This window comes from Andrographis paniculata, unplaced genomic scaffold (assembly GCF_009805555.1).
Source record: "Andrographis paniculata isolate CXL003 unplaced genomic scaffold, ASM980555v1 Contig79END, whole genome shotgun sequence".
In the NCBI taxonomy this organism is placed as follows: Eukaryota; Viridiplantae; Streptophyta; class Magnoliopsida; order Lamiales; family Acanthaceae; genus Andrographis; species Andrographis paniculata.
Genome location: NW_026137616.1, coordinates 2,922,316 through 3,043,102, shown reverse-complemented (window position 1 = coordinate 3,043,102; position 120,787 = coordinate 2,922,316). Strand labels below are relative to the sequence as shown.

The 120,787-nt window shown below is 31.3% G+C and overlaps 18 protein-coding genes, 2 long non-coding RNA genes, 1 other non-coding gene and 1 pseudogene across 29 annotated transcripts in view; 14 read left to right on the top strand and 8 right to left on the bottom strand.

Moving 5' to 3' along the window:
- Positions 1-2,765: 2,765 nt before the first annotated feature.
- Positions 2,766-3,233, top strand: LOC127240225 (stress-induced protein KIN2-like). Its single transcript, XM_051258780.1, has 3 exons — positions 2,766-2,858; positions 2,951-3,019; positions 3,099-3,233. Exons 1-3 carry the CDS (start codon positions 2,802-2,804, stop codon positions 3,171-3,173), a joined length of 201 nt encoding a protein of 66 aa, XP_051114737.1. The 5' UTR covers positions 2,766-2,801; the 3' UTR covers positions 3,174-3,233.
- A 1,043-nt stretch (positions 3,234-4,276) lies between these two features.
- On the top strand, positions 4,277-5,457 carry LOC127240217 (zinc finger protein CONSTANS-LIKE 2-like). The gene has a single exon (XM_051258768.1). The coding sequence runs from the start codon at positions 4,296-4,298 to the stop codon at positions 5,271-5,273; it is 978 nt and encodes a 325-aa protein (XP_051114725.1). The 5' UTR covers positions 4,277-4,295; the 3' UTR covers positions 5,274-5,457.
- A 7,786-nt stretch (positions 5,458-13,243) lies between these two features.
- LOC127240223 (protein GLUTAMINE DUMPER 5-like) lies at positions 13,244-13,778 on the top strand. Its single transcript, XM_051258779.1, has one exon. The coding sequence runs from the start codon at positions 13,293-13,295 to the stop codon at positions 13,617-13,619; it is 327 nt and encodes a 108-aa protein (XP_051114736.1). The 5' UTR covers positions 13,244-13,292; the 3' UTR covers positions 13,620-13,778.
- A 4,882-nt stretch (positions 13,779-18,660) lies between these two features.
- On the bottom strand, positions 18,661-19,357 carry LOC127240222 (basic leucine zipper 43-like). Its single transcript, XM_051258778.1, has one exon. The coding sequence runs from the start codon at positions 19,306-19,308 to the stop codon at positions 18,799-18,801; it is 510 nt and encodes a 169-aa protein (XP_051114735.1). The 5' UTR covers positions 19,309-19,357; the 3' UTR covers positions 18,661-18,798.
- Positions 19,358-27,226: 7,869 nt separating this feature from the next.
- LOC127240212 (uncharacterized) lies at positions 27,227-29,147 on the bottom strand. Its single transcript, XM_051258760.1, has one exon. The coding sequence runs from the start codon at positions 29,080-29,082 to the stop codon at positions 27,781-27,783; it is 1,302 nt and encodes a 433-aa protein (XP_051114717.1). The 5' UTR covers positions 29,083-29,147; the 3' UTR covers positions 27,227-27,780.
- Positions 29,148-32,074: 2,927 nt separating this feature from the next.
- Positions 32,075-35,982, top strand: LOC127240216 (transcription factor BIM2-like). 4 transcript variants are annotated; one of them, XM_051258764.1, is made up of 7 exons: positions 32,075-32,444; positions 32,555-32,651; positions 33,366-33,435; positions 33,534-33,644; positions 33,993-34,411; positions 35,179-35,314; positions 35,569-35,982. In XM_051258764.1, exons 1-7 carry the CDS (start codon positions 32,381-32,383, stop codon positions 35,659-35,661), a joined length of 990 nt encoding a protein of 329 aa, XP_051114721.1. In that variant the 5' UTR covers positions 32,075-32,380; the 3' UTR covers positions 35,662-35,982. The 4 variants fall into 4 exon arrangements, with proteins under 4 accessions (XP_051114721.1, XP_051114723.1, XP_051114722.1 ...); XM_051258766.1 differs by having other exon boundaries at positions 32,076-32,444; positions 33,549-33,644; XM_051258765.1 differs by having other exon boundaries at positions 32,076-32,444; positions 35,182-35,314.
- A 4,759-nt stretch (positions 35,983-40,741) lies between these two features.
- LOC127240213 (protein ALTERED XYLOGLUCAN 9) lies at positions 40,742-42,805 on the top strand. Its single transcript, XM_051258761.1, has one exon. The coding sequence runs from the start codon at positions 41,214-41,216 to the stop codon at positions 42,315-42,317; it is 1,104 nt and encodes a 367-aa protein (XP_051114718.1). The 5' UTR covers positions 40,742-41,213; the 3' UTR covers positions 42,318-42,805.
- Positions 42,806-46,439: 3,634 nt separating this feature from the next.
- On the top strand, positions 46,440-48,576 carry LOC127240221 (uncharacterized). The gene is made up of 4 exons (XM_051258777.1): positions 46,440-46,659; positions 46,829-46,936; positions 47,027-47,101; positions 48,137-48,576. Exons 1-4 carry the CDS (start codon positions 46,526-46,528, stop codon positions 48,366-48,368), a joined length of 549 nt encoding a protein of 182 aa, XP_051114734.1. The 5' UTR covers positions 46,440-46,525; the 3' UTR covers positions 48,369-48,576.
- A 147-nt stretch (positions 48,577-48,723) lies between these two features.
- On the top strand, positions 48,724-51,456 carry LOC127240227 (uncharacterized). The gene is made up of 4 exons (XR_007836316.1): positions 48,724-48,785; positions 49,180-49,520; positions 49,947-50,725; positions 50,986-51,456. It is a non-coding gene; the product is annotated as an uncharacterized LOC127240227 (long non-coding RNA).
- A 7,193-nt stretch (positions 51,457-58,649) lies between these two features.
- On the top strand, positions 58,650-67,227 carry LOC127240509 (uncharacterized). Its single transcript, XM_051259226.1, has 3 exons — positions 58,650-59,141; positions 59,227-59,529; positions 67,165-67,227. Exons 1-3 carry the CDS (start codon positions 59,025-59,027, stop codon positions 67,225-67,227), a joined length of 483 nt encoding a protein of 160 aa, XP_051115183.1. The 5' UTR covers positions 58,650-59,024.
- Positions 67,228-73,019: 5,792 nt separating this feature from the next.
- LOC127240215 (cytosolic sulfotransferase 5-like) lies at positions 73,020-74,467 on the top strand. The gene has a single exon (XM_051258763.1). It carries the CDS (start codon positions 73,161-73,163, stop codon positions 74,214-74,216), a length of 1,056 nt encoding a protein of 351 aa, XP_051114720.1. The 5' UTR covers positions 73,020-73,160; the 3' UTR covers positions 74,217-74,467.
- A 59-nt stretch (positions 74,468-74,526) lies between these two features.
- LOC127240226 (uncharacterized) lies at positions 74,527-77,620 on the bottom strand. Of its 2 annotated transcripts, none has more exons than XR_007836315.1 (3): positions 77,414-77,620; positions 77,227-77,346; positions 74,527-76,115 (listed from the first exon to the last, which is right to left on the bottom strand). It is a non-coding gene; the product is annotated as an uncharacterized LOC127240226 (long non-coding RNA). The 2 variants fall into 2 exon arrangements; XR_007836314.1 differs by having other exon boundaries at positions 74,527-76,112.
- Positions 77,621-78,439: 819 nt separating this feature from the next.
- LOC127240220 (E3 ubiquitin-protein ligase At3g02290-like) lies at positions 78,440-81,829 on the top strand. Of its 2 annotated transcripts, none has more exons than XM_051258776.1 (5): positions 78,440-78,597; positions 79,108-79,522; positions 80,035-80,467; positions 80,790-80,899; positions 81,489-81,829. In XM_051258776.1, the coding sequence occupies exons 2-5, from the start codon at positions 79,406-79,408 to the stop codon at positions 81,513-81,515; spliced, it is 687 nt and encodes a 228-aa protein (XP_051114733.1). In that variant the 5' UTR covers positions 78,440-78,597; positions 79,108-79,405; the 3' UTR covers positions 81,516-81,829. The 2 variants fall into 2 exon arrangements, with proteins under 2 accessions (XP_051114733.1, XP_051114732.1); XM_051258775.1 differs by having other exon boundaries at positions 78,444-78,597; positions 79,114-79,522.
- A 2,827-nt stretch (positions 81,830-84,656) lies between these two features.
- LOC127240218 (uncharacterized) lies at positions 84,657-89,056 on the bottom strand. Its single transcript, XM_051258769.1, has 9 exons — positions 88,887-89,056; positions 88,781-88,836; positions 87,525-87,675; positions 87,312-87,431; positions 87,159-87,202; positions 86,001-86,126; positions 85,817-85,901; positions 85,350-85,406; positions 84,657-85,046 (listed from the first exon to the last, which is right to left on the bottom strand). The coding sequence occupies exons 1-9, from the start codon at positions 88,968-88,970 to the stop codon at positions 84,969-84,971; spliced, it is 801 nt and encodes a 266-aa protein (XP_051114726.1). The 5' UTR covers positions 88,971-89,056; the 3' UTR covers positions 84,657-84,968.
- A 3,677-nt stretch (positions 89,057-92,733) lies between these two features.
- LOC127240219 (uncharacterized) lies at positions 92,734-94,952 on the bottom strand. 4 transcript variants are annotated; one of them, XM_051258772.1, is made up of 8 exons: positions 94,789-94,952; positions 94,008-94,152; positions 93,788-93,907; positions 93,646-93,689; positions 93,416-93,541; positions 93,231-93,315; positions 93,080-93,136; positions 92,734-92,980 (listed from the first exon to the last, which is right to left on the bottom strand). In XM_051258772.1, exons 1-8 carry the CDS (start codon positions 94,833-94,835, stop codon positions 92,903-92,905), a joined length of 702 nt encoding a protein of 233 aa, XP_051114729.1. In that variant the 5' UTR covers positions 94,836-94,952; the 3' UTR covers positions 92,734-92,902. The 4 variants fall into 4 exon arrangements, with proteins under 4 accessions (XP_051114729.1, XP_051114730.1, XP_051114727.1 ...); XM_051258773.1 differs by having other exon boundaries at positions 94,008-94,143; positions 94,789-94,948; XM_051258770.1 differs by having other exon boundaries at positions 94,008-94,158; positions 94,789-94,945.
- A 1,266-nt stretch (positions 94,953-96,218) lies between these two features.
- Positions 96,219-98,721, bottom strand: LOC127240259 (pentatricopeptide repeat-containing protein At5g66631). Its single transcript, XM_051258825.1, has 2 exons — positions 98,687-98,721; positions 96,219-98,251 (listed from the first exon to the last, which is right to left on the bottom strand). Exon 2 carries the CDS (start codon positions 98,239-98,241, stop codon positions 96,346-96,348), a length of 1,896 nt encoding a protein of 631 aa, XP_051114782.1. The 5' UTR covers positions 98,242-98,251; positions 98,687-98,721; the 3' UTR covers positions 96,219-96,345.
- On the top strand, positions 98,596-98,669 carry TRNAI-AAU (transfer RNA isoleucine (anticodon AAU)). Its single transcript has one exon. It is a non-coding gene; the product is annotated as a tRNA-Ile (tRNA).
- Positions 98,722-99,044: 323 nt separating the features above from the next.
- On the top strand, positions 99,045-99,825 carry LOC127240261 (tRNA-splicing endonuclease subunit Sen2-2-like; annotated as a pseudogene).
- Positions 99,826-99,940: 115 nt separating this feature from the next.
- LOC127240260 (NASP-related protein sim3) lies at positions 99,941-103,120 on the bottom strand. The gene is made up of 6 exons (XM_051258827.1): positions 102,763-103,120; positions 101,797-102,056; positions 101,095-101,295; positions 100,911-101,001; positions 100,549-100,786; positions 99,941-100,466 (listed from the first exon to the last, which is right to left on the bottom strand). Exons 1-6 carry the CDS (start codon positions 103,044-103,046, stop codon positions 100,128-100,130), a joined length of 1,413 nt encoding a protein of 470 aa, XP_051114784.1. The 5' UTR covers positions 103,047-103,120; the 3' UTR covers positions 99,941-100,127.
- A 206-nt stretch (positions 103,121-103,326) lies between these two features.
- Positions 103,327-104,822, top strand: LOC127240262 (uncharacterized). The gene is made up of 5 exons (XM_051258828.1): positions 103,327-103,475; positions 103,570-103,622; positions 103,971-104,147; positions 104,247-104,330; positions 104,452-104,822. The coding sequence occupies exons 1-5, from the start codon at positions 103,416-103,418 to the stop codon at positions 104,612-104,614; spliced, it is 537 nt and encodes a 178-aa protein (XP_051114785.1). The 5' UTR covers positions 103,327-103,415; the 3' UTR covers positions 104,615-104,822.
- Positions 104,823-112,091: 7,269 nt separating this feature from the next.
- On the bottom strand, positions 112,092-115,297 carry LOC127240729 (autophagy-related protein 101). Its single transcript, XM_051259551.1, has 7 exons — positions 115,163-115,297; positions 115,018-115,054; positions 114,471-114,556; positions 114,185-114,280; positions 113,486-113,651; positions 113,198-113,387; positions 112,092-112,286 (listed from the first exon to the last, which is right to left on the bottom strand). Exons 1-7 carry the CDS (start codon positions 115,262-115,264, stop codon positions 112,211-112,213), a joined length of 753 nt encoding a protein of 250 aa, XP_051115508.1. The 5' UTR covers positions 115,265-115,297; the 3' UTR covers positions 112,092-112,210.
- Positions 115,298-120,667: 5,370 nt separating this feature from the next.
- The window catches only part of LOC127240437 (serine/threonine-protein kinase SAPK10-like), a 6,400-nt gene continuing 6,280 nt past the window's right edge, over positions 120,668-120,787 (top strand). Inside the window, exon 1 of the mRNA XM_051259130.1 lies at positions 120,668-120,787. This exon is cut by the window's right edge and continues 337 nt beyond it. The gene's annotated coding sequence lies outside the window, so the exon portion shown is untranslated.

Here is a 120,787-nt window from a genome sequence, read left to right as displayed (position 1 = left end):
CAGAGATATTTTATTATACTGATTCTGAGAGCTACAACTAGGACTATAGCTATCTATTTATAAGTACTCAAAACACCCAAAACCCTAAACCTATTATTAGTTATGATAAGCCCAAAAGAAACCCGGCCAATTAAAACAACCTTTTCGTTTTAGTTTCGGATCGGGTAGACCGCTAAATCCAAATCATATTTCAACACATCTAAAATAATTTAAATAATAAAAAATTTGAATTAAAATAACATTTAATGTCTTAGATATAAAATTGATTTGTAGTATACTATAAAAAAATAAAAAAATAAAAAAATTTATTTGATATTTATGAAAAATAAAATAAAAATTCATGAATAGCAGATATTTGGAAGAATCTCGTATATGTTATAGATTGCATTTAAATAAAAATTAGTATGGTATATTATAACTTGTAGTATGAAGGATAAATGATACATTATAGAACATTTTTAGTAAATATATATAACATATATGTTAAATTAAAATATGTACATTTAATTATGCGTTTGAAATTTCAATGGTGAGAAAAAATAATAATAATAATAATTGATTTAAAATTCAATTATTTTACAAAATATATTTTTTAATTTATTCTAAAATTCTCACATTAGTTCTCGAATCTAGCCGGAACTCTAGCTCAGTTTCGGAGAAGCTTCATTCGAATCGACTCAAACTATTGTTAATAAAATAAATAGTATTTTATTTAATTGATTTCAGTATTTACGTGTGCATGAGAGAATTATTTTATACTAATTATTAAACGCTATATTTGATTAGGTTAAATACAAACTCAACATTCTTTTATATTGTGTTAAATCATACTTTCTCCGTCCCAATACAATAGTCTTGTTTACCATTTTTTTTCATTCCAAAACAATAGTTTTATTTCCATAAATAATCATATCACCACAAAACTACTCATATTTTTTCATTTTTATTACACAATTGTCATTACTTTTTACACTAATACACTCACAAGAGCAAAAAGGTTTTTTATTCATATTTTTTACCAACTACTAATATAATATTAATATTCCTTAAATCTCGTGTTTAACCCAATTAAAACTATATTTATGAGACGGATGGAGTATTAAATTTCAATAAAAAAAAAAAAAACTACCCATACTTTTTCAATAAATTACAATAGTTTTATTTCAATAAATAACCATATTACCATAAAACTATCCATATTTTTCATTTTTATTACACAATTGTCATTATTTTTTACACTAATACACTCAAAAGGATAAAAATGTCTTTTATTCATATTTTTTTACCAAGCTCAATCCAATTAAGACTGTATTTATGAGACAGAGAGAATATTAAATTTCAATAAAAAAAATATAGTATTTAATATTTTTCAGTATCTAAAATATATATGATTCCTAAACTCTCAACGATTAAATATGGAAACATAACTTTTAGCTCAATAATTTTTTTTGAAAAAAAAAAATAAAATATTTATCAAATACATTATTTGAAGGATTTTGGAGGATTTCCACTATTCATCCAATTTCCTCCCCCCCCAAAAACATCAAATCAAACACCTATTTTTCATTTTTTATATTATACTAAAAATCAATTTTACATTCAAAACATCACATCAAACTCTATTTATATCACATCATACAACTATTCAAATTCAAAATTTTTACTATTCAAATCCCAATCTAAAATCCAAACCCCCAAACAAACACACCCTAATTAATTGTAAAACCTGTGAAACAGTACGTTGTTGAATGAACTAATTGTCAACCATCCTTTAAAGAAGTTGAATATTTGATTCTCTATTTGACATCTAATTTTATATTCACTTTTATTCTTCTATTGTTAAAAAAAACATTTATATTTATTTTTTTTAAAAAAATATATATATACTAATCTTATACTTTTAAAATACTATCAAAAAAAAAAAAAAAGCAAAAAGTATACACCCAGTGCAGAGTTAGGATTATATTCGAGGGAGCGTTAATTTTAAAATTTATAAAATAATATATTTTATTTATAAATATTTATTTGTTATTCGAAAAAATTATCATTCTAATTATTATATTTTGAAGAAAATAAATAAACTAAAACAATAATAATAGTTATACACTGTATTATAAATATTTTTTTTGTATTTTTTTTTATTCAAAAAAGATATATAATTTTTTATTTTCTTATTTATTTATTTTCTCTATATTGCATATATTTAAATAAAAAAATAAATAAATTTTAAAAAGTAAAAAAAAAAAATTGGGATGAAATGGGGTGGGGAGGAGAGGGAGGGGCTGCAGCCCACCTTTGCCCTCACCTCAGTCCGCCCCTGTATACACCTATTTAAATTTATGTCCAAAAGTATGAATATACAATTAAATAAGGAAAGGTGTATAATTTTATTAAAATATAAATATATATTCTTGCTATTTATTTATTATTAAAAATTCTAAAATTATATATATATTTTTTCTTGGTTAGTTGAATAATATTAAATTGAAGACCAGTCAAACCCCGTATTGTATTCCGTGTGGTTATAATGTTATATTAATATTACTATTTTATATGGATGGATGAGCATTTCTAACATAAATCATTTTTTATTTTTTATTTTTATTTTTTTTAATTATCAGTCACACAAACTCCCATAGAAATAGCATCCAAACATTCTAATTATAGACTTTTCCAATCCTATAAATTACCAATTTTCCCATCACTTACAACAACAACAACAATTTCTTCGTTACAAATCTCATCAATTGTCTTAAAAACTTCTTTTTATTTATTTCTTTGTTTTTGTAAGAACAAAAGACATGAATAACTCTCAGAGCATGAGCTACCAAGCCGGCCAGGCCAAGGGCCAAGCCCAAGTAATTATTATTATTATAATTTTATTGTATTGTATTTTTAAATTATTATTATTTTTAATATTTTATTTTATTATTATTATCTCAAAAAATAGGAAAAGGGAAACCAAATGATGGACAAGGCTAGCAATGCTGCCCAATCTGCCAAGGAATCTGTGCAGCAGGTGGTTAATTAAATGTTAATTAATTAATTAATTGATCACGTGATTTAATAAATAAATAATTAATTAATCACGTGCGTAGGCTGGACAGCAGATGCAGGAAAAGGCTCAAGGAGCAGTGGACGCAGTGAAGGACGCCGCAGGGGCCAACAAATGAATGACGACCCTCCGTACAACACGACGTCATTTCGCTTCCAATATTACCATTATTTATTTATTTAGTTAGTATAGGGGCGTTGATTAATGACGTAGTTGTCATTAATTTTCCTTTTTTTTTTTTTTTTTAGTTTCTTGCCTGTGTTGGACAGATTAGTGGACAATAATTTGTTTTTCATTTTTATCAAATAAATACATATTTATTTAGGTTTATTTTGCTCAGTTTAATCTATACGGTCCTATTTTTATTTATTATTTTTTTATGTTTTTAACTTTTTATAATTTTGTTTCAAATAATAGTGTGAAAATCTCAACTATTATGCTCGCTTTTTAATTATTATTTTTAGTATTTTTAAATATTATTTTAAGATCAGTAATTGTACTTTGATTATTTTCTCATAGTGATAATTCCACTAATTTTAAGTTTCAAGTAAAAAAATAAAAATAAAGGGTTTTTAATATTTATTTTTTTAAAAAAAATAATTATTGAATATAATATTTTTCATAAAAATTAGTAGTATATTTTTATTAAAAAAATTATGATAGTAAACTAAACAAATTTATATATTTGAGTTTGATTTAAAATAAAATAATTGATTTAAATTTTTATTTAATAGAATTTTTTTTATTGAAACTCTACTGATTGAATAGTGTTTTTTTTTTTTTTTAAATATTACTAATATCGAAAATAGCAAATAATAATATTTAAAGGAACTTTGAATAAAAAGTAAAATAAAATACAACCACTTTTTTAATTCATTTCAATTGAGTAGAGCGAATTGATAGCTTGAAAGCAAAAGCGCGGTTGTGTCAAAACCACGATTTTACAAGTGGAGCAAATTTTAGAAACACGACTTGTCGCAGTCAGGGAAACTCGTGGTTCAGATTTGTAGTGATCCTCTCAAGTGTCCCTTAAATTTTCTTTTTGTCGACTTTTAAGTACTGTCATAATTTCCGCATTTAAAAATAATAAAAATAAATAATATATAATAAAATATTCACAGCCACAAAACTATAGCACAAGTTTTTCCACCCGCTAGTTTCGCGCCACGTGTCGCCTCGTTGATTCGGCCTATATGTACACTGCTTTCGCTCCACAAACTGTATTACCTAAATCGATCCAATGTTGACGGTTCACTGCACCGCCAGAGAGATCGCCGACGCCGCCTGGTCCCGCCGCTGCGACGGCTGCCGGACGGCGGCGTCCGCCGTCTACTGCCGCGCCGACCTGTCCTACCTATGCGCCGCCTGCGACGGCCGCGTCCACGGCGGCGGCGCCGCCGCCGGACACGAGCGGGTATTAATATGCGAGGCCTGCGAGCGTTCGCCGGCGGCGTTCGTCTGCAAGGCCGACTCGGCGTCGCTCTGCGCCGCCTGCGACGCCGACGTCCACTCGGCGAATCCCCTGGCTCGCCGCCACCACCGCGTCCCGATTTCGCCGATCCCCGCCGGCGGCGGAGCCGCAAGCCCTAGCCGGCTAATAATCGGACGGCCAGGAGAAGGCCACGACGACGGATTTCTGACCGTCGATGGGGAGAACAGCAGCTGCAGCGGTGGCGACGACGACGAAACGGCGGCGTCGTGGCTGCTTTTCGGCGCCGGCGCCGACGACGATAAGGCCGTGTTTGGCTCGGAAGTCGATGATTACTTCGATTTGGACGATTACACCGACGGAAATCCGTTCAGCTGCGAATACACCAAACAGGATCAATACAGCTCCGACAGCGTGGTTCCGATTCAGTTTCAGAGCGGAAATGATTGGCATCAATTGGCTTCAATGGTGCCGGAATCCGCCATGGCTGAGAGCTCCATGATTTCTCACACTAGGGCTTCGAAGGGCACAATTGACCTATTTTCGGGCCCTCCGGTCCAGGCCCCGGCTCAGCTGTCGACGATGGACAGGGAGGCCCGGGTGCTGAGGTACAGGGAGAAGAAGAAGAACAGGAAGTTCGAGAAGACGATACGGTATGCATCGAGAAAAGCGTATGCCGAATCCCGGCCGAGGATCAAAGGCCGGTTCGCGAAAAGAACCGAAGTGGACCGGCCGTTTTCTAAATCAATGAATGCATACGGCGTCGTTCCGTCCTTTGAAATGTGTTAAAAGCATTGAGCTACGTATATGTATGTGCATATGTATTATGTGTGTATTGGTGATGTAAATTATCAATTTATATATAGTGTTGGTATAATTATGTGTAAATTTTTTGATGAATTGTTGTTTCGTTTGTAAATTGAGAAATTCATTTGATTTTTCATAATGGAGGAATATATAATTCATTTTGATATGTTGAATTTAAATGAAACCGATTAAATTCCTCATGTTTATGTTGGAAATGTGTGAGTGAATGCCGGCCGTGTTTCATTTTATATTTTGAATGAATATGTACTCCCTTCGTCCCATAATAAAGTATTTATTTTTTATTTTAGTTGGTTTCATAACAAAGTATTTATTTCATTTTTTTTTAAGCAACTGTGCTATCTACCTAACATTACAAATACCCTTACAATTTACAATATATTACACAAATGTCATTACTTTTATATCACACTTACTAGTAAGGTTATTTTAGTCATTTCTACTTTATTTCTACTACAAATAAGAGTATAAAAATTGTGTACGTAGAATAAAATATTATTCTACATTATATTGTTGGTTTGTTATGAATAAATATAATGTATATACTATAGTATATTTATTATATTAATGTGTATTTATTATATAATACTCCTTCATTCCGTCTCACTTATCATGTTTATTTTTTTGATTATCTTTTGTCTCACTTATTATGTCAATTTATTTTTCTTTAATAAAATTATACATTTTAATTTTATTTTAAAATTTTTATTTTAAAATTTTAAAATTTTAATTAGACTAATTTGTTAGTAAAATCGTGCCACTAAATTGTACTCCCTCCGTCCTAAAAGAAGTATCTTATTGAGAGTTGGCACGAGAATTAATGGGTATAAAGTAGAATGTAAATGACTAAAATGCCCTTGTTCTTTGAAAGATTTTAAAGACTATGTTAAAGTAATAATTAGGGGTAGTATGGAAAAGTACGAATAATTTTGTTATAAAGTGGGGACCACAGCTATTAAATAATGAAACAAAATAATTATTTTGGGACGAACGAAAATGGAAAAACAAGACAAATATTTTGGGACAGAGGGAGTATTATTTGTCTATACTGATATGGGGAGCCACATGTGGTGGATTGACTTGTAATGATACGTGGTATTGGGTGTTAAGTTTATGATCACTAATTAATTGATGATTTTTTAAATTTTATAGGCTTATTTCTTCTAATAAAATATATATATATAATAAAATATCATATTAAGTTTACTAATTTTTTGTATTATTTTCATAATTTTTAAATAAAATTAAAACTCTTTAATCATACGGAGCCATAATAATTAGGTAATTTAATTTCAATATTACATAGTAAATTGAATAATTTAGTAAATAAGATCATTCAACAATATTTTTATAGTGTCTTGAATTCAATATTCTAATAAGGTTTCGTTAAGGTTTTATAAGTTTTGAAAAAAATTTAAATACAAAAATAAATATTTAATATAATATTTTATAAAATTAATAATTCTCTCTTTATATCGATAGTTTTTTTATTTTTTTATTGATAAAAGTATTATTAAAAGATTTTTTTGCCCTTATAAGTGAATTAATATAAAAAATAGTGACAATTGTGTAATAAAAAAAATAATAAGGATAATTTTACGGCAGTATGGTTATTTGTGGAAATAAAATTATTGTTTTAGGATGGACAAAACTGGTAAACAATACTATTGTATTGGGACGGAGGGAGTATTATTTTTAAAATAGTAATTTTTTATATCAGATGTTTTATATATTCGATCTATAGTCCAATTGACTCATTATGTATTTTAATTATTTGAATGTTTTAAAGTTATTTTTTTATGCGATAATTTGAATTATTTTTATGCCCTAGATAGATTTTTTTTTTAATTATTTTTTCCAATGCAACAAATTTGTTTGGAAGTTTGGATTTTGAGTTGGGATTTGAATAGTAAAAATTTTGAATTTAAATAGTTGTATGATCTGATATAAATAGGTGTTGATGTGATGTTTTGAATGTAAAATTAATTTTTAGTATAATATAAAAAATAAAAAATAAGTGTTTGTTTTGATATTTTTGAGAAAAAAAATTGAATGAATAGTAAAAATCCAATTCAATCCTCCAAACAAACTAAACTAACCCTTAAAAGTTATTGGTCAAATATCTATGCATAAATATTCAGCACTTTTTAAAAAATGTGAATGCGACTTTTCATAAATCCTAACAATCATCTCTCTTCTTCCACTCATAATTGAAATACTATTTAAGGTAAGGTTTGACATCCTCCCTTATTCAGAACTTGCTAGGAGTGGCAATATTGGATTTTTTTTCTTTTCTTTTTTTATTTCTTAATTTATTATTTTTTTTAAAAAAAATCTAAGGGTGTTTTCTGTTGAAGGTTTTTATTTAAAATACTATTTACTAAAAATTTTTAAAAAATATATCAAATCAAATATTTATTTTTATTTTTTATATCATACTTAAAATTACAACTACATTCAAAACATCACATCTACATTTATTTAAATCATATTATATAACTATTTCAATTTAAAATTTAGGAAAAATTGCTCATAACTCCATTGTAGTTTCGAAACTCAGCGTAAATTCCCCATCTACTTTAAAAATTGCATGATGTCCCCTTATACTTTAAAAAATAATGCATGAAACCACTTTGTTGTTTCGAAACTCAACATAAATCCCTATTTTACTTTTAAAAATTGCATGACGCTTACTTATACTTTAAAAAATATTGCGTAAAACCCCTCTGTCATGCAAAACATATAGATAGGAAATCATCTTTTTATCACACGAGGAAAGTTTCATGGTGGTGGAGTTTCATGCAACGTTTTTTAAAGTATAAGGGGGTACCATGCAATTTTTAAAGTACATGAAGATTTTAAGCTGAATTTCGAAACCACAGGAGAGTTATAAGCAATTTTACCTAAAATTTATATTATTCAAATTCTAATTACATTCAAAATATCGTATCTGCATTTATTTAAATCATACTCCCTCCGTCTCAAACAAGGTGCTACATTTAAGTTGGGTACAAGATTTTAGATGAGAAATATTAAGTAGGATAATTGAGTAATTAGGTGATGTGATGGAGAAAGAATTGTATATTTTATTTTTTTTATTAGGGTGATGTGATACGATAAAGTGTGGGTATATAGATTAAATATAATTAATTATTTTCTACTTTAAAAATATTGCAAGAGGGACATATAAAAAAGATAATGTTGCACAGTGTTGGGGACGAATGAAGTATTATATAACTATTTCAATTTAAAATTTTTAATATTCAAATCCTAAAAATATCACACCCTAAAACAATTAGTAAAATCTTAATTGAGGAATCAAATCCACAATCCAATAATAATAAATTTATTTAATCGGGTTGGGCTGAGCCTGGGCATGGCTTGGTTAATTGGCGTGCCAGATAGGCATGACACGAAAATTTTCAAATCTATTTTTTTTTTTTTTTTTAAGTCCAAAGATAGTTTTTTTTACCGGATCAGATTAAATTTTCGAATCATATCTATTTTTGTTATCTCTGACTGTGAGACTATCTTGTATCATCTTGGAATTTCGCATTTCTTTAAAACCATAATTTTAGTAGTTTTACATCATATTTGTGATTTTGTATCATCTTAACTTCAATTGTGTTATTTAAAAGGAGAATGAATTTTCTACAATTCTCTAAAAAGTTCGTGCTCTATTTTTTGTGAGAGAACGTGATGGTGTGTTCGCCGAATTTTTTGTTTTATTTGGGGTTTGATTTGGACTTTTTATTGAATATGAAATCTAAATATATGTGTTACCTATACCCAAAAATTGATTTTTCTCCTTTTTAACATAAAATGAATTTTTGGTGATTTTTACAGTGTATAATTGAGTTGGGGGTTTGAGCAAGTATTTTGATTTGAAGTATTTATTTGATAATGAGGTACAAAATTTTTTCTATAATATAAGAACAATATTCTATATGGAATGTTAGATTTTTATTTTTTTTTTAAGATAATATAATATATATTATTAGATTTTTAATGATCGAATATCAATTCAGTTTGTTAGAAAAAAGTAAATAATGACACATAATATGATGACTAAGTTCGATCATAATCGAATCTGTCTTTTGGATAGCCCGTAAATGTAACAAAACAACTTAAGTTTATGGAATTTGAATATTGTAATATACGATTATTCTAATTAATAGACTTTTATTCTCTCCTTATTTTCTTGTTGATGAGATTTTGCAAATTTTTAACAATGCCTTTATATTTTTGTTCAAATACATCAATTTTCACATAACTTAGCTTAGTAATAGGTATGTTTCTTTACACAATTTTTTTTAAATTTTATTATCTGAACTCTGCATTTTCTGAAAAAATATATATATATATATTATTTTATTTCATAAAACATCCTATCAAATATTATTTTAATATTAAACCGAAATAAAAATTTTTCAAATTGAACCAAAAAAAAAAAAAAAAAAAAGACACCATAGTTCTACGTAATTTACTGCTTTGTACGAACGCTCAAATTAAGCATAACAACGTGATGCAAAAACTAACATAACATATATTATATATATATATATATATTATAAATTGTATTGGGTAATTAAAAAAATTAGTTGGACAGACAAACCAAAAATATTTGCATAATTATATATAAATGTTATATGTCATTAAGTTGCGGTACCATACTTATTAGTCTTAATTATTACATACTCTCTCCGTCCAGTTAGAAAGTATACATATTTATATTTTGGGACGTTCAATTACAAAGTAAATATTTCATTAAATACCTTACTTTTTTTTACAAACATCATTACTTTACATCACATCATTACTTTTACACCAAAAAGCAAGGGCAAAAATGTCATTACACTACTTTTAACTACCCACTATAATTAAAATATTATTATTTCTTAAACACCGCACCAAAAGTAATTGTATATTTTATGAGTGGACGGAGGGAGTAATATATTGTAATATTTCAAATATGATTGTGGTTTGAAATTGATTTAAAATAAAATATTAATTTACATTTTTGTTTAAATAGTATTTTGATATAATAATATTTCTTGAGAAAAAATAATATATTGAAAACTATAATGAGTGAATATTGTTATTTTTAGTTTGAAATGATAAAATAACATTATATACTAATAATAATAATTCATTAGTACAATTGCATCTTGATATAATATAAATACAAATATAAATGAATAATAATGGATAATAATCCACATAACATATATAATTAATCATTATAACATATAATTATATGTATAAATTAAAATTACCCGATTTCATAAAACTTAATTAGTTGTGTTTGTATTTTTGGATGAATATATTTCTCGTAGATTAACATATGAATAATTATATTAATAATATAAAAAATATTTTATCCGTTTAAAAGAGTTTGTCTTATTATTTTATATTCTTGAATTATATGACTTTTTAGTGAATAAAATTATACTCCCTCCGTCCCAAACAAGGTGCAATATTTACTTTTGACACAGGTTTTTAGGTGAGTAGTATTAAGTAGGATAATTTAGAAATTAGGTGATGTGATGGAAAGAGAAATATATATTTTATTTTTTTATTTGGATGATGTGAGGGAATAAAGTATGAGGTAGAGATTAAGTATAATTAATTATTTCCTATTTTAGAAATGTTAGAGGGTTTTTGGGACATACAAAAAAGGAAATGTTGTAGGATGTTTGGGACGGAGAGAGTACTATATTATGTTACTATGATATATTATATGCTCCTTCAATCTCGCCTTACAAGTTTGGTTTTTTTTATTAATACGAAAATTTAAATAAAATTAATAAGATAACTAATAAATTTAATTAAAATTAAAAAATATTATTAATTATGAAAAGTAAAATATGATTGAAATTTATTATCATTTTCCTAAAAGAAAAAGACAATTATACGGGAGAGACTAAAATATAAATAGGTTGTGTTTGTTTGGGGATTTTCCCTCAAATACACTATTTCTTCAATTTTTTTTCTCCAAAACAATCAAATCAAGCAACTACTTTTTATTTTTTATATTATACTAAAAATAAATTTTGTATTTAAAACATCACATCAACACCTATTTGTATCACATCATACAATTATTCAAATTCAAAAATTTAACTATTCAAATCCCAACTCAAAACTCAAATCCCCAAACAAACACAACCATAGTATACAAATAAAGTGACACGAAAGAAGCTTTTCTCATAATATTCTTCTAAAATGCGTGTTTGTTTTGTGAAATTTTTTTAATGAAAATATAGATAATATAAAATAATGAGTATAATTTTTCTAAAAAAATTGATTGTGTTATTTGACAAAAAGAACGCACTCATTTTGAAAATTGTTGATAAACACAGCTTTGATTCAACAATAGTTCATACATGATTAGGCAAGTCACACACATATTAAATAAATGTAATTTACTTCATTCTTTAACTGAGTTATCTATTTTTCTATTTTGGTTAATTTCATAACAAAATATTTATTTATTTATAATAATTACACTATCTTCCTAACATTACAAATACTATTTCAATTTACAATATATTACATAAATGTCATTATTTTATATTATATTCTCAATGTACAAGCAAAAAATATACATTTACTTTTGGCATGGAGTTTAAAAAATAATAGTATTTTAATTATATTGAATAGCTAAAAGTAGTGTAATGACAGTTTTGCCCTTATTTTTTTGGGTATAAAAGTAATGACGTGATATAAAGTAAGGATATTTGTGAAAAAATATACTTTCTCCGTCCCATAACAAAGTATCCATTTTTTCATTTTAGTCTGTCCCATAACAAAATATTCATTTCTTTTTTTTTTTTAGTAATTGTACTATATACCTAACATTACAAATACTCTTACAACTTACAATATATTACACAAATGTCATTACATTTATATAACACACCATACTAATAAGGTTATTTTAGTCATTTCTACTTTATTTATATTGTATCTCAATATAATACTAAAATTTCTAAACTTACGTGCAAAGAGCAAATGGATACCTAGTTATGGACTAAAAGAGTAGAATATTTAATGAAATAATTACTTTATAATTGGACGTCTCAAAATAAAAATATATATATTTTCTAAATGAAAGGAAAAAAAAGTACAATACTAAATAGGATAATCTAATTTTTTTTACTTTTATTTATACTACATTTTAATACTCCAATACTAATATTTCTAAAGGAGTGAGAAAGAGGGAGTATAAAATAATTCCTCCGTCTCACTTACTGTGTCTGCTACACCAGTATTTTAGGATGGGTGTAATTAGTAGATAATTAAGAATATATTAATAAAAATAATTATTTTATAATATAAATAATTATAAATTATTATTAAGATAACTAATTAATTTAATTAAAATTAAAAAATAAATTAAAAAGTGACGAGATGGTATTTATTACGGAAGGAGTAACTTGTTAACAGCTAATTTATGAAATGAACCTTACACTCATTCTTCATCTATTCTTTCACAGACCATGATGTTCAACTCCATATAACACTATCTTACCGATCGAGTTTTAATCGACGGCCCAAATTCACTCGGGTGTTGCGATCCCAGGACTCTGTAAATATTTCAAACTATCTTCTCGGCCACATCAAACGTAGCGGGAAGAATCATCCCCATCAGCATGGCTCTCGCAAAATTCTGTGACTACAGAACCAAACTTTTCCAACCGATGGATCAACAGAGTCCTGGAAATCTAACGGTCCGTAAGATTCGGGTTCTGAAGTCCATGGACCTCTCACTAATTTCCTTCAACTGCTTTATTCTGTCTCAGTTCGCTTCTGACAACAATAAAGCTAATATTCATCTCGCTTTTCTATCTCTACGTATATACATACAAAAAGTTGTATATATATATATACTTGCAGATAAACAAACCCTAGCTTTAATTCACAGATTGGAATTGGAACTGATGAGAGAGAGAGAGGAGTGGCTGGAGAGCGAGAGAGACGATGATGCCTAAAATCCAGCAGCCGATCGCCGCCACTCCGGCGGCGGCGGACGGCAGCGAATACCAGAGGTGGAATTCTCCGATTCCGTACCTGTTCGGAGGTATTGCTATGGCGTTGGGCGTTTTGGCTTTGGCGTTGGTCATTTTGGCGTGCTCTTATCGGAACAGTTCGTCGTCGTCGTCAGAGAAGGCCGCCGGGGAGGAATCGCCGCCGGATCTGGAGCCGAGAATGGTGGTGATCATGGCCGGAGAAACTAACCCCACTCATCTCGCGAAGCCTCTCGCCGCCGCCGGAGCTTCCAGGCCTCCGCCGCTCCGACGAGTTTGATTTATTTATTTTTTATTTTTTGGATTTTATTTTATTTATTACATTTATTTAATGTGTTGTAAAATTTATTGTGCATAAATAATTTGAAAATTAAAATTACAATAGAACGTGGTAACTTGGTGCTGGCTATTGGTGTTTGATTTTTGTTTTGATTTTAAGGTTTTTTATATTAACAAGTAATTGTATACCTAATACTTCCTCCGTCCACAAAAAAAAATTGATTGTTCTATTTTTATTTTTATACATAAAATTTACTTTTTTTACTCTTATTTTATTTATTATTTTATATCTATATACAAAATAAAGTACTATTTTGTCAATTTACGATAAAAAAAAATTAATTACCTAAAAATACGTGTAAATATTACTTAAGACATTAGAAAATTGAGAGATATATAAAATTAATATTTTTAATATAAATTAGAGATGTGTTTATTAGTAAGATTTTGTATTAGTTTTATTACAATGATATTAAATTAAATATATTTTTTTTATTTATGGTAAGGGTATATCTCTTTTGATAAGTTTGGAAAAATTTTAGTTTGAGTTTGGTATTAAAATAATATATGATGAGATGTTTTGTGAGAGAAAAAAATATATTTTTTTTTGGAAAACGACATAGTCCAAATAGAAAATGATATTAAATTAAATATATTTTTTTTATTTATGGTAAGGTTATGTTTCTTTTGATAAGTTTGGAAAAATTTTAGTTTGAGTTTGGTATTAAAATAATGTATGATGAGATATTTTGTGAGAGAAAAAAAATATATTTTTTTTGGAAAACGTATAGTTCAAATAGAAATGTGGAATTTGATGACTAAAAAAACCTAAAATTTAATTTTACGTTCAAAATATTAAATTAATATATATTTATACTATATTAAATAATTATTTCAATTTTAAATTGTTCTGTTTAAAATTAAAATCACATAAATAAACATATTTGTAAATTTTGTATAAATGGAGTATTGTTTATATTTATGAAGCATATATTATACTCTGTCTATCCTATTTTTTGTATTTGGTTTACTATAGATATGAAAATTTAAGTAAATATAATTAATAAGTATTTAATAAAAATTATTATTGTATAATAAAATTAATTATAGATTAATAGTAAAATTAAACAATATAATTAAAAAAAATTATAAATTATGAAATTTAAAATACGATTACAATACTTTTTTTTAAAAAAATAACAAATAAAATAAAATGGAGGAAAATAAAAATAGTAAACGAAAAAAGTGTAATTGAGAGGGAATATGTTTTTATAATATCAAAATGTTTTGTCTAAAATATTTATTAAAAGAAGAAAACATTCAATCAACATTTTATTGTATTATAACTTACGGAATTTTAGAAATATTAGTATTATATTGGGATAAAGTATAAATAAAGGTAAAAAAAATAAATTAACCATATTAGTATTGTACGATATAAAAGTAACGAAGGTATTTGTAATGTTAAGTAGATAATACAATTATTAAAAAAAAATAGATACTTATGGAACGGATCAAAATGAAAAAAATAGATAGATTGTTAAGGGAGTATATAATAGTATAACATTTATTTTATCATAAAAAGTTAATATTCAATACAAATATATTATATTTTTATATTATTAATATAATTTTTCATACTTTATATTAAAAAATATTATATATGTCTCAATATAATTGATTCATTTAATTAGTAACACAATATTTAAATTAATAATGTTTAATTAATTAAGAATAGCGAGTAATAATATTATTATATTATTTTTATATAATTAATTATATTAATAGTTTTAGAATAAATTATATATGATTAAAAAATAGAATATGTATTTAAAAAATATTTTAAAATTATATCGCAATAAAAAGATATATGCAATATTAATATCATTTTGTAGACAATAAATTTTTTTATAGTATAAATAAATAAAAAATACGTTTATTTATTCATATTTAACATAAACTAATTTTTTAAAAGAAATATAACTTTAAATATAGATAAAAATATTTATTTTTTTGAAGAGAAAAATCGAAATAAAAAGGATTTTGAATGAATGTATGATATTATGTGTTATGTATTGAATTAAATTAATTTGTATATATATATATTTTTTTTGTTAAGTATATTTTGATTTAGTGATTTTTACCCAAAAATAAAAAAATGTAATTTAAGTTAAAATATTAAATGCAATTACATCGGAGTTTGAACCCATGACCTTTCGGTCTACGGGACCATTCCTTATGACAGTGAAAAATTGCATTCTTCGTACCCACATGAGACACAAATCAATGTGCAAATTTTGTCCCATATATTTTTTTATTTTTTATTTTTTGGTAAATTTAATTTTAACAAACATTACATCAATACTTTTTCTTTTTTCATATTCCATCCGTTCACAAACTAATGTCCTACTTTTTTATTTGGGACATACAACAATTATTATCCTATTTATTTTTTAAACATAAATTTTACATTTTTATTCTTCATTTATTTATTACTTTTAATCTCTACCATATAATAAAAGACAAATTTATCGATTCATAAAAAAATAATCATCTAAAAAATCGTACAAATATATTTTGGACAATAGAAATTTAATGGAGAGTATTTTTTAAAACTTCAATATTTTCAACAATTTCCTTCTAAAAGGAATCATGATATTTTAAGGAAATAAAGGAGTATATAATTTTCATTTAAAATATATTATAAATAATTATAATACTATAAAGTAATTTCTTAATTTTGGGTCAGATGTTAAGAAAATACGATTAATAAGTAATTAATAATAAGTGATTATATTATTTTTATATGGATAGTATTGTAGGTATTTTAAATATTTTTACCATTATATTTCAATATGAATGTTATTTTTGTAGATCATAAAATTTAACACTCCCTCTATCCAGTACAACATAAAATTTTTAATATTAATATTATAATGGATTATAGTGGAAAAGACGAAAATATTCCTATTAGTATTGTGTAATATAAATAAGTTGGAAGAATATTTATTATGTTAGGCATAGTACAATTACTAAATTAAAAAATAGTAATCTTGTCTTGTTTTGTAACAGACAAAAATGAAAATTGACAACCTTTAATGGGACGAAGAGAATAATATAATAAACAAAAAATATATATTCATTTATAATTAATTTAAAATTAATTTTATAAAAAATAAAAACTTTTAAATATAGATAAAAATATTTATTTTTGATCCAAGCATAAGAAGTTTAAGAAATAATTAAATCGATTTATATTTATTAAATATTTTAAAATAAATAAATAAATTTAAAAAAATAAAAAGAAATCATCGTTAATGAGAAAAAAAAAGAAATGAAAAAAAAAAAAAAAAAAGAAAGAAAAAGGTCGTATCAGGCGGGAGGGAGGGAGTTTTTAAAACATAGATAGTGATTTTTTATTTTGTTTCATTTGATAAATCAACAAAACAGAATTTGGGGGAATTTTAAAAAAAAAAAAAAGAAGGTTTTTTTTATTTAATAAGCGTGTTAATAGACATTGATGCATTTGCGCTTTCCGCATAAAAATGGCCGCATGGCAATTCGCAAACGTACTGGACGGTGGCAGCTTCACTTCTCTCGGTGGGAGGCGCGCGCCATTGCCAAGAGCATCCCATTCAAATGCGTGCTACTCTACATTTTCATAGCAAATTTCCGCCTCCCACTCCGTCCCGTCGTTAATTTATCATTTTCAGAAGTAAGAACCTGAGTCATATATATGCTATAAGCTATGCACTTACTTTTGCGCAATTTTGCTAATTACGGATGCGCTATTAGTTTTTTTTTTTTTTTTAGCGTTTATATATGTATATATCTTTTTATGTGTGTGTGATACCGGTGCTTCTGTTTTTAATTTCCGCATTTGCGTGTTAGATTGTTCGTTTGTGCATTGATGAAAGCACACAGATTACAGGAGGATGTGGAATATGTTTACAGTTAACGAACACGCATAATGATATCCGGCGACCTATTTTTTATTCATGGAATCGATCAATTTAGGAATTTTGTTTTTCTTAAACCAAGGCGGAAGTCAATGGGGGAAAAGTAATATCGATACAATAGTTACGCAGTTTTGATCATTAAACCTGCCTCCTGAAAATCCCCTTTCCGAGAACGGCGTTTGTAGGCATGTTAAATTATGTTATTGAATTTTTTGAGTGTTGTATCATGGATTTTGTTTATTATATATTGGCTGATTGATATTATCCTTAATGCTCTGTAGGTATGCAAGTATTGTAGATGACTATGGATGATAATTGTGCATACATGCAAATTATTATCAGTAGTCTATTTAGCCACTAATCAGCTGGTAAGATCCAATCAAAGTACATCAAATTTTATTGGTAGAGAACCACTGAGGTTCAGCTAGACTGCAGGGAGTAATACACTTGATGGAATCTGAAATGTGGAGTATGAATGTGATTAGAACAGAAACACACATCTTTTTCCTGGTAGTTGCTCTTTCATGTACTCACTAATTTGTTTGTTCCTAATATAATGCCTGTAAGGATAGTCCAAAGTTATACCGGAAGGTTCGTTCTGCTTCTATTTTCATTAATTACATGTTCAATGCATGTACAGAATACAGATGCACTAATGAACCTTGCCTCAGTGTCTGATCCTGTATAACTTGAAATTAGGTCATGGAAATAGAGATAGACTTCATCTCATTCAAAAATTTAACATAAGATTATATTTGCATCAAAAGTGAAACTGCTACTGCATTTTTATATGCAATTGTACTCATGTGTATTATTATTAGTTTCTTTTTTTTCTTAATACTTGTTACTAGTCATCATGAAAAGTTTGACACAGATAATCTTAATTCATGCTGGCAGTCTTTTTTTGCCAGTTCATTAACTGTGGAATGCAGGTATGAGACAATTAAGCAACTTGCCCGTTTATTTTATTAACTTTGCCTTTTGCTCATGGAGAACTTTATCTTTGCAAGTGTAGCAAGTGTTTTTGACAACATCTTTCATGAATAATCAACATGAGATTTTATATTGAATACTTTTATCTCATACAAACAATAATTGGATATTAACAGTAGCGAGAAGCAGCAAACAAAAGTTCAAAGAAAATATAGACAACAGTGGTAACTTAGAGAAACTAGTTAAACACTTATTCAGTCTCAAGATTGGTGACTTCTTCTGGTGAATTCACATCAAGCTCTCTTTAGTTAAAGATGTAGATTCTTGAGTTCTGAGTTGCATGTCAGTGAGCATCTGACGAAGTTCCGAAGTTTCCTCTTTAAGCTGGGCATTTTCTTGGGTAGCTTGGTCATGGCACTCTGAAACATGGTTCAGCTTGTCCAAAAGTCGTTGATTTTCATTCCTAAGATAGACAACCTGTGACCAAAGCTCATCTAACTGCTTCTGCTTGCGCATGCGTGACCTTCGTGCGGATTCTCTGTTTGACACCATTCTTCTCTGCTTCCTCTCATTTATTATGCCTAATAGCTGATCAACTCCTTCATCTGATGTTGACTGAGGAGTATCAAGCTGTTGAACTTGGGGAGTGATATGATGAACTTCATAAGATGACGAGTCTAAAGATCTACGAAATTGATGTATAGGGGAGTAATCACTGGTAAATCCAAGCTGGAAATAGAATTCAGTTAGGTTTGAGTGTGATGGGTAATGAAGCTCAGTAACCTGTGTGTTTTCCATTGATTCAATGACACTAGGTGGGTGGGTAGGATGAGATAATTTTTTGGCAGTTGATGAAGATGCTGATGGGAAACTTGTGGGGAGGACTGTATTTATAGGATGCAATAAAAGGTGGTGCTGTGGACCAATTTTTCCCATTTAGAGCACAGTATATTTCCTCGAAGATTAGACCTCAGGACTATTCTCCCAAGTATAAGGATGTAGTGAAGAGTATTTCAACTGTGCCTTAACTGCAATTTATAAAAATCAATTGATCTTAACTGCTTACAGTTCCATGTTTGCTTGCAGGGTATTTTTAGTTACATGAAAACCAGGGATACTCATTTAATATATCCATTTAATGATTTTCTATTAGTTGTGGATAATCTTGAAACTATTCAGCAACCTTCTTGATGCTTACATCAGAGATAGAGAGATTATTAAGGGCGTGGGGCATCAATTATTTGATTGTTGTTTAAGACAAATTGTGGACTATATCTGAAATATGGTGTTGTCAGCTACGGGAAAATATTTCCTTTTTTTTTTTTTTTTTTAACAATGATTTAACTGCTATTTAGTGAGATAAAGGAATAGAACTATTGCAGAATCATGTAATAGGAGATCAGGCATGGAAATTCCTTAAGGAGTGAGAAAAATTGAAGAAAATGAAGTGGTAAGTTAACACTCATTTACTTGATCTTACTTTTCATTAAAGTCTATTTTTAGGACTTTTATTTTATTTTATTTTATTTTAAATAATATGAGAACAGCAATCACTACTCCTCAAGTGAAAAGGAGAGGGACTGCTATTATCAGTTGTTTGTAATAATTTTTACTAAAGTTGGCATTGTTGATGAGCTCGAAACAGTCGGTGATTATTTTCTTTTTCTCCAACAGGTTAAATTTAAAATTGTACTTGAATTACGTAGGTAGATACATATATATATATATATATATTGAAAATTTATAGGACACCCTTGTCTACATCACTTTTGCAAAGTTCATGTCTCATTTTAACCATACAATTGACCAATATTTACGCAATTTGAATATCTGGTACGATTATTGTAGTGAGGGTCGAAAGATAAAGATGATGAACGTGTGGATGTACTTTGACATGCACTTTTCCACTATACAAAAGAACAAAAGGAGGCTCCTTTTTCTTGCATCAACATGAAACAATTCTGATTGAGGTAAATGCTCTATTTTTACATTTTGGGACATGCTTAGTGACCATTATGGTCAACATTATCATTATACATTGACTCAACTTTATCTTTTTTTTTTTGCACTGATTTGCTCATTCCCTGTGCCTATATACTTTTTGCTTGCATTTTCTTCATGTTCTACAAAGTTCTTGAAAGTCTGAATATTATGAACATAGTTATATTTGTTACTTGTAGAGTTGTAGTGTTATTTCCTCCCAATCTAATTTTGGACATAACCTGTCTGATTAATAACTAGAAAGTTATTTAGGATGACCAGTTCTTAAATGTCTTGAATGAGTACGAAGAGATCTTCCCCACAAATCTCCTAACCTTTTATATTTGTCCAAACAGAGATTAGTAATCTAAGTGTAATCAGTAGGTAGAAAGTGGTGGATTGCCCACCAAATATGATCTTCATGAAGGTTCCAACTTTCTTAGATTTTTATAATGTAGAATTTCAACATAAAGAAATAGTTAAACACTATTTTAAGTGATGCATTAGGACACTTTATTTGTACCTTAGTTACACAACTTGGCTTATTGAAAATATTACACAAAGGCTTCCTTTTTTCTTAATCTCATGTCTTGATAAAGAAACATGTATTGTAGGTGAGGGGAAAAAGAAAAAGTTGGGGTTGGCTGAAAACCCCTATTTCTCTTGATGTGAAATAAATGATAGATATTCTAATTCACCCACTTGAGGCACATACCTTTGTCAGCAAATCTTATCCCTTTTTCAAATTTCATGCACGTATCTCATCATTTTTTCCATTAGGACCTTATTTTGTCCCAAACCCCTCTTCATGACAAACCAGAATATATTACTCTTAGCAGCATTTATAAAATAGAAATTGGCAAAAGGGATGCAATAAACAATACAGATATGTATATTTAAAAAATACTTATTGTTAATTAAAGTTAGGCAGAATAGAAAAGTGCAGCCACATTATGGAATATTGATTACCTCTCTTTTGGCCCTATCCCAAAAAGCTTAAGTGGCTCCCCCCCAATTCCACCTCCTATTGGCTCTCTCCACTTCATGTGTTATTGCAGCATGAACTAAGTTGTAATTAGTTAAAAATATCATTAGAAAACTCCAAATAATTACCATGTTTAGGAAAAATGTTCTTGTAAGAAAATTAGGTGATTATAGAGATATGAACACTTTTTTCAGGTGCTATAAGGGTTTGCAAATATTTGGCCATGTCATACATAGCATTATATATATATATGTAAGCCAACCATGTTCCCCACTCAAGTAAACCTTCACAAAAAGTTTCAACTGTCACTGTTGGGAAGGAAAATCATTTCCACATGACAATCATGTTCTGATCTACAATGAAGTTTTTTGTCTGAACTGTTGTGGTTGTTGTTTATGAGGATCTCTTTAGTTTATTTTCTCCCATTTCTTCACCTCTTTTTTTTTTGTTCCTGGTTGTATTTTTTGATTTAGAGTGTTCCCAATTTTGTTTTTGTTGATTTGAATGTTAACTATTTTAACCAAAAGAACTGCTCTTACATTACTTAATTTTAAAAGTATTTTTAGCTCAATTACAATTTTAATCGGTTCCATTTTATTTATTTAATTATTGTTCTGTGTTTAGCTTGTCTTGCTTGGTGTCAGGTGACTTGTGTTGATGTAAGATACCTTTTTTGCTTTACATTTATTTGTGTAAAAAGATCAGCAGCACTTATTAAAGGAGAATTTAGCAAAAGATAACTATAGTGCAACACCCTTCTATGCATTGTAGCCCACTTTTCCAAACAATGGTACATTTACTTTCAACAGAAATCATCCAACAATATATATATACACATTATTTTTAGTAATTCTATATTTACATAACCTTCTTGCTCATATTCCTAAAACTTAGGTTTGTCTATGGTGATAAGATTGTGAGGTTCTTCTATGACGAGGCTCGAGACCATAAAATCGGACTAGTGTTTAGGTTTGTTTTAAATACTTATAATAATTTGAACTTAACTGGTATTCGATTTTGAAATATAGAGTATTATTTTTTTACTTCAATGTTGGTGAAATGAATGGTATTATACCAAACTTGGAGCAACATTTGCTCCATTTTTTAAGTTGTTTCAAAATTTGGAGATTGTAGTCATATTTTTAAATTTAGAGATGTTATTTTTATGTATATGTTTATTTATTTATTTATTTTTCGTAATTCATAAGTAGCTAGGATTACTGGATAAGTTCGTCATCAGCTAATAATGCCTTCTCCAATCATCTTCTATCCCTTATCTAAAAAATCAGTACAAAGTGAAGCATAATGTTTATTTCAATTTGCTCAGTTGCCATTTAGGTGCATTGAATATAATAATATATTTTTATTTATGTAATTATTTATGTAGTGTGACAGTTGGGTGGTGCATTTATTTTAAATAATTGCAGATTGACGAAAAATATTAATAACTAGTGTGTGGTTGCTTATATGTTGTTGACCCACTACTTACAATGTGCATGACAAAAGGTGTTTTGTTCTTTAAATCAACTGGGGAACCACTACTACTGCTACTCTAAATTTGGTAGTGTTGGCAAAGCAATTTTATTTATTTATTATTTTTCATGATTTTTTTATTTTATTTTTATTTATTTTTAATGACATGAGACGAAGTAGAGACTATTTTGGGAGTTTGAATTTTGAGTTGAAATTTGAATAGTGAAAATTTATGATGTGATATAAATAGGTATTAGATGTGATGTTCTGAATGTAAAATTAATTTTTGATATAATATTTAAAATGAAAAATAAGTATTTGATTTGATACTTTAAGAGAAGGAGGAGGGGGGGGGAGGGGAAGAATGGGATGATATTCTGCTTATGTCATGTCTTTTATAATTAAATTGGAATACATGACACATTATATTATATAAATTGTTTTTGCAATTTATATTAAATTTATTTAAAATATATGAATACAAATAAAATTTAATTTTATTAAACAAATTGTTATTGACACAAAATAATTTAATTTATTGAATAAAATATATTTATGAATTTCAATAAAATCAAATAACATTAAGTTTGTTGGATGAATAATTTAAGTTATTTGTTTTATTCTTATTTTAAATATTTGTATTGTAGTATTTATAATGTAATGTTTCCTTAAAAAATTTTAATTATTATTTTTATATCTTATTTTGTCAATTAACTATAACCATAATAATAATAATAAAAATACAATACAAAAATAATTTAATAATATAATTAAAAATTAAAAATGAATTAAAACTAAACTGAATTAAATAATAAATAATACTACTTCCGTTCCAAACACTGTGCAACATTTGTGTTTGGCACGACAATTTAGGTGGGGAGTATTAAGTATGACAATTTGAAATAATTGAGATATTAAGTGATGCTATTGAAGAGAGAAATGATTTTTTATTTTTTTTTATTTGAGTGATGTGATGGGATAAAGTGAAGTGTATATTAATATATGTATAAAAATATTATTAATTATTTCTAAATTTGGAAATATTGCAGTGAGTTTGAGCAAACAAAAAAGAAAATGTTGCTGAGTGTTTGAGATGGAGAGAGTATAATTTTTTGTTTCCATAAATTATTGATAAATCAAAATCTTTAGAGATAATAATAATAATATAATTAAAAAAAATATATGTATATATATAAATATGAGAATAAAAATTAATAAAAAAATTGAAATGATTTTTTTTTGTTGTTGTGAGCAAAAATAGAAAAGAATATTCCGGCTGATGTGGTAGAGACACAAATAATAAAGATATCCAAAAATTTTATGAAATTGATACAACCAAAAGGATATCAAAGATTTTGAGCCTATAACACTACGGTCCGGTAAATTATGTTTCTTTCTTCTTCTCAATTTTATTTATTATTATTTTAAGATAACAACAATGAAATGGTAGAAAAATAATAATAGTGATTCAATCAAGAAACATAACATATAAATGAACAATGAGTACTTAAGTTTTATTTCTCTGAATTTTTTTGTGCATGGAAGATAAATGAAAACTAAAAATCAATTTTGATTTTTCATACTCAAATAAACAAAAAAGAAACGTAAAGATAATTTTATTTTTCTATTATTTCCATTTTCCGTACAAAACATATACTAATACATATTACCTTCAAAAATATTTTTTTTGGGCTAAAAGAGGTCACCAAGTGGAGCTCAGTTGCACTTGCCATAGACTCCCAACCCAATTGTTAATTTGTTGCAAAATTGGGTCAAGACGCATATACTCTCTTCCTCCTATAATAAAATATTTATTTTTTTCATTTTAGTCTGTTTCGTAACAAAGTATTTTAGTAACTGTACTATCGGCCTAATATTACAAATACCCTTACAATTTACAATATATTACACAAATGTCATTACATTTATATCACACGTACTAATAAGGTTATTTTAGTAATTTTTACTTTATTTTTAATGCATCATAATATAATACTAATATTTCTAAAATTACGTGCAAAAAGTAAATGAATATCTAGTTATGAGACGGAGGGAATGATAAAATATAAAGATCATTTGTGGCAACAAAGCCGATGGTCATCATCCAAATTCCTTCCAATCCAATTCCACAATATTTTTAATCTATTTTCATTGCTTTTTGTTATAATTTTCTTTTACTACATTCTCAATATCCTGGCAATATTTTAAGCGAAAAACCTAAGTATATATAAAGGGAAGGATGGATGGAGTATTATAGATTGCTTGGTAAAGTTGAATGTGGTTATATGGTGTTTACCATTTTAGGGTGTGTTTGGTTCGTTTTCTTGACCCGGTTGCTCTCAATTTTTATTTTTTTTAAAATATTAATTCATTAAAAAAACTTTACTTCTTCTTTTCTTTTTTTTTTTTTTTTTTTTATTATCTCTTTTGAATAAATAAATATATTCATATACATTCAAAACTTTCTATTTATTTACAATTTAATTTATGTTAATCATAAACAAAAATTTATGTTTCTTATTTATTTATATTATATAAAAGTTTATTTTATATATAATGATATTCATATTGTAATAAATAGAAAGTGAATATTTTTTTATAGACAAATGAAAAAAAATGCATATATTTTAATAAATAGAGAGAATATAATTTAAAAAATGTATTTTTCAAATTGATATTTTAATTATATTTTTTTAAATTAATAATATATAAATTAATCATTACAATTTTATGGATTATTTGCTTAAGAAATTCCCAATGCATATATTTTATTAGCTAACAAAAATTTAACATTCAATATAAAATATTACAATATTCCATAACTTCACATTAATATATATATATATATAACTAAATCAAACTACTAAACAAACAAATCCTATATTATTTTAATCCTATATTTTAATATCTTTACTACTATATGAACTAGATTGTATTGGATATTGAGTTTTATATTATATTTCAATCTTTTTATTTTCTATTCTATATTAAAATTTTATTTTATTTTTAAAATATCACATGTCTATTTATATGTTATAAAACAACTATTCAATTTTTTTTTATAATTTTATTATTAAAACTCAAACCTTAACACAGAGCATACAAACAAAAACGTGCAGGATTTCCAATGAATGTCACAATCTAAAGAGGACCATCCACCACCTCCAATCTTAGCAACTTTATTATTCAATTTAAATTTTGACTTCAATAATATTTTCACATAATATTTTATAAAAAAAACAAAAAAAAAACAAAAATATATTTTTAGAACATACATACTGAACAATGGTAAATTTAATTTAGTATGCAAACCAAACACATTCTATACATATATTCAATAGTTTCTTATCTTTGTGATGCAATAATTTTTTATTTTTTATTTTTCATCCTTAATGAATACAACAAAACTTCACAATTCTGAGCTACAAGAATAGTAATAATACTCACTACACACATGTTTCATCATGTACTAAAATAATTATTTGGTGAATTGATCAAATATGACGTAGCAAGACATGACCGGAGAGCAAAATGATCTCAGTTACCTAAGTTCGTGAATAGTGAACATGTGCGCCAAATATCGAATGTAACTTAGCTAATTAGGACTCGCAAACTTTAAGATTGCCTCGAATGAACAAACATATTACAACATTCACACATATTTTCTTCAATTTACATCTATTATCGAAATTCTAGGTTAAGTACTTTTCATTCTTCTTCCTTAAGGTATACCTAACTAGTCGGAGATGAAGCTTTGTCTCGTTCACATCTAAAGATGAAGAATACCTCTAAGGTATACCAAACAAATACGTACATTATACTTTACCATATGGAAAAACCAAACCATCTAAAGTAGAGTTGGAAAAGATATATCCGGATGGACTTAAGATCCATTATCGTCTTCTTGATATATTTAACACAGAATCTTGCAACAAATTCAAACCATTTTAGACGGCTACACGGTTGATTTTCAATCATTATACATAGCAATATTCGCTTTTCAGCACATCCCACATGAAATCTCGAAGAAAGTATGCCCTAGCATAATAGTTATATCTCATCAATGGGTTTTTTCAATGGACTATGTTGAATCGTATTCCCACAAAGAAACATATAGAAATTCACCAAGAGATAGGAGAATGGTGCGCGACAAATATATTTTTCACTATTTGCATAAAAAATGTTTTCGTTAAGATCAACAGCTAGATCACAAACTTTCAATATTCGTTAAATCAACAGGATTCATTCGATCAAGGAATTAAAAGGTTTAAAAAACGATGTGCGTATTCATTTATTCAAGATCAGAACTATCCCAATATCTAAATACATGTCGGAGATGACAACAAAACTGTACAAGAACATCAAGGCACAATCAAATCTATACAACCTAATTTCAAGGACTTCATACAGAGTTCCATAATTGCTCGATTATCCAAAAGGTAGCAAACGACGTGATTTGTCCACACCATACCCACTATTTATGAGGCATAAAGCCTCAGCAAAAACCATTCCAGGCTACCGAATAGAACTATGAACTTATCCCATCTTCTAAAGGATCTCAAGAACCCATCCATTTATTAAGCATCAAGTCTTTACAAGAATAACCATAACTAAAAGTACACCAACACCATATCGTATCTTACCAAGCATTCACCATTTCCCAGCTCTAGATTTCGCACTAAAATATTCTACAAAAGCAACCATTAATATCTCCAGCCAAGTTGTTCCAAATAAAAAATACTAGAACAAACATTACACGTTTTACATACCAAAAGAAACTTAAAAAAATTATATCATCCCCACAAGACATAAGCTCATCTCTACCATTCTTTTTACGGCAAAAGTTCAAAGTTGTACCTCAATTCATCGCTGTCGCCCTCACTTCTCCTCCTCTCATAATCTGCATTATCTGTAGGCAACTCATACCGACAAACAGGGCACGTGTTTCGAATCTGAAGCCATGGAAGAATACAATCCTTGTGGTATAGATGGCTGCAAGGAAGCCTAGTTGCCTTCTCTCCAACTACACCCTCATCCTTGCAAACTGCACAGACAACCTCCGAATCGCCATTCTCCCCAAGCTCATCCTTTGTCAAAACCATCACACGCAAATTCTCCACCACAGATTTGGCAGCTGGAGGACTTCCCCTTTCCGAATTCCCATTATCTGTGAGTTGCCCGAAAAAATTAGTGCCGTACTCAAGGTTCATCAATGCAGCTTCATTAATATTTATATCATTGTCGATATCGTCGGCGGCTAAGAGCACTTCCCACTCGATATTCCTCTCTTCCTCCTCGAAATCTTCGTCCCTACCCAACCCCAAACTGTCCTCAATATTGGATGAAATGGAAACCTCATCAATGTGATCAATCACAGAGATCAAAGCATCCCTATTACCCAACCCCAAATTGTCCTCAATATTGGATGAAATGGAAACCTCATCAATCTGATCAATCACAGAGATCAAAGTATCTCTATCATCGTAGAAGTGAACTCCATCAATCACCTCTTCGATGTTCGATTCCATGGAAATTTCATCAATTCGATTAATCACAGAGTTCAACGTTTCCCTCTCATCAAAGTGGATCCTCTCACTCACCTCTTCCCACTCGAATTCGTCCCTGTCGTCGACGCTAATTTCGAAGCTATTAAAAACCCTATTCCCACCATAGATAACATCAACATCATTGTGCACAAGCGGCGAATTTACCTCGAAATCCTCGTAATCAGAGTCCGGAGCGTCCGCCCCGATGCCCTGCCCGATTCCGAGTTCCAGAACGGAATCGTCCGCCCTGTCGCAATGAAACTCCAAAAACGGATCATCCGACAAAAGACTTTCCCGGTAATCATACAGATCTGTCACGAAATTCATTTCTTCTTCCTCGTCGCTGAAACAATTCGAATCCTCGCACACAGATCCGAGATTCCCCGGTTCACCATCCAAATCGAACGTGAAATCGAACGACGCCGTGTTGTCATCTAGGAAGGAGGGACTCGAACAGCCATTGGACGGGGAGCAGAAGGTTTCGAAATCCACGAACGCGTTGACAGCAATGAAGAATTCCGGCTCCGGCTCTGGTTCAAATTCCTCCTGGTGGCGATTGAGGCTGTGCAAATTGGAAACTTCCGCCATGGCAGCGTTTTCCGACCAGGCTTCGCCGCTGGAGAAACGGTGGGGAATTTGCCGAATTTTGGTCCTTTTTTATCAAAGAGACGAGATATTGATATTTGAGATAGTCCTGTGCAAATCTCACCGTTCATCTGATTAGATCTAACGGTCTAGATTTCTTAATGTTATGGCACTCGAAGTTTCACTGCGGCTAGACTGATTATTGGGCCTTAGGCCCAAAAAAAGCATAATATGATATTGAAATAGGGAATGTTTATTAAAAAATTAAAAAAAATAGTTAAAAGTATTTTTAGAATTTTAATTAGCAATTTTTTTAAAAATGTATATAATAATAATGAAATAAATAAATAAATATTTAATAAAATGTAATAGTTAATTTATATTTTTTTTTGTGCCAAAATTGATACTAATAAAGTAAATTTAACAAATAAAAAGAAAGAAATGAATTTGAAATAATAAGACTCTATTCTTTCACTTATTTCTTTTCACATCTTTTTTAAAAAGAAAATTAGTCTAAGTCTATCCTATTTAATTTATTTAGTTTTCTATTAGTAATTTTTTCATTCATTTTTTAAAGTATAATTATATACTTACTCACGTTTTAAAATTTATAATTTATAATTTATTATTTTAATTTAATTAAATGTTTTAGTCATTTAAATTTTAATGTATAATTACTTTTATTTAATTATAATTATTTTCAGGGATACAGTTATTTATTACTTAGACAATACAAGTCCTTGTTAGACGAAGACAAATTAGTTGAGAGTGAGAGATTAATACTTTATGGGTCTTCATTATTTTTATATTATTTACACAATTTGTTATACTTTAAAAAAATAATAATAAATATTTTCAACAATTTCATAAAATAAACACTCTCCCAGTAAATAAATAAAGTGATATAATCATGATAGTATTTTTAAAATTATATTTAAAATATTTTATATTACATAGTTCAATGTTTTTAACTTAAAATATTATATCAACAAAATTTATTTTCAAATAATTTAGGGGGGTGTATTTAACATAGTATTTATTGGATTTCATTAGATTTTTAAAATTTAGGTGTATTCAATCTAAATTTTAAAACGTCTTTTAAAATTTTTGATCTATTTAATTTTAAAATATGAGTATATTCAATTAGATTTAAAAAAATCTTTTAAAATTTTGGTGTATTCAACGATGCTTTAAAAATCAATGGATTTTGTTGGATTCTTTAATAAAATTATTAACAAATTACACTTTATAGAATGTTTTTTTATGAAGTGAAATTTCAATGAATTTTTAAAATTAGTAAAAAACGTACATATTATTTTATTTATAGCATTAATAACTATTTATTATTTAATATATATTTATTATTTTATTATAATAATATCAATAAGATAAAAAAATTTAAATATTTAATATAAAAATTACAAATATTTTAAAGTTTTGTATATTTGAAATAATATTCAAAATTATATATATATAAAAGAACAAATAAATTTGCTCGAATGGTTTGAATTAAAATGATCAATTTTAATGTTTGAAAATGTCAAATTAAAATTAAAATTTTCATAATTTTAATTTATATTTTATTATTTCGATTTCAATTCCATCAATTAAAAAACCACTGATTATATTTGGCAATGTTAATTTATATTTATTTCTTTTTAATTATTTTTATTTTTAATTTTAATTAATAAAAATTGTAATTTTAATGTGATTTTATTTATAAATATAATTTTTAATACAAAATCATATAAATAATAATAATAACAATTAAATAGATTGTTACAAAATAAAAATTAATTACACTGAATATATATAATATAATAAATCCGATCAAAATAATACTATAACAAAAAATATAAATTTAAAAATATTATTATTAAAATAAAATAAAAATGAGAATAATAATAAATATATTTTTTTGAGAATTAATGTACTTTTAATATTTTTTAAAATATTTGAATTTTTTTTATATATATACAAGTGTATTGTATATATTTGAAAATTTATAAATCAATAAAAAAATATTTAATTTACAAATTTATAAAATCTAATGAAGTATAGGGAAATTAATAAATAATTCAATCAAATCTATAATTCGTATAAATCAATAAACAAAATCAATTAAACTCTACATAAATTTTATAAAATTTATAAATCAACTCAAGAACTTTTCAAAATCCAAATAAATCCATTAAGATCATCTGCAATGGGTTGGCGGGGGCTCCAACCCAACCCCATTTTCTCCCTCATTTTTGGGGAGAGCTACAATATTCCACTCCATTTTTGGAGCGAAGTATTTTGTGTATTTTTTAAGAAATAATATATAATTTATTTTTTAAAAAGTGATATATAATTTTATAAATAAAATATGAATTATATATTTTTAATGATAATGTAAAAATAAATTAAAGTTATAATGTAGTTTATAAATATGAAAAGTTATATAAAATAATATTTCATCCGTCCAATTCAAAGATTATCATTTTTTATTTTCGTCCGTCCCAAAAACAAGGTTACTATTTCCTAATTTAGTAATTGTACTACCTACCTAACATAATAAATACCCTTTCAACTTACAATATATTACACAAAATGTCATTACTTTCATATTACATCATACCAATAAAGGTATTTTTATCTTTTTCACTGCAATCCAATATAATATTAATATTAAAAAATCTGCGTGTAGAAAACAAATATCACCCTTTCAATAGGACGAAGGGAGTATAAAAAAAGATTATATAAGAAAATATATATTTTTTTTTTTAGAGTAAAAATTAAAGTTTATAGTTGGAGGAAAGTTACCGGTACACCAACTGCATTTTTAGCTGCAAAAAATAAGTAATGGCCTAAAATTCTAATTGTATACACACCTAAACTTATAATTTGAAAAAAGAAATTGGAAGTTTTATGGGCTTAATTAAAAAGATCAAAAGGCCCATTAAGAAAACAACACCAAAAAGCCTATAAGCTAAAAAACAAATAACCAGAAAGCCCAAGCGTGACCAAGGCCGCAAAACGACAAAAACATGGTGGCGCAATGGGGATGGGGATGAGGATGAGGATGGCGATTGGCGAGGCGAGGGAAGGCAAGGCGAGGCGAGGGTAGGAAGGATCAATTAACGAGGCTGTCATCATCCATGCTTTGGCGCTGTTCGATGTAACCATCGCCGTATACAGGCAAATCAGCACGCAGCACTGTCAGAAAGTTCCAGCACTGAGGGCCGCCGGCGTTAGGGTTTATCACAACTGGCAAGGGATTTCGGAATTGTGGGGATAATTCGGATTCGGAGAACCGCAAATGGTCAGAACTGTAAGAAGCCGTGCAGACGACGAAGAGACTCGCGAAAGTTCTTCTCCGAGTGGTACATGGTTTCTTCTGCATTCGTTAGGATGTCTGTGTTGTTGTCGTTGTTCTCTTTTTCCTGTGTTTGTGCTTTTTCTTTGGTTCTATTGAGCTTTGCTGCTTATGCAGATTCAGCCGAGAGAAAGGGGGTCGATCAGAAGGGGAACGCTTCGCGTTCGAAGCATTCGGAGACGGAGCAGCGTAGAAGAAGCAAAATCAACGAGAGGCAAGCTTTAAGCTACCTGACTTTTTTTTTTTTTTTTTTTTTTTTTTTTTCTGATGCCCTAATTTGACAATATGTGGCGATGAGCCATACATTAGGGCTCCGGACTTCGAATTCAGCCACTGTTCTGCATTGTAATTTAGGCCCTTCTGTATGCACATCGTCATTGTGAGTTTTGTTGGTGGGTGACTTAAATCCCTATTACTATGGCTCTGAGCGTTTCTTGAGACTTGTGATTATATATGAGTTGCAGAAGTTGTCTTGTATGGCTTCTGAAATTGAGCTGGCTGTGTGATTACTCTTTATAAGAGTCACAAACTTGAGGTGATTGAGCTATTGCCCTTTAAAAGAATCACAAAATTTAGATAGTTGTGCGATTACAGTTTTATAAACGTCACTCCAAAATCCCTTTTGCTGTCATTTATACAGCCCTAAAATTCGGAGTTATCTCATCCCTTTATAGCAGTCTCCTGTGTACTCCCTTTTTTCTATTTAGAATGAAATTAGTGTTCTCTTGCTTGTGGATACGAGGTTAGGATCAAACTATGTTGTGTCTCGTGTTTATCTTACTTCTTGTTAATATATGATTATCTTTAAGTGGAGCTGTTCTGCTGCTGCTCAAAAAGTTCCAATATTAGTGTTGTCTGTTGAATCAAGAAATTGGGCAGTTTTTGGGTTGTTGGTGAAGCTCAGTTTGAAGTTTTATATGTGTTGCAGATTTCAGATATTGAGGGATCTTATACCTGAAAGAGATCAGAAGAGAGATAAAGCTTCATTTCTGTTGGAGGTAGGTGATATATTATACCATTTTGACCTCTTCTGTTTTGTGATTTACTGATTTAGAACCTTCTTGCTGAGTCGTGCTTTTCCAATTCAAATTGTAAGTTCATCCTAATGCAGGTTATTCAGTACATCCAGTATTTGCATGAGAAGTTGCAGATGTACGAGGGCCCTTGTCAAGGTTGGAGTCCTGAGTCGACAAAGTCTCTTCCTTGGGTAACCTACATAATCTTTGCATTTCTTGCTCAACACATTATAGTTTTCATCGCAATATGGACAATTATAATTAAGGTTAAAAATATTATATCACTATATTTAATTATGAAGTCACATTTTTCCTAAATAACTGGAGTTGATTTCTGGATTTGATTTTATTTACAAGTAAAGAGCACAAGCTTTTGTAGTAACTGCCTTACTCTCTCTTTTATTGTTCTAAAATTTTATTGTGTTATTCACAATGTCGTTTGATATTATTTGTTGGTTGCACCGTTCAATTTTTTTTTAAGATCTATTTATTATTCAATAAAGCTGGACTTGATGTGGGATGCATCCACTTGTTAACAGAGAATCAATTCTGGGCCAGGGGAAAGCTTTGTCGATCAACCTCAACTTGACAGGGGTCTAGCAGGTAATGAAGATGGTAATATCATCCAACCAACTCTTTTAAGCAACGTTCAGAACTCAGTTGAGTCCGACTTGGCGGAAGCTGCCTTCTACACTGCAACAGACAACACTTCACTTTTGACAAAAGGACTTCCTATGAACATGTCATTGCAAGGATCTATATATGAGGGGTTGACAGCCCATCCGCATCCAGGATCATTTCATGATGCTGATCATTTAACGGTCCATCAGTCCCAATCTCACATTTGGCCAGGGAGATCCAGAGGAGACGATTGTTCCATTCCTATTAACGCTGCAAATGAGGAATTACTGAAGACTCAGAGTGGAGAACCAAGCATCTCGAATACCTATACTCAAGAGTAAGCATTTGCTAATATCAATAAATGTTTAAACTTGATTCTGTCTTGTTATATGATTCGGGCAAGTAAGTGTTTTGTTAATCAGTTGACCTGATGTCATATCATATGGTTCTTTAAAGTTAAGTATGCTTCAGTGAATCAGTAGTTCAGTTAAGTAATACTTTTAAAAGAGGGATATGAACTTTCTTGTTTTGCACTTACTTTCTTCATGAAGGTAATAAAGTGAATAATCCTTTTTGCATTATCAATCTTCAATTTTTGCGAGCTCGGCTTGGTTAGGTTCATTAATCGTTAAGAGGTTGTTGATAAATTTGAGCGACAAACTTGAGCTTTGGTTGTGAACTTTCAATGTTGTTTCTTAAGGGTAAATGTTTCATTCGTAGCTTGTTTAGATTGGTCGCTTAACCTGCATTTAGCTGAAAATTTGTTTATATGAGCATGTAGAATTTTGCTTTTGTAAATTTACTTTGTGTCGGATCAACGAGGCTTGGATTAGCTGGTCTTTCTCAACTGTGGTGGAGTCTCTCTGAGTGAACAAGAATTCTACTATGATTTTTGTTCTTATTTCCAGAGTGCGGACTATGCTATAAACTAATTATAAACCCAACTCTTATGTTTTATTTTTTATTGTCAACATTGCCATTTATTACATATGTGAGGTGAAAGATGTTCGGTTGCATTTCTTTTCTTTCTTTCTTTTATTTTATTTTTTGTCAAAAACATCAAATGACAAGTCTATTTTGTGAAACTTTATTGGGAGTTTCTAGCAGGGTCTTGAATTCTTTAACGAGTGCTCTGCAATCATCGGGAGTTGATTTATCTCAAGCCATTATTTCCGTCCAACTTGACGTAGGAGGAAAACGGGCAAGTACTGTAAGTTCAAATACAGCATTTGATTTCAAGGTTCGCTCTCTTCCTTTTCTAGTTATTACAAATTTTGATAAAAAAAAAATAATACTCTTGTTTGTAAGAAGTCATTAGAAACATCACTGCCAGAGAACCTTGTGAGAATCGGGTTCGACTAACCAAAACCATTTGTATAAAGTTTTGAAGCAATTGTTCTAGAACCATCCCGATGTCTATTCTATTCTATTCTACCGAAAGTGATATGCGAAACATTCCAATTGCTTATATTTTTTAACAAATTGATGATTTAGGATGACTTGAAAGCCTCTAGCCTCAACTACAGAGCTCCTATGAACGCCAGCTGGAACAATGATCGTCTTCTCAAAAGGTTCAAACCCGATTGATCCTATTTTGTCAGTTCTCGACCAACCTGCTCTTTGGATTCTGCTGTTCCCTTTCTGTTTTTACTCGAAAGGGATTGATTGACTCGATTTTTTAGCGCCGTTCCATCTGCTGTGGATTTTGCTGATCGTAAAACTATCATGGATTTATCGATGATCGCCGAGGAAGGTAAAGGTTACAGTGTTTGTGTTTTACATAGGAATTTATTGAATTGAATTTTGTGTTGTAATTATACAAGCGAGAAAATTAGTATTATTAGTAGAAGTTGAGAAACAAATGGTTGTTTTGCTTTGCAGCAGTACACATATACACTGTACTCTCAATTTTTATTTTTTATTTTTTATTTTTTTATTTTTATTTTTATTTTTTAATCTCTACTGTTTTCAAACCCACTTGTAAATTGTGGGCTTGTTTGGTTTTTATTTAAAAATTAGATTTTTTATTTTTATTTTTTGTCGGACTTTGATTTAAATATTATTTTGGTACATTAATGTATACATGTTTCTTTTTAGTAATGGCGAAGTCCACTGTTTAATAAAAATAGTTTTACTATTTTATATATTTATTATTATATTAGTTTTTTATATTTAAAATAAAAGTAAAATTGTATTTTATACTATTTTTAACTTCATGTGTAAAAAATAATTGTATATTTTAATGCGGGTTGGAGGAAGTATACTTTTACAGGAATCATATAAGAAAGTATATTATTATCGGGAATCATATATATGTCATGTTACATCCGGTAGATTTTAAAATTTAAAACATATATGTTTATATACATTTAAAATTTTTCATATTTTACAAACTAATTTATATCAAACATATAAATATATAATACATTAAATTTATACTAATTTCTAACCCCCCAAAAAAAAAAACAAAAAAAAAAAAATCATTAGTGGCAAACCAATCGAAGAGACTAATTTTTCAAAAAAATAAGATAACACAATTTATTTATATGCACCCATGCTATTGAAAATCTTTAAAATTATTACTGTCCGTTCCAGATACCATGTCCACGTTGCCGTTTCTGTCCGTTCCACTTACCATGTCACTTTCTTATTTTGAAAAATGATTACACATTTTAATCTCATTTTAATTTTTTTATTTTTAATTAACTTAATTAGTTATTTTAATTTTAATTTATAATTATTTATATTATAGGATAATTATTTTTACTAATACATTCTTAATTATCTACTAATTACCACCTTTCTAAAATACCGTTTACAGTGTAGCAAAGTGGGACGGAGGGAATAATAGATAACAAACTATAATAATAACCATTACAGGTACAAATATTTATTTTTATATTGTTTAGATCAACAAATAATACAATCTCTTTTGAGGGTATGCTCGGTTGTGATATCAAATAAAAATACTAACATTATTCATTTATCATATTTCTCAATAAAAAATATACATAGTATATTTTTTACAAAATATTATATTAAAATATTATTTTTAAAAAATTCAAATCTAACACTCTATTGTCAAATTAATTTTATTTTGTTATCCAAACTTATATTTGAACTATACAATTTTTTAAATATATATATATCTTTTACAAAATATTCTATTAAATATTATTTTAATATTAAATTTAAATCAATTTTTCTTTAGATTCATCCAAAAAAACACTTCAATTTTTATTTAAAATTTTAATTTAAAGTATATTTTTATAAAAACATTTATATGTTTAAATAATAAAATATATGTAATACTGGTATTTTGTTAAATGAGAGTAGATACAGCCGTATAGGTTATATCTCTTTTAATTTTAACTGAAATCGGTAAATATATATATATATATGGATAAAAATACCTATGCTGTATCTACTCTCATTTAACAAAATATCAGTATTATACTCCTTCCGTCCACACAATAAGTATATATTTACTTTTGACACGTAGTTTAAAAAATAATAGTATTTTAATTATAATGAGTAGGTAAAAATAGTATAATGACATTTTTTTTTTACTTTTTGGTATAAAAGTAATGATGCGATGTAAAGCAATGGTATTTGTGAAAAAAGTGGAATATTTAATGAAATAGTTACTTTGTAATTGAACATCTCAAAATAAAAATATGTATACTTTGTATGCGGACCAGGGAAATATATACTTTATTATTTAAACATAAAATGTAATATAAAGAATAAATCACAACCCAAACACACCCTAATTAATATTAATAAAATATAGATAGATCCCACGTCACTTTCAATATGCCAAATAAATTGAAGTTTAACCAACCGCTAAACTCCTTACCAGATTTGTCATCTTTTCATTTTCATCTCACTTTTTCCCTTTTTTTTTTTTTTTTTTTAATATTATATATATAATTTTATTTTAAATTTTTAAATTTATAATTTTTAAAATTTTAATTTAAAATTATTTTTATTAAATAATAATTATTTTTATTAACAAATTCTTAATTATTTACTAATTATTTATTTCTTAACTGCTCGTGTTTAGAACAAAAGTACACCATATCGTGTATGGAAAGAGTATTTATATTGTTTGGCCATATTGTTTTTTATACGATTTTTATTTTATATTTTATATTTTATATTTTAATAAAAATTAATATTTAATATAAAATATTATTTTAATATTACCGATACAATTTTTAAATTTTATTTTTTTATAAAAAAAATAAGAATAAATCAAAACACTAAATAAATAAATTTATATATTATTTTTCACAAAATATCTTATTAAATACTTTAAATACCAAACTAAAATTAAAATTTGACTAACTCAAATTAAAATAATACCAATTTTGAAAATAGTAAAAATTTAATATTTAGTGGTATAATATTTTTTATATACATGATATTATATTTTTGAAAAAAAAAATTAAATAGTACTAAAATTTTAAAAATATTATGTAAAAAAAAAATATAAAATAATTTTGATGTTTTTACTATTTGATTTTACATATATGTAATGATATATTCCCTCTGTTCCGTGTCATGTGCCTATTTGATTAGGAACACAATATTTTAATTGGTGTAGATTAGTAAATTATTAATAACTAACTTATTACTATTATTTTATTATGCTTTTATATGAATATTGTTGTTAGAATTTTAGATATTTTAGCTATATCTCAATAAAATATATATAATATGAATATTATTTTGTAAATAATAAAATTTTTGGAGTATATAATACAAATAAATAAAGAAATGTATTTATTTATATTAATTGATGAAAGAGATAGAAGTAAAAAGATTTTGAGTTGATCTTACGTGTAAAAAGTTAAATTTTTTAATTAAATTAATTTATATTTATTAAGTTTGTTTAAAATTAATAAATTTACTAAAAATAATATAAAAATTAAGGGATAATTTATTGATGGCAATACTTATGTCTAACATAACATAAGTATCAGCACCCTAACTCGTCCAAAAAATTAAAAATATTTTAGTATTTATTTGTGAATACAAATAGAGTTTTTTGATATGTAGATGTTTTATCAATTGGTATTAATAGTACAACCAATATATAACACAAAATTTTAATTAACAATAAATAATGTATATTTATACTCTTTCCGTCCCAAAACTATAGTATGAGTTGGGTTTAACACGAAATTTAAGGAATATTGATATTATATTGATAGTTAATAAAAAGTACGGACAAATTTTTTTTTTTGCCCTTGTGAGTGTATTAGTGTAAAAAGTAGTGACAATTGTGCAATAATAATGAAAAAGTAACAGTAGTTTTATAAATATGAGACTATTGTTTTTTAGACAGACAAAAATAGTAAACAAGACTCTTTATTGGGAACGAAGAAATATAATATTTGGTATGATATGTATATACGAATAGACAATTATATCACTTTTAATTATTATTTTTTTAATCCTATAAGTTCAAATAATTTTAATATTTTTATAATTATTATAAAAATTATACTATACCATCATCACAAATTATATAATCAATATCTTAAAATTCATATGTATTTATTAATAATAAATATTATTCATAAATTATTAGATAATAAAAAATATATATATAAATAAATAAATAAAAATAGATTTTATAAAGTAGTAAGTCTAAAATAATGATATTACAATGATTGTTAAAAAAAAAAAAATACTAGTTTAAATACTGAAATATAATATGTATGAAAAAATAATAATAATAATAATAAGAGATTAAAATACTCACTACAATAAATCTTCTTATAAAACGTGAATTGTGTTAGTTGATTAGAACTAATCATCACTCTAATAATGCAATGTCTAAATAATAGTTACTTGGTTTTATTTATTTTATATATATTTTTTTAAAAAAATAATTATTGATCAATACACCCTCTGTCCAAAAACTAATATCCTATGTTAAGTTCAACAACTATTATCTTATTTCATTTTTCAAATACAAATTTTACATTTTTACCCTTCATTCATTTATTACTTTTAATCTCTACCATACAATTAAGACGAATTTGTCCATTAATAACAAAAAAGATAATCACTTAAAAAAAACTGTGTAAATATATTTTAGGATAATAGAAATTGGACGAAGGAAGTAATACTTAACATCAGTGTTTTGTGTTATTATATTTAACATTAAAATTATTTTTATATTTGTCTTTTGTGTTATTATATTTAACATTAAATATATTTTTATATTTGTATATCATTGTATTTGTATTATAAGATACCATTAAAAATATTTTTGTTATTTTATATTAATTTATATTTTTTATTAATATAATAATTAATATTCAAATATATAGTCTCGCAACGGAGATAGTAATAAAATTTTTATCTGTATGTAAAAATAAAATTAACTTTTGAATACATTTATGTTTTAAATATCTCTGCTTATTTTTCACAGAAATTTTATTTATAAGTGAAATCGAAAATGAAATTAAAGATACAAATAAATATGTCTTAAATTTATTACAATCATTTAATTATAATTTAGAATGTCAAACATGTTTAATGATTATTGAATTATAACACTTCAGTTAAGAAATTTTCATATTATTATTATTATTATTATCATTATTTTATTATTATTATTATTTTATTTTTTTTGGCCATTTCTCGGCAATCGTGATTCTCTCCTATAATTTCAATTTCATCCGCACTGGTTTTTAGCCGCACCGCCGTGCTCCGCCGCATAGAACCACCGGCTCCACCGCAAGGCAGTGGCAATATAGAGGAGGCCTTTCTCCGCGCTGATTAAGTGGCGACAGCTGGACGTAGTTTTTGGATTTGCAGATTCAGTTTCCTCCACTGATCCACGACGATTCAGGCACAATCAAAATCGCGGCGTCGAAATTTCTACCCTAGGTCCGAGTTCTCGTCTAATTTCGTTATCACTTTTTACGGATTGGAGATTAAGTTGAGAAATTTTGCGATCTGTGGTGTTAGGAACGTTAAGCGGTGACGCTCGGCTTGATTTCATTTTACCTTTTTCGGTTTTCCATTTCCATATCCCCAACCCTAATTTTCGGTAGTAATAAGTACGGCATCGCAAGATTCGACACGCTAGATTTCCTTTGGGAGCAGTAGTGGAAGCGATGATGATAGGGGCCGTCCAGTTAGGGCTATTGGCGGCCTGTGTAGTTCTGTTCGTGCCCATGGGTATGGCGGGATGGCATTTGAGTCGCAACAAAATGCTCTTCTTCAGCTGCGCTCTGTTCATCACTCTTGCTGTTGGTGTCCATTTGATGCCTTATTTCCCTTCAATTCCTTCATTTCTATCGCCCTCAGATGTGATTCCTCCACCGGCCACCATCTACAGCGATGCGTGTGTTTCTTTCCTCCATAGTGTAGTTTATCGAGAATGCAGTGACAGCATCGATGAAGATAGTCATGAAAGTGGTTGCAAGTCATGGGACTGGATTAGATCTGATCAGGTAAAGGAGTGTGAGTTTCAGAAGCTGAAGAACTCCGATGCATCGGATTTATTGAATGGATCGTGGGTGGTTGTTGCAGGGGACTCTCAAGCAAGGTTAATAGTAGTTTCATTGTTGGAGCTAGTTATGGGATCCGAATACATCGATAGTATACGCGGGGATCTGTTCAAGAGGCATAGTGATTACTCGGTGATTGTTAACAAGATAGGAATGAAGTTAGATTTCGTATGGGCGCCGTACGTCGGAAATTTGACCAAATTCGTTTCAAGTTTGAAGCAAAACAATTTTCCGGATGTTCTAGTCATGGGGGCGGCGTTGTGGGATATGCTGCACGTGAACAATGCAACGGAATACCGTAATTCATTGCGTGTGTTGAGAAATAATTTGCTGCCATTTTTACCCGTTTCTTCAAATTCAGACGGCGGAAATGGAGGTGGAGGGGTAAGTGAATTCAAATCGGCCCGTTCATTGCACTTGTTTTGGATTGGGATGCCGACATTGATAACTTCGATGTTGAACACGGCTGAGAAGAGGGAAAAAATGAGCGAGGCAATGTGCAGTTTCTACGATGATGAGCTTTATCGGAGTAAACTTTTGCGTCAATCCGGTGGACCACTTCTGAAGCTTGATATTCGTTTGTTGAGTGACTTGTGTGGCCCTCACTGTACCGCTGATGGCATGCATTATAATGCAGCTGTGTATGATGCAGCCGTTCATATAATCTTGAATGCCTTGCTCATCGAATCTAATCAGAAACCACACTGATACGATTTTGGTTATGGACAGAAATTGATTCTTTGTGAAGGAGTTAGAAGTTTTTGAATTGAGAATATACACAGTACCGTTGACGTTGGTTCAATCTTGTATATGCGGGCTTTGCAGGTTCTTCCACTATTGACATTTACGACACCGGTATTCAATTGTTGACATCGGTTAGGTAAGTCTCGAGAATTTATCATTGTAGTTTAGGTGTAGGATTGGGTTTTTTTTATTTAATATTGTGCTTGACTAATACTTCGGGGTTGAATTCTTAGTTAGAGAGACCATTATATGTCACGTCCAATTTTGATGTGAAGAGATAGTGTGCTAAGGGCAATCTTCTTGATCCACAAGAGGAGATTATTCCTTCATTCTGTATACATCATGAAAATTTATCTGATTTTGCCTTGTTTTTCGAAATTGTTCTTTGTTTCTTTGTTGCTCTTTGTAATGATTCTTGCATGAAGTAATGACACTTTTATTCCATATTTGTACTTATTTTTTGTACTGAATATCTCAATATCATGTATTTTCTAGGCATCAAATTAAGATATTGTAACTTTAAATAGTGCTCATCCTCTGGTAGAACGTCACACATTGCTGCATTGTTTCAGTTCTGTCCAAATAGATACAATTCAAGTCTCAAAGTTTTCGTGAATTTGATAACTATTAGATTATAGAGTAAATTTGAAATGAATCTTTCTTTTAGACCAAGATAATTATTTTGCCTAAATTTTGTCAACAAGTTTTGAACATGTTTCGGTGAGATATTATCTTCCGGGCTGATAGCAAATTCTCCTATGATTAAATTAGATGGCCAGTTGCTTCATTTGAACGTGTTTAGCAGCATCATCCATGTTGTACTGGAATGATTGCTTCCATGCTTGCTCTTAGTTTTCTATCTTTGTTTCATTGTTGTATTACCACATTGTTAAATGCTAATTATGTTCATACAGAGACACACATTATCTTAAAGTTTAGAGTTTGGTGTGTGTATTACTTGCATTGCTGAATGAATAATGTGCATATGTATATCTCTCCGAACAATTTGCATTATTGATTTTATATCAGGATTGTCATTATAGATAGATTTCGATACATCCAGGGTATATAATGCATTAGGGATTTGTATTTTGCGATGAGGGTATGTTTAGTTCTTGAATTCTAGTCGGTAAATCAGGGAACTTAGTAAACACTACACAATTGTTGACATTATTCATGAGCCGTTGATATATTTCTCTACTGAATTGTATCGTCTTTGGTAGTTGGTTTGAATCGTATCGTCTTTGGTAGTTGGTTTGCTCATTATTATCTTAACTCTAGCAGGTCGCCGGCCTCCCCTCATCGGCCGGGGCGTATGCATGGTGTTTTTTTTCCGGCAGAATGTGAAGTTATGTTTGTAAAACCACAGAATTTTTTTCATGATTTATTTGCTGCCATAGCCTGCTTATGTATTCATGTCATGTGTGGGTTTCTACATTTTTTGCCATGTTGGTTAAGGCACTTTTAAGGCTGTGTTGTAGAATCTTTTTGCCTTCGTTTACTTGTGTTTTTTTTAGAATATTTTATTTTATACTATAATATAAATAAATACTTTATCCGTTCCAACTGAAATATTTTATATTATTATATTTTGTCTCACTCAAAAAGTTTGTCGTTTCAGCCCGTCTTACATTTTATACATTTAATGTCACTTTACTTTTTTTTTGGGGAAAATAATTCCATTAATTATCTTTATTATTTATATTATATGAATTTATTTTTACTAATACATTCAATAATTATATTTATTCTAAATTTTTGTATCTACAGTAACTCCGTCAATGTTAATTTTTTATATAAATTACAAATATATTACTATGTATAATTAAAGGAAATATTAATTTTTTATATAAATTACAAATATTTTACTATGTACATAAAGTATAAAGAATAAAGTTATTAAAATTATTTTATATATTTTTATTAATAATAAAATATTATCTTTTATTAATCTATTACAAAAATTAAAAAAATAATACATGGGAATTGAAGTATCATTTTATACTTAAATATGTACGGGTATAAAAATGTTCAGGCCAACCCATAATGCATGTATATTATAATAATTCAGTATATATATCAGATTTCTTTGTTTTTTTATAATATAATCCAGCGGTAATATCATATTTGTTTGTTTTCTATTTGAAATTTAAGGTGCTCAATGAGAGTATACCATCATCATTATTATTATTATTATTATTATTATTATTATTATTATTATTATTTCATATTTAAATTGAACTTCAAACTCAAAGTAAAATTATACATATTGAAAAAAATAAAAACCATAGATATCTATTTTATTTGTTTGGTTTGAGTTTTAAGTATATATATATATATATTTATTATTCAATTTGAATAGATTTCAGTAAAAGTTAGATTAATAAGCAAATATTATTTATGCTTAAAATAAAAAAAAAATAAATTTATTTTATAAAAAATTAGAAAAAAAAATTTAAAAATATAGGATGCTTTTCTGTAATAAATATAAAAATTTGTTGAAATCTTTGTATATAAAAAGAATATATATTGTGTAAATATATTTTTATATTATATATTTTTTTATATAGCATTAGTTGAAAATTATATCACTATAAACAAATTAGGAGAACAAACTCCCTAATTTTATTTTTGTAAATCCTATGTACCTTGTAATATTTATTTTGAAAAAAAAGGGGCAAAATGAAAATTAGTTCATTTCTTTTTTACTATTTTTTATTTTATTTGACTGTGATTTCTTTTTTTAAATCAACGCTATTTATTTATTTTAATAAAAATATATTATTTTTTACAAAATAATATTAATTTTCTTTTGTAATTTTTCATAAAATTTTTACTATTATTTATTTATTTTTTAAAAATATCAAATCAAATAACTATTTTTAATTTTTATATTATTTTAAAATTTAATCTTATATTTAAAATATCATAATATTTATTTATATTATATTAAACTACTACTTTATTCTTACTATTTTCTCCATATGAAACATATGTAATTATTTTGACATTTTTATATATCCAACTCAAATATATTTATTTATTTATTTTTTTAGTAATTTACTAGTATTTTACTTTACACAATGTTACAAATAATGTTACTAAAGTCAATGAGTTTACCGAAAAAAATTAATATTATTTTTTATTGTACTATTATTTATAAAATATTGTCAAAAAATAAATGAATATGATACGACGGAGGGAGTATTAAAAAAAAATCAAAACCCATAATTGACAAAACAAGTATTGAATTTATTTGATTGTAATTTGAAATTGATCTATAGTGTTAGATTTAAGTTTTTGTTTAAATATTACTTTCTCAATTTCACGTATTTTTGCAATATTTTATATTTTAAGACACACGCACATGTTAAAAATTAAAACAAATTAATATATTTTATTACATTACATCAGTTAAATAAAAAATAGATATATACACCAAATTCGCCTATTATAATTTTTCAAATAAAAATAAATAAATTAATAAATATATATATTTTTTTATCGTCACATTATAATTTTCATCATTTTCATGTGATATTTATAAAAATATATATATATTTTAAAAAAATAATATTTTTAATTATATATATTAATAAAATATTAATTAAATAAATTACTGTCAACCTAGCTAACCTAAAATCTTTCTATCCAAATCTAGCCTAATAAAATAAGGGTGTGTTTGTTTGAGGGATTGAATTCTTTTTTCACTATTCATCTAATTTTTCCCCCCCAAAAACATTAAATCAAACACTTATTTTTTATTTTTTATATTATACTAAAAATCAATTTTACATTCAAAGCATCACATCAACACCTATTTATATCACATCATACAACTATTCAAATTTAAAATTTTTACTATTCAAATCCCAACTCAAAATCCAAACTTCCAAACAAACACACCCTTAATAAAAGAGGCGACTTCCGATCCGGGTGAAGGTAAAAGGACGATATGGTTCATACGTTTTTCACAAAAATAAATAAATAAATTAAAAAAATTGCTGAACCGCCGATTCGCGGTTCGATCTGATAAACACCGGTTCGAAACCGGTTGGGTAAGTCTATTTTTTCTCTTCCTTTCGGCTTTTGTATACACAGGGCTTTGCAGTAGGGTTTTGGTCTGCGTCGTTGCCCCCTCATACGAGCTCCGTACAGATTCGTTGTAGAAGATGAGGAAATTGAAGTATCATGAGAAGAAATTATTGAAGAAAGTTAATTTTCTGGAATGGAAGAGAGAAGGCGGCCAGCGGGAAAACCTCATCATCCATCGCTATCACGTCACCGAACGAGACGATTACAAAAAGTAACGCTAAACTCTGTTCGTCGCTATTTTACAGTTGAATTAGTGAAATTGACAAAGATTATGCGTCACCGTATGAATTAGTTTTGGCGCTCATAGTGCCTGTTTTAGTCTATTTTGTTGTTGTTGTTGTTGTTATAGCTTTAGAGGTGAATTGCTGCTGTGCTTTTAGGTACTCGAGTTTGTGTAGAACGGTGCAGAAGCTGGTGAACATACTAAAGCAGATGGATCCGAGAGATCCTTTTCGAATTGAGATGACAGACGGCTTGCTTGAAAAGCTGTGAGTGATTTTAATTGTGGTGATATAGTTTGATAATATGCTTTGAATAGTGTCTCAGATTCGCAACTTTTGATTTTTCCTTTTATTTAGGTACAACATGGGAGTGATTCCATCTCGTAAAAGCTTGTCTTTGTGTGAGCATTTGTCTGTATCATCTTTCTGCAGGTAATTGTGGAGTGAAATTTATTTTTAAACTGTTCTGTAAGAACATATATTTTGTTGCTCAATATAATGTGTGTAAATACTTGGAATTTTTAGCCCAGGTGATTGTAGTGAATAATTATCATGCTATCTTAGGAAATTAGATTTGTATTAATATATTGATATATAATGTGTAGGAATGACTGTATAGCTATCAAGTGATTTTCTGAATACTGTTAAGTTTGCACCTAGGATTCACTTTAAGGCCACACTTACCCCCTAAATTTTGCAACATTATGAATATATTTAAGAATGGTAGTATTTTTGTCACTGAGATTAGAGGTGTAACTTTTAAATTAAAAGCTTGGGGTCACACATCTGGATGCCATAACTGCAAAATGGAGTAGTAACTGTTGAAGTGATAATGGTAGGATGAAATTGCTTAATTCGTGTTATGTGATGGTAGAGTTTTTCAATGACAAAGAGAAATTCTATATGACTTTTCTGAGACTAACTATACTCTATGATCCAAATTATAGAAAGTTAAATGTAAATTATATGGTAGCTAAAATGAAAATGTTGACATGAATCTATAGACGCTACATATAGAAAAAAAAAGAAGTAATATTGAGTGCTTTGGAAGAGAAATGGGGACACAGATGTGAAACTGAGAGTGCTCTTGTACCATTAGTAGAAAACAAACATTTCGGTTCATCTTAAGAGGGGAAAGGAAAGACATTAGTTGGAAAAAGCTATGTTATTTTTAAGTATAGACAAGAATGTGCCTTAAAACACAGTTATGATGTTATCTATTTTTCTGATGGGATAAAAGCCGTCGATGAATTTTAGCAAAATTAGATTCACAAATTGTCCAATGTTACTTGGCATTCAAAGTGGCAAAGTACTTTTAGAACCCAAATGTTATTTCTGTTGCTATGTTTGGCAAAGAATAACATTCAAGAGTGACGACTTAAAAAAGAAATAATTTGTCTGATAACAAAAAATTACTTTCAAAGCAATTTCTAAGGTGCGTTCCTTTCTCATTTGTATTTGATTCAGACGTAGGCTTGCAACAGTCCTTGTGCGGTTGAAGTTTGCAGAACACTTGAAAGAAGCAGTTACTTATGTTGAGCAAGGGCATATTCGTGTTGGACCAGATACTGTTACTGATCCTGCATTTCTGGTAACAAGGAATATGGAAGACTTTATTACTTGGGTTGACACGTCAAAGATAAAGAGGAAGGTCTTGGAATATAATGAGAAGTTAGATGACTATGATGCAATGAATTAATGGAAGCATACTCTCTTGTAACAATTTTGTAGGCACATGTTTTTGTGTCACAAGCAGGATCTTGTGCTGTGATCCTGAAGACATTTACATCACTCTTTGCTCGACTCTTTTTCAAATTTAATTTACTATATTTTATAATGCTAATATTGTGATGCCAATATCTTTCTTTGTGCTGAATATAAACCTGTTTACCATCAATTTCAACTTGTCTTACATTCAATGTGCTCCCTTGTTTGAGCTACATATTATGCAGATAGAAAGGTGACAAACATAGCAGCTTGTTTCTTAAGTTCATTGTTCTAGGCTCCTTGATGTTGTACTTGATCTGCAAACTTTTTGGTTTAATATTTTTTGTCCGATAGCAAGGTGTTGAGCGAAACTGTGGCAGATTCTCCTACCTCTGTGCTCGAGGACGAGGTACAGTTACATTAAGTTTAGCTTTTTTTTATTTTGTATTTTCTTTGAAAAGCCAAATCTCACTGCAGACCTTTTTTTTTCGAAAAATTGAGAACCATTTTGGTGTGTTGTGTGCATTTTCGTGTTTGTTGTGTGTTCTTTTTTGTTTTCAATTTGAAACTTAAATGTTTTAAATGTTTAATTTTTCTTTTACTTTTAGTAAGTTTTTTCTAGTTTTGAAAAAATCTTTATTACATTACATCTTTGGTCAGTTGAGCTATTTTAATTTGTCACTTCTAATGTATATTGTTTTTGCCATTTGCTGATATTATTTCTCATTTCTATTTTTTGTTCCTATACCTGTCTCGTGATTTTGAGATGAAGAATTGTAATGAGAGCATTAATGTTGATTCAGAGATAGCTAAAGAAAAGAATCTTGAGGAAGAGTGGCTGATAGAAGAGGAGGATACAGCAGATGAGCCGAAGGAAGAAACTTGCTTGAGTGACATCCAGTTCGGTAAACTTGATGAACTTTTAACACAGACTCAACTTTTCTCTGAGTTTCTGCTGGAATAGATGGATGATATTACGAAGGTTTCTTTCAATGTTGGTTCATGAAGTGATTTGGAATGATATAGTAGTTAATATAATCTGTTTTTATTCTCCTCGAGTCGGTCAGAGGATGACACCAAACCCACTACAGGAGACAAGAAAGTTTGAGGTTCCAAACAAAAGGCCACTTCAAGTTATAGTGACGTAAGTGTATTGATCTTTACTTCCTATTGTTATGTAGTTTCAAGTAATTGAGTTTTGATTACCCTAATTCGTATTGATGTAATGTCTCAATGTGTGTTGCATACATCTAACAATGATCTAAGATATACTTACCTCTCTTTGAGAAAGTTTTTAGTTTATCTTTGGTATGTGATATGCATTTATTGTTCACGAAATTCTATGTTCTACCATCTCGATTCTGGATTCGGCTATGGATAGGGAAAACATTGTTACATGCAATATTTTGTTATTTATAAGTATGATTAGCTAGCGTACACATCTCTGCTATTTTGCTATATCATTCTACATTATGTTTAGAATAGCCATAGGTCTAAAGCCATTTAGCATAAATGAAGCCAACTAATGTCAAAAGTAAGCAGATTACTTATTTTATTTCTGTTACACAAGACGTAGCTGCTAAAAATCAAGGATAGCTCGTTCTTGACTTAGAAGACACCTCAGCTGGTGGCACACCAGGGAATCCGGGGAGCGGTGGTTCGGGAAAAGAAGGAAGGGGGATAGGAGAAGATGGAGTTGAGCCAGGAACAGGTGGAAGCTGGAACGAAGGCGGCGGAGAAGAAGGCAAAGGAAAAGTAGAAGGAATGCCAGGTTTTGGAGTTTGAGGTAATGGAAATTCCATTGGCTTCTGAATTGTATTCTCGGATGATTGTGATGCAGGCGGCAGAAATGGGTATCCAGGCAGAGGTGGAAGCCTTGGCAATGGCGGCAGAGGCGGCAGACGTGGCAGCGGTGGGAGGTACCCGCCGCCCAAGGCTGGTGGATCAGAGGGTGGATCTTGAAGTGGTGGCGGGAACGAGAGATCATCGGGGCTCGAAACTAGGGGTGAGTTCAGTATATTGACATTGATGCTCGGTTTCTGATCGCACAGCTGTGGCTGTTTCAACGGCTTAAAAGTGAAGAACCCTGCCGAAAAAATGTGCTTCCCGTCCTTTCTTGATTTGAGGTGGAGATTCGACGAGGCTGCAGTGGCGGCCACGGCGCAGTAGGGATGATTGCTCCTGACGAGCTTCACCGAGCAGCCCTTGATTCTCTTGAAATGTTTGCCGATAAATGGCGGGAGATGGACTTTGAACTCTCCCTGCTTGTCGGTCTTCACTTCCTGTCGAAACCCCAGCCTCGTCTCCCTGCATTCCACTGCAACAGTTGCACCTGCGCGCAGACGCCGGGTATGATCCAAACTTCAACTAAAATCGTCTGTTTAGCAATTAAAGCAAAAGTATTGAATAAAAACCTGCGATGAATTGAGGGGAATAATGGTGGAAGCAAGTGTCACAGTAGACAGTCCCGATGATTGCTGCTGATGATGGATGCTTATCGTTGCCCTCGGCATAAATAATAGCTCTGAAATATAGAAATATTATGACCCAAAACCAAGTCATAGTTCCTATAACATTTAGCAGTATTGTTTCTGGTTTGTGTGTGTTAGTGTGCAGGTAAGAGGAAGGAGGAAACCCCATTTTTATACAGGGAAAAGAAGAAGAGCACATAATGGGAGTCATGGAGAGACAGGTAAACTGCTAACTGGCAAGTAGTTAATTTCTTGGTAAAAAGGTGGATCAAAATTCGGACAAAGTTCAATTCTTTAATGCAGTCAGGTTACCATAGCGGTGGGTTGTGCCATAGTTATTGTTCTAGTTTTGTTCTCAAGTCTATTATTTGTCTTTGTTTTGCTTGTGCGTTGCAGTTCTTGGAGATTAATATTATATATATGTATATATATTTAATGAAAATAGGTTTTGATTGTTATGATTTTAAGGTTTAATATGTTAGATATGATCTGTTAATTACGGGGTGGGGTATTAGGTGTCCCCCGTAAGGGGTTTTCTTGTGGGCGTAGACTTGTAAACTCGAGGTCATGAGTTCAAATCCGCCACGGCTGATGTAAGGTAGTAGTCATATTAGGGGTGAGCAAAATATTCGAAATTCAAAAATTACCAAACCAAACTGAAATTTAAAATTTGATTTGAATTTTTCGGATTGGTTCGGATTGAATTTTTGACAAATTTTGGATTTTCGGATCAGATCGGATCGGTATACATAAAATCTGAATCAATTCGAAATTCGAAATATAATATTTTAATATATTTTATTATTATTATTATATATATTTAATATTTTATTAGAAAATATTATATTTTAATATAAAAAACTCAAAATTATTAATTATATTTTAATATATTTACTTTTATATATTATATATATATTTAATATTAAAAAATAATAATAAAATATAAAAGAAATTTACAAATTAAAAAAAATAATAAAAAATATTTAAAATTTCGGATTTTTCGGTTTGGTTCGAATTTTTTAGTTCAAATTTTGGATTTTCGGATTTTGAATTTCGGTTATTTTGGTTTGGCTCGGATTGTTTTTTCAAAAATTTTGGATTTTCGGATCGGTGAACCGAAAATCTGAATGCTCAACCCTAGGTGGTATCCGGGATATTATAGATAGAATGAAATTACAGAAAATTGATTTGTTATTTTAGGGTTGGAGATAATTTTTATAGATAGAATGAAATTACAGAAAATTGATTTGTTATTTTAGGGTTGGAGATAATTTTTATAGATAGAATGAAATTACAGAAAATTGATTTGTTATTTTAGGGTTGGAGATAATTTTTATAGATAGAATGAAATTACAGAAAATTGATTTGTTATTTTAGGGTTGGAGATAATTTTTGTTATATCGTGAGAATTGAATAAATATCTTTGGATTTTGTAAAATGCAAGGCTTGTTTGCCCAAATAATTTTCAAAATTTTGGGAATATTTGTTGATGGTTATTTTTTTAAAAATTCTATCGTATTAAATATAGAATATTTTTGCTGAATATTAATATATTATATTAAATCTCATTGTTTAATTATTTAAAATAATTTTTAAAAATCCCAAGACGCAAAATTTCCAAATGCACGAGGGGGTATTTTTTTTTTTCAAATTAATTTTATTCTATTTCAATTTAAAAATTAATTTAAAAGTTTTTAAAATTGTATTTTTGTTTATCTATTTTATTTTTTGTGATTTTTTATTTTATTATTTATAAAGTAAATTATTTTTTATATTGTATTTATTATATTTAATCAAATAATATTATATATTTTTATTTTGCATAAATATTATTTAATAATATTAAAATTTTAATTTATTTAATTTAAAATTATTTATTATTTTTAAGATAAAAAATAATAATAATTAATTTAATTTATTAATATAATATTTAAAATATTTTTAAAATAAAATATATAAAAATAATATTACCTCTATCCGGTTTTAAAAGTCCTATTTGCTTTTGGCGTATTGATATTTGAATATTAATTATTATATCAAATTAAGAAAATATTACAAAAATATTTCAATTAGTGTCTTATGATACTAATACAAAGATATTTTTAATGTTAAATACAATGACGTAAAATGTGACCTCAAAGATGGATGGATGAAGTAAAATATTTGATGTTATTATAAATTTTAAAAATTATATAAAGTATATAAAATAAAATATAAAGATAATATTATTTGACATGCAAAAATAGAGAGTATTATTGAAATGAATTACTACAAAAAGTATGATGGGAGATGAGTTAATAATTTATTATATCAGTTCCTGCAAATTTTTATTATATCAGCTCCTGCAAAAATGTAAAAATTTGCAATAGTTTAGATGGATGAGTCGGAGATGATCTAAATGCTGAGATTATATTTTGTAACTAGTCTTGCCATAGGTTTTGTTCATTCATTTTTTTTTTTTTTTTTTTTTTTTGATATGTAGGATTTTTATAATATATATATATATATAATTTCTTCAAACGTCAATAATTGAATATAAAAAAAAAATAAAATTATTAATATACTCAATCTCCTATGTCACATTAAAGCACTAAACAAACAAATCCATTTTTTTTGTGTTTTATTTTATTAATTTTCTTTCACAGGTTTTATTTAGAATGGGGAAACTAATTTCACCTACCTGCCTCACGGGGTCCTTATTTTTTTTTTGACTTTATTCTTCCCTTCCTTCAAATTATGGATTCCAAAAAAAAAAAATAATATGAGATGTGAAACTGATAAAAAAAATAATAATATGGACACAATAAATGTGATAGAATGAGTGATTTTTTATTTTATTATTATTTTTTTAATGACATGAGAATTCACAGTCGGTACCCGAAATGCGCACTGGATATACACTAAGCGAACCATGTGTGACAGGGGTTCACAGTTATAAATCCAACCCCTACACCACCAGGCCATCCCTTACGGGACGACATAATGAGTAATATTTTGTTACACAACATGGGGTGTCGAAAAATATAAATCATTGCCACAATACATGTGTGTTTAATTAAACATGCTCTTATTGGAGTATGTCTTACAAAGTTTCATCAATATATAATTTCTCGAACACGCCGGCGTGTTCACATCAGTATATGCATAACAAAAAGTAAAATATACTCTTTCCGTCCACCTCGAAAAGTTATATTTATCTTTTGTGTTATTGTATTTTTATTACAAATATTCTTATATTTCTATAATTTCTTTTTGTACAAAATGTCCTTCTATCTGTATTACAAGACATTAATAAAAGTATTTTTGCAATTGTTTTTTTTTAAATTTGTACTACGTCTTGATATAATAATTAAAATATTCAAAAACCAATACGTAAAAAGTAAATAGAACCCTTAGAGCCAGAACCAACACGTAAAAAGTAAATAGAACCCTTAGAGCCGGACAAAGATAGTACTATATTTGAATAACAAATTGATTGTTATTGTTTGTTTGAATGATTTGTGTGGATTTATACTATTCACGTAAAATTTTTACTCCAAAAACATCAAATCAAATATTTATGTTTTATTTTTTTATATCATACTAAAAATTAATTTACATTTAAAACGTCACATCAATATATATTTATATCACATCATACAACTATTTAAATTCAAATTATTTACTATTCAAATCTCAATTTAAAATTCAAACATTCAAACAAACAAGCCACCTTTGGCTTATTTTCTGGGCTGGGCTGCTCAATTCATGACAATCTCTTTTCTCTAACTCAGGCTAAACAATTTTTCGAGTAGCCATTAAGGGTGTGTTTGTTTGGAGGATTGGATTTTACTTTCACTATTCATCTCAATTTTTTTTCCTAAAAAACATCAAATAAAACATATATTTTTCATTTTTTATATTATACTAAAAAATCAATTTTACATTCAAAACATCACATCAACACCTATTTATATCACATCGTACAACTATTCAAATTCAAAATTTTTACTATTCAAATCTCAACTCAAAATCCAAACCCCCAAACAAACACACCGTAAAAGTGTTTGGAGAATTTTACTGCAAATTCACTATTTATCCATTTTTTTTTTCAAAAATATCAAATCAAACACCTATTTTTTATTTTTTATATTATACTTAAAATTAATTTTATATTCAAAATATCACATCAAAACATATTTATATCACATCATACCACTATTCCAATTCAAATTTTTTTACTATTTAAATCTCAGAAAAAAAAAATTCAAATGGAACTACCTCTCCCATCATCATCATCAGACTTAGACAAACCCATCTCTACTTTGGCCAAGAAAAGAAAGTGGCATGAGTTCCAATTGTCTCAAACTGAGGCCAAGACTCCAAGAGTCAAACTAACTAAGAATGAGCCTCATTGTCAATAGTATGGATGATCTGATCTACTAAGCCCTCGACCCGACCCAAGAAAATAAATAATTATTTGAAATTTAAAACAAATCGTATCAAATATTTCGGAATAATCTTTTGACTGTAATTTCCGACGGATAAGTACTTATATTTTAACTCCTTCATTTTGATAAAGTTTAATTAATTCACACTTTGTCTTTATCTATTCAGTATATTTTTCGGAAATTTTGAGATAATTTATTTATCTCAGTCTTGATGGTAAAAATTTAATCAATTTTGGCTTAAACTATTTTCACTGCTTTTTGGTCTATCTTCTATCTTACTCAGTCTTCTATCTCAAAATAATTGGTCTCAATTTAGCCCCTGTTTACTATGTTCTAGCATGTTTTCTGAGCTGCTCCGACTATAACAAACTTCTCGATCACACTCAAGCCAAACAACTTATAAATAACTCATAGCTCAAGAAAAACAAGTTTTCGACATGTTGGCCCGACCCAACACACACACACATATATATATAAAAATAATAGTTACATATATTTTCATTATTACATATATATATATATACTCCCTCCATCCTACATAATATGAGTGTATTACCGTAGATACGAAAATTTAAATAAAGTTGTTGATGTAATTTTTCAACAAAAATAAAGTAAAATTCAAAGATATAGAAAATATCCTTAAACTTGATTAATTAGTGCCTGAGATTAGGAATCTCTAAACACTGTATGGTACAGAAAATAAACTGGAAAATAAAAGACTGAAATTTAAAGTGGTGATCCCCAAATCTGACTTTGCTTTGTTGAAGTTGATTGAAGATACCTTGCCAAATGATGATCCAAATCCTTAAATATTTCCTGGGAAACCGTACTGAAAACTGTCACCCGAACGGTTACAACGTCTCCTTCTCAACCGTCTTCCAACCTTTCTCATGCTGACACGTGTCCCCAGTAGACCAAAATTCCCTATATTTCACTCCTTGAGCCGACCACAGACCTTCCGCTCTTTTGGCCCGACTTCGTCCTTCGTCCGACCTACTTCTTCGCCCGACCCCACTTGGGCCGACCTCCATATCAACTGCCCCCTGTCTTTGATCAAAGGCCTCCGCGTTTGTCCAACTCCTCCTTCTATCCGACCTACAGTTTACCCGACCTGCGGATATCCCATCTCGACGACTTTCCGTATCGAGGACCTCCCGACTTGAAAACCTTCCGACTCATCGTCTTTCCGTCTTGCGGACCTCCCGACCTGAAGACCTTCCGACTTGAGGTCTTTCCGTCTTGCGGACCTCCCGACCTGAAGACCTTCCGACTTGAGGTCTTTCCGTCTTGATGGCCCCCCGACCTGAAGACCTTCCGACCTGAGGTCTTTCCGTCCTGAGGACCTACCGACCTAAGAACCTTCCGTCCTGAGGTCTTTCCGTCCTGAGGACCTACCGACCAAAGAACCTTCCGTCCTGAGGTCTTTCCGCCTTGAAGACTTCCCGACCTGAAAACCTTCCGACTTGAGGTCCTTCCGTCTTGAGGACCTACCGACCTGAGGTCCTTCCGTCCTGATGACCTTCCGACTTGAGGACCTACCGACCTGAAGACTTTCCTTAGTAATAAACCTATTTTCCTTGATTTCCTCATGGTGCCCTTCAGTCAGTTCAATCAACTCTATTGCCAGGCCCACTATTCTTTTTACCTTGGGCTTTTAACCTAATTCTAAATTTCGTACGTAACAACTTGCCCGCCGCCAAGGGACTTTCAAACGCCATTTAACAATCAATGTTTGGAAGTTCATAAAGCACCACCCTCTTGAAAAACTCCCTTAGTAACTGCACCAGTTACTGCAACACTCCTGATTAACTTCCTCCTCCGCCATCCCAGCTTTTGTGAATCACAATCCCAAAGCACTCGAACCATGGCGAATCAATACATTCCTGCCCTTCCCTTCGACGGAACCCTCCCGGAGGGCCCATTTTCAGCCTCGAAAGTACTAACTCCGACGATCCGTCCATATTGCACTACTCCTGAAGATTCAAATCGGATGAGGGAAGTCTTGGAATCCCGAAATCTCTTGGCTATCAACAACCCTAACTACCAAGCACTTCGCATTCGAGACAGCATCAAAACCCATCTGACGGACCCAAAAGATCCTTACCGCGCTTGGTATCGACGGGTAGCAGAACACTTCCAAACCCAATGGCGTTCCCAAAAGATCGACCAAGCAATACTACTGTCCACCATGCCTATCAACCTGCATGAGAAGGTGTTGTTGGCCATGTCTGCCTTCTGGAATGCGGAAAATGGGACTTTCCTCTTCCCATCAGGCCCTTTTGGCCCAACTCTTATGGACGTTGCAATGATCGCGCATCTCCCAGTCGTGGGTGAAGACCCTGTAATGGGAGCCCTAGATGGGCAGGAGCCGTCAGAAGACCATCCAGGGTGGTCTTTACAAGGTGTGAAGGAATGGGGTTGGACAAAGTTCGCAACCGACCAGCAAGGGGCTCCAGGGACCCCTGTAACCGACCGGGAGCATACTGCCTTTATCCTTTTTTGGCTTTGTAGGTACGTCATTGTTTCCCCTTCCAAATGTGTTCTTCCTTCTCATCTCGACCTAGCCATTCAAATCGCGTCAGGTCGTTTTTTCTCTCTTGGCACCCTGTTTTTAGCCAATCTGTTTGAAGGACTCACTAGAGTTAGCCTTCGTTTAACAGATAATGATAATAGGAAATTAAACACTGCCGCGTCGGGTCCTTTTTGGTTTTTAGAACTTTGGTTCCGGCTCTACTTCCCCAACGCGTTTAACTTAGGATCTCCGCCCACTATGCCAACAGCTGAAAAACATTTGGGATTAGCCCTTAACCGACTCTGCTCAGGACGCAATAACCTCCAATCTTCCGATCCAATAATAATCGCAGTTTTAACAGATACCCGCAGTAACTCTCGATTTTCTATGTATAAAAAGTATGCGGGCTATGCTCCCGACCATTTTTGGCCTTTTCCAGTACCAAATCCGCTTCCGACTCCTGAGCCTTGTCCTCATTCCACTTATCCTTTTGCCTGGGACGTTGCCCTCAAACCTAGGTCTCTTTTTAGTAGCAAAAAACTTGATAAAAAGGGGCAGAAAACCTTCTACACTTATAATTATGAACCTCAATTCATGGCACGCCAATTCGGCTGTTGCCAAGGTATCCCTGGACCCGTCGCGTGTCCGCATATAATTTTTCAAAGCCCTGACCGACGAGTCCTACCGAATTCAATCCCTTCTTATATCTCCCAGCTTACCACGTATATAACTTCCAATTCTTATATTCCTTTCCGCTCCAACCCTGAGACTGTAGATACTTTCAATGAATGGTGGTCGGTTGTATGGCCCCTGATTTCCCCTGATGAGGGTCGGTTACTGAACATACTCCTTCCACCCCAAGGATTGGTTCTAGGGGCGGCTAGACATACTAGCACACAACAACAAACAGCCGCCCCGGGGACCGGGTCTGTTGTTCCAACACGAAAAAGGAAGGCGTCCCGGCTGCCAACACCCCCGACCTCTGGGGCTGACCAGCAAGCACCAGCGGACCTTGGAACTACGAAAACATCAGCAAGGATCCGACCCCGAATAGGTAATTTTTCTTAAAACCGTGAACCAATTCACTATATCTTAACTTTGATTTCACATATTATTCACCAGAACCGACCTTGGCAGCACCGACCACACAACCGACGCCAACTCCAGCCGACCAACCTTTGGTCCCGACTGAGGCAGTTCCTCTCCAAACCCCTACTCCACTTCTCACTTTGCCAATGAGCAGTCGGACGGAGGACCCGACGAGGAGGCAAACTCTTCCTCTTGTACCGAGGAGTGGTCGGGCCAGGCACCCGACCAGGAGGCAATCTTTACCAGTAGTGCCTAGAGAATCAGTAAGTTCCCTCATCAGCAATACTTAGGATTCTAATGATCAACCTTGATATATTTAACCAACAACAGTTCCATGATTTTTCACAGACACCTTCACCCATCGCATCAGCAGCCGGGGTCTCTTCTGACAGCGAGGGAACTACTTCCCAGATGGGTCGACCGCCATACATAGCATCAGACTCATCCATGTCAAAGGAAGAACCAGCCGCCCTCGCCGAAGCTGACCCTCAAAACGACATCCTTGATGCTGCTAATCCCGAAATCGAAGATGTCCCTGCTGCGGCTATCTCAGGTGCTCCAGAGATCCCGGCTGCAATGGCTCTAGATGCAGCCGCCCAACCTGCAGCCGCCCAGCCAGCAGCAGCGTTACCTCCAGCAATTGAGTGGCAGGCAGAAGAACCACCTGTGGCAGCCTAACCTCCAGAAATGGAAGAAGTGTCTTCGTCCGATTCGGAGACTTCTGTGAATTTGGTAAGATCAAAACCAATCCATGCTACAACGTTTCTTTCAGAAAACACTAACTGTTTTATATACTGCTTTCCATAGGGACCCAGGTCGGCACCTCAACGACCATTCGCAGCAGCCGACGAGTCGGCTGCTATTATACCAGCTGTCTGCCCTACTCGACCGACCTCATTGCTGCCCCCCTCACTGACAGCAGTCCGCCCAGAGGTACCACATATTTTCTCCGAACAAATTTGCAACTCCCTTGGAATATTTATTGACATTGTAGGACTTGCAGGGGCCTTCGGACTTAGCTGTCCTATCGACTGTTCCGGTACCAGCGGAGGCCCGAACCATATTCACTGAGGCCATTAACCATCCCCTGTCAGAATTGAGATCCGACTTATTGGACAGACTCATTCAGACTGTTGGTGGCCTTCTTTTTTACACTCCAACGGAATCGCCAGCCGTCCCCATTCTGCATCGGCTGATGGAAAGACTTACAGAGCTCAAGACTGAAGTATTAGTCATTGGACTCCTGTCAGCCGAAACCCCCCAGCCTGACTTCGATCAAACAACGCTGGAGAATTCTTTGGCTAAGACCCGAGAATCTCTTCAGCAGACTACTGAAAGGCTGGGTGGTCTCCTTAGCACAAAAGCTCAAGTTGATGAAGCTATTCAGAAAAAGGAGGCAGAATTACGGGAGCTGAGGAAAGAACAGTCTACCCTAGATAAGCAAATTACCAATGAACAGCGTCTGTTTGAGAAGTATACCAAAAATGAGGCTGAATTGGATCAAGAGCTGAAAACCCAAGCCCGATCCCAATTCATCATAAGATATCAGACGGCTGCCAATACCAAAAGGCTATCCAGGGATGAAATCAAATGGACCCATATAAAAACTGCCCTAGGGGCATTGTTGTAATATTTTCCCCTCTGTAACAACGTTTGACTTAGTAATCCATTTTTTCTTTCGTCTCACAAAACAAGGATCACCTTTCAATTTCCAACTTTGTAGGAATAGAAACAAACTCCTTCTTTAAAAGAACATTGTTTCTCACATTTTAAGAAACACATTCCAAGGCATATTTTGAAAATCACAACACTTAAAGTATTAACAAACATGGCGAATGACCGACCTTATGTTCCATCAAACAACTGGCAGGGTGTTCTTCAACCCTTCTTTGTGGGTAATCACCCTATTGGAGGCCATGCAGAAGACTTGTTACATATACTCAAGCAACTAGACTTCAAATTCCGATTCTCCCAACGAGGAAGAAGAACCATTCATCGCGCCATCCGCCTGATGGAAAAAGTCATTGAGGGGTATGAACCTCTTCGTGACATCCTTAGCCGCATTCCTGATCTCCATCACCACATGGAAATGATAGAAAATCACGCAGCAACTATACTTCCAGATCTTGGTTGGGATAACATCTTTTCCAATCAACGAAAAGTCTTCTCAAGATTACGGACCATTGTTGATCGTGAACATCAAGCCATAACAGACATGCAAGCACGTACCCATCAAGACTTAGACGAAATGCAAAGCCAATGGGAAAGGTACCGACCAGATTTGGAAGATCTTATTGAAGAAGAACCAGAGCTAATATCCACTCACTGGGGTGAAAAGTCTGATTCAGAGGCAGAAAATTTCTCACCAATACATGATGACTAACTGAAATGAACCTTTAAATAGGTTCGAACCCTACAAATGGGTTCTGAATAATATTTTGTTTCAGGCAGTTTTGTTATCTGAAAAGGCAGGATAATACCTCTTCAGATATTTAGCATTAATACACTCATGTACTCTTCTGCCTTCATGATTTACAATAATGAACGCGCCATTTCCAATATCTTTTTGAACAATGTATGGTCCTTCCCAATTCGGTGACCACTTTCCCAATTGATCAGTTTTTTTATATGTAGGAAGAATGGTTTTCCAGACTAGGTCTCCTTTTTGGAATGTCCTGTGAAGAACTTTCTTTCCATAACTCCTTGCTCTGATTTCACTCTGTTTCACACTTCGCCCTATTGCATGGAGTCGGTTAACATCCAAATCTTCTAACTGTTGCATCATAAGTTGTTGGTATTCTTCTGTAAGACCACCATCAGTAAATTCTGTTCGGCCAGATGATACTCGGATTTCGGCTGGTAAAACAGCATCTTGGCCAAATGTGAGTTGGTAAGGTGAGAACCCTGTGGCCGTATTTCTGGTATTCCTATGTGCCCATAAAGCCTGAGACAATAACAAATGCCACTTTCTTGGGTTCCCTTCAATCATCTTCTTTATAATCCCAATGATAATCTTATTTGCTGCTTCCGCCTGTCCATTGGCTTGGGGATAATACGGTGAAGAATGATGTAACCGAACACCGAATTCTGCCAAGAAATTAGAGAACTTTTCCCCTGTAAAGACCAAGCCTTGGTCGGTTGTTATAGACTGAGGAATACCATATCTGTAAATAATTTGGTTCAAAACGAAATCTATCACTTCTTTCTGATCCACATTTTTCAAAGCAACTGCTTCTACCCATTTGGTAAAGTAATCAGTCGCGACCAATATGAAACAATGATGTTTCGATGAAGCAGGATGTATCTTACCAATAATATCCATAGCCCATGATTTAAAAGGCCATGGTTTTGCCAAAAATTGCAGTTCGGTTACTGGCAAATGGTTTAAGTTTCCATGTCTTTGACATTCCTGACAGCCCTTGGCAAATTGTATGCAATCTTCAAAAATCTTTGGCCAGAAAAACCCCAAACGATGAATGGCCCATCTCATATTCAGACCTGCTCGATGAGCTCCACATATCCCACCATGTACTTCTGTCATCACTTCTAGAGCTTCTTTAGATCCCAAGCATTTCAAAAGTAAACCTTCAAATGATCTCTTGTACAAAATTCCATTTATCAATTGAAAACGTAAAGCCTTCAATCGTGTCGCAATTGAAACACTCGCACCAGGATTCTGTAAATACAGGATAAGCTCTGTTCTCCAATCGGGCACTGTTTCACCATCGGACTTCTGTCTGATAATAACTTCGCAATCGGGCTCCTGACCGACCGTCTCCTGCCCGACAGCCTCACAGTCGGGCTCCTGTCCGACACTCTCCTACCCGATCATAACTTCGCAGTCGGGCTCCTGTCCAATATCCTCTTGCCCGACCGTAACTTCGCAGTCGGGCTCCTGTCCAATATCCTCTATGCCCGACTTGACCTCCGACCACATATCCTCCAGAATTCCTTTACATGCCCTTTGAGCCAATTCATCAGCACGTTGGTTTTCTTTCCTCGGAATGAACTCAATTATTACTTCTGAGATTTTTGTCAGTAACCGACTCACAATGTCCCTGTATCTGCGAAGATGAGGGTAATTGCAAACATATTGATTGTTTACCTGGTTGATTACTAGTTGAGAATCCCCTCTTATGATTACAGACTGGACCTTCCTGGCTATTAAAGCCTCCAGACCCAAAATTAAAGCCTCATACTCTGCCGAATTATGGGTCATGGCTTCCAATCGTAATTGTAAGTTGATCTTTTGACCATCAGGTCCTTGCAAAAAGACCCCTGCCCCTGATTTGTTTCCAGAGGTAGAACCATCAAAGAACATCAACCAAGTTCTGGTACTTATATATGGCACACATCCGACCTGTAGATTATCCACATATGATGAACGACCAAGTGGTCGGACGCTATCACAAAGAGAATATCCGACTTGTGAAAATTCTGCTAAGAAGTCGGCTACTGCTTGTCCCTTGATTGCCCTCAGAGGGGAATGTTGAAGATCAAAAGGAGCCAATTTGATGGCCCACTTCATAAGTCTGCCCTTCATAGTAGGTCTCTGCAAAATTAATTTGATGAGATCCACCTTTGATATGACCTCAATTCTTCTGGGCAGCAAATAATGCTCGAGTTTAGTACAAGCGAAGACCAATGAATAACACATTTTTTCTGGCATAGTGTAATTCAGTTCTGGTCCTGTAAGGGTTTTACTGAGATAGTAGATTGCCCTTTCCTTCCCGTCATCACCATCCTGTGCCAATAAACAGCTAACCACTTCATATGTATTTGCCAAATACAGTTTGAGTGGCCGACCTTGTTTAGGAGGCATCAAGACTGGAGGGTGAACCAATGCCTGCTTGATAGCATCTAAAGCCATTTGTTGATCGGGACCCCATTCGAAAGCATTTTTTCCAGCCTTCAACAGTTTAGTGATGGGTCTGACCTTGCCAGCAGCATTAGAAATGAAACGCCTCAAATAATTCACCTTACCCAAAAGACTTTGGATTTCTTTAATCGTCCTGGGTGGCCGACTATCAAGAATGGCTTTAGCCTTGTTGGCATCGATTTCAATTCCTCTCTCATGAACTAAAAATCCTAAAAAGCTCCCGGCTGATATTCCAAAGGCACATTTGGTTGGATTCATCTTTAAATTGTACTTCTTCATTCTTTCAAATGCCTCCTCAAGATTTCTTAGATGTTCATCAAAACTGGCAGATTTAACAATAACATCATCAATATACACTTCCATAGATCTGCCAATTAAATCATGAAAGATTGAATTCATGGCTCTTTGGTAAGTTGCCCCTGCATTCTTTAACCCGAATGGCATGACTGTCCATTCATAAATACCCAAAGCCCCTGGGCATCTGAATGCTGTCTTAGGAATGTCTTCTTCTGCCAAGAATATTTGGTTATAACCTGCATAACCATCCATCAGACTAAGGATTTTATGCCCTGCTGCTGCATCTATCAGCATGTCGGCCATAGGCATCACATATTCGTCCTTAGGGGTAGCTAGATTCAAATCTCTGAAATCGATGCATATCCTAATCTTACCATTTTTCTTGACCACTGGCACAATATTAGCCAGCCACTCCGCATAACGGCAAGGCTGAATAAAACCCACTTTGAGAAGTTTTTGGATTTCTTCCTTGATTTGAGGCATTAGGTCCGGGCTCATTCGCCTTGGAGGTTGTTTGTAAGGTTTACAACCTTCTTTGATAGGCAATCGATGCTCTATTAGACTTCTTGTCAAACCAGGCATCTCTGAATAATCCCATGCTAAACAATCAATGTTGTTTCTAATAACTTCGAGCATCATTGTTTGTTGCTCTTTAGACAAATAACCACTTAACCTGATCACTTTTGGAACCAATTCGGTTCCTAAATTAAACTCCAATAATGGGTCTTGTGATGAAGCTGTTGGTTCTGTTTTCTCCAATAAATCAGGCCAACGAAATTGTTCAGATTCTTGGAGGTGAACATCAAGAATCTCTTTACTATTTTCTGCTTTATGTAATAACTGCTTTAAATAGAACTTATTAATAAGAGAACTACATACTTCTAAACTTGTATCATCCATTGCAAACAAATTATATGGGAATGGGTGTGGCTTTATCATGAGCCATACAATCAAGGTGTTCTTTTAATAGAACATCGAGTTCTGGCCAGTGACTTTATAACCCTTGTATGGGTACTCCCTGGCCATATACAACTGAGACATCGGAGCCAAATGACTGGAATAAAACACTGACTCTTCAACTTGCTCTGATATATCGAAGGGGTTGTCATTCGCTTCCATTTTGAGAACCTGATTTCCTTCCCAGAACATCAATTGTTGGTGCAGGGTTGATGGCACACATTGGGAGGCATGAATCCAGTCTCTTCCCAGCAAGAGAGAGTATGTAGTATCTGCGTCCACAATAAAGAAAACAGTGGAAATCTTCTTTGGTCCGACTTCAATGGTGGCAACCATCATCCCTTCAGGCTTAGTCGGCTGCCCTGTAAAACTTGTCATTTCGAATTCCACAGGAGACAGATCATGAATTCCTTTCCCTAGCTTCTTGAGAGTCTTCAATGGCATAACGTTAAAGACTGCTCCATTATCCACGAAAACCTTTGTAATTGGTTTCCCACAAATGTGAGCATTAACATACAGAGGTTTCAAATGGGAGATTGCACCCTCTGGAATAGGAGGAAACACTATCGAAGGTGTTTCGGACTGAGGCTCAGAATTTGAAGTCTTTGCCCACTCTGTTTCCTCTAATTCATCATCTGCCAAGAATGCCCATAACGGTTCGTCCATAATATCATCTACCAGACTCGCCCATATCGGTTCATCTCTCATCTGATTAACTTCTGTCATCCGACAAGGGATGCGAGGTCCCAGACGAGATTTAACAGATCTTGAACTTTCCTCTGTAGTTATAACTTCTTCCTTCGTCTTGTTCTGAGGTTGAAGCGTCAAAGATTCTATACGGAAATCTTCAAGAGATGGATTGATGTTGATCCGTTCACAATGTTGGCATCTAAACCCTTTAATTATTTCATCTGCCATTCCTTTACCTTTCCCCTGTCCCGACGAACTTCTTTTGGAATGGTCGGAAGCGCCTGATTCGTCATTCGGTTGCTTTCCTGACCAGACCCGACTGGACCGACCAATTGGAGACTGAATGGCTACTCCCTGCTCGTTGGTCGGTTGTTCTGTAGAGACTCTAACGGACCGATCTCCTGCCAAGTGGTCGGTTGCTTTTTGTTCGTCGGTTAGATGTTTTGCTGAAGGGACTCGTTTCCCATACTTTGCAGCATACCTGCGTTTGGCATTGCGAATCTGTGTACGATTCATACCTGGGAAACGAGGATCTATATCAACTGGCAAAGGCTTCTTATTTCGAGCCCAATTGTTCCCGACTGACCCTGTTTTTCTGGTCGGGTGGTCACGCACTAACGCCCTTTCTTTCACCTCCACATTAAAAGAACCATCTGGATGGTCCCACTTTTCAGCAACTGGCTTCTCACAAATTTTGAGTCGTTCTTCCGGTCGGCTGCTGTTTGACCGACTTCCTTTTTTTGTTTCGGGGCTTGGCTGGTTTCGTTCCCTTTTTTGTCCATCGTTGGCCGAACTTTTCCTTGTTTCCGAACTTGGTTGGATGTCAACCATTGCCGTTGTTACATTCGGAAACGGTTGCTGGTCTACACCTAGAGTGATGTATTTGAGCCGACCTGTCTTGATGGCCTTTTGAATTTCCTTCCTAAAATGAGTACACTGACTTGTAGTGTGTGTGAAAGAATTATGCCATTTACAATATGGTCTCCCTTTGATTTCTTCTTTAGTGGCAAGTCTTTGCCCCTTTGGAATACGGATCTGCCCATCAGTTAGCAAGATATCAAAAATTTCGTCAGCTTTTGAACTATCAAACGTCGGTTGCTCTTTTCCTTCAGATCCTAGTACTGGCTTCAACTTAGGGCATACATAAGGTTTTCCAGAAAGGATTTCGGCTGCCATCTCTTCTGACTGATTATTAAAATCAAAGTCACATGTTTCTGTTCCCATACTCGCCATATGTTGGTTTCTATTACGCCTGTTATGCTGATCTTCCTCTCTGAACAAGGACTCTAGACGCCCTGCCTTGGATGCAAGACTTGCCAAATCCTCCACGTCCAGGGCAGTGAGTGCCTTTCGTAAACGAGTATGCATATTCCGGACCACTAAATTGGTCATCTCTTTCTCACTGATTACCGTAGGACATCGTCCCTTCATCAATCGTACCCTTTCTATAAATTGTGAAGCAGATTCTTCTGGATACTGCCTCAATTCCATTAAATCTGTTAAAGAAACAGTTGGTAAAGGATTGAAGAATCTAGCATGAAATGCCGTCTCCAGTCCTTCCCACGTCTGAATTTTTCCAGGAGGCAGACTTGCAAACCACGAAAACGCGGTTCTAGTAAGAGATAAGCCAAACAGTTGCAACTTATAAAAAGGGTTATTACCAACTTCTCCCAATTGTGCTGTGAACCGACCAACATGTTCTATGGTGGAAGATCCGTCCTCCCCTGAGAATGCATGAAAATCGGGTGGTCGATAATTCCTTGGGAGAGGGTGTTCATTAATGACCCTTTCTGGGAAAGGTTTCTGATATGCAGGGCGGTTAGCCATCTGAGGAGTTAATCCATACTGATCCCTTAATATATGTGCAAGCTCATCAGGATCTACATGAAAGCGTTGATGATCAGGAACATGGAACGGATCCTGCACAGGAATATGAATAGGATCATGTATATATCCTTCAGGCCTGTCCTCCCTTATATTGTTCGTCTGCGGATTGGTAACCCTTGGTCCCAGCGGAACAGTGTTTGGAAAAGTTAGAGGAGACTTTCCCCTATCCATTCGGTTGGGATTTGTGGCACTTGGAAATGCACTATCCACGAATGATGGCCCTGCGAAATTTGTCTGTAGTCTGGACGGTGATACTCCTGGTGGAGTTTGAGTGGGTTGAAGACTAACCCTAGACAGTGCTTGATCTATCATGGTCTGCATCATACTCTGTTGCTCACGCAACATGTTCGTTTGTTGCTCACGCAACATTTGTTGAACATAAGACCACCAATCTGTTGGTGGTTGTGGGATTTCCCCGGCATTTGGCACATTAGGTGGTGGAACGGATTTTCCCACCGGTGCCGACGATGATTGAGGTTGTGAACCTGCCATATGGACCCTTCCGATGATACGGCCGGATCTTAGACGTATGTAATTATCGCCGGAATTGGAATGAGCAATTTTGCCTTGCTCCCACTGTGGTCGCCAATTTGTTGATGTAATTTTTCAACAAAAATAAAGTAAAATTCAAAGATATAGAAAATATCCTTAAACTTGATTAATTAGTGCCTGAGATTAGGAATCTCTAAACACTGTATGGTACAGAAAATAAACTGGAAAATAAAAGACTGAAATTTAAAGTGGTGATCCCCAAATCTGACTTTGCTTTGTTGAAGTTGATTGAAGATACCTTGCCAAATGATGATCCAAATCCTTAAATATTCCCTGGGAAACCGTACTGAAAACTGTCACCCGAACGGTTACAACGTCTCCTTCTCAACCGTCTTCCAACCTTTCTCATGCTGACACGTGTCCCCAGCAGACCAAAATTCCCTATATTTCACTCCTTGAGCCGACCACAGACCTTCCGCTCTTTTGGCCCGACTTCGTCCTTCGTCCGACCTACTTCTTCGCCCGACCCCACTTGGGCCGACCTCCATATCAACTGCCCCCTGTCTTTGATCAAAGGCCTCCGCGTTTGTCCAACTCCTCCTTCTATCCGACCTACAGTTTACCCGACCTGCGGATATCCCATCTCGACGACTTTCCGTATCGAGGACCTTCCGACTTGAAAACCTTCCGACTCATCGTCTTTCCGTCTTGCGGACCTCCCGACCTGAAGACCTTCCGACTTGAGGTCTTTCCGTCTTGCGGACCTCCCGACCTGAAGACCTTCCGACTTGAGGTCTTTCCGTCTTGATGGCCCCCCGACCTGAAGACCTTCCGACCTGAGGTCTTTCCGTCCTGAGGACCTACCGACCTAAGAACCTTCCGTCCTGAGGTCTTTCCGTCCTGAGGACCTACCGACCAAAGAACCTTCCGTCCTGAGGTCTTTCCGCCTTGAAGACTTCCCGACCTGAAAACCTTCCGACTTGAGGTCCTTCCGTCTTGAGGACCTACCGACCTGAGGTCCTTCCGTCCTGATGACCTTCCGACTTGAGGACCTACCGACCTGAAGACTTTCCTTAGTAATAAACCTATTTTCCTTGATTTCCTCATGGTGCCCTTCAGTCAGTTCAATCAACTCTATTGCCAGGCCCACTATTCTTTTTACCTTGGGCTTTTAACCTAATTCTAAATTTCGTACGTAACAAAAGTATAATTAGTAAGTAATTAAGAAATATATTAGTAAAAATAATTATAATTCAATAAAAATAATTATAAATTAAGATAACTGAATAGTATAATTAAGATTAAAAAAAATTAAAATTAAAATTTTAAAATATGATTAAAAAATGTATAATCAATTTTCCAAACAAGGAAAAGACGGAGGAAAATAAAAAATAGGAACAAATTAGGTGAAATGGAGTGAGTAATATTTAGTACTTTTTCTTGTTAGAAACATAAATTTATAATTTCTTTTTAATTAAAAATTTTTAACCTAAAATAGTCCAAAATACAAACATATATATACCTATGGTTGTGTTTGGTTTCAAGGTTTTATTATTTTTCATTATTATTATTATTATTAATTATTATTATTATTATTATTTTATTTTATTTTAATTTTTTTTTTTTTTTTTTTTTTTTTATGTATATTTATAGGAATGTCTCACCTATTTGCAATAATTTGACTTGTATTTAAAATTTGATGCCCACTAAGATCTTGATTACTCCATAAATTCATGCATGCGGAAGGACTATTGTAGCCCTTAGTAGCCTTAGGGAAGGCATACATTTATTACTTTTCTTATTTTTATTTTTTTTTCCATTGAAAATTTTGAAATTCAATGGGTAAATACTTTTATTATAACAACATTTATTTATTATTATTATTAATTAAAAAAAATTAATGAATCAATTAAAGAGTATGTTTACTTCAAAAAATCATTTAAATAATTCTAAAAAATTGAGAATATATATATGAATAATTTAATACATAATAGTAATGTAATTATTGTAATGTAAATAAATAATGAATATAATAATAAATTTTGATAAAGTATTTGAAGTAAGAATAAGTGTTATGAAATTGATTTTTTATTTTTATTTTTAAAATAATATCAATTTAAATTTGATATATAATTTTTAACTGCGAGACAACTTTCACTTATGTTGAATATAATCTTGGATGATGATTTTCTTCTTGAAGGTATACTTTTTAATTTATTATTATTATTACACCATCCGTCCCATAAAGAAGTATCTATTTTTTTTTGCACGTAATTTTAGAAATATTAGTATTATATTGGGATATAGTAGGAATATAATAGAAATTACTAAAATAACTTTATTAGTATGTGTGATATAAAGGTAATGACATTTGTGTAATATATATTGTAAGTTGTAAGGGTATTTGTAATGTTAGGTAGATAATACAATTACTAAAACGAAATGGATACTTTGTTATGAGACAGACTAAAATGAAAAAATGGATATTTTGTTATGAGACGGAGGGAGTATTATTATTATTTAACCAATACATATATCAATTTGGAATCAAATTCGAGACCTAGTTTTTAAATAAAAATGTCTCACCATTTAATTTACAAAAATTTAAAGATATATATTTCTTGATTTACCATACTTTTTTATTTTCAATTAATGTTCCTATTGTTAGTAAATTAGTGCTTAATTATCCTCATTATTCCTTTAAGTTAAGGGAAACTATATGTTGTATATATAGTCTTTCACTTCCTCCTTCACTCATATTTATTCTTATATAGTTATTCTAATGTCAATTTGGATAGTAAATATCCTACCGGCTATCGACACAATTGGGTATTGTTTCTTTTTGGGTAACTTGCTTATTTTTTGGCATAACAAAAAGTAATACGTCGTTGTTTATTCTAGCACTGAGTATGAGTACCGTGCCCCGTTGGGGGTGTAAATCTAAGTTATAAATTGAAAATTTTGAAGAAAAATTATAAATTTCACATAAACTCCTCTGATATGTGACTATTCGGAGAAAATTCAAAAAATAAATCTGTGGACTCAATCCAAAGCGGATAATATCATACTATTATTGAGTTGACTCATTTTGTAACATGCCATAACGGATGCTATATTTAAATTGTTGTGTTGTGTTGGCTATTAACTGATCTCGATGTGTCTCAGACTTTTCTCACAAGTCTTCTTTATTTACGGTAATAAAAGTGCTATTTATTAGCTTGTTGATGCCTTTATCAAATTCCATTTTCCACTCCCTTGCCAACTCAAATTAGTCTCAACGAATTCGGCTTAAGTTTAAGATGTACAATATACTCTCCATAACTTATATGCATGTATTTGTGATTTATGTATTTGATTTGTGTTAGGATATATATATATATATATATTTCATTCGCTATAAATGTGATTAATATTGAGTTTTCCAAAATGACATGAACAATATAATAAATTTATGTTTATTTGGCATAATTAAATTGTATTTCAGCATTCTTTTACAAGATTCAACCCGAAATAAGGGCAAACTTATAATTATGTGCATCGGCGGCGGTTACAGTGTTTAATTTTAAAATTCAGCACCGTGTTGACAAACAACACACCGTGTGCTGACAGACAACACACGATATTACTACAACAGCACACCGTGTGCTGATAGACAACACACGATATTACTACAGACAACACACCGTATGTATTACTTTTAGCACACTGTTATACAACGCATTTGTAATTATAAACAAACAATACATATCGTTATTATACACATCATATATTGTATATCCTAAGATTGTGTATTATTTGCATGTATTAGGAGTGCTGATTTTTTTTTCAATTCAAAGCTATAATTGTTCTCATGTGTATCATGTATTAATAAATACTTTAAAAGGAAAAAAATTACAAAAACTGTTTTCAACATTCTTTCTATATTATGCAATTTAAAGCTGAGAGAGATAAGTAATTATCACTAAAAAGGCATTATTCTAAAAAATAAATAAATAAAACCATATCCAATGTATATATTGGGTTTAAATATGTTCTCAAACAATTGTAAATATTTAAGGAATTTTTAAAACAATAAAAATACATTAACAAATAGGTATATATATATGTGATGTAAATGTAATATTTTATATAGAATTTTATCTTTTTATAATATTTTTTTAAATAAATACTTAATATTATAATTTTTTTTATAAAAAATTCTTCAATGAATAGCGATATAATACTTTGAAGATATATAGTGTATTTTTATTTTTTTTTTTCCAACTAAATTTCTAGTAAGATATGTTTCAAATTTTGCATGTCACACGTAATTAGCCCAAATCATGTGTGACATATTAAAAAAAAATGTACAGACAAAAAAAAAAATTAATATATATATATATTACTTTCACCATTCAATTTTATACTCAAACATGTATGTCAAGCAGGCACACTTTTATGAAAATAAGTAATAATTTATAATTTTTGTTTTTCTATAGTTGAAAAATACAGACAATATAATTTCTCACTAAAGAGATAATTAAAATTATTTCTTTATAATATAAAGAAGAAAGTGATAGTAGATTTGTGCAACAAAAGTGTTATGCTATATATATTTAAAAATAATAATAATAATAATAAATAAAATAAAATAAAACAAAACAAAAGTGTTATGCTATATATATTTAAAAATAATAATAATAATAATAAATAAAATAAAATAAAACAAAACAAAAGTGTTATGCTATATATATTTAAAAATAATAATAATAATAAATAAAATAAAATAAAACAAAACAAAAGTGTTATGCTATATATATTTAAAAGAATAAAATTATTCTCCCGTAATTCATATAATGAGCTCAGCTCGAACACCTCATCTTTGTATGCATACACTGGTAAATAACTAACTAAATAAATAAGACACCCATAACCTACCAACCCACCCACCCAACCTCCAAATCTTCTCACCAAAGAACCTCTAGAAATAAATCCTCTACATAATATAAAGTACCACACTCCTCTCTCTCTCTCTCTCTCTCTCTCTCTTATATACACACAGTTATACATACCCACTATATATATATATATCATATGCAATATGCATATGTCCATACAATACGGTGAGATGAGTTCTTCTGTAGCTGCCATGGAAGAACCAGAAGAAGAACAACAACAAAAAGATGCAACTAACACAAACACAAATATAATCCCATACTCCTCAAGGCAGAAATGGTGCATCACTGAGTACCTCTACAGCTACAATGGCTTCTGGTTCCTCCTCCCCTACCTCGAAGCCACTCTAAGACTTCTCCACAACACCAACAATGGCACCCTCAATCTCCACTCCCATGACGTCATCCTCGCCTCCTTCCCCAAGACTGGAACCACTTGGCTCAAAGCCCTTCTCCACACCATCATCCACAGACCCCAACCCCACCCCCACCCCCCTACCCTCCTCACCACCACCCACCCCCACAACCTCGTCAGGTCCATGGAAACAGACCTCTTCCTCCTAGATCACCATCAAGATCCCACCACACAGCTGATTCAGGGTCCTGGTGGTACCAGGATCATGGCTACCCACCTACCCCACCAGATAATTGGTGGTGCACTCACTTCATCCGGCTGCAAAGTGGTGTATGTAACAAGAAACCCTAAGGATGCCCTTATTTCACTCTGGCATTTTGTCAACAAATCACCCATGTTCGAGGTGGATCCATGGGATTGGGACACTGCTGTGGACCAATTCTGCGAAGGGTCTGTCCCATTTGGGCCATACTATGATCATGTCTTGAAGTATAGAGAGGAAAGCATTAGGAGGCCTGATAAGGTCCTGTTTGTGACGTACGAGGATCTCAAGGAGGACACCAAGAAACATGTTGCAAGAATTGCTGATTTCTTGGGATGCCCTCTTGAGAGAGAGGGTGAGGCTGAGGAAATTGTGAAGCTCTGCAGCTTGGAGACACTGAGAAGCTTAGAGGTGAACCAGTCCAAGGAAATACCCTATGGAGGGTTCCCTATCCCCTTCGACTCATTCTTTAGAAAGGGTCAAGTTGGGGACTACAAGAACTACCTTACTCACACTATGGTTGGGAAGATTGATGATCTTACAAGAAATATGTTTTATCAAAGGGGTTTTGAATATGGGATTTAGTTTTTATTATTGTACATTGTTGTTACAATTGTTGTTGCTTTTTCTTATGTTTCTTGTTTGGAATTGGAATAATGGTGGGTGGGGGTGAAATGGAATCAACTATCCCTTAGCTTCCAAGAAATTTTTAATAATACTTGTTGTTATAGTGTTTTCATGTTATGTTATGTATGGAATTGATAATGTTTTTAAGTGTAATGTTTTTTTTATTATTATTATTTTTTTTTTAAATAGAGCTATGGGGTTCAAAATGATTAGTGTGGTTGATTGTCTTCCTTCCAACCCACAATACATATTTTTCTAGTAACATGGGTTCTGTGTTTTTTTTTTTTTTTTTTTTTTTTTTTAGTTTATCTATTATATAATATTATATTTTTATATTATAATATCATTTTTTTATATAAAATGTTAAATTTAATAATTATTTCATAAAAAAAAATTAAATCAAAATACAAAACAAACAAGGTGAACAGGGCCTTTCACATAAATATACTAACATATTATGAAATATCTCTTTTCAACATACGGTCCTTTACTAGACATAAATTTTTACAATCCAAAAGAATTTATCTATATAAAGTTACACCACCCCATCTACTAAATATAAAATATTATTATTATTATTTAATAAACAAACAAGCAGTAAATATAACTATTATTTGAGAGAGAAGGAAGTATATTGTACATACATAAATACAAATATATACAATTTCTATGAATCAATTTTAGAAAAAAAAATAAAAAAAATCCCTGCCTAGATGTAAAATGGTGTAGGAGCAATTAGAGTGAAATAAATATGGAAGAGATGCCCCTATCATTACCATAGAGGCTGCCATTCAATTGTTCTAACAAGCTAAGAGGAAACAGCAATAAAGAAAAGAAAAAAAAAGTGTAACTATTTAAAAGTGAGCAACAAAATAGTTTCAAATATGGTTGTTGTTAATTTCATTTCGTCTCTTTAACTTATGGACACATTAACAGACTATTATGTTCGGCAGGGAATTTATCCAAAATGGTTGGTAGGTTCTCACGTTATAAAAAACTTATTGGCGCGTGTTACAAAGAGAGTGGTGGGATAAATACATACTTCCTTTGTGTATCTATCTGTGTCCTACAGCAAATCTATCAAGTATTTCTTGCTTGGCACAATAAAAAATGATGCAGAGTTTTCTTTCCTATCTTATAGGCATGGGATCGTCGGCCCCATCTGCCCAGCCCCCTTCCTAGCCCTCTCTAATACACACTTTGTATATATACACAAACACAATGTGTATATATCACATATATATACATATAGTGTATATATATATATATCACTTTGTGTGAGGAGCGTGGAGAGGCTGGGTAAAAGAAGGGGCTGACGATCCCATGCCTATCCTGTTTAAGTTCTTCTTCTTCTGATATTATTCAGTCACAAGTTGTAGTTACAGGTGGTATAAACTATGAAGTACAGAGTCTTAGATAAGGGTATGGCCAAATGCAGCAGCCGAATTATTAATGATGTAGAATATAGGTGCTTTTCCCCACTATCAACTCTATTAAAGTGTACCAGAAGTAGAGAGTTACCACTATCTAAGAGTGTAGCTATTATAGTGGGCAAATGTCATTTATGTTTCAATAGTAAAAAGCCAATCAAGAACATAATAAATTTGGTGGAGTAAAGATTAAGAAAGATACCTCCTTTGTAGGCTGGCTCTCCATATAGATATTATATCCGCACCTTTTATGGCTGATTCTTGGTAAAGCTCCTCCCCAGAACCTTAATGGCCAATAACATGAATGGTCTTGGCCTTGGGAGTGTCCCCAAGACTCAAGCAACTGAGTTTGAGACATTTGGCAATCTTCATTATGTCTTTGAGCATTTTGACAGCAGATATTATTTTTTCTTGCTCAGCTCAGCTGCTACATTTAGGCAGTAACTGAAGTGTTAGGAGTTTATGAAGAAGCTATGAACAAATGGAAATTTTCAAACTTGAAGTGATGTATGAATGAAAGTTAAAAACACCTACAACATGTAAATGAACAGCATAATTTAAGTGAAAATTCAGGAAAATATCACAACAAAATAAATTGAGAAAATAAATAGAAGAATTTGAAAATACACACAGACAAAGTGCACAAAATGAATTCTGCTACACATAGTTGTAAATGGCAAACACAAGGCCTGTGCCATGCCATGGTCCATGGCTCACAGAGAGCACTATAACTATTGATATATTATTTTAAATATACATAATACACATAATATATATATATGTGCAATTAATATATTAACATATATTCAACAAACAAAAGTAATCATTCATGTATCCTATAAAATAATATGTAGAGCATAGAACTAATAAAACAACTTTAAAATGCTTACCCTAATCAACCCTAGTAACAAGCACAATAGCAAAATATGTATACAATGATCACAATTCACAACTGTGAATGCTCGTACAAGAATTTAGAGCTGAAAATGAAGGCTGGAGTTGTATCATGCCCAACTTTACAAAATAAGGTTCACAATTCTACCACTACAGAAAGTTACATTTGCTTCTTTGCAACTATCTTAAGCTAACTGAAGTAACTACCAACATTGTGTGACCTGATGAAGATATCAACGAACAGGCAGACACGATACAAAGAATTAGAGACATTACAATCAACAAAAAGAACGGCTGAACGACAAGGCCTTTGCACAACAAAAGGGAATGAACTGGTGGATCTAAGATTATTTTTCACAGGTGACACAATATTATATAGTACATATATTGGAGAAATATACAACGGCCATGATTATTTCGAAACATTATTACTTTATATATATATTATATCATCAAAGCATAACCACACATCAGTTTAATAGACAAAATTTAGTGAATAATTGCAGCATCAGAAAAAAACTAAATTGAGCAATCCAAATTCCAGAAGACTAAATTGATTTATTCAAGCCCTAATTGGCAGCTAACAATTGCTATTACACTTTCAATATCAGCTGGCTAAGCGCTTTCGATGTAAAATACCTAACCTAGTTTGTGAATTCCAATTGACGATCTCATGGATCCGACTTCCTTCAAGACGGAAAAGAACTTCAAATTCTCATGCACCTTTCTTGAAAGAGATCAGACAAATGTCACTTTATCTTCCCCTGCAGATTTTCTACCTCAAAAAAAGCGTTGTTCAAATTTCCAATAATATAATACTGAAGATCTCACCTTCACCTTCACCTTCACCTTCACCTTCACCTTCAAAAAGGCCATGCTATCACAGAAAAATCACACCCGAACATGATTGCGAACCAAACTCACCATCTCCAAAACAATCCAACAAATAACATCGCCGGCACTACACGATTGCAGGCCTTCATGCAGGAAAAACTTCCCGGGGGATGATCGAGCGGAACGATTCCCGCCATCGCCTCATGCCCTAGAGAAGTACGAAAATGGCCCCAAGTTAGTTATCCTACTAAAATGGGCCTTCAGGCCCAATTATCCCCATATATATAAAGCCCAGCCCAATTCATCTTATGATATCTATAATTTTAAAATAAAAATTATTGAAACACATTGCACAAGTAACACACTCATCAAATAACAACTAATCTTATCCCACAGCTTAGTGTTACTTTTCCGTTGAACCTAGCCGGAGGTGCCCAAGTCATATATAAAAAGAAATGTTTTCGAAATCAATGGTTCATATTTTCGGATTAGTTCAAATAGAAAATCTTATAAATTTTGAATTTTTGAATCGGTTAGGATATATATACTAAAAATCCGAATTAATTCGAAATTCAAAATATAATATTTTAATATAAATAAAAATTTAAAAATTAATAATTATATTTTAATATACTTATTTTTATTTATTGTGTCTATTTAATATTATAAAACAATTATAAAAATATAAAATTGAAATTGAAATTGAAATTGAAATTTTAAAAAATAATAATAATAAAAAAAGAAGTTAAATTTGGGATGATTTTGGATATTTCAGTTTAGTTTGGACTTTCTATTTCGGATTTTCTGATATCTAATTTCAGATTTTGATTTGGTATTGATTTTTATAAAAAATTCGAATTTTCGGATGCCTAAAAAAAAAATGTTTACTTTATTTATTTATAGAAAAATAAATTTGAACCATTCCTCCTCCGAGAAAAAGCGTGGGGCCTTTGAAAACACGCTTTCTCGTTTCACCTTATGCGTCTTTTCTAAATTGAATTAGTCCAAAAGTTTCCTCATATATTCTGTGTATTTATTTATTTATTATAAAGAATGAAAGAAAAAGGATTATGTAGAGAATTATGACAAGGGACGGATTTGGGGAAGCGCACGATATCCAAAACGTCTGACATCGGAATTCCCGGTTGTTGTTGCGGCAGAATCGTCCAGCTGCGTGATCGGTAAATCTGTGTTTTGTATATTTGTTTGTGTTTTATTGCTGATTGCTGATTTTTTTTATTGTTTGTCGGAGAAATTTCTTCCTTTTTTTTTCATCGGATGATATGTAGGCTGCTATCCGCGGTTGTTTTGTTCGCCTGGATATTGTTTCTAGGGTTTTAGTAATCGGTGCTGGTTGAAGTCTGTTGTTGATCGTCAACTTGCTTGGTTTAGAAGATAATGGAAAGGATTAGCACTGTTCGTGACTAATTGATTTTATTTATTTTTGAATTTTGGTTTTTGTTTTTGTTTTTGTTTGTTTGTTGATTTATGATGCATTGTTGCATCTGCTGCAGCTTGATTATTCTGTTAAGGTTTTTCTAGAACACAAAATTTTAGGGATTTTGCCATTATCTCACAGTGAGCGCGCCACATGTTATGTATGTGTGTTTTTCGTTGTGTGTGTGATTTTTTTTTTTTTTTTTCAGTTTGTTATTTGTCTGTGATTTTACAACTTTCTGGTTTTTGTAAAGCTGCAGGTGATTGCACATTGGTTGAGCTGTTGTGTCAATCTACAAAGCCACATTTAGGAGTTTTTTCTTGTGGAGGGAGGCTGCCGGTTTTTGAAGTTACTTCAGCTTCAGCTGGCTTGAAATCCTCTCTCTCTCTCTCTCTCTCTCTCTCTCTCTCTCTCTCTCTCTCTCGTCATAATCAAGTTATCATCTGGATACGAGAGTTTGTCTCTTGTTGTTTTGGTGATTGCATTCTGGTTTGTTGCCTGATATTGAGTGGAGAAGACTGAGAGATTGAGGTGGAATTGGCATTGGAAACATGGGCTCTGCGTGTTGCTGTCTGAGGGGTGAATGGGAAGATTATACTAATCCTAATAGTACAATTTACCGGAACTGCATATGCCTTAATTACTTCTTGCGAAACTTCGTACATGTGGTATTCTTCTTGCCTGTTTTATTTTACTGTTGTGAGTTGTGACTATATAAGATTTTCTTGCATACTAGCTCTCACAAAATCATGTTCTTTATTGTTACGCAATCCAGGTCTCTCAGTGAAAAAACTTCAAAACTGACATTATCTAAAAAAGAACTCTGGCATGACTCTCTTTAAGATTGACTATGTTATGATTGTTCTTTCGGATTTGGAATTTGATTGCTTTTGGAGTTTTCTATTATGAACCACCATGGTCATTCTTGTTTTCATCGTTTTCATTTTCATGTTCGGGTTGTATTGCTATTCCACATTGTCATTAACTTATGAGTCTTGGATAGATAGATTGGTAAATGCGTTGAATGTTCATTTAAATCAATTGCGTTTGCTCTCATGTAGACTAGCTATGCTGCCTGAAGATTATAACTAGGATTGTTAGTTATAGCCATCAGCTTTTTCAAAAAGTATTCATTATTATGTCCAAATTTGACAATCAGTTTTGATTGTGTTTGCTGCAGTATACGTCACTTTTTAACAGAGAAGATCGTTCCTTACCTTCACCAACTCAGGGTACAACAGCTTTGAGTTCTATAGCATCGATTGATGATTCCATACCTGATACATATCGCTCTCCTCCAAGACCTCTTCCTTATGATGCCGATCCAAGATATTTCCGCCTTCAGCGTGATGGTCTGGTCTCTAGTAGTGGAAAAGGGTCTAGTCAGAATCTAAATGAGGAAACTGAACCGCTAAGAGGAAGTGAAGTAAACCAAGAAGAATCAGGGCTAGCGACTAACAAAAGCAAATGGAATGATATTACATATGAAGAAGGTTCCAAAGAACATAATTCTAAGTCATCAATAAAGCCATCAACAGACAACCCTGCCAGAGGATTTGCTCATATTTATACTTGCTCTGATGATGAAGATGTCTGCCCTACGTGTCTTGAAGGTACCTTTTTTGCAATTTTATTATACATCACTCTGCATTTAATGCTGTTAGACATTAGACTTAGAAGTTTAAGTATTTCCACACATTCTTTGATAGTTTTTTGCAGATATCAATAATTTTCCATCCTTTTTAGTTCAATGCATTGATCTTGTTTTTTCTTTTTGGGCCCCTTTGTGATGATCTGCTGTGCAGATATCATTTAATTGTGTTCATTTTTCTCAGCTTATGCATAAAAATATATGACAGCATTATTGACAAGGTTGTTTTGTCCAAACATTTGAAAATTGCTTCATGTTTTCTTTCTTTATTTATTTTTTGGCAGAATACAGCACAGAAAACCCAAAGATTATTACAAAGTGTGCTCACCATTTCCATCTTGGTTGTATATATGAGTGGATGGAAAGAAGCGATACATGCCCAGTTTGTGGCAAGGTAACATTCTCGATTTTTCCATGATATCCCTGCCATTCTTTTGTGTATTAGCAATATCCATTTGAATGGTTATTAAATTGTTGCCGACTTTCTTATTTTGTTTTTAAAAGTGAGATTATGATTCAAATATGGCCAACTTTCTTCATGTGGTTTCATTCAAATTATGCAACTGTCCTTTTGGGGACGAGCCCAAATTAAAAATAGATATTTTAACTAGAATAGAAAAATCTGTCTGCTACTGTGAATTACAATATTTATCTTCAGCATCTCTTAGATTGTTTATCTGAACCCACAGACAACGTAAGAAATATTGTCAATCATCCTATATTGGACATATTATCACAATAATATATTTCCGTTATGTCTGCCGGATGATTTAACTCTAAAGTTTTTACGCTCAACAATTGTTGGTGGCTTTGCATATTAATGTATTACTTCTTTTATGTATGCTGCAGTCAATATTAACGGTAAGTCGCAAATGTGATAATATCTGGGCTTCCAACTTGATACAATAATTTGTTTTACTTGAGTTGCATAGCCCTCTCGTGGCTTGAATCTATCTAAAATGTTGTTATTTTTGGTTTTCCAGCTGATGGACTTTGACGAGACAACTTGATGCATCAAGCAACATTTTTCGTCGTCGATGAAAACTGAAACCAACCGAGAACAGAACAGCTGGCCCAAACTGTAAGTCATTGTACATAATAACCATCCATGAATATTTTCTGCCGTTGTGGTAATATTATTTGCAATAGCATTTTACTTTGCAAATCCTTCCGGAAAATTTTTCGATTTTATGTGAAGTAGAAATGATCTATTCATTTCCTGTTTTTGGTTCAAGGATTTTAGAAGGAAAAAAAAAAGAAGGGAAAATAGTGTGGATGTAAGTTAAGTGTGAGAAATATGGGTTCTTTGTGTGTTTTAATTTTATTATTATTTGTGTTTTTTGTCATGATTTCAGGTGAAATATATAGTGAAATGGTAGTTGGAATGTAACGTTTATTTAAAAAGAAGAAGAAAAAATGAATAGTAACAAATAGGTAAAAAAACACAAGAAAACAAGTACATGTGTATTTTCTCGTATTAATAATAATAAAAAGGAAAATGTATTGAATAAAATGGTGGGTGTTTTCAGAACAATATTTTGATGTTATTATTAATAAATGTGTAATTATTTTTAATCGTTGCAACTATTATAAATGATCAGATGTTCTTTGGCAGGATTGGTTATCATTTTGTTCCCCTGATAAAAATATATATAGGTAGTATATATGATATATATATATATATACACAGAAAACTTATTATTCCCTCCGTCCCATTGAAAGATTGCCATTATTTATTTTTGTCTATCTCCAAAACAAGGTTATCATTTCCTAATTTAGTAATTGTATTACCTATTTAACATAATAAATACCCTTTCAACTTACACTATATTACACAAATGTCGTTACTTTTATATTACACAATACTAATAGGGGCATTTTCGTCTTTTTCACTACAATTCATTACAATATTAATATTCAAAAATCTACGTGCAAAAAGTAAAGGGCAACCTTGCACCGGGACGGAGGAGAGGGAGTATATGAATTGAACGTGTATAATTAATTAAGGTCTAGATCTATGCAATCCATTTCAACTTAGTCCATATTAGAATTTATATAATCGAGGCTTGAGCTCTCATCTTATGCCCTCGGGTATTATACTCTCACTTCCATTCAATACAATAGATTTGTTTATTATTTTTGTTCGTTTTAAAACAATAGTTTTATTTTCATAAATAATTATATCACTATAAAATTACTCTTACTCTTTTGTTATTATTACACAATTGTCACTATTTTTTACACTAATATATTTTATTTCTACTTTTTATCTACTACCAATATAATATCAATTTTATACCATCCAGACTATAGTTCTGGACGGAGGGATCACTAGTTTACTATTTTAAAATTGGCTTGGGTTGGTTTTAAATTAATTTTTTTTTTAAAAAAAAATAAATATTCTTTTGGGTGAGAACACATTTGTGCTTCAATTATTTACATAATAAAAATATATAATTGTAAAATTAATGCAACCCAGACATAAAATAAATGCGGCAGACGCTTTGAGTATCGTGGCACATCATCCGAACTAGCCAGATAATGGGGCAAATTGTATCAATTTTGCAATTCTTTTTTTTTTAAAAAAAATAATAATAATAATAATAGCCAACGTAACACTAAATATTGTCCGCTTTAGGTTTATTCAAATCTTTCGACATAGGATTGAGTTTGCATCCAACAATCATCCTTCAAAGAATGAGGGCGAGATTTCTTACGACTACAATCAATGTCCGCTATAATCCAGTCCACTCTACTTACGAATTAGGTTCTGATACAAGTGTTGTGATTGGATTGTATGATATTGTTCATTTCAACTGAGTCCGTATGAATTTATTTTTAAATTTTTTTTCAAAATATCTCGTACTAGTTTACGTCCGACTAACTTTTCCTTTAAATCTTTTAATGTGGACTTGGATTTGCCTTCAACATTGTATATTTTATACAAGATAATGGGTGTGTTTGTTTTAGGATTGGGTTTAGATTTTGAATAAAAACTTTTTTTGAATTTATATAATCATTTAATGTGATATAAATAGATATTTATGTAATTTTTTGAATATGTATTTAAATTCTAGTACTATAATATAGAAAATTAAAATAAATAAGAGTTTAATTTAATTCTCCGGAAAAAAAGAATTGAATAATAAAAGCCTTAAAAGAACTTACTAATATTTCAAAATTTTCAGAAATTTGTACACAAACAGACTTGGGATTGAATAATGGGTTGGGAAATTTGTACACAAACAGACTTGGGATTGAATAATGGGTTGGGTTTGAAACAATAAATATTTAAAATAAACAATATTTGATGTAATATTTTAAATAATAATAATAATAATTTTTTAATGTAATTTTTTGAGAATTTATTCATTTCCAGTAGCAGTAGTATTCATTTCTTAACAATTTATCTATTTTTTTTAGTCTCATAATAAATATTCTTTTTTTTTTAAAGTAATCATAATAAATATTCTTTTTTTTTTTTTAAAGTAATTGTACTTTCTACTAACATTAAAAATACTCGTATATTATACAGATGTTCATATCATTATATCACACAATACTAAAACTTTCTACTAACATTAAAAATACTAGTATATTATACAGATGTTCATATCATTATATCACACAATACTAAAAAGAATAAGGTTATTTTAATCTTTTATATTTCATTCCTACTGCACAATATAATACTAATATTTCTGAAACGGTATGAAAAAAATAAATGGATACATGGATAAAATTAAACCCTTTTGTTAGGGACACTGTATTTGAGACCGTGCATGTTAATAAGTTATGATAATATTTTATTATTTTTATATGAGTAGTATTATTAAATTTTAAATATTTTTAAAATTATATCTTAATAAAATATATACAATATTGATATCAGATAATTAAATTTTATATAATACAAATGAATAAAAAAAATATTTACTTATTTATCATTACATAAAAATAAAGAGTTTTAAAGGTATAAAAATATTTGTTAATTGAAGAAAAAAATAAAAAAAACATAATGTTAGAAGGTTAATTAAATTGATTTATACTATTTATTAAATAAGGTTAATATTGATAAACTTACCAAAAATGAAAAAGAATTATCCCTATAATAAAAAAAAAAGAAAAAAAAGACCAAATTAACACCATGGTGACTTCATCAGATCAACAGTTGATCCATACTCTTTATATATCTATATTTATATATATATATAAATATAGATATATAAAATGCAGCAGCAGTGAATTTATAATCCAAGCAACTCGTAGTCGTAGATAAAAAAAGAATGCAAAAACAAATGATTTTGGTGTAATGAATATATATATATATATATATTAATCTTACAAGGAGAAGAAATGTAAACGCAGTGAATATAGCCAGACATCTTTATTTAAGTAGGAGTATGTATTAGTACTATATATTATCGATTATTATTATTATTATTATTATTATTTAATAATACTCACTTAGCAGCAGCTTCAAAAGCACTTAGAAATGTCTCTGCTGGTTGGCATCCATTCAACGAATGCTTCCCATTTATCTGCACATTTTACAAAACTAAGAATATCAAATTCCAAAACAAACAAACCAAAATGTTTATTACATATTACTTCTGTTCACAAAAAAATATACTTTTAATAAATATAGCATTTATTATTTTGGTTGATTTATACAAAGTAGAGGTATTTTAAAAAATACACGACTAAGTTAATAAAGTTGGATAAATAATTGTGATGTATTTGTAAATAAATGTGACATTAAAATGAATTAATTAAAGAATGAAATATGTATATTTTTTGTGGATAAAAAAAAAAAAACGAGAGTATTTATTTTGAATTCTTACCACATAGTATGGAACTCCATTGATATGTCCCGAGTATTTCTTGATCTCCTCATTAACCTTCACAAATACAAACACATTAAAATCAATCATTTGGGATGTAATTATTCGCTCTCACTTGTGTTTATTTCTACTTTCTATCGTATTTTCAATATGAAATGTAATATTTTTTCTCAAATAAACATTCATTTATATTCAAAATATTACATCAGACAACATTCGACAGAAATTTATCAAAATCATCGTTCATTTCCCTAATACGGATGACCATTTTTACCTTGGTGGATAAAATTCAAGTACTTTTGTATTGAACATCATTAAAATTTCTACTAAAAATTATGCTCGAGTACAAATAACAAAAGGACGGGATAAAAGTAAAACGATAGCGAACTAATTAATCGAACAGATCCATTAAAACGAACAAATCGATAAACTCTAAAAATACCAGAAGATGTATTGGAGAGATTTACCTCCTTGACACCATTGTTTGGATTTTCAAGAAACTCGGCAGCCCCTTCAACGCCAGCCTTTTTAGCAGACTCCACAAGGAATTCCCTTAAAAGCACAACCAAGTTAGAATAAATACAATCCAGATAACAATGATTTAATAAAAAGAGAGAAGATGTTGTAAGACCTATAGTTCTTCCCACTAACCTGTCGCCGATGTACTTTCCTTGTGTGAAGTAGCCAACAAATAACTCTTCAATGAGTTCATTCTGCCTATCGAGCCCCTGTTTTCCGGCAAAGTACACTAATCTATGGCTATCCATGGTATTTCCCCTGTGTATAAATGAGCAGTATAAATATCTTTTGTTTGATGACCAATTCACCTCAAGATTTAAGATGCTACAAAAGTATACATTATATATGTATATATGTATATATATATATATATATGTTAATACTAATTTTATACTGTTTTCTGGCTGCTATGTATCATCCATCCATCATTCAACATTAGTGAAGGCTTCAAACAAGCTGTGTTGAGGTTTATTTATTTTTTATTGAGTTTAAACTCAATAAATTTTCAATATGAAAAAGCGAAGTTTGAACTCAAGCCTCCCTAATTTCAAAAAAAGTAAAAAAGAAAATCAACTTCTAAATGAATTCTCATGTACAAATAATAAAAAATTTATGGATAAATAAACTTATGTGTACATATATATATTATATTGAGAGCTTGTTATGAGCCAATAAGCCTAGTATTTCTTGGTTTGAGCTCAAACTCAAACTAATTTACTTGCATACAGAACTATCAACACTTATAGTGGTGACATTGAGTTTGGTTGGATCAGATACCTCAGACTCATGTCCAATCCACTTATTTAGGAAGAGGGAGGTCAATTATTCGAGTGAGGCATTGGATGCAGACAACGTATTAGGTCTGATTGAATATATGATAATCAGACCTGATCCAAATTGAAAAAGAGGTTTGAATTGATGATAACATAGAATCCTGGGTTATGTATAACTATAATGTAGATTTTAAAATATAAAATTATAAATTTATAATTCATATGTTTTCTGCAACATCTGGTCTCATCACAAAATAAGGGAAAGAGTTGAGAGTGCCATTCCAGCTAATAAATCTAAATATAATTTCCATATTTAAATTATATATATATACTAGGTAAAAAACGGGTATAAGCCTATAATGGGGTCTATTAGGTCCAAGTCGGGTGCTGAGTACAGGTAAAGTAAGGTGAGTCATGGTTCTAGCAATGGATGACCAATTGTCATCCCTATAAATATTACACTAGCAAAAAATTGAAAGGTGTACTAAAAAAAAGCATATTTAACTTGAATTCTTACGTAAGTCCAGTTGTGTCGTGAGGCATTCCGTAACTTTTGAAAAGCTACAGCAACAAAGGATATGACATCATGATCAACTATAAAGTAGCTCATAAAGAAATCCAACATTGAAAAAAAAAAAAAAAAAAAAAAACTTGAAACTAAAATAACAACCTCTGACATCCGAGCTTGCATCTGAATACCTCGAGGTCCTACAAGTTTCATCATAAGTTCATTCTTAGGAACACCTTCCTTTGGGGCTGTAGGCAAAAGAAAATAGGGATGCCATTTGACCTGCAGAACATATAACACACTCAAGGTATATGAATCAAAATCATCATGAATACTATTGTGAGCTCAAGATGTAAGGGAATAGTGTTTTTGGACCTCAAAAGTGTATTTATCGCTCGATGAAGCTATTGCTTTCTCGAGATTTCTTTTCCCAAGAAAGCACCAATCACACACGCTGTCAAAACTGACATCAATTCGGATTAACTTCTTTGCGGCTTTGCTGCTCCCTGAGGCCATTTTGATGAATCTGATGGAACAAAAGAGAATGAATCAAACAACTTAGTTACACCTGCAAATAGTGTGTTTGATACTCTACTATAAGATGAAAATAATTTTCTTTTAGCCTCAGTAGAAGTTTTATATTGATGAAATTCACTCGTGCAGGGTTGAGCAATATCACAGAAAATCTAAGGTCACCTCAAGTTATCCATTGCAATGTAAGTGAATATTGATGACCACAATTTTTATGGGAATGAATATGGTTACATTTTGTATACAGAGAGAATATTGAGGACAATTAGACAGAAATCAATTAATGTATTTTAAGAAAATTAAAATTCAAACAAATCATTTCTGTATAATCAAATATGCTATTTGGGCATCGAGCTTATTAACATAAGAATCTCAAGCAACATGTCATAGCTATGTCGTAGATAAGTCCATCCCTATATTTAGCTTCTTGAACAATATGTTGAATCAGTAAAGTTAGTTTAACACATGACCGCTCGAGCACAAGGAATTCTAAAAAATTTAATGTAGAAAAATCAGGAAGATGGCAAGAAAATCACCTTGAGATGGAGTGTTCTTCTTGTCGTAATCACATTTCAGTTTCGTCAATACAAATTTTTACAAATGCAAATTGGCATAACATGATTTTTAGACATCAAGACTGATCAAATTTGTAAGCATTCCAACACGATTATTTAATCTATGAGCGATTAATTTACATTTACATCATAAATTAAGCTGTATCATATATTATATTCAGTTGAATTAATATGTTATATCGGTGTAAATACAATCGTATTGATTTTAAAAATATAGCATAAAACACAACTATGAAAAAAAATTCTTGAGCTATTATTGCTTATGAGATACTCACAAATGCTCTATCTACTCTTGGATGTATTCTTACAATGCTAATTCACTATAGGTAATCTGTATTTCTCAAATCTCAAAAACTGATACTAAATATGAAGAATTCAACGTCTCAGTAGTTATCGTCGATATTGATTTAAAAGTAATGTCTATCCTAATAAAGTAATCTGAAAAACTAAATCCGCTCAGAAACGACATCGCTGTTCAATAACATCTTCAGTTCAGTATCTTGAAAAAGTAGATGAAAAACTTACGCAGAATCTGAAAACTTGGAAGACTGCTGAAACGAGTGAAAGGTCGAGTCCGTTGGCTTGCTTCTTGGCTTTCCATGGAGGATCCTTCTTGTCGATATTATAATGGTACTGGCATCGAATTGACTGAATTAAAATAATAGGTGTGACCGTAAAGCGTGGCGGTCGTGAATGGCGTCCTGCGCTCAACCATTGGAAATTCGATACATGTGTAGAGAGAGAGTTTTCACATTGAATTGGAGCGAGCATCTAGAAGGTGGTCTTCGTCCTCTTCAATTTCTTCTTACTGCTCCTTCTAGATGAAGATGAGATGAGTGAAGGAATCTTCTGATTTTTATTAGGGCTGTTGATTTGACTTTTAAGGTAATTAATACGTTTCCGTATTCACAACTTAGCCGATATTTGAGAATGAGTTTTTTAATAGTAAAATTTTTAATATTTTTTTATATAATATAAATAATTAATAATATGTATTTTTAATAATATAGATAATAATTTAATATTTTAAAGAGAAAATAAATTTATAAATAATAATCCCTCCGTCTCACTAAGCATGTCCACGTCCGTCCCACGTCCCACGTTACTTTGTTTTTTTAAGAATGATTATACATTTAATCTCATTTTAAATTTTTTTAATTTATTTTTTAAAATTTTAATTAAACTAATTAGATATATTGATCTTACTTTATAATTATTTATATTGTAAAATAATTATTTTTACTAATATATTTTTAATTATTTACTAATTACATCCATTTCTAAAATATCAACGTAACAGATACTGTATTTAGGATGAATGTAGTAAAATTTGATTGAAAAGAGAAAGAAAAGAGGGTTGAGAGTATAATTTAAATATTTAAATATTTTGTAAAGAATCTTCTACACATTTTTTAAAATATTAATATAATATACATATTTATTATTTTTATATTACTAAACAATTATCTTATCTTACATTAAAAAAAAAATTCAAATCAAACACAAAACAAACAACCCCTTAAGTTTGTTTCATTCAATTAAATTTATTACTATTTATATTAAAATTATAAAATATTATTAAATACTACTTTCGTCTCAATTATGATGTCTATATTGTTGTTTATGCCTGTCCAAAGGTCTTGTTTCATATTTTTTTTCATAATATTTTAATTAAATTAATTAGTTATATTAATTTATAATTATTTATATTATTTAATAATTATTTTTATTAATATATTTTTAATTATTTACTAATGATACTTATGAAACATGCAATGTGGGAAGGAGGGAATACTATTTAAAACAAATACACTTTTATTATACTTTTACATAGTCTATTAATAAATATTTGATATAATATTTTAAATAAAAATAAAGACTACATTCGTCATAAATTATAGATTTATTTTTAATCATAGTTAAAAATAATATAAAGAAAATTTCTTTTTATTTTAATATAAAATTAACAATATGAATTATATGATGTTAAAAGCAATAAATGTTATAAATAAGTATTTAATTTTATAAGTATTTAAAAAAATCGTAAATAAGGAGTAATACTAATAGGAGAAACAAAAGGTGATGTGCCCGTTGACCTCTAAGGGTGTGTTTGTTTGGGGCATTATATTAGATTTTCACTATTTATCCAATTTTTTTTCCAAAAAATATCAAATCAAACATCTATTCTTTATTTTTTATATTATATTAAAAATTAATTTTACATTCAAAACATTACATCAACACCTATTTATATCACATCATACAACTATTCAAATTCAAAATTTTTACTATTCAAATCTCAACTCAAAATCCAAACCCCCAAACAAACACACTCTAAGTGCATCTCCAACCCAGTAGCGTTGTTTTATTTATTTTATTTATTTTTTAAAATTTTAAAATTATAAATTTGATTTTTAAATTTAATTATTATTTTTTAAATTTTTAATTTTTTTTTTAAATTATAAAAATAAAAAATTGTTTAAAATAATAGGAAAAATTGAATATTTGAAGAATAATAGTGAAAAATGGAGTAATAATTAGAATAAAATTACTGTAGCAACTCCACATGGATGGATTGGAGATAACCTAAGAAGTAGTCGGTAGGTCGGTAGATTTATAACTGCAATATTATAAATTCAAAACTGTCATAAAATATTTAATTTTATAAGTATTAAAAAAATCATAAATAAAGAATAATACTAATAGGAGAAAAACAAATGTGATATTATCGTTGGCCTGTTAAAAAAATTATAAATTCAAATTTTCGAAATCTTCTTGATATACCATATTAGGATTTTATAACACCACTAAAATAAATGAAAATTAGATCATAGGATGATTATGTATATGAATTCAGCATAGTATTGAATTGAATCCCAACCATTTAATTTAAATTTAGTTATTTTAATTAAATAAATAATTTATTAAGTAAGGTTATGGATTAAATTCTATCATGTTGATTTTTTTAAATTTAATATAACATCCATTCCTAAAGAAAATAATGCATTGGTTAATATGTGTGTTGGAAGGGTTGAAGATATTTGATATTTTGATACATGTGTCCGCTCTAAAGATCATATTTATCTTTTGTGTTATTGTATTAATATTGAAAATATCCTTATATTTATATTTGTATAATTTTTCTGTACAATGTTATTCTAAGTATTAAGTAGTATAAAAATTAAAATATACTCCCTCCGTCCGCTTATAAAGTTTACATGTTTTTATTTTGGGACGTCCAATTACAAAGTTTACATTTCATTAAATACCCTACTTTTTTCTTTTCCACAAATACCCTTACTTTACATCACATCATTACTTTTACACAAAAAAGTAAGGGCAAAAATTACACTACTTTTAATTACTCAATATAATTAAAATACTATTATTTCTTAAACACCGCGCCAAAAATAAATGTAACTCTTGTAAATGGATGAAGGGAGTATATTGCTATTAAAATATAATTATTTTTACTAAAAAAGTACTTTTGAGGGACTTATATGAAAATAATATTTTTAATTGGAATAGAAAAAATACATATATTTTTAATTGGAATAGAAAAAATATTTAATTTGACGGTAGTATGAGATGTATTAGGTTTGTATTTTAAATTTTGATTTTCAATACTAATTTTTGAATTTAAACAATTTGATGTAATAGATGCGGTGAATTTACGAACGTGAGGTGGTGGGTTCAAACCACATAGGTGTATCCGGTGCGTATTTTCAGTAGCCGCGGCCAATTCTTACGTCATAAAAAAATAATAATAAAATGTTACCATACTATTTTAGATGTAAATAATTTTAAATATATTTAATTTGTTGTGTGTATGAAATTTTTTTCATAAATAACAAAAATAATGTTATTGTTTGCACACGTGTCTTCTATCGTGTTCAAATCATTCAATTTCTATTATAAGCGATTGATTTTTCAAACATGTAAGGGTAAATTATTTTTTTAATCACACATACCCTTATCATTTTAGTCCCGTAAGTGAGCCTGTAGCAAACTAGTCCCAAATAAAAATTTTTTGTTGTTTTAGTCTTCCGGCGCCGGAGACGCCCGTGTGGCTCGCCGGAGGCCACGTGTCCAGCCAGGTCAGCGACACTGGCGGACACGTGGATTTTATTTTATATTTTTATTTTTTTAATTGAAGCAAATAAAAAAAATTAAAAAAGACAAATAAAATTAAAAAAATAAAAAAAATCTACGTGTCCGCCCCGGCGAGCCACGCGGGTGTTTCCGGCGCCGGAGAATTAAAACAACGAAATTTTTTTACTTATGAACTAGTTTGCGCTCCACGTCCAATTACAAGACTAAAGAAAACAGCTTACTCAATAGTAAAACTATTCTCAAGAACAATTTAGTGAGTGATACTTCTGGATGATACTGTTAATATAAATAATACTAATATTATTATTGCTGGCCTTGCATTTTGACAGTGATGCATGACAATGATTGACTCCAACAAAACTAAATAACTAAAAAAAAATTATGGACTAACAACACCAAGAAACAGAGATTGTAATTCACAAACACAACAATTCAATCCACATATTGCAAATAAGAATAAAACCTCAATAAGAATTTGACAAAGCCACAAGGAAATTTAAAAATACCTCAAGAATTAGTAATAATAATATTTCATCACTTTGCAGCAGCTTGAAATGCACTTAGAAAGGTCTCTGGTGGTTGCCCTCCACTCAGCTCATATTTCCCATTTATCTACATACATACATATATATATATGTATATATTAGGAAACTTTGTTGCTTCTAGAAGTTTGATGTGAATGTTAGAGAAAGATAGAGAGTGTCAACTTACCACATAATGAGGGACTCCACTTATCGTTTCTGAGCTTTTTCTTAGTTCATCATTCACCTTTTGGACAAGACAAAAAATGGCATTTAATTTAATGTAATGAAAGAAACATAATATAGAATGTAATTTGATCTGTTGGGATTTCTGTTTCTACCTCCTCAAGTCCATTGTTTGGATCCTCAAGAAATTCAGCTGCTCCATCGATCCCAACCTTCTTAGCAGATTCCACAAGAAATTCCCTTTTTAGATGCAAAGAAAAGAAAGCAGATTTTTGTGTTTAATCACTGCAAAGAATATTCATTTAGTGAAATCAGAACTCTTGCATTGCCCCTGGTTTACCTATCGCCGATGAATTTTCCCTGTGTGAAGTAACCATGGCACAGCTCTTCAACAAGATTATACTGCTTATCGGCCCCTACCTTACCCGCGAAATATATTAGCCTGTGGCTGTCCAGAGTACTTCCTCTGGGTGGGTTCATACATAACAAGTGTTAATGTGTGGCAACCAAGAACAGAAAAATAATGCTGTTTCAATCAAATTCAACTTTGCTAATCTTTGTTAAACTTACGTTAGTCCAGAAGTGTCGTAATCCATCCCAAATCCCTTAAAAATCTGCAAAGAGAAGTGAACTACTGGTTAGATTGTATTTGCATTCATTCAAGAACAATCACATAAAGTTAGGTGAAGCAAAGGAGCAACTGAAACCAAACCTCTGACATCCGAGCTTCCATCTGCAAAGCTCGGGGTCCAAATTTGTTCAGGAAATAATCCTTCTTAACTACGCCTTCCTTTGAAGCGGAGGGATTGAGCAGAAAGGGATGATACTTGACCTGTGCAGCACAGAAATTGATCAATTCATAAGAAATTTGAAGGAAGGTTGGGAACATTGTGGAAGAACTTTAAAATGTGTTAAGATGCTTATTCTAGGACCTCGAAAGTGTATTTCTCATCAGATGAAGATATTGCTTTGTCCAAATTCTTCTTCCCCACATAGCACCATGGACATACAGTATCAATGGTGGCATCGATTTGAATGTGTTTCTTTGCAGTGCTCCCTGAGGCCATTCTGATGGATCTGATACTATTGTTCAGAGAAATAATCGATATGCATATGCTAGCAAAAACTTTGTGTATATAAAATCAAGTGTACACTCACTTGAGAAACTACTCATGATTTTCTTTACTGCAATCGATATTCACACACATATTTGTTTAATGAGCAGAAACTTGGTTCATTCCTACAGCTTTTCCCTAATTTCCTTGCTTAGGCATCAAAGAACCAACAATATTCTTCAAAAGATATAGAAGATCTCACCAATTTTCATATTAGTTCTCTACCAAATCTCATAAAATTCAATTGTACCTCTTCAATTTTTACTAGCTGGAGATGATATAGCATCTTGAAGCATGTTACATAGGCCTACAGTCTCAAATTTCCACTAAAAAACATAAAATCAGATTAAATAAACTCTCGCAATTGCAATTTGCAAACGACAATTCTACCAACTATAATGCTTATCACCGCCACAGACAAAGGCAAGACTCACTGATCACAATACTCGAAATTCCACACTCAATTATGGTTTTTCGTCACTAATTCAACCGAAAATTATCACAAAACCACAGACCGCGTCCACGAATCAAACCTGAACATGGCACAATACCACAAACGAGATTTCGTGTTGAAAACCACGAAACGGGAGAAACTAACCTGGAAATCGGAGGAATTCGACTATTCAAAAGACAGTTCAAACGCATATGAAATAGTAATCTCCTCGAAGTTCACCTGCTTTCTTCACGTTTCTACGGTCTTCCGTTGTATATAATAAAATGGGTCTGATTCCTGTAGTAGCATTGACTCACATATATGTATATACATTTGTTCAGTGTGTAAAATGTGCGCGTTAAGTAGACGACGACAAGCATTTGGATGCGTTGAATGGATATTTCCAACTACCAAACATAGCAGGAGAACTATTGTCAGATGCTCTGTATGAGAACCCGTAATGATTGGGGCGTTTGTCTCGCATATATATATATATATATATATATGTTTAATTAGAATTCTTTATCCACACCCTAATATTTTGTTAGTACTTTCTTATTTAGGGTGTGTGTTTTTTTTTTTTTTTTTTTTAAAAAAGTGGCTGGAAATAGGTTTTGATTTATTCCTTTTTTTTTTCTTTTTTTTTTTTTTTTTTTGTTTAGGTTTGGTTTGAATTTAAAAAATTTTGATAATAAATATAATAATATAAATGTGTATTAAATTTAATTGATAAAGTTAATAATGGTATGATTTGATTATGAATTTATATTATATTAAATATATATTTTTAAATTTTAATTTATTTATTTTATAAAAAAATTTATTATCTACAAAAATATATATTGGATATATTTTATTAAACTATAAATATTAAATAAATATAATATTTGAAAAGATAAATTATATTTATAAAAAAGAAAGGAAAAAAAAAAAAAGACTGCAATAATGAAACAGTAATTTCGCTGAAATCAGGCTTGAAAAAACACGCTGTAACTTTCACATATAATCGTTACTCGTAATATTAATATTAAAAATATTATTATATTTGTACAAGTAGTTTACAAATATTCCTTATAAAGATGAAAATATTTTTATATATTTTCTTAATTTGTATTACGTTTTCATATAATAATTAATATTTAAATTTTATATTTTTTTCGTTTATTTTACTTTATTTATTTTTTTATGCATAGGATAAAGAAACAAATTTGTTGATGTCAAAAAAAGAAAAAAATTGCCTAAAAAAATTATATAAACATCAATTAGGAGAGTAAAAAATTGACTAACAGATTATACTTTAATATAATATTATTTAATAAAGAAAAATTTAATAATCAAATTACCCTTTATTACTAGCCATTATATTTTTTGGAATTGAGAATATTAAGTATCGAAATTTTTAACAATATTTTATATAAATAGAGCCTAATGTATGTGTAAATTAAATTGCTTGTATAGTCCAAAATCAAAACCTGTATTCAGAGCTTATTCTTTTAAATAATAATAATAAACAAAATATTAATTATAAAATTTTCAATAAAAATATATTATTTTAATAATAAAATATTAAAAAAAAAAAACAATTGTTCAAAATATTTTCATAATTTAAATATAAAAAAAATAATAATTTAAAATTCGTCCCGAATCAGGCTTATGTCCCCCTGAATGAACGTAGGCCTGTTCCGGGACAAGGCCTGTTCCGGGACAAGGATTCCGCCAGCCTCAAGGCTGGCGTGTAGCCGAGTAAATCCGGCAAACTCGCGCTAGATCCGCCGCGCTCACCGTGTACAAATGTCCGGCCACCGCCGCCGCCGCCGCATCACTGCCCGTCTCCTCCACTCGAGCCGCCTCTCTTAGCTTCCCTTCCTTCCATAGACTCTTCACCAGCAGCTCCTTCGTCGCCAAATCCGGCATTAATCCCGACCCACGCATATCCTCCCACACCCTTAACGCGAGCGAAGCTCGCTCGCTCTTGCAATACGCACGGATAACACTCGCGTACGTATACCCATCCGGCTCGATTCCGCTCTGTCGAACGATCCCGAACAGCCGCTGCACCGTCTTGATATCCCCCCGCACGGCGCAATCGTGCATCATCCCGGCGAACGTTTGGAGGTCGGGAGAAATGCCCGACAGAATCATCTCTTCGAGCGCGTTCAATGCCTCGGTCGTCATTTCGCATTTGGACAAAGTCCGCAGAAGCGACGAGTATAAGATCAGCCGGCCGGGTTTCGTCACGGGGCCGCCGCAGATGGTTTCGACGTTCCGGAAGACGGTCAGGGCTGCGACGCCGTTTTTCGATAATCCGTAGAAGTCGATAACCAATCGGACGGTGGTGAACGATAGCCTGATGCCTTCGCGGTCGAGCTTTGACAGGAGACGATCGACGAGCTCCGCGTGCCCGTCGCGCGCCAGCTTGGCGATCATCCTTGACGCTGTGTAGACGTCGTGCACGAAACCCGGCTGGTGCGCGACCCACCCGAAGAACTTCCACGCCGTCTCGGCTGACTTGAAGCTGCGTATTAACTTGCAGACTAGTCGACTCGTCCACGTCAAGTTTGCGCCTTTCAGCGTAGCGACGTCGTTGGGATCCCAATCGCGCAAGGCTTGCGCTAACGCCGCGGGATCCAACCACGGTTTCAGGAAAACTCGATCTTTCTCGCCATCCTTGTCGTCAATGTCATCTTCATCACTATCCATCGAATAACTTATACTCGTAACCCTCTCGTCCAGCATCATCTCCCCAACCAATTCTTCGGTTTCTTCGACATACCCGGCCTCCTTCATCCGTCGCAACGACGAAGCCATCGCTCTACCGGGTAATATTCCGTCAGCGCGCATCTCGTCAAGCAAAACCTTGACGGAATTCAAGTCATCGATGCCAGAAAACGCATCGACCAACATCGAATACTGCTTAACTGTCCGCTTGATCCTCATACGCGAAAGCAAACGGAAGAGCTCCATCGCATGATCCGCCTTCCCCTGCTCGATCAAATGACGCATAACAATCGTATACGTCCTACAATTCGGGAGCGCCCCTTCGTCGACCATCCGATAGAACACCTTTACGGCATCCTCGTCCATACCCTTATCGACGTAAACTTCCATGACGACATTGTACGACTCCGCGCACGGACGGGCACCGTCCAACGTCCTCCGCCACTCGTCCCAAACCCGCAAAACCGCGTCGAGATCCCCCGCATCGGCATACCACCGCATGCAATCCATGCAGCCGACAGGCCGAATATTCCCAAATCTCCCGGCATTAATCGCATCGATCAACGCCCCGAGTCTACGCGTTTGGCCGGACCGTGCGAGAATTTTAGCCACGGCGCGAAGCGTGAGTTGCGAATGTGAGAATTGCTTGACCTGCTTCAAACCTTCAACCATCGACAATGCCGACGCAGGCGAGGGGGCTGACCGGAGGGCAGCGGCGACGACGAAAGAATCAAGCCGAGCATTGCTTAACATGCTGACGAGGGAAGCTTGGGAAACATTTGAATGCAGGCATAGCCTTATCGAATCAATGATCTTTGCCCTCTCGAAATATAAAGACACTTTGTTTGAATCTCGAGTGATTGTCCCAAAATTATTCACTTCCAGACAAAATCTCTTCATAAAAGTAAATCTGCAGACGGAATGCATCACGGGATCAGAGATTGAGTTCAGTCTTTTGTGGGCATTTTGTCGAACACCTTGAGTGCAAGAAAACAAATTCGCGTTCTTAAGCTGCAGGGACCAAAAGTTTAGAATTCTGGAGTGTTTATGTATTCAAAACTGAATGGATGTTAAGGATTAAGTAGATTGTTGCAGAAATTTTTTGAGGTTTTGCTGGTCTGGTTTGAGAGGAATGAGTTCAGATTACAGTATCGGAAATGTAGTCTGACATTCTTCAATGGGTTTATGTTCAAAACATACACTACCCCATAAGCTTGACTTTAAATTTGAACTAATCATTGAATTAAACAAATTGGCCTATTAGCTCAGCTGGTTAGAGCGTCGTGCTAATAACGCGAAGGTCGCAGGTTCGAGACCTGCATGGGCCAAAATATTTTTTTTTTACCTGCTTTTCAAATTTCAGTTCACGCTCCATCTCTGGTTTTTAATTTGAACGAAGTCTTTTGTTGTTCTCAACTTGTGATTGTTCTGTTGAATGGAATTCAGGACAGCCTTTCGGATTCAGTCGTCCATTAGTTCTATCTGAGGTCAATTTTCTATTGCTGGAGTTGTGCGAAATTACGTGTTCGACGAAATGCCTCTGTGAATTCAACATATACTGTGATTCTCGTTGCCGCCATTGACTATGTGTTCTTCATTTTGTTGCACTTCCTTTCTGCCTATTTCATTTCTCTGTCATAATCACTCATTCATCGATATATGGTTAATGAAAATACTCTCGACGCATCTTACGCAGATCGATCATGGCGCCCAGATGGAAAGGGAAAGCAGCAGAAACTAATGCACTTACAGAGCCAATGTCCAAACTCGTTTCTCAGCTCCAATCCTCTTTGATCTGAGTCAAATATCAAAGGATTGCTCTCCTGGTGCAGCGTGCTCGTTGCAGCAAATCCCGAGCAAACGGAGCTCTTTAATAAAACATGCTTCGGGCGCCCCATTGTCACGGCGGAGAAGGATAAGCAGTGGTTTCAGTTTAGTCTTGAGGAAGCTTTTTACTTGTCCTCTGTGAAGAAATGCATCAAAATAGCAGGAACAGTTGGTGAAGGTGAGAGCGTAAAGATCAACGACTACCGCGAAGATTTATGGCATTACTACAACATAGCAGTATCCAAGAAGCCCGGCTCGATTATTCAAGTTATCGCGTATTCTCATCTACGCGCGAAAAATTGGGTGGTGAGGGGCGGATATCAGTACGGTGTTGATTTTGTTGCTTACCGGCATCATCCATCTCTCGTGCACTCGGAGTATGCAGTTCTCGTCTTATCCAATGATGAGAATAGGAATGATCGGCTGAGAGTTTGATCGGATATAAATTGCACGCTCCGGCTATGTGGCAGCATTGCAAAAACATTGCTGGTTCTTTATGTCATCGGGGGCAAAGTTGGTTCTCCGCGTTTCGAGGACTATGTCATCGAAGAGAGGATCATCACAAGGTGGAATCCCGAGCAAAGCCGGGAGGATCAACAGCTGACATCAAGCTCAAATGCACCGTAAATTTCTATTACATTTTTATGTAGTCATTCGACTAAAAAAGGCTAAATAGTAGTAAATGCGGTTAATATCGCGCTGAATGAATAAATTCGGCACAATAATAATCGCGGGCATGTGATGGATAGAAGCTAGCAAGAACATAATAATAAGCAGGCCATAAGCGATGGTATTATATAACTAGCGAGCAAATACGGATAAAATTCTCGAGGCAAATCCAGATCGATCGAACAAACCCTATTACGGTAATCATTCATATCTGTGTAATTCATTATCATGTTAATTTTCTACTGCAAAAGCCTTTTTCATGCCTAACACAAACAAGAGTGTGTGTACCTTCAAGAAGAGTTGCCATTGTTGCAATTATCTGAAGACGGATCCATTGAAGGTTTCTTTGCTGGTTTGGGCTCTTCGACCGAAGTCGAGCTCATCACGACTCGCTTAACTCCTCTTCCAACCACGCCTAGATGAGTCACTTCAGAAGTACTGCTTGTTTGAGCTGTAGAAACAATTGTAGAGTTTGCGGTTCCGCCGGTGATGACAGTAGCTGTCTCGGTGGAGCTTCCTGCTCCTGAGATGGCTTTTCCGCCGGCAGCTTCAGCTTTTGCAGATATTATGCCCAGGATGTCTGACAGGATTGATTTTGGGTTTGAGACGAGCTGTTGGAGATCTTCAAGCTGCAGACATAAGAATTAGCAGTAAATGTTATGTTATGTGCAGCAGTTCTTAAACTTCAACTTTCTTCGGTGCATCTTTTACCTTTTTTTCTAGCTCACTGGACAAACCAGTTAGTGTTTCAATCTCGGCTGTTTTGTCTTCCGTGGAATCAGCAGACTGGGATGTAGTAGAGGATTCGGGAGTCTGTGCTTCCAGGTTCTGTACTTCACCCATAAGTCGTTGGGTTCTGGACTTACAAATAGAAATAGCTTTTTGGCAATAAGAAATGGCGTCTTCAGGTTTCGAACCAATTTCCAGACACAGGCACACTCTGAAATTCCTGAATTATCATGTTAAGGAAGTAAAGTTGAACTCTTTCTAGACAAATCTGCAAGCACAGAGCCAATAGCTAATTTGATGTCCAAATTATTGTCAAAAAAACTATTCAATATTGCACAGGATACAGCTCTGCTATAAGCCGACTGTCTGGTTCAACCAAACGCTCCAAAATGGCTAGAGCTTTCAGGTAGTCGCTTAGGGAAGTTTCAATATCCTCTGAAAAGAAAACAGAATTATAAAATAAGAAAAAGAAGGCTAGTAAAGTTAATCTATGAGACTACCATGCCAGCAATTAATCATGTTACAGACCTCTTTCTAGAGCTACTTCTGCTAAGGCTGACAATATGTCCACCTTTTCCATTGTATCGCCCGAGTGTTTCTCAGTGATTATACGAGCAACATCCAGCATCTTCCATGCCAAGTCAAGATCAGATTCATCCTCTTCACCATCAGCAAGCTCTTCGTCATCACTTCCATCTTCACCCTCCTCTTCAACTTTCCCTTCTGCGTCTGATTATGAACGTTATAGTGCACAAGTTAGATACATATCTTGTTTTCTAAACCTCTGCCACAAAAAGTGAAAACATAACTAAATATCCACCATGTCAACATACAATGCGCATCTACACTACATGAAAGCTCAATAGGTGTGGGCATTATGTTAAGGGCTTATAATAATAAAACTTCTCTAGCTTCTCTAGGGGTTGTAATAAACAAGCTTCAGATTAGAAAGTAGCAGCATCAAACAAAATCTTAATAGTCACATTATATTTAATTTTGTCAATATAAAAACAGGGCTAGACTACTCGTTGTTGTCATCTTCGAATCATGATCGTCGCTCCCCACGTGTAGGGGAAAGCTATATCCCCTTACATTACAGCATTAGACAATATAAGACCATGAAATCAATTGAATATCTCCCAGCACTTGCACACATACTTCTTATATACACAACCTAAAAAAGTGCAGTTATCCACTTTTGATGACGAAGAAAAATAAATAAATACTGACTGTTATCTGGTGCCCCATCCAAACCATTTGAGCTTCCACCTTGCTCTGCATTATTTGAAGCTGAAGCAGCAGAGGCTTCACCATTTACCACAGAATTTACAGAACCCTCTTTATGGGAACCTTCATGAGATACAGCATCCTCTTTCTTGGGCATAGAAGCCAGTGGATCAGCCTCCTCTTGGGCTTTGTACAACAGGGCGCATCCATATTTATAGTATGCATTGACACACTCAGGGGCAAGCTCACCAAAGTGAGCGACCCTACAAGTACCAATTTCAAGACAGTAGTTTCAGCATGTGCAAAATGTCTAAAAGCAGTGATAACTCAAATGTCTGATTTGCATCCAGCAAGACAAAAAGAAACAGAATAACATGCTACACTTTTGATACAAATTCATTTGTGTGGGGATAAAAATTGCTTAGATGGAACAATCCTTATCTTCAAAAGTCCTTTGTAATGATGATTTGCTATATATCTTCTAACCAACTCAACATAATATAATTAAATCGTTTACAACTTTCTGAGATATCCATAACATCGTCTACTGCACCAAAACGTTAGGCAAGTAAAAACCTAAGATAGGAGGCATGAGAATTTCCAAATGGCAAGCAGCAAAAACATCGCTTAGAAACGGAGATTTGGAGCAGAACTAAGGTTTAACAAAAAAGAAATTAAAAATAAAAAGAAAAAGTATATTACAACAGCCAGCAGGTAGGCAAGTAGAGACTATCTGAGCATCAAAAAGCAAACGTGCTCAAGGGCAAATGCGAACAAAGTAAAATACATCCAAAAAAATGGGGGGATAAAGACAAATTAAAAAATAATTAGTTCCAACAGCACCAAAAGCCACAAAATAGTAAAACCTATCTAGAATGCTTGCTAAGAAATTGCACAGAGAAAAACATAAGGATTGACTACAACAACCCAAAGTCACGACTACGCACGAAAAGGGAAAACGAAAACTACCTAATCTCTAGGGCACGGCTGTAGTAATCAGTGGCTTCGGTGTAATCTTGGTCCTTGGCAGCTTTAGATCCAAGCGCCATCAACTCGTCCGCGTACTCCAACGTCTTCTCGCGCTCATCTTCGGAAGACACAACTGAGCTTCCCCCATTACTATTGCTGATATTGTTGCAGGTTGATTCCGTGGCTTCGCAGCCAACATTCGACTCAATTGTCGCTTCCACGGAGTTAGGGTTTTGCTCAGAAACCGGCGCCTGCGCACCAAAATTTTCCATCTCTTCCGCCATTACAGCAATTTCTCGAACCCTAATTCTCTCCCTCTTGCTTCGCTATCTGAAATGGAAATGGAAATGCAAAACCCTTCTGGCGCAAAAAATGCGAGAAAGTTAGAAGGCGAGATTTATATGTTGAGCGTAAAAGCAGTGCACCAAAACGACGACGTATTGTTTTGGGCGGAAAAGTTAGGACTGGGCTGATTGGGCTTTCCGTATCATTAGATATGTCATTTGTTCGGCCCAATCCAAATAATATTTTAATTACTTATTATTATAATTAAATATAAATGTAAAATCCTATCAATCAAATTAAAACCGTAACCCTAATTGTCTTCCTCAGCTGATACTGGAATTCCATCTGAACAAAGCTAGGGTTTTGGAATGTCGGAAAGAGAAAGCGATAGCGATTCCGATGCACCGGAGGAGTTTACTCTACAACAGGTTGGGTCAATTTTCTAGGTTTGATGTCCTTTCTCCTGTTGTTGATTGGAATCTTCATTTGTAGCTCTACTTCTTAATATTTATGTTTTTGCAGGCTATGCAGCAAGACGAAGAGATAACAAAGATTCAAATAGAAAATAAGGCCAGGTTTGAATTAAAAATACATGTAATGAGGGTTTTGTAGGCTGTATGCTGCTCATGACCCAATTATTTGCGCTTTTATGCTACTTGTAACCTTCAATTTTTGTTTATGGGATAATTTTTCTATACGTGGTTTAAACCGTATGAAGTTTGAGTATGTTTCAGATTTTATTTTTGGGCGATTTATGGTGAGTATTTTCATATTGGATTATAGTCCTATTCTGATACCTAATTCTGGAATGGTCAAGAATCAATCCTTATTTTCTGTAAAACTTTTCTTATTCAGTTTGAATTCTATGTACTGTTTAGATGTTAAAGAGGTATGTAGTTCGCTAAGAGGAATGCAATTTTTAGGGTAGTTCGGGAGGGGAAAGATCGGCGCCGTAAATGGGCTCAAAAATTGACTCCACGGTCAGTACCCAAAGAGCAAAGTGTGGATAAGAATATAGAAACAGAAACACATGAAGAGTCTCAGAGCACCGATGGAATGCTTCCTGATGAAATTGTCAAGTTTCTTGAAGCTCGTGAGAAGTATGATCTCTTTTTCTATTATATTTTTCCTGTTTGTGTCGGTTTACTGCTGTTACAATAGTGTGAATGTGTTTTTGGTTGCATATATTCCATATGCAGGAAAATTTTTACCTCAGACTCGGAGGACGAGAAAGTCGAGGATAAGAAGCCCACCAAAAGAAAAAGAAAATCGCAAAAAAATGGGTTAGTCATTCAGTCGCTTGTGGGGATAATTATGTTAAGGTTTTGAAATGTATAAAAAAATTAAAAAAACAACTGTCTAGTGAGATACATCCAATGGCGTTTGTTTCTTTGAACTCGACAGGTTGGAGCCCGTAATTTTGAAGGATATACCAGCTGCACACTGCGTACAAAATTCACTTGAATTTTTGAAGAATCGAAGGATTCGGGTTCCAAGATCTTCAGCAGTTTTGAACAATCCAAAACAAGCACTTCGACTCTTATCAAGTTCGGGCTTGCTCAAGTAAGACTGGTGGTGGAACCTGTAGTTGGAGTTCCTGTAATTGATTTATAACCGCCTATTTTATTTATATGATATTTAATTTTTGTGATGGTCGGCGCTTATTGTTTGGATGCAGCTTTTGCTAGTTACACATTAGGTAACTTTTACTGATTCATTTTGCACGACATACCTTACTTTGATTCATGTTATTGTCACACTTTTTTTACCAACTACTCACATTAGTACTGAGAAACAACTTACGGTGATCGTTGAATTATATTATGCGGCTTGTTTAGAAATTATGGTAATTCAGACCAATACAGGAGCGCTATATGATTTTTTTTTTTACCTATGTGTTGTATTATCATATGAGGTTAGTTTATATTATGCGGCTTGTTTAGAAATTATGGCCATTGATTTTTTTACCTGCTCAACAACCTTATTTGTTCTGCCAATTTCCGTTTCTTCTCATTTATGTTGATTGAGGAGTGGATAAATCTATGCATTCCCTTCACCAATAAACTGTTATGGCCGATTTTCTTGACCTGGTGTTATTTGTCACAGTGCTTAATTTCTAGTTAGTCCTTAGAATATATTTTAGTCTTGGTGCAGTTACCTTCTTGAAAGCGATATTAGATTAAATGCATTGCTTATTTTGGCTCTGTCGAATTTCTTGTATGATTTGAGGGTGTATAAATTTCGTGATTCATCCCGACTTGGTTAGCAAGCAAGTGAGCGATCGATCGATCGATTTTAGTTATTATGGTTTCGAAGAGACATGTTTATCAGTTTAGATAAAAGTCTGATCTTGTTGATGTAATATGGTAGTGTGGTAAAAATGGTAGAAAATAGTCCAATAAAACTTACTATTGTCATTTGCAGACATTCACTTTTATGATGTCAAAATTCATGATTATTTATCACCTATTGGAATTATTACTGTGCATTTAGTTTGTCATATTGTTTATTTGTGCTATGTTAATATGCACGTTGGGCTTAGATCAATTACATCAATTATGTTATGTGTTGTATTACATATGGGGTTAAATTTCTTTTATTTATTAATTTATTTATGATGTGGGAACCCCACGGCTAGATCTGTTAAAGGAATCGAGCTGTCTGTGAACTCGGTTTGGTTTGGCTCAATTCGGCTCAGTTAAAGCTCATTCACGAACGTTAACGAGTCGAGTTGAACAACATAAACAGGCTCGTAGGCTCATTTTTGTTAACGAACGAGCCCGAGTTTTGTTTGCGAACGTTTGCCGTTTAAATAATATATTTATTATAGATATTATATATACATATAAAATTATAATTTATAAATAAATAAAATATCAATTTAAAATATATAAGTAAAATAATTTTAAATTTAATTTTTAATTTATATATAAATTAAAAAAAATAGATAAACGAACTCGAACGAGTTTAATAGAGCTTAAACGAGCAGAATATCAATATGAACTCAAACAATAAAAATTCTTAATGAGTCGAGTTTGAACACTACGAACGAGTTCGAAAGCTTAACGAACAAACACTAGTCTTTTTTGCAAATATTAACGAACACTTAAAATTTGACCGAATTTAATTATGACATGTGTTTATTTACTAATTATAGCTAAACAACGAATGTACGTACCCTAAAAAAACATGACAGGACAGACACATTAGACCTAGGCTCGTGATAATTTCAATCTATGCACAATGCAAAACGTTCATAATTTAATTTGTACTACTTTCCTTTTTTCCCCTTGTTAGTTTTCGTGGAACAATTGTATATTGGCCGAATTTAATTATATATAGGCACACTAGTGGTCACCCTGTACATGAATTTGTAAAAATATTATTATATATAATAAAAAAAAATTATAAATTTAATTGGTTGAACCTACACTCATAAAATTTAAAAAGATGCAACCTCTGCAACTTCATGAAAATGATGAAAATTACTTTAATTTGTGGGATCCATATTCATAAAAAAAATTTAAAAAAAAAAAATCAATAGGCCAAACACATGGCAACAAACTTTCAAGCCTAAATATTATATTATATATATATGAGCAGGGGCAATAAGGTAAATACATAAATATACAATAATATAGTTGTAAACTTTTTATTTTATCATTTTCATTTATCAAATTTTTTTATTTTCTCTTTTACTTTTCACATTTTTATTCTAATATTAAACGTAAAATAAATATTACATTATTTTATTATATTATATATTTATAAAATATATGGTTAAATAATTTATTTTTTTATTTTGGTATTGGAATTACTTTACACATGAAAAAAATATATTTTCTCAAAATCACTCAATCGAGGAAACAAAATCCAAAAAAATTAGAATTTTATTACACTATGGGTTGAATTAAGGAAGAATCAAATTATTTCAAAATATTGAAAATAAAGATTACATTAAAAAAACTTTGAAATCTAATAAGTTCTTATTTCCAAAGTACATATTTAAATATTTTTTTAAGTACATATTTATATATTTTTTTTACCGCAGTACATCGATTCTGCTAAATTTTCCTATGAAGTTGCAAAAATCATATAAAATTTGATTTTGATAGTTTTCAAAATTATAATTTTGTCAACTTTAATTCTATAAATTCATAAAACGTAAATTTATGTTCGTGTTGTCGTTCGAAAATTCGCCTTAAACAACTGATGCGATTTGGTCAATCAGGAGGTCGTCGGGGTAAGTTATCCGGTCTACTTAAAAAAACGTTTCCGCTCGATCTCGAATTTTTTTTTAAAATTTTAGAATGAATAAGAGGAGAATTGAAGCAATGATAATGCTGGAAACTTACACTAGAACCAAATAAATGTAGAAAAAATAGAATTAATATTGCAGAGATGAAATGTTGTAAACTGTAAAGATAAAAGTAGAAAAATAAAATGAATTAAATTAAAATCTTGAAACAAAGATATAAAATTAGAAGACAATTGCATAATTGTAACGAAAGAAAAACTGAAACGAAAGTCAAAAATAAAACGGAAAATAAAGTGAGAAAAAATAAATAAAAAGAATTGCGTTGAAGTCGTTATTTATGTCATTTGTCCGCGCGTGACATTAACCACACGCGCCATTAAGCTCAATCACGGATAAATATAGAACAAAAGTGATAATGAAATATAAATATGAGATATTTTTTGCAATTTTTCCAAGTGCGCCGTAATGCTTCATTTTATTTGCAAGATTCCCTGAGTACCTACTTCAATTACATCAACCAATTTGAAATTTTGACCAAACTTTGCAATTTTCCCAAGTCCCTTTTATGCCAATTATAAATGGGCTTTTTGCTCGATGTTGTTGGATCTCGCTTGATGCTATTGTGCTTCGCATGATAATAGCTCGATGCTACCGGATCTTCGCATGACAAATGGACTGAATTCCTTAGGAATATCCGATATTTTTTTGTAAGAAGTGGTATGACTCGATCAAATGCGAGGTTGCTCGTCATTGTGAGCCACTCACTCTTCAAGCTGTAAGTCGGTCTTATTGTGCACCTCGATCCTGTAAATTGTTAGATCGGCTTTGGACCAGGCCTCAACATCTTGTAGTATTGTGTTGCCCTCGTCATCGGTTAACATCGCAAGGTGACCTCTTTAACCGCAGTGTTGTCGTACATAAGCCATGGCTTGCCATGAGCGGCCAAGAACTCCTTCGATAATAATCCATTGTTTTAAGCTCGTTAGCTGGTATTGAAGGTTGTTAGGGGCTCGTTGTAGCTCCGTTGAAGGCTTCTGCTCATGGGAATAAATTTTTGTGCTATTTTGCCATGGAAATAGAGGTCTACTTACAGTAGGGCTTACGAAAAAAAAAATATGCACATTGTTGACATAAGTAGTCTATTTAATCCATTTAACCTATATTCAATATTGAATGGTCTGGCACCGGCTCATTCACGGGAGTTGGCCTAGCACCGATCCAACTCCTGGGGTATTACAACTATAAAGAACAAATATGCATGCTTTTTTGTAAAAAGAATGACCACATGAAGAATGTTGCATTGAGTTTAAGAACTTGCCCAATAAAAAAAGTCTCTCTTCTATATTTATTTATTATAAATTAAATACGGTAAATATTAATCATAACATATGCTGAATTAATTTCGGTTTTACAATTCATATTTTAATATCTTGCAAGATATAGAAAGTCTAAGAAAACTAATGGGAAGTAAACAATACATCTATTCAAACAATCAGATGTGTTCACCTCTATGGGCCATTAGGACATGCAACTCAGTATATGTAGTGGTTTTGTTTTAATATTGAAAATACTTTTTATATTCCTAATTTTTCAAAGAATTTGATTTCTATTTCAAGACTATGACATTTGGATTCTCATTTCACTTTATGCATACTAGTTTTACTTAGGATTTTAAATCTAAAATTGTCGTTGGTTATAGTGAAATTCAAGTTGTCTGTATTCAAATAATTTGCAAAATGACACTATATACGAATGAGAATTCCTCTATATTGTGACATCATCAATTGAGACATATCTCAATTGACAAAATTACAAGATTCGTAAATGAAAAAAGTACTTAGTGCTCTAGATTTTATTAATTTTGAAACTTGTATAAATTGCATTAATAAAAAGAAACTAACAACTCCATAAATGATGAATATGAGAGTTCAAATGTATTAAGAATTATTCATGCAAACATTTGTTATCTAGACATGAATAAAGGTGGTTCAAGATATTTTATTGCTTTCATTGACGATTGCTCCCAATATATGTATTTTTATTTACTTCATGCCAAGTATGAAGCTTTAAAAGTCTTCGAAGTTTTTAAGATTGAAGGAGAGAAACAATGTGGGAAAGAAATTAAAATAATGAGATCTAACAGAGATAATAGTACTATAGTAGATGCACGAAAAATATGATTGATGCCCAATACACTACGTCTAGCTCTCCTCAAACCAAAGTGGTTCTTCGGAGAAAGAAATCAAACATTTATGATAATAAAACAACATTGAGAATATCTACAAAAGTTAGAAGACCAACAATTTCTAATGATTTTATAGTGTATCTGAAAATATCAAACTACAATATAAAAGCCACAAATGATTTTGAAATATTTTCACAATCCGTAAATTTCAAATAATCTAATTTATGACTCAATCTTATGAAAAACGATATGAATTATATAACATCAAATAAAGTTTCAGATCTCGTTGAATTGTCTGGTGGTGTTGATGGCGTAAGTCATGATATGTAAATAGTCTTCAAATAAAAAAAAAGAAAAAAAAAAGACTTTAATGATAAGATTGAGAGACATAAAGAAGACTTATTTTCAAAAGATTCACTCAAAGAAAAGGAATCCATTATATCGAAATATATATTTGAACGTAAAAATAGACTTTTTAAACAGTGGCCTAAATAAAGTGGTTCACATGAAACACCATGAAACTTAATAATCCATAAAAGGACCGAAGCAAGCCTCCCGCCAATGAAACTTAAAATTTCATAAGATTATCACTTTATTTGGTTTTGAAAAAAAAAAACCACAGATTATTGTATTTACCAAAAAGCTAGTGGAGTCGTATTTGTTTATCTGTGCTATATGTAGATATTTTGCTTACAAGTAATGATAAAATGATAGTGTATGAGGTGAAACAATTTATTTCCAAGAACTTTGATATGAAAAATACGAAAGAGACATCTTATGTCATTCACATTAAGATCCATATAGATAAATATAGATATATTCTGAGTTTATCTCAAGAAGCCTGTATCAACAAAATTCTAGAAGTATTTAACATGAAAGATTGTTCATGTAGCTCATATTGTGAAGAATGATAGACTCAATATAAGCCAATGCTAAAAAATTATTTTGAAATAGAACATATGGAAAATATCCCTTATGTTTTGGCTTCAGAAGTCTTATGGGTTTGCGCTAGACCTAACATATCATTTGTTGTTGGAGTATTAGATAAATATCACAGTAATCTGGGGGTTGGACCACTAAAAAGTTATATAGAAAGTGATGAATTATCTTTGAAGTACAAAGATTTCGTGCTCATGTATATATAAAGTGATGTCTTGAAATTCATTGGCTACTCCGACTCATGCATTGACAATTGAAAATTCACATTGGACTATCTGTTTATGTTAGTTGGTGAAGCCATCTCCCGGAGAAACTTCCACAATGTATATTGAGTTTGTTTCATAAGGTTGAATTTGTTTTGTATTTTGAGGCCAACTTACATATTGTATGGTTGAAGAGTTTCACATTCGAAATTAGAGTTGTCAACTATATCTCTAAGCCAATTAAGTTGTATTCTAATAACTATGTTGTATTTATGGCTAAAAACAAAAATGAGAGTTGAAGTAAGCATATCGATATCAAATATTTAGCCATAAAAAAATATGTTAAATAAGGTGGTCATTGATAAAAAGTAATATTGCATATTCTTATTTATGAAATTTGATTTTGATCAATTTTAATATAATTTAATGGATTAAAATTAGAGAACTAACCATATATGGTCTAGTTTCTCAACCATGAAATTCATCGGGCCTCTAATTGTAAAATTAGATGAGAAGTTTTAAAAAATTGTGAAGATAATTTTTCTAAATCAATTTATTTAACTTCTCTCTATGGGTTACTAATCCCGCTCTCACAATTACGAATACACGGCATCAATTTATAATGAGCCAGAGTTTGACAACATAAGACTTCAATTCACTGCTCTCTCGCAAAGAAGGATTTAAAGTTACAATTCAATATGTAATGTTGGTAGTAATGGCTAGAGGTTAATTTTATCTATACATCTTCCCTTCCGCTAATTTAATCCAATTTAAGCATTATTAATTGCATTAGATATCCGCAAAATTTAATTACTTCTAACACATTATAGTAGTAAATTCGACTACATAAAATTCAAATCCTTAAAAGCTAAGTAGTAGTTGATGACCAAATTCACCACCACGTTGAAGATCAAAAGCCACCCGAATTGGGGATCAAATAGTACATATAAAGAAGAAACTAGTTTAATCCAAATTATGTAATTCATACACAAACTTATATTTATTAAAATTAATACATTGTTTTTCTCTATCCTGTATATAAATATATGTTTATATATTTGAAGGAACATGTATAAAAAGTTTGCATGTATTTAAAAAATAATAATAATGGGAATGTATACGCGGTAGAAAAATTACGCATACTAATAATAATAAAAATAAATAAATAAATTGCTATCCAAGTAAACCATCATGTCCATAGATAGATAATGATAGCCAATTAAAATGCATAATGCAACAATATATGTATATATATATATATAAAAAAAAAAGAACTAGTTTATGCACATAAAAATACCCTAATTTCTTGCGCTAATATTAACACAACCAAAGGGCATATGAAATGAAAGAAGAAACTATGTATATATAATGTATATATACATAAATTCTACCAATTTCAATATGTAAGGTAGGCCACAAGAAGATTATACACACCCCCATACCCACCCACCCACCCCGCCCCACACACATACATATATATATATATATAAATATATTCACAAGCTCCTCAATAAATTGAACCACGTGGTGAATAATAGTTAAAAGAAGATGGAGAGAGACCTTGGTCAACTTGTTGAATCAGCTGAGCATGGAAGGATGTCCAGTTTGGAGCATTCGCTTGAACATGTCCATCCCGAATGCAGAATCTGATGAACTGAAATAAGGCAGTAGAGAACTTATACATGTCTTCATGAAGATGTGATGAAAATAACATGGAACGATAATGATAATGATGATTTTGCAAGTATGAAGTACAGAATAACAAATCGATCAAAGATATCATAGGTTGTATATGTGTGTCTTTCTCTATGTCCCTTTCACTAATAGTCTAGGGTGTGTTCGTTTGGCAGACTTCCCAGAATATCTACTATTTATCAAAAAAAAATCCCAGAAAACATCAAATCAAATATCTATTTTTAATTTTTTATATTATACTAAAAATCAATTTTACATTCAAAACATCACATCTAACACCTATTTATATCACATCATACATTTATTGCAATACAAACCCCCAAACAAACACACCCTAACATTTCTAACCATTGCTTTATTATGACTACCATACAACACTGCTTATTGTTTACACAATATTACAACAGCTGAACCCAATAAGAATCATTATCAAAAAGGGCCTTCCTTTGTTGTTAATTGAGTGGTATGGTAAGGAATATCAGCATATGTATCCACAATCACTCTTGTTAAAGCGAGGGGAGGAAGTAATTGTTCCAAAGAGACGTATGGTATGATTTAGCGGTTAGCTCAATTTCTATTGTCATAAGCTTCTAAATTTGGAGCTTATTAACATAATAATCCTCACTTCATATCAGCAAAACACATCACGCGGCATGGTGCAAAATGTACTCACCTAACCTTGAAAAGAAGTTATAGATGAGTGCCAGTTTTGAAAGATTTAACTAGAATAATATAGGCATAATTGTTTCAATGTATTTTTAAAAGCACAAAAGTTCTTTTCTAGTAACTTGACAGTAGGGATTTCAAGTTCAAAATGAATAAAGAATGAGTGCTTGCATTACAGTATTTACCAAAGGAAAGATGCCATACCTTGAGATAGTAATTTCATAAGGAAACGAAACACCTTCAAAATTAGAGATTGGGGATACATGATCCTTCTTTGGAATTGGAGGGACATGATCCTTCTTTTCATTGACAAATCTGATTATCTGAAACAGAACATCACGAAGCGAAGATTCTAATGCTGCACGCCGAGCACTCCTAGCTTCAGCTGAATTCTCTATAAGCATAGGTGATAATGGATATGAAACTTTTCTTTTTTATTATTATTGCCAGTAATTAGTGAACATTAGAAAATGAAATAAAAGCTGATTGTACCTCCAGGATTAACTACAAGTTTGGAATGATGGTACTTGCCAGAATGGCCTTTTGGGTGTTGTGCTACATTTAGATTTAGGTACCACTGCTCCCAGAAGAGGCGCTCAACTCTGTTAGAGAACCATGAGGCTTGTTTGTTTTTTATTTCGTAGAAAGATAGACATATCTGCATCAATTCAATGAATTCAACAGTGTCCGAAAATTAACATGACTGCCTATTAAAATAACAGGCCAGAGTTCTAGTAGGGCTGTAGGTACTAACCAAAAAATATATATAATCAGCAAAGTCAATAAGATTATAGTACAACGCTCAACACTGGTAACATTGGTAAAAATCAAAAGACCAGTTCTTAAAACTACTTACATAACATACAAGCACCACATACATAACATACAAGTACCACATACTCAATGTTTATGAACCTTAGAATTGAAAATGTAATCAATTGTCTTATAATTTTCAGCCCATCAACAAATCAAAGGGAAATACTACGAGTCCTTTAATAAACAAATCACAAATGTAGTTGTTATATCCATACCCATAGGAAGCAAACTTCAGAGATAGAATCAGACCAAATTTAAATGTTTTAAACATATTCTTATGTTCACAACTTGTTTGAATGGAAAAACATAATAAAGGGGTAAAAAAAATTGATATTTATACCAAACTGAAAATTAGGAAAGCAGTTACCTACAAACCTGATTTTTTTTGTTTGGATGTTTCTCCACTCTTTCAATAAATTGATCAATTTTCTCATCTATTTTTCTCTCAAGCTCTACATCACCACATTGCACCTACACAAGAATTAGATTTCATCTCAGAATACAACATAAAGAATCAAATTTAACTCATAGAATAACTTCAAAATGTTCGTCAGCTTTGCACCAATGTTTAGAAGATACAGATTTGCTATTAAAGATCAATCAGGAACATATACCATATTGTACTAATTAGTTCATGATTTGAGCAAAAATATGTACTTACATATGTAATCTCAAAGAGCTCCAGATCAACATCTTTTGGACGCACTAGACCTAAAGCTCTGTGAAAGAATATGGTATGCAGAACACCTGTAATTCAAGTCTCAAACATTCAATATATTAATAGTTCTTGATCTTGAGCATAAAGTACAAATTCCAATAGAATTCAGTGATTCAATTCCCCATTACTTCTACTAAGAAACCAAGATTGATTTATTAAAATAGATAGAAGCATCAGAAACTAATCTAGACATCAGATCCTCATTAATATGAACAGGATAACCTAAATTTGGAGAATACGAATCCACTCCACCAGAGCTCACTGCAACTGTGCAAATAGCTTACTAGAAAAAATAAAGATATCATCACACAACAGCAAAAGTAGTGCACAGAAATCCAAAACCCTAAAACCTCAAACCGATATTCGTTGTTAAGAATTTAACAATCAAAATTAGACTTTAAGTAAACAAAACGACCTACGTACTAGAACAATCGAGCGATCGCCATAAATCAAACCCTTCGAAGATTAAAGTTAGGGGAATCAAACTTACAGCTTAGAACTTCACGTATCTCGAAGTGCTCGACCTCCTATTTTCCGGGAACAAAATCACAAAATTTCCGTTGAACTCAGATCAATTGCTCGCCCATAGAAACAAACAAACAGTGATTCAGATAGATAATATACAGCATACTTACGAGTTCTTTAAGCTGGCAAACTTCGCAATTCATGTCGATTGCTGTGTAGAGAAGGTCGATCGTCGTCGCTTTGGCACGAGAACTCAACGTACACAGGAACATCTGTTGAGCGGCGGGTTTATATATAAATCGGGTTACCGGATAGATCGGGTCGGTTTGCGATTATCTGGGCTAGGCTAGGCTCTGCTGAAGAACTCAAAATAATTGCATTATGGATTACTGGATTTCTTTGAGTATTTTTTCTAATAAAATACTATTAAATTAAAATATTATTTAAATTTAAATTTAGATAAAATAATATTATTTAAATTTAATTTAGATAAAATTTGGGAGTGTATTTCTTTTAATGAGTTTGAAAAAAATTTAGTCTGAATTTAGTATTAAATAATATTTGATATTTGGTAACAATAAAAAAAAATATATTTTTTTCGAAAAAACATAATTCAAATAGTAAGACCTTGAATTTTGAGATTAAATCTCAAATCAAATCCAAACAAACTCTCTAGTTGTTTGTTTGATTGTATTTTAGAAGAAATAATAACATTATATAGACAATTATTTTATATATATACAAAGTCAATTAACAAAATATCAAAAATTCTTAAGCATTTTCACTGATTAATAAAATATTATTATTTCTTAATTTACTACATAACCCCAAAGGCTCGAGACGAAGAGAGTATTATTCTTTCAAAACAAACACACCCTATATTAGACTATTAGTCTTTCCGAGTTTTAATTTTATATCGGCAGACTAAACTTATGAATAATCTATTCAAAAGTAAAATATTTTATTCACTCATAATTTTATACTTCTAATTTTAAAAATATATATATATCATTATTATTTTATTTATTCCACTATTTTTATTTTTTTTACTATCTACTTAGAGTGTATTTAACAATTAGTTGTTAACTTATTTGACTCGCTTAGCTGGTTTTACTAGCTGATTCGATTAGTTGCTTGTATTAAAATATTTAGTAAAGTAGCGATTTAATAGCAGCGGTTTACACGAAAAATAACAATCAAGGACATTTTATATTTTATTTTTAAAATATTTAATTGAATTTTTTCGATGGATAGATTTTTTATAATTTTATTATTAATTTTAAAAATTAAAAAAAAAATTAGTAAGATATTTGTTTTTATTATTTTAAAAATATTTTGTAAACAATTAATGTAAGCTTGTTTAAAAATATACTATATTTTTTCATATATAAATATAAAAAAGAACAAAAGTTATTATTATATATATTTTTATTAGATTAAATTTTCATTAGTATATATTTATATTAAATTTATAGTTTTAAATAAATATATTCATTTTTAATAAAAAAAAATACTATGTGATAAAAAAATATTATATAATTGATTCAATAATATTAATATTTTTATATTATTTTTATTTAAAAAATTTTAAAAAATTATAAATAAAATAATTGACATATAAAAAATAATTATTTTAAATTTATAAATATGAATTTATAAGTTATTGGAAGAAAATATATCTAAATAATTAATAAATATTGTAATATAAAAATATATGAATATATGTGAAAGAAATTAATTAATTTTAAGGACAAATAAAGACTAAATAATAAGAAAAATTAAAATGAAAAAACTAATTTGAAACGCGGGTATATACAACGTTTTCAAAATTAGCTTTTTGAACCCAATAAGCTATTTAAAAACGATAATTTACCAAACACCAAAACTAGTTAATTTATTGGTCAACTCAAAAAAATGTTTACCAAACGCGTCATTTCTTAGTAGAATCATTTATTTTTTTACTAATTTTAATATTAGCATATTATTATTTTTAAATTTTATGTTCAATAAAATTCATTAATCTTTTTTAATAGAGGGAATATATATTTGGAGGGTCTTTGACAAATACTCCCTCTGTCCCAAACAATATGCAACATTTATTTTTGGCACAGATTTTTAAGTAGGTAGTATTAAGTAGGATAATTTAAAAATTAGATGATGTGACGGGGAGAGAAATATATATTTTATTTTTTTATTTGGATGATGTGAGAGGATAAAGTGTGGGGGTAGAGATTAAGTATAATTAATTATTTCATATTTTAGAAATATTGCGGGATGTTTGGAACATACAAAAAGGAAATGTTGCAGGGTGTTTGGAACGGATGGAGTAGCTTTTTTAAGAGCTTTTAGCTTATTGAACAACTTCTAATTGTTTGACCGATCAAAAAACTAATTTAGGTGTTTGGTAAATTAGCTTTTCAGAATAATTTTTTGGACAAAAAAAACTAATTTTTGAAAAGCTAACTTACTCACGGTTTTGAAATATTTTTTCTGTAAATTTTTTTTTTATTTTTTATATGCCCTTAAAAATTTATTATGTATTTTACACAAATAAATATATTTTGATTATTTATTAATTATATTAGAATATTTTATTATATTATAGTTTTACTTTTATAAATTTAAAATAATTAATTTTTATATAAAAATTATTTTAATTGTAAAATATATAAATTTATTAAAATCAACATAAAATAGAAAATATAAATATTAATAATTTAATTTTATATTAAAATTACATTGTATAAATTTTATGCTAAAAATAAATTAAATAAATTAAATTTATTGAAAATTATAAATATAGTGAACTAATCGATAATTAACATAATAAATATATACACGAAAAATTTATTAGTTTATATTTTACATCATTTTCAATAAAAAAAAACTATTTATATATTTCAATAAAAATATATTATTTTTAAAATCTAACTATAATAGAAATAAATATTTTTATAACACTTTTACAATTTTCAATAACTAATAACAAAATAATTTCAAACATTCTAAACTCAAAAGAACATAATTGAATATATTATAAAAAAAAATTAGAAATGTCCTCAATTGTCATTTTACGTATAAACAACTAATATCAAACAGTTGTAGCTAATAGCTAACAGCTATCAGCTAATTGCCAAACACGCCATTTATGTAAATATGTACTGAATTTTTATGATATTTATTAGAAAATATGTCAAAATAATTTTGGGGAAAAATACACTAAATAAGTTGCTGTACTCCTTTTATCCCTTGTCTATGTATGTGATTGTTTTTTTGCACGAAATTTTAAAAATATTAATATTATATTGGAGGTGTGGTATGAATAAAGTATACAATACTAAAATAACCTTATTAGTATTGTATGATATAAATGTAATGATATTTTTGTAATATATTGTAAGTTATAAAGGTATTTTTAATGTTGATTGAAAGTACAGTTACTAAAAAAGAAATGAATATTTTGTTACGAGATAAATTAATATAAAAAAATTAATAAATTGTTAAGAGAATAATGAAGTATATTATAATATTAAATTAATTAGTTTTAATATTTCATTATATCGTACTTAATGTATGATATTATATATTTAATTAAATTAATTTATATTTGTTATATATTTTTTAAATGAGTATAATTTACTATAATACAAATGTGTTAAAGTAAAATGAGACAAATTAAAATTAAAATAAAAAAATATGTTAATTATTTTGGGATCCATAATATATATTTTTTAAATAATTTAGTTGTATTATTATGATATAACAATTTAATAATCATATATATTATTCAACTTATAATTATTTTACAAAAAAATTAAAACTAAATTAAAATTTTGTAGAAATTTTTACTTTTGAACAATTTTAAAAATAGTAAAAGTTTGAAAAAAAAATATTTTTGATTTCATTGTAATTATAATAATCAATTTTTGTCCAATTAATTTTTATTTTTTTATTTTATCAATTTTTATCTTATTGAGGATAACTAACCTAAATTGAACATCGTATAAGACTAACTAAACTTCAAAGACAATCGATACAGTCGTGTTTATTTTCTGAATATGACAATATTCTCGGCCATGTCTCGGTCGAAATCATATTCTTTCTCTATTCAAAATGTTTAATATATAAATAAATTATTTTTATGTTAGATTTGTTATTTTGTAATTTTAAATTGAAATAACATTATTCAATATAATTTCATTACAAATATACTTTTTTATCGATGTCTAATTTTTGTGTTAAAATATTTGGACAGAAGTTTAATAAAAGTGTATTTGTTACTTGTTATTTTTTATAGTAAAAAAAATAACAAATAATGTATTTTTTTGCTGAAAAAAAAGAATTTATAATAATCCAAAAAAATTATTATAAATTTGAATAATGAAAGAATATTATTTTTTTCACAAAAAATATCTTAAAATAATATTTAAATAAAATTTCAGATTAATACTTAATTTCAAATCACAACCAAATATATATTATTATTTATATTATTATTCTTGATAAATTAGTAATTAAGGTTTTAAAATGATTTATGCTTTTTCTCAAAAACACCCCTAAAATGCTTTTCAAAAAGTATTTTTAGGGTGTGTTTGTTTTGGGGTTTGGGTTTTGGATTGGAATTCGAATAGTAAAAATTTTGAATTTAAATAGTTGTATAATGTGATATAAATAGGTATTGATGTGATATTTTGAACGTAAAATTGAATTTTAGTATTATATAAAAAATGAAAAATAGGTGTTTGATTTGATGTTTTTGGGAGAAAAAATTGGATGAATAGTTGGATTTAAACACAATCCTCCAAACAAACACACTCTTAGAGTGCAAAACTTGTTTTGTTTTCCTCAAAAGTCAACGCAAACAAAAAATAATACTTCATCCGTTCATAAATTAATATTTTATTTTTATATTTCGGACGTTCAATAATTATTTTTTTTTTATAAACACAAATTTTATTTTTTTTTATCATTTATTCATTTATCACTTTTAATCTCTATCTTATCATAAATAATAAATTTGTCAATTTATATAAAAAATAATTATCTAAAAAGATCTTACAAATATATTTTAGCACAATAGAAAATAAAAGTAATATTTTTTCAAAAATAATTTAGTAAATTATCTTAACAAACCATATGTTCTCAACGAATAATTTATTTTCTTATATATATTTATTAAAAATACTACTCCCTCCGTCCCACATAATTTGTCCATGTTTTCTATTTTCGTCTATCCCACGTAACTTGTCATTGGAAATATAACTATGTACGCATTTTAAATTTTAAATTTTTATAATTTTCTTTATTTTAATTAAATTATTTACTTATCTTAATCTTAGTCTATAATTAATTTTACTAAATAATAATTATTTTTATTAATATACTTCTTAATTATTTACTAATTATATTTTACTTAAATTCTCGTATATACAGTAATAGTCCATATTTTTTGGGAGGGAGGGGGTAATATCAATACTAAACATTTATTTACAAATGTAAATAAAAAAAAACACCAAAAAACAGATAAAAATCTGCACACCCTATCCATCCCAAAACGACGTCGCTCTACTCAAGGTCCTCCATTTGTCCGCATTAGTCACAAAACGACGCCGTCGGCTTTGAAACAACCCTTTTCTTCCCACAACCGCTGTAACTAAAGGCGAATGAACACACATATATATATACACACAATACTACTAATCCCTCCGATCACAGGATATCCCAAAAATATCTCCCGACCCCGCTGGAATTACCAAAACGCCCACCCTCTACCATTCCTGCCTGCCCGAGTCGCC

Excerpts from the sequence above, each read along its gene's own strand:
- LOC127240221 (XM_051258777.1), top strand. The coding sequence starts at position 46,526 with ATGAGGAAATTGAAGTATCATGAGAAGAAATTATTGAAGAAAGTTAAT. Across the intron at positions 46,660-46,828 it reads GAACGAGACGATTACAAAAA|GTACTCGAGTTTGTGTAGAA; the intron begins GTAACGCTAAAC and ends CTGTGCTTTTAG. Across the intron at positions 46,937-47,026 it reads GACGGCTTGCTTGAAAAGCT|GTACAACATGGGAGTGATTC; the intron begins GTGAGTGATTTT and ends CCTTTTATTTAG.
- LOC127240215 (XM_051258763.1), top strand. The coding sequence starts at position 73,161 with ATGCATATGTCCATACAATACGGTGAGATGAGTTCTTCTGTAGCTGCC.
- LOC127240212 (XM_051258760.1), bottom strand. The coding sequence starts at position 29,082 with ATGGCGGAAGTTTCCAATTTGCACAGCCTCAATCGCCACCAGGAGGAA.
- LOC127240262 (XM_051258828.1), top strand. The coding sequence starts at position 103,416 with ATGTCGGAAAGAGAAAGCGATAGCGATTCCGATGCACCGGAGGAGTTT. Across the intron at positions 103,476-103,569 it reads AGGAGTTTACTCTACAACAG|GCTATGCAGCAAGACGAAGA; the intron begins GTTGGGTCAATT and ends ATGTTTTTGCAG. Across the intron at positions 104,331-104,451 it reads AGAAAATCGCAAAAAAATGG|GTTGGAGCCCGTAATTTTGA; the intron begins GTTAGTCATTCA and ends TGAACTCGACAG.
- LOC127240217 (XM_051258768.1), top strand. The coding sequence starts at position 4,296 with ATGTTGACGGTTCACTGCACCGCCAGAGAGATCGCCGACGCCGCCTGG.
- LOC127240223 (XM_051258779.1), top strand. The coding sequence starts at position 13,293 with ATGATGCCTAAAATCCAGCAGCCGATCGCCGCCACTCCGGCGGCGGCG.
- LOC127240216 (XM_051258764.1), top strand. The coding sequence starts at position 32,381 with ATGGTCAGAACTGTAAGAAGCCGTGCAGACGACGAAGAGACTCGCGAA. Across the intron at positions 33,436-33,533 it reads AAGCTTCATTTCTGTTGGAG|TTCATCCTAATGCAGGTTAT; the intron begins GTAGGTGATATA and ends TCAAATTGTAAG. Across the intron at positions 34,412-35,178 it reads TCGAATACCTATACTCAAGA|CAGGGTCTTGAATTCTTTAA; the intron begins GTAAGCATTTGC and ends GGGAGTTTCTAG.
- LOC127240225 (XM_051258780.1), top strand. The coding sequence starts at position 2,802 with ATGAATAACTCTCAGAGCATGAGCTACCAAGCCGGCCAGGCCAAGGGC. Across the intron at positions 2,859-2,950 it reads AGGCCAAGGGCCAAGCCCAA|GAAAAGGGAAACCAAATGAT; the intron begins GTAATTATTATT and ends CTCAAAAAATAG. Across the intron at positions 3,020-3,098 it reads CCAAGGAATCTGTGCAGCAG|GCTGGACAGCAGATGCAGGA; the intron begins GTGGTTAATTAA and ends TCACGTGCGTAG.
- LOC127240259 (XM_051258825.1), bottom strand. The coding sequence starts at position 98,241 with ATGAAGAGATTTTGTCTGGAAGTGAATAATTTTGGGACAATCACTCGA.
- LOC127240219 (XM_051258770.1), bottom strand. The coding sequence starts at position 94,835 with ATGCGTTTGAACTGTCTTTTGAATAGTCGAATTCCTCCGATTTCCAG. Across the intron at positions 93,542-93,645 it reads TACGACACTTCTGGACTAAC|AGGAAGTACTCTGGACAGCC; the intron begins GTAAGTTTAACA and ends GAACCCACCCAG. Across the intron at positions 93,316-93,415 it reads GGAAAATTCATCGGCGATAG|GGAATTTCTTGTGGAATCTG; the intron begins GTAAACCAGGGG and ends GCATCTAAAAAG.
- LOC127240218 (XM_051258769.1), bottom strand. The coding sequence starts at position 88,970 with ATGGTTGAGCGCAGGACGCCATTCACGACCGCCACGCTTTACGGTCAC. Across the intron at positions 87,203-87,311 it reads TGCAAGCTCGGATGTCAGAG|CTTTTCAAAAGTTACGGAAT; the intron begins GTTGTTATTTTA and ends TTGTTGCTGTAG. Across the intron at positions 86,127-87,158 it reads CACGACACAACTGGACTTAC|GGGAAATACCATGGATAGCC; the intron begins GTAAGAATTCAA and ends ATTTATACACAG.
- LOC127240509 (XM_051259226.1), top strand. The coding sequence starts at position 59,025 with ATGAGCAGTCGGACGGAGGACCCGACGAGGAGGCAAACTCTTCCTCTT. Across the intron at positions 59,142-59,226 it reads CAGTAGTGCCTAGAGAATCA|ACACCTTCACCCATCGCATC; the intron begins GTAAGTTCCCTC and ends GATTTTTCACAG. Across the intron at positions 59,530-67,164 it reads CTCCAGCAATTGAGTGGCAG|ATTCTTCTGGATACTGCCTC; the intron begins GCAGAAGAACCA and ends ATTGTGAAGCAG.
- LOC127240222 (XM_051258778.1), bottom strand. The coding sequence starts at position 19,308 with ATGGAAAACACACAGGTTACTGAGCTTCATTACCCATCACACTCAAAC.
- LOC127240213 (XM_051258761.1), top strand. The coding sequence starts at position 41,214 with ATGATGATAGGGGCCGTCCAGTTAGGGCTATTGGCGGCCTGTGTAGTT.
- LOC127240260 (XM_051258827.1), bottom strand. The coding sequence starts at position 103,046 with ATGGCGGAAGAGATGGAAAATTTTGGTGCGCAGGCGCCGGTTTCTGAG. Across the intron at positions 101,296-101,796 it reads GGATGGGGCACCAGATAACA|ACGCAGAAGGGAAAGTTGAA; the intron begins GTCAGTATTTAT and ends GTTCATAATCAG. Across the intron at positions 100,787-100,910 it reads AGTCGGCTTATAGCAGAGCT|GAATTTCAGAGTGTGCCTGT; the intron begins GTATCCTGTGCA and ends ATGATAATTCAG.
- LOC127240729 (XM_051259551.1), bottom strand. The coding sequence starts at position 115,264 with ATGTTCCTGTGTACGTTGAGTTCTCGTGCCAAAGCGACGACGATCGAC. Across the intron at positions 113,652-114,184 it reads ATCCAAACAAAAAAAATCAG|ATATGTCTATCTTTCTACGA; the intron begins GTTTGTAGGTAA and ends GAATTGATGCAG. Across the intron at positions 113,388-113,485 it reads ACTTGTAGTTAATCCTGGAG|AGAATTCAGCTGAAGCTAGG; the intron begins GTACAATCAGCT and ends CTATGCTTATAG.
- LOC127240220 (XM_051258776.1), top strand. The coding sequence starts at position 79,406 with ATGGGCTCTGCGTGTTGCTGTCTGAGGGGTGAATGGGAAGATTATACT. Across the intron at positions 80,468-80,789 it reads CTGCCCTACGTGTCTTGAAG|AATACAGCACAGAAAACCCA; the intron begins GTACCTTTTTTG and ends ATTTTTTGGCAG. Across the intron at positions 80,900-81,488 it reads CATGCCCAGTTTGTGGCAAG|CTGATGGACTTTGACGAGAC; the intron begins GTAACATTCTCG and ends TTGGTTTTCCAG.